At 43.7% G+C, this 114,378-nt stretch overlaps 4 protein-coding genes across 10 annotated transcripts; 2 read left to right on the top strand and 2 right to left on the bottom strand.

The window, feature by feature from the left end:
* The first annotated feature begins 20,289 nt into the window (after positions 1 to 20,289).
* On the top strand, positions 20,290 to 85,119 carry PIAS1 (protein inhibitor of activated STAT 1). Of its 3 annotated transcripts, none has more exons than XM_074837899.1 (14): positions 20,290 to 20,415; positions 46,655 to 47,099; positions 62,046 to 62,130; positions 62,772 to 62,819; positions 64,318 to 64,408; positions 65,070 to 65,204; positions 68,315 to 68,420; positions 69,916 to 69,989; positions 75,297 to 75,457; positions 77,220 to 77,350; positions 77,661 to 77,838; positions 79,002 to 79,144; positions 79,462 to 79,499; positions 80,998 to 85,119. In XM_074837899.1, the coding sequence occupies exons 1-14, from the start codon at positions 20,290 to 20,292 to the stop codon at positions 81,292 to 81,294; spliced, it is 2,058 nt and encodes a 685-aa protein (XP_074694000.1). In that variant the 3' UTR covers positions 81,295 to 85,119. The 3 variants fall into 3 exon arrangements, with proteins under 3 accessions (XP_074694000.1, XP_074694002.1, XP_074694001.1); XM_074837901.1 differs by lacking the exon at positions 20,290 to 20,415 and adding an exon at positions 20,926 to 21,249 and having other exon boundaries at positions 81,198 to 85,119; XM_074837900.1 differs by lacking the exon at positions 20,290 to 20,415 and adding an exon at positions 20,926 to 21,249.
* CALML4 (calmodulin like 4) lies at positions 84,501 to 94,471 on the bottom strand. Of its 3 annotated transcripts, XM_074837904.1 has the most exons (6): positions 94,132 to 94,471; positions 93,995 to 94,025; positions 92,327 to 92,467; positions 91,478 to 91,666; positions 87,878 to 87,995; positions 84,501 to 84,631 (listed from the first exon to the last, which is right to left on the bottom strand). In XM_074837904.1, the coding sequence occupies exons 1-5, from the start codon at positions 94,132 to 94,134 to the stop codon at positions 87,898 to 87,900; spliced, it is 462 nt and encodes a 153-aa protein (XP_074694005.1). In that variant the 5' UTR covers positions 94,135 to 94,471; the 3' UTR covers positions 84,501 to 84,631; positions 87,878 to 87,897. The 3 variants fall into 3 exon arrangements, with proteins under 3 accessions (XP_074694005.1, XP_074694004.1, XP_074694006.1); XM_074837903.1 differs by lacking the exon at positions 84,501 to 84,631 and having other exon boundaries at positions 87,680 to 87,995; XM_074837905.1 differs by lacking the exons at positions 84,501 to 84,631; positions 93,995 to 94,025 and having other exon boundaries at positions 87,680 to 87,995.
* A 1,794-nt stretch (positions 94,472 to 96,265) lies between these two features.
* On the bottom strand, positions 96,266 to 104,351 carry CLN6 (CLN6 transmembrane ER protein). 2 transcript variants are annotated; one of them, XM_074837633.1, is made up of 7 exons: positions 104,202 to 104,351; positions 103,187 to 103,301; positions 102,338 to 102,436; positions 99,917 to 100,105; positions 99,749 to 99,804; positions 97,860 to 97,982; positions 96,266 to 96,651 (listed from the first exon to the last, which is right to left on the bottom strand). In XM_074837633.1, the coding sequence occupies exons 1-7, from the start codon at positions 104,282 to 104,284 to the stop codon at positions 96,363 to 96,365; spliced, it is 954 nt and encodes a 317-aa protein (XP_074693734.1). In that variant the 5' UTR covers positions 104,285 to 104,351; the 3' UTR covers positions 96,266 to 96,362. The 2 variants fall into 2 exon arrangements, with proteins under 2 accessions (XP_074693734.1, XP_074693735.1); XM_074837634.1 differs by lacking the exon at positions 99,917 to 100,105.
* Positions 104,352 to 107,176: 2,825 nt separating this feature from the next.
* On the top strand, positions 107,177 to 113,309 carry FEM1B (fem-1 homolog B). Of its 2 annotated transcripts, none has more exons than XM_074837291.1 (2): positions 107,177 to 107,543; positions 110,206 to 113,309. In XM_074837291.1, exons 1-2 carry the CDS (start codon positions 107,527 to 107,529, stop codon positions 111,839 to 111,841), a joined length of 1,653 nt encoding a protein of 550 aa, XP_074693392.1. In that variant the 5' UTR covers positions 107,177 to 107,526; the 3' UTR covers positions 111,842 to 113,309. The 2 variants fall into 2 exon arrangements, with proteins under 2 accessions (XP_074693392.1, XP_074693391.1); XM_074837290.1 differs by having other exon boundaries at positions 107,190 to 107,774.
* Positions 113,310 to 114,378: the final 1,069 nt, after the last annotated feature.

Raw genomic sequence — 114,378 nt, 5'->3', positions numbered from 1 at the left:
TCACCTGTGGGTGAGAAAGACCATCCGAGCCCCAGCTGGGGACACGGTGGGCTGGGCTGAAGGTTGCAGAACCCTCGGGGTGGAAGCACAGTTGATTTTCTCAGGTTTTCCTCGTTTCTCTGAGCACCAGGTAAAAAGCTCTCGGGGCTGGTTCGGGGCCAGATGTCCTCCTGTGCTGTGAGAGCGGCTGATGGTGTCCCTGATACGTGACCCGGAGCGGGAGCAGCGGGGCTGGGGGTGCTGGTGGCACCTCTCCTGCAGGTAAGTTGATGGGAAGGGGGGGGTCATCCTGCCCCAACGGGGAAGGGCTGCGTAGACCTGGGAGACGGTAGCAAGGAGGTGACTAACAAGGTAGAGTCCAGCTCTGCAAGGTGAGAGGTGGGTCAGTGAGGGGATGAAATAGTTGGGCCTTTTTGGAGCTGGTGGAGGGGCAGCTGAGCCTCTTCCCTCTGCGTCTCTCCGGCTGGGTCGTCGCTGGCACCTCGGGTGCTGGAAGTGGCACGGGGTGACCCTGTGGAGGAGCTTGGCCTGGGCACTGCTCTTGCTCCTGACCCCAGCCCCTCGCCAGGACCCGGCCTGCCCTACATCCCTCTTTCCTTGTGCTGGGGGGCCGGAGCCGTGCTCTCCCCAGCAGCTCACCAGCCCATGAGCTCGTCCGGCCTCGGCTGCACTCACCTGCCCGGGGAACACCAGGCACGGCGGCGGCGCTTGCCAGCGCGGGTGCAAAAATGAACTATTATGTTGTATTAGTATTTTCACACTACTTAGCTCTCATTAAAATGTACTTTGCTGAATTTAATATGCGACTTCAAATGACACAACGTATTAAGTGCTTAATATACTAGAAATTATGAAACTATTATAGTCTAAGTAATATGAAATAATTAGAGTGAATTAAACTTCACCGGCAGAATGAGGGAAAGGCTTCAAATTTTTTAATTTTTTTTCCCAGTCTTAAAATAGTTGAACGCAGTAATAGCCCCTGAAAATAAACAACCAGAGTTAGGATTTCTAAATAATTAAAGCAGGAAAAAGCCTGGAGTGTCTGATTTGAGCCTGTGATGAATTCTGAACTGAGAGAAGCAGAAGGTCTGTTTGCTGTAGCTGATGGAGTTGTTCTTTCAGGCCAGTGGCAGAGCAGCTCCAAGGAGCTGATCACCAGACCTCCAGCCCTGCCCAGGCTTTTCCCCATATGCTATTTTCCTCCAGTACACAAGGCTGTTTATTTGGCGGCAAGCAGACGTGATGGCTCCCAGTTCCGGAGCGGTGTCTGCTCTGGGTTTCGCTGTCACGCTGCCTCTGAGCTGAAAGTCCCCTTCGCAGAGCAACTCGCCTCTTAACGGGGGTGCAAACGCCAGAGACCCCCCGCGTTAAAATCACAGCGCCTGGATGGAGCGTGGCCTCTTGTTTTGAAACTCTTTGAGCCGTCACACTGAAGTTGGGGGTGAATTGTGGGTGCTTTCCTCGTGGGAAGGGGATCGTCCTGGAGCGTGGGTGGACTCGGGGTGGGTAGATGTTCTCTGGCGGGTCTGCAGCGGCAACACAAAGCGCCCGGCCCACCGTCTGCCAGGTTTAGGCACGGTATTTCGTGCTGTGGTGTGGACGTGGGGGACCTGCTCGATCGGTGTGTCACAGGCCCCAAACCTCCGCCGTTGACCCGTTGCAGAGCGGGGTCAGCTCGGATGCGGGTTGTCTGTGGCCAGATTCAGAGGACGCCAGGAGATGGCGTTCCCAGTGCCGTTCTGTGCAGTGCTCCTCACTGGAGTTTGTCTGGTTTTGAACAGAGGTTCTGTGCAACTTCCATGGAAACTACCAAAATTATCCCTTGTGAAAGCAAGTCTGAGCCTGGGAGGGGGGGACACGGGCAGAGCAGCCCAGCTGGGCAGAGGTGGGCCATCACCTCTGTGCAAGATGGATGTGCAGCGGTGAAGCTGTTGAGTCCCTCCCGAAGCAGCAGCTTTTGGGGGCAGGAGAAGAAAACAGGTTCTTACTATCCCCATGGGCTTTAGGGTGTCGCTGCTACGCTGCGGGATGGTGGCCTTCAACGAGTGAAAACGTGCTTGTACAATATTCTGCCTTGAGGGGAAGAAAATGAGCAACGGGTGGATGCCAGTCCCAGCAGTGCAGGACTGGGGTGCTCGGGTGGCATGGAGCCGTGGAGCGGGGGCCTTCCCGAGAGGCTTGTGTGTCCCTCACAGGTTTGCTGCCCCCCAGAACGCAGGGGAGAGGGGAAAAGCAGCTTTCCTGTGAAATCTTGGTGTCAGGAGAAACCTGGACTGAACCAGAGGTCACAGACCTGATTCTGGGGACTAGACCAGTGGTACTGTTACAGGTGGTCTAAGCTGCTCTGTCCTGAAGTAAGGACAGGCTCTTCTGTAAATGCGTAAGGCTCTCCCCAGATTTATGGAGCAGTATCAGAGAAATTGTGCTGCACTCAGGTGAACACTAGGAAAGCTAACGCTGAAGTTAAAAGTGAAGAAAATGGTCCTTAATTTGCCTCCTTGAGGATTATTTAGGTTCCACTGACTGTATCATCAAAAGACACATTTGCTTGGAAAGTCTAATCATTAAGTACAAAGAACTTGGCAGCAAGCATCTAAAAAAGTGTTAACTTTTTTTGTACGTCTCTTTGATTTCAAGGGACTCTTTGCTGTTGGTGACAGGGAGGAAAAATTATTGCCTGATCAATCTGTTTGAAAACAAGTGGTCTAGTTTTGGGCTAGCATGGCGTGCTTTGTGTGTTTTTAAGACTCCTCTGACTTTGAGCGTGTTCTTTTATTCCTGTTTTATTGCTATAGTAAGTATTATTTTGGACTGTGGGCTGGTGAGTGCTGTGCAGAGACACAGGGAAAACGTTCCCTTTTCCACCGACCGTCCAGGCCCAGGGTGGGCGTGGCAACCAGCAGGTCCCATCCAGGTTGGAAGGGACCTGTGGCTCTAGTCCAGCCCCTGCTGAAAGCAGGGCACCTCCATCAGGTTGCTTAGGGCTGTGTTCAGCTGAAGCTTGGATACCTAAACGAGCTCCACAACCTCTCTCCACTTCGAGTGCTTGACCTCCCTCATGATAAAAGAAAAAAAGATTTTCTCTGTCATGTACTCAGAATTTCTCATGTTTCCTGTTACCTCTCTGTGCTCCTCTGAGAAGAGCCTGGCTCCGCCTTCTCTGCACCCTCCCACTTGGGATTTGCAGGCAGCAGCCAGACCTCCCCTTTGCCTTCTCCTCTCCAGGCCGGATGAAGGCAGCTCCCTCTGCATCTCCCCGTACATCACGTCCTCCAGCCCCAAACATCTCGGCCCATCAGGACTCCCAGTCCCTTCCTGCGAGGCTGTTCTCCAGCTGCTCACCCCCTCCTTGTGCAGGGCAGGGTTAGACTGGCTCTTAGGAAGTATTTCTTTCCAGAAGGGGTTGTTGGGCATTGGAATGGGCTGCCCAGGGAGGTGGTGGAGTCCCCATCCCTGGAGGGGTTTAAGAGTTGGGTTGACCCAGTGCTGAGGGATCTGGTGGAGTTGCTAACGGTCAGTGTGAGGTTAATGGTTGGAGTGGATGATCTTCAAGGTCTTTTTCCAACCCAGATGATTCTGTGATTCTGTGGAATCACCCTCCTGTCTTCCCCAACATGGACATGGAATGGGCTGCCCAGGGAGGTGGTGGAGTCCCCATCCCTGGAGGTGTTTAAGAGTAGGGTCGACTTAGGGCAGAGGGATATGGTGTAGTTGGGAACCTAACTGAATGTTAGGTTAATGGTTGGACTGGATGATCTTCAAGGTCTTTTCCAACCTAGATGATTCTGTGACTGCCCCTCCCAGTCTGGTGTCATCTGCCAATGCTCCAGCCCATCATCCAGGTAGCTAATAAGGACAATATTGATCTCTAAGGACAGCACAGCTCGCTGGCTGCCAGTTGGACTTTGTACCCCCAAACCAGTGTTTGAGCCTGGCAGCCTGGCCAATTTTCCTACTAGTCCGCTTAGCCAGTTCGTATCTCACCAGTCTGGCTATGAGGATGCTCTGGGAAGTCATGCCAAAGGCCTTGCTAAAGCCAAGGTAAATAAACCCCCTTGCTTTCCCCTCATCCCCAGAGCCAGCCCTTTCATCACAGAGGGCATCCAGGAACAATTTGTACCTGGGGACCCTGCGCTGGCTGTTCCCAGTCGCCGTCGTCTAGCCTCTTGGCAATGCTTTACAGCAGGACTTGCTCCATCACCTTCCCGGGGTGATGCTGGTGAGGCCAACTGTTCTGCACCGCTCCAGACCCTCCTCCTCGCCCAGACCAAAGCTGGGTGTCGTATTTGCTTTTTCCCAACGATCAGCATTGCCGTGACCTTTCGGAGATGATCCAGAGTGGCCCCACAGTGACACTGGCCGATCCCTTGGGTGCTGCCCGTCTGGCACCACAGACATCTGTTTGTCCAGGTGGCTGAAGTGGACCTGAAATGTGCAGTTGTGACCAAAAATGTGCCGTTGGCTGCCTCGGCCTCATCTCAGCAAACTGAAAAAGCTCTTTCTTAGGGGAAAAATCCTGGCTATTTCAGAATCTGGCTGGCTGCAAGGGGCTGGGAACAAGGTGTGTGTCTAGTCCTTGCCTGGCTGGAGGTTCCTCCTGCCTTCATCTTAAGTGGTTTGTGTAAATCACTTTAATTTGTGCAATGAAGTGTATGGCTGGTGTCCTTTGGGTTTAATTTCAAGATGTAAGGGACAAGTGTGAACAGGACAGCAAGGAGCTGTATGTAAACAGGCTGGAGTGTCCACATGCAAGGAGGTGTGGGTTTAATTAAATTGATGGAGGTTTGGGTGCAAACAAGATTTTCTGCGCGGCGTGGATGAGAGAAGGGTGTACAGCAGGGTAGCTCTGCCTTGCTTACAAAATCACTGATTTATTTTCATGTAACAAAGTGAACTCTGTGGTTTTCTTGGAAACTTAAAACATATTTCCCCCCCCTTTTTTTTTTCTTTTTTAAAGCTGAAAATTCTTTCCTTTGATCTCCTTTCTGACTCTTAATGAAGCTGTGGGATCTGACTTCCCGCATCGCGCCTGTTGTTTTCGCTTCGCTTTGCTGCCTGACCGTGGCGGAGCCAGCAAGTGGGGCGAGCTCACCTCTCCCGAGTATTTCACACCTCCTAACACCAGCCCAGCTTCAAAGCTCGCTACAAACAGGAAAGGCCCATGTCTGCCTGCGTGAAGGCCACGCTTTCACTGAAGTCCGTAAGAGCTGAACATGCACATCCAAAGGTATAATTTGACACTAACAAATTAATTCTCACTCTTTTTTTTTTTTTTTTTTTTGTGGAGGAATTAAGCTGCTATTGGCACAGCCCAGACGGATGAATTGGGGAGGGGGCGGGCGGCGGGGACTGGTGCCTGTGCTGGAGAAGGGGCGTTTTCCAGTCCATGTGTTGGAGGCAGCGAGGGGATGATGGGTCTCCAAGAACCTTGTCCCAGCAGTCTGACTGCCCAGAGCCACTTCTCTGGTGTTGCAATTAAATAAATTGGTAGCCCAGGAAGGAGCAGTGGGCACGATGTGTTGCACAGCGCTTGCGTGCGGAGCTGCAGGAGTGTTGGTCCCACTCTGCTCCTTGCCAGTCAAGGTGCCTGATGGACAGTTGTGAGGTCACCGAGGCCTGCTTGCCCCCATCCACAGTGTGCCTGCATGGTGGGTTCCTCACCCCAAACCTGTCCCGGATTGCCACTGGTGAGCTCTGAACGGCTGTGCCAGCCAGGAGGACACAGGCGTGCAGCGCTGCAGAAGCTCTTGCACCCATGGCAAAGCCCTTTTGGGAGAGGACGGGAGCACCTTTTTGAGAAGCCTTTGCTGTTCCTGCTTGTGCTACCCCAGCTCTGGAAGAAAGAGCAGCCTTCAGCTGCTAGGGCCGTTAATGTCACCTTTCACAAGTACTACCCTTGCAAAAGGAACCTGCCAAGTATAGCACATTTTAATTTGCTCTTTTCCCATGCATTCCTGGATTTATGGCTTAGTTCAGTCTGGTTACTGCTTGCTGTAGAGATGTAAAGCTCCCTCCAGAGGGTCACTCCACGCCATAAGCTTTGTGGGTTCCCTGGAGGAAACTGATGTGCTATTCCCTGAAAAGCATGCACCTAAAGAGGGGGTTTTATGTTTGATTTTGCAGAAACTTGAGCTTCAAAAGCTGGCAAGGAGGTTTGTCTATCCAGTGATTGCATCTAACATGCTTCTGTCTGAACACAGATATATTGCACTTTATTCTCTGTGTGCCTTTAAAGGTGTATTTGTTTTTAGGTAGTGTGGATTTGGGAACATATTAATGGTTTAAAAATGAAGAAAAAAGAAAAAAAACAGAGAAAAGGAAAGAGCAACTTAGAGAAAATGCATTTTTAGTGATGCCCGCACCAGGTTGAGAAGTACATTTGCAGTTGCTTGCCATCTGTAACAACTTGTCCAAAGCAAACATTACCAGTCAGTCCAGGTTTGGCTGCATAATTGCCATAAACCATTGCAAGGGCATCCAGACTAGCACAGCCCTGGAACTACTTCTAGGATTAGGCCCTACTCCCTTGAAAAATAAACCTTGGCAAAAGCTCAGTTCTCCCTAATAAAAATTCCGTTTTCACAGCTCTAATCAAGTTTTCCAGAGCTGTGGTCCAAATTAGAAACTGCATGCAGAATATCTGACCCAGGAGAACAAGATGGAGCTTTTCATTTAAAGCAATGCCAGGCTGGAAATTTCCAAAGTTCTTGGTGGTTCACCTATGGCAAAATTGTGGAGTGTGTCCTAATAAAGCCGTTCCTTCCACAGCAAAGCTCTGTCAGACCCAAACTCCTGGTCCCTGCCCACAGGTGAAAGAGTCTCCTTTGGAGGATTCTTCCAGAAATGGCATCTCCCCTCACAGACTTGCAGATATTTCCAGATTGATCTCATGGCCAACCATTAATTTTTTTATTTTTTTTTTTTTAACTGGGAAAGGTGGTGTGGAAAAGGGGCAATGGAGCTGAAGCCACCTTGCTGAGCAGGCATCCGGTGTGGCAGCGGGCTCCGTGCTGAACCCTGCTTACCTGGATAGCACCCCGTGTCTGAAAACCTCTTTGAGATCCTCCAAAATTGTTCCATAAATGGTCTTTGTGGAAGATGCTGCGGTTCCCCTAGGATCCCTCCACATTTGATACTTACCTGCCCTTCTCACCAGCAGCGGGAGCCATGAGGGCGTCGTTGAAGTGTGATTGGGGGTGACTGCGCAGGCCTGGTCCCACTTTCCAACACCCCACTCCCCCCCCATTATACAGAGTATTTCTCCATTTATGGGAGGGAGACTTCAGAAATACGGGGCTGTCCCCAGGAGGGTTACGAGGACCGATGGCTGGGTTTGTGCAAGTCATCTGGAGTTCAGCACTAAGTGTTAGGAGAGAGCTGCTCATCAAGCGAGCAGCAAAAGCAGTTTTATATTTAATAATTTAAATTATTTTTGACCATTGTTTTTCCAGACTTAGATCCATCTGTCCATCGGTAGCTTTCAGTGCAAATGTATTTTTCTTTTCATATGATAAATGCTCATCTCGCAATATTTGGAAAACAATGAACCTATTAGTGTCTGGAAGAGAGATGATCCGGTTACATGTAACCATGGGATAAATCTCTGCGTGTTCAGTTACGCAGTGCACAGGATTCAAGCAATATATGTTTATTTTTTAAATGCAAATGCAGCAGTGATCCATGCAGCACAGATCATGGATGAACTTGGCCATCAGTAAATGACAGCGGAGTCTGTAGGAGAAAGGAGGAAACCACAGTCACAGTTCATCTTCGTATCTCAGGCTGGCTGGGCTAAAACATAAAAACCCCAGGCAAGATCGTTGCTTAAATGCTCACGTGGGCTTCTAATTGTGGAAACATGTTGAATTATGTGATACGATGCGGTTATATAACACCTTTTATGAAACTCTTGGCACGAAAACAATGCATAAAAATAACAGATGTGGCAAATCACAACCACGTTCTGAAATCTTTCTGTAGTTCAGTTGAGTGAAAACAATGGACTTGATTTAAATTGGGATTTTCCCCCCTGCCCTCGCCAGAAAATGTCCACAGGCAAAGAAATATTTGAAAGAACAGTAAAAAGGCTAAAAGTGCAAGCAGGGTTTCTCCTAAAGGAATGTGCAAGTGGCCATTAACTCCAGGGCAGTGCGGCAATGGGCGTGGGAGGGGACGGAGGGTCAAGTCCTGCTCGTGCGCCGCTTGCTACCTTCAGCAAGACTTTTCTTGTAAGCCAGGCAAGTAAGATGTGGTCCTGAGATGTGTCCCGAGGGAATGGTGGTAAACCAGCATCCTGATTTAACAACAGAGCAGGCCATTGTCTTTCTAGGACCATCGCTTCAGCAAAACCTAAAGGGATGCCTGAGATGAACTGGAAATGCACGAGGGCCTCTGCGAGGGAATACCCGGGCAGGTGCCTGGTTGTCCCCTCCAGCATTTCACCAGCCCCAGAATTTTCCAGGGTATCAGCACACGGGAGATGGGTTTGTAGTGCTCCACAGGAGAGGTCTTAGGTGTTGGAAACGTGGTTTTCCCATGTTTTTGTGAGGCTGCGTTGCTCATAACAGGCCTCGCCACTCACAGCCTGTAATCAGAGCAGAATCCATGCGCGAGCGAACGCTCTGTAACTCCGTTGGCTGATAAAGAGGAACAGGCTCCAATTAAACACAAACAATTACTCCTGTTTGTTGTGGTACATGGTGTCCTGAACACCGGCAGCCCACAGCTCAGAGCACATAAAAACAGACCCAGAGCTTTAAACCGTGAGGCAGTGCTGTGCTGCTGCTCTGTATGGAAGAAGAAGGTGGATATTGCTGGTGGTTTACTTTCTTTTTTTTTTTTTTTTTTAAATCCCCTTTCTCGCTATTAGCCTTTTATACAGTCGATTTTGACATCGGCTCAAGCCCTGGCCCTGGTTGGCATACGGGACCATCCCTGGTACAACAGCTCCATAATAACCGTGCTTCCCAGAACTGAATTTGGCCTCGAGTCTGCTCCATAATGTCTCATTAATTCATTATTCATTGTTCAAGAGAGCCCAGATGTGAGCCCAGGACTGACTGCTCAGTCGTTTCTGAGCGATTTGGCTAAGAGGTGCCAATTATTTCTTGGTGTCATTTTAAAGAGTTTTGGTTCCCAGATGGAGGAAAACTGCAGGACACCTTCTATGAAAATGGGAAAAATAGTATTAATGGCCTATTTTGATTAGTAGAGAAAAGAGAGACTATTCAATTAAAGGTTTCCAACTTTAAAAAAAAGGAAGTTTCAACTGAAAGAGAGAACTTACTGTTTTGAAAGAGTTTGCTGGGTGGAGATGTCAAACCAAAAGGATCTTGTGCAACTCTGCTTTTTAGGTCTAATACTAAATTCTCCCATTTATTCCTTTGCTTTACCACAGGAAAATCACTGAGGAATGCTAAGGAAAAGACTGATTTTTGGGCTAGCTGAAAGCATGTACCATCTTCCAGGATCAGACCTGGACATTTCTGTCTCTAATTTTTGTCCAGAGAGCTAATATTTCTGTAGCTCTTCCCTTCCTCCAAGTGCTAAGTATTTTTGCATCCAGCAAATGGAACAATAACGGAGGACTTAATTTCCCCATCTGTCAACTAGTCCTGAACAAATTGTACGTCTTCCTCTTTAAAGAGAAATCTTAGGTAAATTAAAAGCTTTAATGTTCATTTTCATGTAACAGAGGTTCTGAAAGAAATTCTGTCATCACATTTCTGTCTCAATTTTCATGGAAGACTTGTTCTTGAAACTCAGAGATGGTGGCTCTCTCTTAGCTAACCTTGGCTCATGCTGCCCCAAAGTAACACACATCACAACACCACAGCCCGATTTTTGGGGGAGCAGATGCTGTACGTTAAGGATGATTAGTGGTGTTGGTAAGGGAAAACTGCAACCAGGGGCTTCGCAGAGATTGCTCTGCTGGTGCAAAGCTTGAAGGCCGCGAGTGTGCGGAGATGCTGCGTGCTCCGTCCTGCCCTGCTCAGGACGGCTGAGCACAGGCAGGTCTTTGTTGTTCCCCAGCCTGCCAGACAGCGTATGGCATAATGCTGTTTGTCTTGGGCTTGACCCGCTGAGGCCATACTCCAGCAAAAAAACGCTGCTGGCTTCAGTTGGCCTGTGTGCACGTGTGGGTGCTGATATGTCATTCAAAAACATGTTGGTGGGCTTTTGCATTTGCAGGACTTGGTGGTGGTGACTCTGGGTAGGCGATGGTAGCTCTAGGCCAGTGCCGTTCTCTTCCCCTGCTTCAACCCTGGGTCTGGAGAGGTTTATAACATAAAGGTCCTTTTGGGTGCAGGTTCCCCCCTTCTCTTACGTGCACATAAGCTTTGTCCTTGCTTTCCCGTAGACATCCATCCTCCCCCTTGCCGCCACCGCAGCGTGACACAGCTGGCAGGCACAGATAAGGGCTGAATGGGGAGATAAGAAGCTCTTTTCCTTCTCCTCCCTCATCTGGAGCACCAGCAAATGGTGAGGCTCCGCTTTCAAAATCCCACAAGCTCTGTTAAATACATGGGAAAGTGGCTCCAAAATGAAATGTGTCACACCCTCCCCCCCCCCAAGTCTCTGGAAGACAGATTTGTCAAATACAAATCTTTGGTGAAAGAAGTGAAATGGAAAAAAAAAAACCAAATTAGAACCAGGTTCCCCTTCTCCTCAGCGTCCCACCACATCTCTTAAGAAGACACCCTTGAAGCTCTAGGATAGTTTTACTTTGAGCAAAACCGTATTATGTGATGTGGCAAAGACACACCCTGAAAGAGACAGGTAGGAATTTGGCTCTGGAGCTATTCTACTGGGAAACAAAAGGGTTTCTGTGATAGTCCAGAACAAGTGCCAGTTAAAGGGTATGAACTCTTTTCATTCTGTGTTAACTGCAGAATATTACTAGCAAGGTTCATACAAGCCATCGGTAGCTTTTTCCACCCTTCTTAATGAGGCAGGGTGAGGGCAATGTGGTGATGTAGTCCAGCAAATTGAGAAAACAGGGCAAAAAAATAACTTGTTGTCTGTTGGCTTCTCCCTCAGCAGTGCATTTTTAGAGCGATATCCATGGATGCAGCAATACAACCATAACAGGACTTTAAATAACAGAGCACAAGGAAACTGTGATAGGGGTCTGGCAGGAATCCTCTGGGCTTTACGGCTAGTGTGATTTCTGCTGCAACATGTGCTGCTTTACAAAGGAGGCATGATAGCTTCATCACACCAGTGATAATGAAGTAGAAGAGGACATAAAGAGGCAGCTATTGACTGGCTCGGGTCTTCCCTGCTCTCAGCCTCGGCGTCAGAAGCTGCCGCCGCTGTGATTCCAGCGTCGGTATCCATAGCACGAGCTTTAGAGCGGATCAGGTTCAAGTATTTTTGCTGGGTTGTGCTGTCTACTCGCTAGCTCGTGCTGCCAGTAGAGCTGCAGCGGGGATAAATTATGATGTCAAAACAGAGAGATGTTGTCACACAACCATCTCCCCTTCTGGGGTCAAGGTTTTGCTTTATAGCTTGGAAACCCATTAGTCCATTTGAAAGCATATGGCCAAGAACGGACAAAAAAAAGTCTTGTGTGTTTGGGTCAGAGCTACAGACAAAAGGCTCTTTGTGTTAAGAGCTGACAATGACAAATAAAGAGGAACCTGTTGATCTAGGAGAGAAATGGAGGATTATGAAAAGATCACATGGTGAGAAAAAGACCTTGGCTGTTTGTCTGGATGTCAGTCTCGCCTGTCATTAAAATGCTTTCTGCAGCTACGGCATATTTGTTAATAGAAATACTGTTTCCTGCTCACATGCTGGGTTTTTTTTTTCAAGCCTACAAAATGCTACCTGTGCCTAAATGTGCCACCCTCATGAGACCACATCAGAGAGGTGATATACTCTTAACTGGATCCTCGCCATGTGTTAGGCGTTACGCAGAGTAATTAATGTTTGCAAATCTCTCTGATAGCACTGGGAGCACTAGAAACAGTAAATGCTAAAAAATAGTGCTGTCCAGCCGTGATACATAAATACAGGACACAAAGAAAACCCAATAACAAAGCCCCTATAATTCAACAAAGTTATTGGAAGTAAACCAAAAGCCATGTCTAATGCTAATAATAAGCATATTTCCCAAAGGTAACGTTTGATTTCTATCCAAAACCAAAGATATTTGAAGCTCTGCCTGAACGTTGTCGTATAGCAGATTAACTGGGACAGTTTAATCTGTGAATAACTTTGTAAAGCCTTCAGCCAACTCTGAAGAAACAGCAACAGTCTTGACAAGACTGGGCTACAAAACACTTCACAGATAATGTGTTTTTTTCACAGTAAGTCTGGAGAAAATAGAGAATGGCTTTGGTTTTGTGGTATGCACATCTGGCGAGTACACATTTCTGATCGGTGTGCAGAGAACACGCTGAACAGAAATATTTATATTGAACATTGATGGGCTGCCTAAAATGACCTCCAGAGTCTATGAAGTGCACCATAGATTTTTAAAAAATCTATTATAGCCCATTATGTTCTGGAATGTATCCGAGTCCATCATCATAGAGAGTGCCAGCAACTCCTTGCATTTGCTGTAGTGAAGGAGACCTATGGAAACGTGTTTAATTCAAAATAAAGAGGGGGGGGGTGTGGTGGGGGAAATAACAACAGAGTGCCTTTTCTCTGGTTTTATTTATCTTTACAGCTGAAGAGACTGCGAGGCATAAGGTGACTGGAAAATGAAACACAAAGGGAAAGGTCTCTTGCTGTTCTTTAAGCACCGGTTTGAAATCAGTGCAGATAATGCACTTGGAAGGACCATCTCATTTACTGGTTTTCAGCAAATTGCTGGGCTGTGCTTTCCAATGATAATGGGATAGTCATGTCTGTGCCAGTAAGAATATACTATATTAAAAAAAAAAAAAAAAAAAGTCTGCAATTCCTTGCAAGCAGTGTTTGGATAGTTTAGTCTGGGATGCCCTGATTTCTATACGTTGACGGAGAAATAGCTAGGGCTGCTGCGTATCTCTCCTGGTGGTACAGTGTGTGCCTCCGCTCTCTGTAGCTTATTCCAAAGACACAACAAACCAGACTTAAACACAATATCCTCCTGCAGAGAGAAACGTTGCCTCCTGCTCAATACACCCTTGGCACAGCAGAGGTATTTTCTAACCACTGTTCTTCCTTCTTCCTTTGCCATCTTGATTTTTCATCCCTGGTAGTTGGTGATACGCTCCCAGTGACTTCAGTGCTGCTGGATTAGGCTTAGGGTCCAATTATCCTCATTAAAAGTATAAACTAATAATTCACAGTTCTAAGTAGGTTTGCTATGGACAGCACCACTAGGGATTTAGAGCGTGATATTGGAATTGGTGCTTAGGTTTTCTTTTAGTAATATTTTTTTAACTGGAGGCAGATCTATTTATATATGCTTTGGGAAAATAATTTTATGGGTAAATATGATCTTTATTAATATTTTCTTTGTTAATTAATTGATGTTAGTAAAGAGCTTTGAAGATGAAAGCACTGTATGCAATAAATATTAACATTATTCCAACTTATTTTAATGTTGCCAGCATTCCAGCTCCATCATCTTTCATCCAAGAATCTCAAAGTGCTTTCCAAATGTTAATTAATTTCCTCTCAACAGTCCAGAGAGATACCTATTATTATCACCCCCATTTCACAAAGGAGTCATTCTGAGTGCATTTCACCCCCTGGCTTGGTCAAAATCGGGTAATACGGCAGGAGTCTCTTTGGGATTGATCCAAAAATTCCTGACACCCATTCTCCCGTTCTTGCTGCTAGACAGCATTCCCTTCTTGGGAGTGGGGTGTGACACTCACCTGCATGGCGCTTGCTTGCCTTCCTCAGGTGCTTTTATTGGTTGCTCTTAAAACAAAAAAATAGATAACGATAACATGCCACACCCAAGACAGGTGAGGAAATAAAACTCTTCAAAATCACAATGACTGAGTGGGCTAGGCTGAATTTTCATTATCTTCTAATGTGCAAGAGTAAATCTTAATTGGGTGCTGTTTTAGAATCCTATTGTCGAGTCAAAAGTCTATTAAAATGGAAACAACCTCAAATGCAGGAGAGGTGAGGATATGTTGTGGTGGAGAGTGCAAGTGAGCACGGAAGATCTGAGCTAAATAGCAAATGCTGCAGCTGAAACTTCTTCAAAAACACTCTCCCCAAAACAGAGGCTAAGTTAATGATGAGACAAGAAGACCATTTAGAGACAGCATGACTCCAGCAATCCATGAGAACAATGCAAAGTTCAAAAATAGCAGTATTGACTGGCGGAAAAACAACATACATATAATTTTCAGGTAATTACTACAGTATAATTAGCTCTGTTGTTTTCATATGAGCCATCTGAAATGAATTCTGCTTGATACTGGAGCTCAGCTTTATTTACGGTGTTCTCATGACTAAAGTGGTTCTTTAGAAATAGAGAATAGGTAAAAAATAAAGATGTGAGGACTTCATACCAGATACTGTCTCCGTGCCAGCGGGCGTAGCCTAGCTGCCGGCATTTTATTCAGCGTTTTATCCACCTCTACTCTGAACCACTTTAGATGAGAACTAAAGAACCGGAGAAGACAAGCATAATCTACTCCTATATTGTCTACGTTACTGCCATGTGTGGTCCATAATGGAAACTGTAGGACAGGGAGGAGGAAAGAAACTCAAATTCTAACATGTCTCTGCCTCTTTCTAGATCGCTGTATGTGACTGATGCCCCATGCAAAATTGTTATAAATTAGGATTGTATGAAAATGTCAGTATTTTACATGTACTGTGTGAGCAGAGGAAGAGGGGGAGAAACATGTAACACCATAACAAGGACTTACTCTCAAAGTTCTGAAACATTTAGCACCTTGGTAGTTTGTTTTTTTTTTCCGCAGAATTCTGCTTATTTGGAATTATTTAGTATCTGTAGAAAGCAACTTCTTAAGCACTGGGACCTTGCTGTCTTACATAAAATCACTTTTAATTGGAATGAAAGAGTTTGTCACAGTTAAAACCTGGTTTTGTTGATGCTGTAAGTCTGCACAGCTTAATTAAAAGTCTGCCTCATCTCTCTGAAGATATTTTGGAAATAGATGTAGCTTTCTGCAGTTTTTTGTCCTCATGTTTGAATAGTTCTTGGCCAATTTCAAGCTTCTGAAGCATCTGACACTAGGTATTACTTGGCTTTGATACGGCACTGCGCACTTATAGCTCACGATGGATCGGTGATGGCCTGTTGCTGTTGCTTTTTGCTCTTCTTGTACTGCACCCACACATTATGAAAATGGGTGCTAATGACAAAAAATCCCAACTGTGATTCAGTGAAGTGGAATTTTGTTGACAAAAAAATCTGGATTCAACTCAGCCAAAGGAAATGCTTTTACAAGTGTAGATAAGTATCTCAGGAATGACCATTTCTTCTCAGAGAAAAAAACTGTTCTAGCCTTAATTTTTTTTAAAAAAGATAACAATTCAAATAAAGCCAAGAGAAAAGTGAACGAAGGTAGGTCCATTCAAAAGCGGCATTTTCCCTGGGGTAAAAGTTATAGAAGTTAATCTGTAGGTAAGTTAAACTAAATGCTGCAAGGCCAGCAGGATGCTGTTACGTCCTTAGGTCGGACTGCCTGTACCACGTCAGCCTCATTTCAATACAGAAAGCAGTCCCCTGTGACATAAAACTCCTCTAGTGTAAATGAGTTTTGCTGTTGAGACTACTGTCGTTACGTATAAAATTAAACAAGGCATTTTGCATGATACCCCTGTGGCTGCTTTGGAGGTAATCCAGGCGCTTTTCTTTTCCTGCACCTGTGCTCTATAAAGGTGCAAAACCTGAAAGGCACCGGGCAGAAAGCAGCCGGTCGCTGTGATCCGTGGGCTGTGTGCGGTGTGGTTGGGCAGCTGGGGCAGGCTGATCCCCAGGGGAGACAAGCGGGAAGACCTCGGTCTGTTCGCCCTCACCTTAAAACGTAGTTTCCCTTTGACACGACTGATAACTTCATTTCACTCACTCCACATATAGAATAGCTTAATTATGAAGGACAGGCCTTAGGAACATTAGCGGAGTGCTATGAGCAAGCACATATCATCCATTGATATTGGAGCGGAAAAGGCTAAGCAAATAGTTTTAAAGAATGAGCTAATTGTTGCGCCTATTACTATTGTCTTGCAGCTGCAACGCTTTGTATAGCAGTAAAGTACACAGGGAGCCGAGCTTGACTTGGAATGCATAATTCCAGGCAGGGAATACAATATACAGGGCATTCAGATATCAAGGAGTGCAAGTAAAATTTTTAAAGATTTGCAAAAATCACAATGAAGAAAGAGTTTGTACCATGGCCACAGAAGGCTTTGAGTACTTGGTGGTGTAAAGTGCACTCATATACATACAGCAATAAGGCAAGTCGATATTTAAGAACTGAAAAAACAGGAAATACGCAGATGATGCTGGGATGTGTCACTCTGTAACGCTGCATGTGTAATTAAAGATTATAGTAACTCATTTACATATGCTTTCCATATTGCAATGCCATTGTTATAGCAGGAGATCTAAGGATATAAAAGAGGTGACATTAACAAAATGGCCCAGTATCTTTCCCTAACTTAGGATTTTAGGTGATTAACTCCCCCTCTGTACATTTTAATAACACAGGCTGCAAAGACGTAATGAGTCTTCCCTTTCTAAGCAAGTAGCAGCCCTTGCTTTGGGCCAAATTTGAGAGATGATGGTAACATAATATGATATAATTTAATATAATATTGCAGTTGGATGTGAATTTATGGGGAGATGTGTGTACCAGCCAAGTCCCAGTCACTCAACATTGCTGAACTTACTGTACAGCATATTGAGCAATGCCACATATATTGCTTGTAAATATTGAAATGGACTTATTTTATCTGATATACCGGCTACTCCATTTTCTTCACATACAGCCAAGTAATTTTCACTAAAATGTGCCTCTATTACTTTTTTTTTTTTTTTTTTTCCCCCCCAGAAAAGGCTATTTCAGTGGCACACCTCAATGTTTTTTAAGCCTCCAACAGTTTCAGGAAATAAAGATGGTTTTAATGACTTGGACATGTTTCTCTATCAAGAAATAGAGTCGTTGAGAATCTATCATTAAATAAGTTATATTCAGGATCAACAATGTCCCCCCAATATTTTTGAGCAGAGAGTAAGTTTGGACTATTAGACAAAGAGGGAAAAGTCTTGGAGACTTGGACTAATGAAAACAACATGTTAGAAAAAAATGCGTATCTGTTTTAAAAATGTTATTGTGTCTGAACGTGGTTTTAAGCAATGAGTTATGTGACATGATACAATTTTGGGAAGGTTACAGAATAGGAAAATAGAAGAAATGGGGGTGGAAGGTAGATTCTGGAAGTCATTTATTTTACTGCAATAAGGCAAAAAAGGGAAAATGAACTTTTGAAAATTGGGAGTTGAAAATATCAAAACTTTGAGTGATTGAGGAAAACCCTGCTCTGTATTTTTCTCTCTCCTCCCCCCGCCAAAGGTTAAAAGAAAAAATACTGCAGTTTTAGCCCAAAAACAGAGGCGACTGACAATTGGAGGACTATTTTGGAGGTGTTCTTACTTGCTCCAGTTGCACTCCAGTTGCACTACTTGATGGGCACGTCCTTTTGAAATGAAGGCAGAATTGTGACAGGTCTGAGTGTTGCCACCACTGACAGAGCTGCAGCAGAGCTAGAGCAACTGAGAATACCTTTGAAAATTACTGTGTGTTGACAAAGTCTTTTCTTGGCAAAGAAACCATCAACTAAGTCTCAGGAGTAGAGAGGAACAAAATATCATGACATGTAAATAATTGTCTAAAAATAGAAGCACAGATTGCTTTTCACATTAAGTTCCTTCTTCATACTAAAGTATACACCGCATTAAAAAAGTGACTCCCAGAAGTCCAAACTGAAAAATAAAGGGCCTGTATTAGCTTTGTTTGTAAAAACACAGTATTTAGAGTGAACCATTTTGAATTGAATATTCTGCATCCTCTCTTTTAGTTTGCTTCCTTATTTTAATGTATCTGAAGACATTCTCAGCCTGTTTTATTTAAAGCAAGTTTTGAAAGCGGACACTGTGGTTTATGGCCATGTGTCAGGTTTGATAGTGTTATGCCATGATTTAGCAAAGCACTTAAGCACATGTCCACATCCCACTGAATTTGGTAGGAAGTGCAGAAGCAGAGGAAGAACTGTTTGCTGTGCAGCAAGCCTCTTTCAGGGGGAAAAAAAAAGCAATTAGGAAAAAAAGGATTTGTCTTTATACGATTGTAGATCTTTTTGCCAAATCTCTGAACCAGACATGAACTCATAGATCATATTAGATCATGATTATTAAACATATTCAATCATTCAAAATGAAGTATTCTAAACTGGGCTGGTTCAGACCACTGAAATAGATCAGCTAATTATGGTACATGTGGGTGTACTGGGTAGTCATCTGACTTTTATTTTTTTAGATATCTTGCCTAGCACCCTGCCCCCTCCCCAAACCAGCATTTTAGACACTATGATAAGTCTTCATTACATGCAGTATTAAGCCCGAGTATCGGAGTATTACTTATCAGCCTTTTCTAATTGCTCCTCATTTTCTGAATGCTTCATTTGATATGCTGATGCTGAGTGCCGAGAACTGTAAAAGAAATCAATGAGAACAGTGGATACTTGGCATATCTGCAATAGAAATCGGATGTACGCATGACCAGGAGAAGAAAGAGGGGTACCAGCGAGGAGTCAAAAGATGCACCTGCGTTTCCTGTCAATCTGGTCTTGAGACCAAGCTGGGGAACGTTTCTGGGTGAAATGCTTTGAAATGAAATGTTTGGAAAGAGATGTGGGTTGTTTTCCTTTGCTCAGAGAACCAGGACTTCATATATATTCTTCCCAATAAACAGGATGGTATCAAAGAGCTACCTACTAGAAAGATACTTGGTACCACCATCACATTCTTCCCTCAGTGGAAGCTACCTAATTTTAAATTGTGGCTAACTATTCAGGTCATATGGGAGACATAAATTATAATTCAGTAATAATCATGAGTGGTAATCTTTTTACTGCTGATTCCCTGTGTGGCCTCAAGCATGCTTTCTTTAATCTGTAGAGTGGAGCCATTAATGCTTTTTTTGTCTTGCAATGCAGATAATATAAGTGCTTTCTGATTGTATGATGATGAATTTTATAGCAGCTATGGAAAAATAGCAAATTTTGTATCTCTCTCTCTCTCTTAAAAGGATGTAGAATATGGGCCATGTTCAACAAATTTTTTCCGTCTTATGCACTAAGGTAAAGGCCAAGGGGAGAAAGTGTCACGTCAATCTGTAATTATAGAGTTACACGCAGGTAAAAGGAAGTTGAATCAAGCTAAGGTGTGCGATTTACACGCTAGTATTTAAGCTAATCAACTTCACAACTGATGCAGTCATCTTGCCGGGTAGCATTTTTGGTATATATTTTTCCCCTCTGCATTATCTGGTCTGCTGTTGCAAGAACCTGCATTTCACTCAAAAATTATATGCCACAGGCAAATTTGGATCTACAAGCTCTGCTCTGATTCTGTAGGCCTTCCTAAAAACATTTGTATTGCTTTTTCCTAAGTAAGAGGAAAACCCGGGCAAGCTCACGTTGATTCCCTGAACTTCCTCTGCAGTAGCTCAGGGAAACAAAACTTTATCAATTTTCTGCTTTGTACATATCAGGAGCCGGGGGACGGCTGAGGGCAGGACGCTCGCCCAGCCGCCGCGGCCCAGCAGAGCGGCTCGGCCGGAGCCGGGCACCCACCCTCGGCCTCGGCGGAGCCCGGCCAGCCCGCCGGCAGAGCGCAGCAGCCCGGCGCCCGCGGAGGGTCCCCAGCCGCGCTGCTTCACTCCTAAGGCGCTTAAAGCTGCGGATTAAGTAGCGGGAAGTCGCAAATTCCAATTTTAATCAACTTATTACTACAGGAATGCGCCTCCACCTCTTGCCTCTGGTGATGTTATCCGAGAGGGCCCCTGGCACGGCCGAGAGCCGGGGTGCGGGCACTCTCCGCACCCGGCCGCGAGAGCGCTGCCCGCTCTCCCCTCAGCGCCCCGTTCCCCTCGCGGAGCGACCAGCGGGCAAGGCGGCACCGAGGGGGCCGCGCTGTTAAGAGGAGGGGGGGAAAGAAACTTTCCAAGCAGGGCGGCGGCGACACGCTGCCCCCCACCCCAGGGCAGCCCGGAGAACCCCCGCTGAAAGCCCGGCGCTGCCTGGAACCCTGCGGGCCGCCCCCCGCCCGGCGGAGCGCAGAGGAGGGACAAAATGGCGCCGCGATTCAAACGCTGCGCGCTGCGTGCCGGCGGGGGGGCGGCGGGGGGGCGGTGTCCCGGCGGGGTTCACTGCGCCTGCGCCCGGAGTTGCAAGATGGCGGACAGTGCGGAACTAAAGGTAAAGCGCAGCTTCAATTCCCTTCGCGATGCCCCTCGCTGCCGCGCTCGGGGCCGCCGGGGTTGTGCTTCCCCCCCGCGCCGGGGGCGAACCGAGCCGCTGCCGGCGCCTCGCCGCGCCCCGCCCGCGCTGTGCCTCGCCGGGGTGGCTGCGGCGGCGCCCCGCCGGCAGCGGGGGCTGAGGGACGGAGCGGGGCGGGGAGCGGAGCTGTCCTCTCCTCGCCTCCCGCCCGCCCGCTCTCCGCCGGGCAGCCACGCCGGGCGGCAGCGGGGACGGGCGGGGAGGGGGCTCCCCTCAGCGCCGGCGGAGGGGGCGGTTCGGCTCGGGCCGGGCCGGCGCAGGGGGGGAGGGCGGCGGCGACGGCCGGGGGGAGCCCCCCGGGGAGTTACCGGCGCTGGGCAGCGCGGCTCGGCCGCCCCCGAGGCGGGGGATGGTTCCCCGGGCTACCCGCAAAGTTTCCAGGGGACTCCGTCAGCGGCGCCGGGCGGGGAGGGAGCCCTGAGGAACGGCTCTGCCCGCCGTTGACAGGCGGCCGGTTCCTAACGACCGGGGTGGGGGGACACATACACACACCGCCGGGGGAGCCCCGGTTGCCTCGCCCCGCTCCCACCCCGGTAAATAAAGGACGTCACAAGCAGATGTTGAGGAGTTCAGAGACGCGGAGCTTGCGGCTGTCCCTGTCATCCTGCGAAACGCATCGAAACCTGGTGCTCTGGAGCACCCTCGAGCGAAGTTACAGCTCCCTGAATGGGTGAAGCTGGGCGGGGAGGGGGTCGGTGGGACTCTGCCCGGCATGGAGGAGAGGGAGCAGCTCCGCGTAGCGAGTCCCTTCAGGTATTTTAAGGAATAGTAGTGGTGGAATAGTGGGTGGTGGGGTATCCACACCGTGCACCAAAAAAAAAAAAAAAAATCCAACAAAAAAGACCCCCCTCAAACTTTCCAGTCGCTTTGGCAAGGTGTGTGGGGGTGCAGGCTCTGCCTTGCACACCTGACAGTGTATTTAGAAGTTTGAGAATTTCATTGCGGTTGTCATAGGGTTGTTATTCATCAGGATGGCTTCTGTCTCCTACTTTAAAGTTAAAGACACAAATCAGAAGTATATTAAATGTGTAACATAAACTACAGAATATGTAAAATATGTCTAGGGAATTATTTTGTCTTTCCCTAGAGTTTCGGTATGTTTCATTTTTCTGTGTATCAAAGATTTCATGTGATTTATTTTTAGATGCTTAAAGAGCTGTCAGGATATAAAGAAGTGTAAAATCTTTTGCATGTTCCAACTTTTGGGGGTCTCTGCCAAGTCAGGACAAATAGATCCTCCTTTAAATCCCTTTGTTTTTTTGGGTATCTTGCAGAGCATATTGGTCGAGCTATGTTGTCCCCAAGCCTTTTTTTTTTTTTTTCCCCAAATAGTGCTTCTCACATAATTAGATAAAGGGTTGAGATGTGATTCCAGTGTTAAACTTCTGTTAATCTTAGCGTGGCAAATAGTGCGTTTTGGTAACTGACTCGAAGGATTTTTGGTGTGCAGTAGCCGGCTTGGGTTTCTGTGGTGCCTTTATAAGCAAGACTGACTCAAATGAAGTTAAAAGAAATGAGAGCTAGGGAATAAAGTTGGGGGCTTTTTTGATGTGTGTTAAGATGGCAGGATGGTGGTCAAGGGACAGTGCTTCTGAAAGGCGTGATTTTACTATGAAAATTGACAATTTATTGATCTTAGGAGCTTTGAAACCTGAACCTCCTCCTCTTGTCCATGGCAGAGCCCCCGGGCTCTGGGTACGTATCCACATGTTGGAGTGCCGTTGGTCTGTGAGAGAGTAGCGTAGAGGCCTCTCCTTTTCTCTGCAGCTTTACAAGGTGGAGCTTTCATCAAGTGTATTTGTGTCTGCTTGTCATCCTGGACTTCTTTATTGATCCCTTTCTGAAACCTGCTTCTTGAGAACCAGTAGAGAGAAATTATGATTTACTTTTTTTTTTTTTTCTAAAGTACTGTTGCTACCTTAGGGATCAGAAGGGTAAATGCCAAACTGACTAGTTTATTTTCAATTTCACTTTGCTGCTCAGGATGTGTAGTGGTACTTGCAAGCTGGGACTGTAGGATGGTAGCACTGCATTCTGTAAAAAGTTGTTGGATCTTTTTTTTGGTAGCTATGGGGGCTTGGCAGTTTACATAAGAAGAAAATAGTTACTTCATAAATTCATACTTTGAAGACTTTGGTACATTTATTTTTTTTTTTCCTAGACTGTACAAGAGAAAAGAGGTGTGTGGGTGTGTCCTTTTCTGTCAGGAAGGAGAGGAGAAGACAAGGGGGCATGAAATTTCTGCTTAGAGTTGTAGCTGTCACATACCAGTTTTGCAGAAGTAGTACAGCTCGGTTATTAGGTACTGGATGAGGTGAGTGCTCCTTGGAAAAATGTGGCTAATGGAAAGCTGCTGCTATATCGTAGTTGGATGCAGTGGGTACTTTTAAGTAGCAGTACCTCCCTAGAAAATGTGCTTTTAAATTTTTTTTTTTTTAAAGTTGAAAGGTAACCAAGGGAGGGTTTGTGATTAAGACTCTGCTATTTGAAGAATGAACAGTGAATTCCTTTCATTATTTTAATTTTCTTAGGTAAAATCTTTTCATGTTTCTCCTCTGATTAATTAGCAAATGGCATTGATTTCAGTTAGTGACCTTTAAAAACTAAAATCAAATGTAATAGTTGCACAGTAACTCACTTGCCTTGACAGATAAAGTTTGTCAGAAAAACTCAGTCAAGTTTCTAAAACTTTCTGGCCTTCCCATGTAAAGAACCATGGGGTTACATATGGGTAATGCACACACATGTAAATTGGGGTATGTGATATGGCGGGTGGTATTGCCAAGTGCACAAAGTAAAATTAAAGTTTTTGCTTCCTCCAGAAGAACAGTGGTCATTCTTATTCGCCCTAATTTTGCACAGAGCTCTAAATCATGAAGTAGCGTTTCCTGTAATGTATTTTCTTACCACGATTAAGAGTATTTCAGTCTCTTGGCCCATTTGAGAATGTTTGTCCTACTGGAAAAAAAAAAAAATCAGATAAGAGCAAACATCCTTTGCGGATCCCAGACTTGTAAGGTTACTGAATTCTCTGTTACTCTCGAAGGTTTGGATAAATTGAACCAGTATGTTTTCACTTCTGTTGATGAAACAAGGTAACTGAAAAATCTGTTCTTCTGTGGATTACCTCCCTAACTCTATAGGCTGAGGCATTTGTGAATTTTCCTGATCTTAATTACTATTCCTGTATAATTGCATACAGACTCTAATTTATCTCAAGGTAAGCTATTTAAAGCTCTTTCTAATTGGAAGGAGTATACTTGAGTGATTAAATCTTTCCTTCAATATTTCTTACATCTCTTTAAATTGGTTATTAGATTGTTGTGATCTTTGCCTTCTACTCAGGTCTTTTGGAAATCATTACACAGTTTGCAATAATCAATTCAATTATACATGGATCAAAGAATGAAAAAGAAAAGCTTATGTTCTAGTATTGTCATTCTTGATACTGTCCTAAGAAGCTGGTTTCGAAAGCACACGCTGGGAGGTTTTCTCCTTTGTTCTCTCTCCTTTTAAGAAAGTGCCTTTGGGGATTGAAGAGATCCCTGGTGTGTTTCTTGTTAGACACAATTTATACTTTAAAAAAAAAAAAGTGAGCCAAGAGTTTGCATGAAAATTCATAATAGCATTTCCACACAATGGTGATGAAAATAAACCATTTAAAAATATTCAGTTGGGAAATACCCCTCCCCTAAATACAGCGAAGCAGTTTTTTGAGGGGGAGAGGCTAGTAGCACGGCTTCCAGGTGGTGGTGGTAATAGTGACAAATGGATCTCTGGTATGGAAACGTGGTTGTGTTAAATTGCACCGTCAGTGCTAATAAGTGTAAGCTACCTATTTCAGTGTTCAATTAGAATTTTACTCCTCTGTATTATGAGCTATTTTTGCTTAATCCTTTTATAAGTTGCTGGGGTTGTGTGTTTCTGTGATTAAAGTCAATATAATCCACTTTTCATTGTTATCTGAGTCCACGGATTACGTTATTTTCATGCCTGTAATTTGGTGTATGTCAGTATAATTGCATTTTTAACTGTATTTTGGTCTAGGTATCTTTTTTGAGCTTTTGGTCTTCCACACTGGAATTACAGATATCAGATGAATAAAATTGACAGCTGTGCATCACTGCTTAACTGTCAAAGCCCCAATCCATAACACTTCTTTATTGCCAATAAAAAGCAGATTGCATATTGTGTACATGTAAATATAGTGTCAGCACACCTCTAGTATAAATCTCTCTTGAATGTTAGGGGCCATCCTGGAAGTATTTGTAGGCCTACGCAAGTGAAATTCTTATTCCTTGCCACTTGTGAGAAGGAAGGAAGGTATAAGAACAAGTAGTTCATAGTAGTTATTTTTAATGGATTTACAGTTCATTTCTCTTTTGGTTATAAAGGTATTTAGAAATTACGGTTAAAAGGCTTAGAAGCTAAGAAGCGGGTAGAAGATGCATCTTATTTAGCTTTATTCTGTGAGGTAAGAGAAAAATGTTACCCTAGGGAGGGGAAGGGCTCAGGACTGCTTGACCATTGATAAGACTGTTTATGGATCAGGCACACAAGACAAATATTTAAAAGCATCCCATGAAGCAGGGTGTAGACAGTTAAGATATCTTCAGATACTGAAGTTATTTATAGGGATGTAGATGACGGGTATGGTTTATACTCCGACCTGCATTCATACAGAGCACAAAGATAAGTGCAGACCTGTCACTAATGTGTTTGGCACGGTGGATTTTAGTTCCTGTAATCCGTCCTCGTAGAAGTCAACATCTGATCATTTTTCTCTTTAGTGCCATTATAGTGAAAAACAAAGCAGAACTTGCAAACACTCAAGACTCGAGTGCTCCCCGTAATTGTTCTGAGATACCCCCAGCCCTCCGAGCCTCTGAGTGCCTAGCTGCTGCATTTCTCTGAAGCATCTCTCGTAATCCTTGTTGATTGTAGTAATGCTTATGAGTGAGTTCAGAGCTGAACCCCAGGGTTAGTCAGCTGGTGGACTCCATCAATGTGGCGTTCATTGGTCTCTGCTGAAACTATTGAATTTGAAGTAATAGTACTTTTCTTGCTATGAATCAGTGTTTCGAAAGGATTACTTTGTGGGGCCTTGCCATCACTCAGTGTCCTGGAGGGTGTGTGGCTGGGAGATGGATTGGATCTCTTGCAGCTTTTCTCTTACATGGTGATACTGGTGTTTGGCCCTTTGCCTCCACAAGGAAAAAATTCTACCTACAAACCTTAAGTTGTCTCAGAATCGTCTGTTTTTGCTGCTGTGCTTCCAACTGTAGAAACTTTTGCTTTGATGAAAGATGTTACAGGTACCCTTCTAATGGAAGACTCTGCTTTATCACCCTCCATAAAAAGTAGTAAAAGCCCTCTGAAAGCCATGATTTCAGTGAAGAGTGCAAACATGTTTTTTTACATTAAAAACTTGTTGGTATATACCTGTGTGTCTATTGCAGTCCAGCTGCCTCAGCTTGTGCCCTCCCCTGTAAGTAGGAACTTCAGGTCTGGTTAACACACAAATGTGCTTGCAAGAATCACAGAGAAATGTTTGTCCTGTTCTTAAAGGGGGAGAAAAGGGGAAATGTATTGTTTGGGTAGCTGCTGTGACACATGCTTGGGCAGCTCAATTTTGGAATCCTCTTGATCAAGCTCGAGTATTGATTGTTTCATGGCTCTGTCACTATTCCAGCTCTCTGTAGCCCAATAAATGCTAGGAGTGTTGGTTTGGGCTTTTAAAAATGAACACGATTGGATTTTATGATGCAAAAATTGCATGCAGTACCTTCATTGGTAGTCTGTTCATGAAAATAAATGCCTTTCTTAAAAGTAGATTGTTGTGCTAGTTGAAGGGGGGGGGGCATGAGGAGAACAGCTCCAGTAGCTTACAAAAGAGTGCTTATTTCTGTAATTTTACTCAATGCTATCAAAGCGATTTTGAACAGCTAGTCACTGCTGTAAAATGTGGCTGTTTCAAAGTAAATTAGAAGCTCTGGGGCTACAACAAAAAGTAGAAGATGTTAAACCTTTGAAAATGAGAATATATGGAGTTGAGGATGGGAGATATTAGATTATCTAGCCTTGTTCTGATCTTCCAAATTTTCAATAGCAGCCGGAACCAAATTAAACCAGGTAACATTATATTATTGTTTTCTGTGTCCTGTGGTACAGACCTTCTATTGTCATTTCTTTTCTTATTGTTTTGCTGAGACTCCTATGTCTGTTGCAGCTGTATTGATCCAGGAGTTTGTCAGCAATTTGCTTAATCTTATTCTCCCGTTGGGATTAAGGATGGCTGTAGATGTACTGCTATGCCTCCGCTGGTATATTCTGTCCCTGAGCATATACTGGAGGCATACCAGAGCACTCTGTAAACAAGCATGTTCCAAGACTAGGGGAGAGTAGGGATTAGCAGAAGGTCGGTATTAGGGGGCTTGTCTAGAATATGTGAAACAAAAATGAAAAGCTAGTATACAGTTAGACCAAAGGTCAACCTAAGATTGACCTTTATGTCTATAGGTGATGATATACAAGAGATTTATATAGGAAGTGGCATGATATTTAACAGAGAAGGAGCTTTTTAAAGCCATTGCTTGGTAATGCAACAAGGCTCTGCAGCAAAGCAAAGACTCTGTGAGTATGCTAAAGTTTATTTAGCATGGAGGACAGAAAGATAAGTGTTATTCACTCTGTGCATCACTGAAGATTGCTCTGTAGTGAACTTCCCTTGTTGTGTTTAGGAAATGGTAATGAGCTTTCTGGATACATGCTAATAAACATGTATGAGTTCTGCCTCCTCTCTGCTTCTGCCAGGACTGTATGGGCTGTAGGTAATGCTTCAGTTGCCAGTTTCCATCCTGTTTTCCATGTCTTAACAGCAGGAGACAGTAAGAAAGGGAGAGTTTCAATCTCTACCCTGCTTTGGGGCTGATACACAGCCAACAGCTTCTCCAGAATAGTAAGCTGTGAAGCATCACTTTATCACTGTAGATACTTTCTTCTCTATTCATTGCATGTTTATAGTTTATACTGAGTGCTTTTTCCCCAGTTTTCAGCCCAGATACAATTTGTCATGCTAAATTCTTCAAACAGAGAGTTCAGTAGGACTCTCCTGTTAGCTTTTCTTGGTGTTATTTTCAGTTTGACACCTAGTTGCTCCCTTCATCCTGACCACAGATCGTTTGGTAATTTTAGTTGGAAGGGACCTAGGGGAATCTCCAGTCCAACCTTCTGCTCAAAGCAGGATCAGCTATGAGGTCAGAACAGGTTATTCAGGACTTTATCCAGTCTGGTCTTTAAAACCTCCAAGGATGAAGACTGCACAACCTTTGTGGGTGTCGTGGTTTGAACTTGGCCAGCAGCCAGACACCACGCAGCCGCTCGCTCACCCTCCCCCTGCCTGGGGGATGGGGAAGAGAATTGGAGGGGTAAAGGGAGACTTGTGGGTTGAGTTAGAAACAGTTTAATGTTTGTAATAAAAAAATAACAGAAAGTACAAATGGGTAATGCACGATGCGGCTGCTCATCACCCGCCAACTGATACCCAGCCCGTTCCTGACTAGTGATCCAGAAATACCAAGATCCTGCAGTCTCAATCCTGGAAGCAAGAGAGAACCCCCCTCCTTCCCGGCCACCCCTCCTTTATATACTGAGCATGATGTTACATGATCTGGAATATTCTATTGGCCAATTTGGGTCTGGTGCTCTGGCCATACTCCCTCCCAGCTTCTTGTACACCTGCACACAGGCAGGACATGGGGAGTTGGAGAGTCCTTGATCTCGTAGCAACAACTGAAAACATCAGTGTATTATCAGCATTCTTCTCATACCAAATCCCATACTGAATCCAAAACACAGCACTATTCTAGCTACTAAGAAGAAGAATTAACTCTATCCCAGACGAAACCAGGACAGTGGGTAATCTCTTCCACTGCTTAAGTATTCTCATGGTGAAAACAGTTTTGTTTTGGTTTGGTTTTTTTTATATCCAGCCTGAACCTCTTATTTCAGCTTGTGCCTATTGTCTCACATCCTTCTGCTGTGTACTTCTGTGATGATCATGGCTGTGTTTTCTTGATGACCTCCTTTACGTGTTGGAAGGTTGCCGTTTGGGTCCTCTAAAGCCGCCTCTTCACCAGGCTGAATAATACTTGTTCCCTCAGCCTCTTGCCAGATCATCTTGCGGTACCTCGCGTCTTTGACAATAACACACCAGCACCTTGTTTGGGGATGGGATTTGTGCAGATGATTCCATGCCACAAATGTAGTTCTTGAGGATTATTTACTCCTGTGGATTTCTGTTAGTGGAGATGTATTACGAAATCCATACCATCCTCAGAAATGTGCAAAAGTAGTTCCTGATACCAGGTATCCTGATACCGATATCACTGGAAAAGGTGGAGGTTAGATTAGATTTCAAAAGCAGTGAATGTTCTGAGGGGAGGTGATGAGAGATGACAGGCAGTAGGTAGCATCCCTTCACCAGGAGGCTTCACAGGACTCTTGTCTGTTTTGAAAGTTGGTATACCAAGCTCTCCCACTCTTTCCTCCCCTCCCATTAAATACACGGTTATAAAGCAGATGGGAAACTGAGATCAGTCTCCTTACTGCTCGGTTGCAGCATTGCCTTCACTTCCTGAAGATGTGTCCTTTGTGGCCACAGCCATTCGAGTGTGCAAACATATGTGATAAATGTTCTCAGAAATTTGTGTTGGGCCAGAGTTAAGTCATAATCTTGAGGCAGAACTGAGTTTAGAGACCTGTTTTTTTTAAGATAGGTTTATACTAGGAAAAAAACTCTTCCAAAGAGATGACAAAGTATAAAACTACAGAGCACTTGAGGAACACCAGAATTTTATGTTGAAGCTGTAGTGGTTTGTATTCGTGGTGGTTCTTCCAGTGCGCACGTACTCAAGCTGCCAGCTGGAATTGTGGCTTTACCTTTGCGTACTGTACAACTCGCTGCTGAGCAGCTGTAGGATCTGTCATCTGCAACATTTTCAGGGGGTGTGGTTTGCAGTAGGGTGCCTTAAGTCCATCAGATTTCAGCCTTGACCCTCTTGACCATGTATTTGCTTGGTGCTACTCCTCTGTTCTTGAGGCTCACAAAGGGGAGCAGATTCGCAGCTGAGCCAAAAGGCAGAGTTTAGCAAAATAATTTATCCCTAGTTGTTTCTGGGATTAAAATTGGCTCTACGTATCTCCGCAGAACAACTGGTAGTTCTGAGAGTCACTTTGTTGGCCTAGTCTAATCTTGGTTGTTATGCATATCTGTGGTCTGATTGGTTTAGCAGTCTATGTGAGGATCTTCCAGCTTTGTTTGGCGTGTGGCAGTGCCAGGGTCCTCCTGAGAAAGTGGATCTTCCTTCTTAAGAGCATCTTGGCTTTTTTGCTGTCAGCTTGCTTTTGCTGTCCAGCCACACGAAGACATTTACTGTCCCTTAAAGTGGGACAATCTGTTGAGAATCGATCAGAGCTGAAACTTCTCACTTACCTTCATTTACAGTCTTCTGCAAGATGTTCCTCCTGCCCTCTTTGAGCAGGGTCTGAACTCAGTAAGGCTGCTCTGTTCAGCTTTTCAAATGAAAACATGATTAGTTCACATTCAAAATAGAATATAGGATGGAAATAGTGGTGAACATAGTTTTGCTTGGCAATTTAACATAGGTGCAGCTCACTGTTATTTATTTCTTTAAAAAGCAGATATAAGCAGAGGCCAAATACAATAGGGACAGTGTGCTTGATTCAGGTAAAATCTGTAATCTGAGCCGCAGGAGTGTGTTGTAAAAAGTTGTGTGGATCAGAATGTTTTCTGATACGTTCATTCCTCATATTGTTTCTTGAGACTCCCTTGACAAAATGATCTCACTTTTGTGCAGATGTTGTATCTTGTTTCCCTGGTGCAAAATAAGAGTCTTTGAAACAGTCCAAGTATTTGTGTAGATTTTCATCTTATTGAAAAATCTGTTAGAGACAGCTCTGCTCAGGCTATATATGGAGTTGTTAGTGCACCTATAAATATATTGCACCAAAATGAAAAATGTGGAAGCTTCAGCAGCGGTACAGAAACAAAGCTGTTCTTTTTTGTAGTTCCGTGTTGATTTAGCAGTATCTTGTCAGTGAATCTGCTGAGGCCACTTGATGGCAGGGCTTCAAATTTTTTTAATCAAGTATCAGAACTGTTGTCGGTTTGAATTACAAGTATTTTAGATAATATTTTTCTAAAGGGTGTACACCCAGGTTTTCATTCAGTTAATTTCCACTTTTACCTCTTTGGTGTTAAAATTTGACTCAGTTGAGAAGTAATATTTTTATTAGAGGCTTTTGACAATGGTGCTTGGGTGTCTGGCTAAAAATAAACGTGTTATAAACTGAATATTAAGAATGTTAAAGTAGCTGTACTGGTTCAGACCAAGGGTCTGTCTGGCCCGGTATTGTCTCTTACAGCTTCTGAAAGTAAGCGTGAAGGGAAAAGAAACGAGGACAAAGTATGAGAAGTAACTGTCACCTCCCTGCAATATTCTCCTGGTCTCCAGCTATTTTCAACTCAGTCCTCTGAACCCGATGGGGGCTACTGGCTGGACAAGCTATAATAAATCTATTTTCCAAGTGCCTGTCTGGGTTCCTCGTGAACCTATATAAACTTCTTTCATTCACAGTCTTTTGGTAGGGATTTTTGTTGTTCTGCTTGCTGCGTGAGGACCCTTCTCATTTTGTTTTGAGCCAGGTTCCAACCAGCTTGGTCCCCATGTCACTATATTGTGTCATGAAAGAGAGTGGGCAGTGGATCCCTGTCCACTCTCCTTGTGCTGTTCAAGGCTTTCTAGATTGCTATCGTATCTGTTCCCATGTTCTCTATTTTTTTAGGTTGAAAAGTCTTAGCTTTTGCTATTTCTTAATTAGGGAAGTCATGCTGGACTTCTGTCACCCTTCTGTGAACATTTCCACTTATAATGTATTTTTTTATTTAGGGTGAGACTACGAAAACCACCTGCACTTAGAGATCTGGGTGAACCAGAGATTTATGTAGTATATAATGATTTCTCATCTGCTCTCTGTTCCCTTTCTAATGATTTCTGACAATGATTTGTGTGTTTGACTGCTACTGAGCTGATGTTTTCGTATGTCTGTTTATCTTGGGCCCAGGAGCTTGCTCTAGTGTGGTAAAGGTCAGCCCAGAGCCCATCACTTTACATGTAAAGCTAGGTCTGTCTGGTCTGCTTTTCCCCATAGGGCATCACTTTACATTTATGTACATTGAATTGCTCTGTCACTGAGGTCTTTCAGTGATTCTTCAGTTTGCCTTCATACTTACAACCACATCGTATCGTCAGCAACTCTGTCACCCCACTGATCACTTAATTTTCTAGGTTGTTAACGAATACGTTAAGCTACATGTGCCAGCGTAGGCCCTTGTAGAACTCCACGCATGACCTTCCTCTATTGTTTGGTCTTGGAACAGCTTGGACACTTTGGTAATGGAAGAACTTTGAATAGCAAGCTAAGGATCTATGGCCAGTTTTTTTAAAAATGATTAATACTGTAAGAATACCCAGCTTGTGTGTGCAGACTGGATTTTCATAGTTTCCTTTGACCTGTACTATTCTGTTGTTTTTAAACATATGTAGAACTCTGAGGTCGTGCCAAGCTGTTTTAAGGGGAAGCAGAGATGTGTTGAAACTTGTTTCCTATGTTCAGTTAACTAGAAAAGTTTTTTAAAAATGTGCCTTTGTTTTTCAGAGTACATTCACATAGCTTAGTAAAGGGCTTGAACTAAATATTAGTTGATTAACTGCATTGACTCCTTCGTTCTTTGGGCCTGTGCGCGACTAATGTCTTGATGCCTCTATTTTTATTTTTTCCCCAAAACTAGACTGTCCTTTGCTTTTGACATAGAGACTGAGCAACGTTGTGAAGTAATACGATGCTTGCAGCATCCTTACCTGGAAGTAGAAGCTCTGTGTTATCTAGTGAGTGTATTGGGAGGCAAAAGGGTGAAGACAGTGCTAAAATGCTAGGCTGAAACCCGAAAAATGCTTAGTTTTGTCATGAGATCCAAAATAATCTCCCCCCCCCCCGTGCCTTTGGCCCCTATATGTAAAAAGGGACAGGCAGAGTATAAATTCATGAACATGTGAGAGTCATTCAAATGACATTAATGAGCTGCAAAAGGCTTGTATATATGCAAATTCCTGTTCAGAGTGGGATTTGGATGAGTGCGGTGAATGAGGTGGGGCAACAGTTTGGTCAGTAAAGATGAAAAGGAGCAGTGACTGGAGCAGCATCCTCCCTCTGCCCTGCAAGTGGGGTGGGAGTTTGGGGGCAGGCAGCTCACCACAGGGTGGGAAAAGTAAGGGAGTGTTTGTATCTGCAGTCAGTACTGCAGAAACACTGCACATTTTCTATTTTCACTTGGTCAGGATTTCCATGGAAGTTTTAGCTTTGCTATCAAAGTTTTCTTAGGCAGCAATTCCAATTCTGGTTGTTCTTGTGGCTGAAGCCAAGTTAAATGCAGTATCGGTTTTGGAGTTTACTTGCAATAGTTTTCATGTATTTTAAATCATAGGTGTGGCTGAAACTTGGCTTATAAAAACCTTCATTCCATCAAGCAGTTTGTTTCCATGCAGGGCAGGGGTTATTGTGTGAATAGATTAATTGAATTCAATCTTACTTTGATTGTAAGAAAAATACAGTGCTTGAAGGATGAGGTGGCGGGGAGGGGGACAGTGTGTCAGATTGATGGCATGGGGAAATGAAATATCCATCTTCCCGCTGAGCAAGTGGCCTTATATCTCTCCTTAACGTGCACTAGTGTGACTGTGAAAGAATGTTTCTATAGGCCTCATCTGTGCTATACGTGGGCCAGGAAAATATTGCACAGAGAATGCATTCTCAGTTTTCTAACGCAGCGTTGAATGTTTTGTCCTGGGATTAATCATTGCGAGCTAATGGGTTCTTAAGCACTGCATGCTTGTCTCTGAGCCTACAGGTAACACAATGCAGCTAATACATGTGAAAAAACAACTTTCTGGTGTGGACAGCACTGGAAAGTGGAAGGACAGAGTAGCCCAAATTCTGAGTGAGGGGTGAAGTAGGACTGTGGGCTGAGGATCAGCTTTGTCAGGAGTCTAGGCCTTGCCTAAGATGCATCTTCTCTGTCTCTGGCTGCATGTTGTCATTTGAAACTGTTTTCTTTATCCTCTTTTGAATGCTGAAGAAAAGCAGGAAGGTCTGCTTCCTCTCCTATTATTCCATCATCTTTTTGCATTTTTACATAGTGGGAAGAAACCAGTCGTTGTGGGTGATATGAAAAACTGAGCTTCCTGCTTTCCTTTTCTTTGTCCCCATGCCTCTTTTAGATGTCTTCCCCAGGATACGCATTCAGTGTTTGGCACCGCTGCTGCCCCATTGCTCTCTTTCCAAGCTGTGCTGGTACTTGGAATGAAATCAGTGTGATTCTTGACAGTCTTACTGATGCTTTAGTGTCGTGAGCAGCAGCCAAAGAAGTCATCCATGTCGCATTAACTTGACTGACCTAGGATCCTGAATCCGCCTCAGTGGGAACTAGGTTGAGTACAGACACAGTAAGATTTTTGAAATGGGAGATGAACTTCTCTGCCAGTATTTTCACCTGGGTTTGGACAAGTGACATAAGAGAAGTTTTTTTTCATCCAGCTACTGATTTCTTTTCTATAATAATAAATGTATTTTGGCACTTTAAAATTGATCTGTCTCAATATGTGATGTAAATACTAATTCTGTGTCATATGGTTGCATGCAATAAATAATTCAATTTTTAATGCATCTGTACAGTTAGGAATAAATTAGACTTTAGCGTACATTTAACTGCTCTATAAATAGTCAGACCTATAATTTGTGTTCCCTATTGTGGCATGACAGACAATAGCTCTTCAGAGTTTGAAAAACTGACTTTTCTTGAATTACTGGGTGGCCACATATGGTTCACACATAGTTTTCTTGCTAGCAGTTTGCTGTTACGTGGCTACTCTCTATTCTAGATACCTTGTTGAGAGAGAAAATGAGCTAGGATAAGACGAGAGTGATTTTACTAGGCAGTGGTCTGATCTGGTTGCATAGCCCTCTGTGTTCCTAGGACAGCCATGGGCAGTCGTATTCCCACACTGATGCCCTCTTCTCCTGTCCACCTCTGCCCATATTTCGGAGGTTTACAGTATGTATTTTGAAATTCTTTGCCTTTTTGGAATGACTGTAGGACCGGATATGTCATACATCTCATTTGTAGTTCTTGATTCTCTTCTTTGACTTCTCCTTCAGTTCTGAAAAATACTCTACAGAATCTGAGGTTAGAAGGGACCTTCCAAGGTTGTCTTGCCTACTAGTTCCCTGCAAATCTGCTTATTTGGCTGTAGCTGCATGAAGAGCTGTCTGTAGTGATGCCCAAGTTCCTCTCCTGAACCATCAGCTGCATAATGAGAAAAACACATGAGAAATCTAGGTTTTCCTCCAGTTTTGACTACTTAGTGCTTAGTGACTTTGAATTGCATATGCAGTTATCTCTTAACTTGTTGAAAGTGGTCATGGACTGGAAGGGTCATGTAAATATGTGAATGCTACTTCCTGGACTTGATTTTAGGTGCCTAAAAACCTGAACTTGTTGGTTCACAGGTAGATGGTTCTATAAAATATAAAGGAGTGGTAATTCTCCTTAGACCAACTGATATGGTTGAAAAACATTTCAGATGTGCAAATTCTTTCTCTAAATATAATAAAAAGTTACTACTTTCCATCGAGCCTTGCCTCTCTTGCATCCTTTTGTTTATGGCCACTGCAATATTATTAGATAAAATATGGGAAGCAGGGAAGTGGCTCCTAGATAAACAGTGATGCTTAAACAAGAAAATATTTAATAGCTGAGGAACAGAGGAAGGACTATTAGTCCTGTTTCGGTCTCCAGCAAACATCTAGGACAAGTTTTTTTCTAGGAAGGACTAGGGCTAAGCAGAGTGAAAAGAACTTCGTTCATCATCCCTGTTTTGTAATGACGGCGTTGTTTCGGAAATAAGTAGAGGAAGGACAAGAGAATGGGTGTCTCCTTGTGAAAGAGGATGACTTAAGCAGAGAAAATGCTTCTCTTGCCTGCGCTGTATGAGGACTTAGAAAACTGCAGTAAAGGAATGATTTTTAAGAGCTTTGCTAGAACCTGCTTGAAATCAGTACTTCATCACAGTTGAGGCCAATTTATGATGATCTGTGCTGTGAGAACTTTGATGTATGGAACTTGGGGCTTCCCTGGCTTTCATGCTGTGTTAGGCAGTCTCCGCAGAACTAGTGAGAAGATTGATACTTCATTTGTGTGGCGCCTCTTAGCTGATACTCTGAGGAACAGTAACGTAAAAGGAAAATTTCTTAGTATTGTTCAAGCTTTTAATTCATCTTGATGACTTAATGCTGTATGGCTACTTAAAAAGAAGTATCTAGTTTGGTTTCCATAGGTAATTTCTATATAGGAATTTGAAGACCTTATGAAATTTTGTGCAGAATGACTAGCGCTTTTTTTAAAAAGAAGACTAGATGGATGCCAGTATGATTGCTTGATGGAATATTTGTTTCCAGCTTATTGACACAGTGGGAACTTTTGGCTCCATTGCTTATTTCTGTGATAGCAATTAAGACTAATTGTTAGTAATAATAAATTACTATTCTCAATGGACCATTATTAGAAGGGAATAGGGTATTTGGCCAGGGTATTTCATAGGTATTTGTTGTCAGCAGATTTATTTCATTTGTGTTTTGTTTCTTCCTTTGAAAATGGAAATTTTAAATGATAAATTATTGAGTATTTCTCATACCTGATGTTTTATCTGATCTCTTACTTTTCCTGTTCTTCTCTCTTCCTTCCACCTTTCCTTACCTCCCCAGTTCTTGTTCTAGATGTTATTAACTATTGTTGCAGTCTTTTGTGTATTCCCGTGGTTACAGATAAAAGCACTACCAGGCATTCTCATGCATCTTGTGAAATGGTGTATGAACAAGGTGCTCCTGGTACGTGGTACCACTGCCAAGGCCGATGGCAGCTGTGGCCCCGGCTCAGTTACGGCTGTTGCTGTCCTTAGCCCTGTGGACGGATCCTGCTCATGTGATGGAGCTCAGCGTCTCCGAATTGCTCTTTTTAGATGTAATTCATAAGGCCTGGGAATACATTTCTCAGGACAGAACTTTGTGAGAACGGTTGCTTCAAAGTCTAAAAGAAAACACTAATTTTATCACATGCCATTTTGGCTTTAATTTTTTTTTTTTTTAAAGGGTGACTTGTGAACAGATAGCTTCAGTTTTCTAGCTTTCCTTCTCTTGGGGCATTAACATAGCAATTGGCTACTTTTAAGAGAAATGAGATTCAGTTATGTACTGGCTTCAGCCTGCTCTTCAGTACTTTGCAAGTCAGTATTCAAATTTAATGTGATTGTTAATTGAAACTTTTTGAAATACCAGAATAGTAGTCAGTGATGACGTAGTCATCACACCCTAGAAAATGGGACAAATGAGGGGGAAAAAAGTCAGTAGTTTATCTAGAAGTGTTTTGGCTATATTTGACTGTATAATGTCATATCCTGAAGTGTTACCTTATTTGAAGCTCATTAAATAGCAAAAGTTTGTTTATAGTGGACAATTAACTCTTCAGCACTGGATGACAACTTATGGCATGTGGTGAATAGATCACTTTGCGGTTCTGTAAGGTACAGAAATAAAAAGATTTTTTTACCAAAAAAATCATGGAGGAAAATATGTGTCTGTTAGGGCAAGAATTTGTTATAATCAAGTGATGCTTAAGTTGGCTAACACATACAAAGAAATAATGTCTGTTGATGCAGTAGAGATTTAAATAACTGTTGCAAGCAAACATCAAACACTGAATATAAGAATGTAGGTCTTGAAATCGTGGTATGTCTTGCTGTTGAGGGGTTCTGTAAGCTGCTCGTGGAAGCTGCCTCTTTATCCATGTTGCAATGTGAGTACATTCATTGAATTCCAGGTACATTCTTCTCCAGCTTTCCTTCAGAATTGACTTGCAAAAGCTACATGTGCTTCATGCAGGTATTTTAGATATTTAGAAAGTAACTAGAGCTTCATTCTCTACTATTGTGCTGGAAATGAACGGCTAAAAGGATACTCGTTTAGTACCTCCCTATCTGTAAATCTGAAATCAGTCAAATTGTTTATGTAACCATTGCTTTTGTTTTAATTGCATATTTTAAAATGTGTGTTTTCTCTTCTAAAATCACTGAGGGAAGGGAGATAAATGTATGTTTGTGACCTCCTGTATGACTTCCAGAAGCTGAGACTTCTTGGTCCTAACTTTTTTTCTTTTTTATACAAAGAGACAATCTTTCAGACTATTATTGAATGCTCTATAAGTTGTCATATTTTGATTATACTGATGGAGACCTTTTGACTTATTTGTTAGAGAGATTATAATAGGACATACTGTGTTTAGCAAGCTCTTTGGACAGCTGTGTCTGTGGCTGGCTTGGGCTCCGTTGAAGCTTATTGCATAGAAATTAGCTCTTCTGTCAGCCAGTTGAAAGGCTTAGTTAAGGATAAGAACGTTCTTAATAAAAAGTAAATTTGTCTGGCAATGACCCTCTCCCAAATAGCTGAAAATAATTGTCTTCATTATTAGCCTTAGGTGTAAGCTGTTTGTCTTTAGAGAGGCACATTGTTATATATCCAGAGATTGTCTAAACTAGTATTTCTGCAATTACTTGTCATGAAAATCATGCTAGCGCGTAGCTCTGTAAAAAGAATTCCCATCTGCAAAGATAAATACACTAGGGACAATTAAGTTTGAGTGTGGCTGAAAAAATCTTGAGTCTCCAAGAACTGAAATGAGGATTACTACTGTGTCAGGAACCTTATTTAATATCAAAAGTAATAATATAGTTCACCTAGTGAATAAAATCTCTTGAGAATGGTAAAACTTTTGTTACGGATTAAGATAAAATGTGACTTACTTTAAATCAAATACAACTTAGACATGACTAAAGTCTTGGCAGACTTTTTTCAACAAATCTGGCTTTTGCAGTGTGAGCAAGTTACTGCCCCAGCTGCCCACCCCACTTCTCTGCCACGGCAGCGTTAATGTGCAGCCAGGGAGGCAGGGCAAGACACAATGTGGTTTGCAAGCCGTCATATTAAAAAAAAAAAAAAAATATATATCCCACAGATCTAAGCGTTCAAGCACTGAAGTGACATTTTGGGTATGTGGGCACACAGTCTGTTTTACTGAATCTCTCATCCAGAGGAAATAACCTCTAGGGAGAGGGGTGGAGTGGAGGTCTAGGAGGGCAATTGCTTACACAAATTTGCCAGGTTATATGTATTAAGGCTTTTAGAAGATATTTCACATGTATGGTAGCACAGCAAAATACCACAGGCATCTGCAAAAAACATAAGACAACTTTTAACACATGGGGATTATATTAAAAATTCCAAACTCTGCTTGCCTGTTGTTACTAGCAGCCAGTTCAGTGGGGCTAGAGCTGTCTTACTGTTTTCTTTTGCAGTATCCTTTCACTCTTCAGTGAATTTTTGACTTTTATGACTGTGGGTTCTCTTGTCTCCAGTAAGCGACAGACACCTCTAAGAACTTGGTAGCGTCACTGGTGCAGGATTAGACGGAGACCTCTGAACTGTGGGCTGGAAGGAGAACTTAGATTTATTAGTGTTCATGTGTGAAGCAGCATTGCTCTGACCTTACTAAAACTTACTAAATTTGAGGGTAGTCAAGTTTACCAGCATGACAGATAAAAGCAAGCAATGTTTGCCAAGAGCAGATAAGAAAAGTGTTCCTTGTTCTAGTTGATCTGTGGAATTAAGAGTTTAGTGGTACGGTATACTTGGTGAGTTGTTACATGAACTGAATACAGAAGGATGGCAGTAGGGAATTGCAGGACCTCCTGTCCAGAAGCCCTTCAGACTGAACTGCTACAGTTTTCAGATGATCTCTTTGCTGCCAGAGATTCCTAGTGTTAGCAGGAGCTTGAATGTGAGCTTCATCATTTGGGTAGGTTGGTTCAAGGGTTATAATGTTTATATTAGCAGATATGCAAACATATCATTCACAAGGAAATATATTGTTTGCGAGCATGCTAAAGTAAATAACACCTGATGACATAAGCTTTATAGTGTACTTTCTCAGCTAGTGTGGGAAGAAATATTACCTGGTGAAAATTGTGAGCACAGTGTTTGACCTTAAGGAAGCCTGCATCTATGGAGATACCAACAGTAGGTCAGTCCAGGCTATTTTTGGCATTTACAATATATGGACATCATTTTGTTGACACATTTTTAGTGGATTAAAATCTATTTTTATTACCAGCTAGATGAATGCATAGATTTGTTCATACAATTGCGACATGTTCTTTATGAGTGCTGATATACTGTGTAAATACAGGGTTTCTTTGATTAAGAAATATTCTGTCTCCTTCTGTGTGTAACAAAAGGCAAAAAATATTTGTACCTGCCATTGGTTTGTACCTATTCTTTTAGTGCTGCCCTGCTTGCCAAAACATTGTACGTACGGCTCTAGGATGAGTTTTTCATTGTGAAAACCAATAGCACCCTTAAAGGTTGTAGTATGTTGCATATTTATGACTCTTCTTCTGTGCTTTTGCCTCCCCTCCATTTTGAATTACGGTGACTTCAACCTTTGAGTGTTTTGGTTGCATTAGACAAACGCAGGAAGTTACAGCCTGTCATCGAGGCACTTGAGCTTCCATGAATTCGTCGTTTCACTCCCTCTCGCAGATTTTCGGTAGACTGATTTCAATTTTTATAGTTTAGCCTTGATAGCTTCCTTGTGTGAGTCTTGCAAATAGAATTTAGGACTAGGGAATGTGCCTTCATAAAAGATGGGAATATTTTTGCCTTCATGATTTCCCATTTTCACAAATCTTAAATGTCTAAGAATCCAAGAGTTTAGTCTGTGTAACTGTAGAGAGCTCATGTAGCACAGGTATAACTTTCTTCTCCAGAAGATTTATATCGGGTTAAAGAGGCTGTTCATAGCATGCGAGAACTCTCCTGTATTTTTACAGCTGGATGTTGGAGGCATACTGAGATTAATTTGAAACCATTTCCATACTAATCTAATGCTTCCTAGTTGCTTTTATTAGAAAAAAGAACAACTTTGATTTGATTTTTTTTTTTTTAAAAAAACCCCTGTCTTTTGGAAGTGCATTGTGGAATTCCTTGAATAGTAGTTTCCTTGTTTCATAAGGGGGAAATTTCCATTTGTGTTGGCCTTGAAAACAGTGTTAGAGCTTTGCCAGTGTGAATGTGTCCACGCTGGGAATGCAAACTGCAGCCGGGGCCGATCCCTCTGGACGCTGGGGCTGAAGGTGCTGTGCAGGGTGTCAGTGTGGAGGTGCCCTTGGTGCAGCGTTCAAAAGAGTACAGGGGTGCAGTCAGAAGGTTTTTCTGTCTTACACTTTGCCTTTGAAGTGACCTGTTGCAGTGCTTGCCCTCTTCATTAACAATGATTCTTAATTTCAGAGACTGTTAGTAAATTGTTGCTAAACTCTGTGTTTATAATGACAGAAGAAATTTACTGTCACTGTCTTAAATGGCTGATTATAAATAGGTGACCTCCCACTTGGTATCTGTTTTTTCACGTCTTTCTCCTTTTCCTTACTCTCTTCCATCTTTTGACTAGTGTTTGAGGTACTTTTTTTCTTTTTTTCCCCTTTAACTTTCATGTTAATGGTTAGAGAATTGTGGAGGACCTGTTGTATAGCTTTAGGCACAAAATGTGGTGTGGTACCTAGCCAAATGCTTCTTATTGTGCTGGCAAATCTTTTGAATGTGTTTTGGAGCTTATTCACAGCTTCTAGTTATCATAAACATCCGGAAATAACTTGTTAAATTCTCCAGATAGATCCTGGGGCTGATTACTAGAGATGCAGAAATACCCTTTCTAGAAAATATTCATCAAATTGTTGGGACTGTTAACACTGCTGCTGATGGATGAATATGCTGCTTTGAAGACAGTATCTTGTGGTGCAGGTATTTGTGATAAATTTTCAGTATGGTCCATCATGCTTTTCTATGGACACTGTTCAATTTATTTAAGAAAAAAATTACTGACTGCTGCTTGGTTTTTACCTCGGGCAAGTCCCTCCCTTCAAAAAAATGGGGAAAAAAAGGTGAAGGCTCACTGTCTGTGGTGTTGGATCTCAGCAGATATCCTATATCTGATCTGATCTTGAGTGGTGGGACTTATAGCTCGTCTTCCTGCATTTCAAACCAGGGTTTTAGCCCCCGTGTATTTACCAGTGTAGAAATTATGTTCTCTGCCTGAATCCGCTTGTCTTTTCAGTTGCCCTTCTCTGAATCACGTGCCAGTGAGACCAGCCACACAGGGTTATCAAAGGAATTTCTTATCCAGAGGCGCTAACACTTAGATTTTATTTATTTTTAAACTTAATTCCCAACCTTCATAGATCAGTGACACAAGGTCCAGTTCTTGAAAGGAATTTTCTTAGGTCTGACCTGTTAACCTGTGCTAATGATTGGACTTCTCTAGCCACGAAGCTATGCAGCCTGGGCATCTTTCCGTGATGGGTGGAATGACCGGGTTTGTGTGGAAAACCATTTTTTAAAAACAAAGATTTATCTCTGCTATTTTCTTTGCAGAGAGAAATCAAAGTGACTCTTAATGTTGGCTGCTCCATTAGAAGTTGAGGTTCCTGGCAAAGTATTTGCTCTGAATGCCTAAACAGCATTCACAAAGCAGAATGGTCCTGTTGTGTGGCATAGACACATTTCTCCAACCAGACGTGCTTGTTTATTGAGAGAAAATGTTCGTTGATGTTGTAGACTGATGCTTTTTATTTAATAGTCCTTCTGTGGATGTCTTGGCGAAAACCCTTGTTCCTTCTTACCTCATAAGTGTCTACGTGCAAGTTTTGGTTTGGGGGACTTCAACAATTTTTGTATCTGTTAGCTTTTAAAAAAGCATACCAACTTTTTTGAAAGAGCTGTTGGTAGAACATCCTTTCCTATTGATAGTCACAGGAGAGAAGTAGGCGGATGATGTAGGATGCCGCCCATGGATTGCTTTTGCATCCTTAAGCTATTTTCTTCCAAACCTTATTGGTTATCTGAAGTAGGCGTGGAGCAGGAAATAGTCCTTGTTTCCAGATGAGTTGCTTGAGAATGTTTCCTCAACACACAGAAATAGGGAGATGCACCTGCTCAGGCGGCTGCAGCACGAACTGCATCAAATGGTTGTGTTAACACAATCTGGTGGGGAAAAGTGGCACAGATTTGGAAACAGGCAACTGGGAGGTGGGAAAATCAACTGGCCTCTTTGCTTCCGTGGACCTCCTGCCTGACATATACAACTAGGTGACTTGTTTTAAGACATGGAAATGCCCTGATGGCCTTGTGAAGGATGGACTGTGGCCACAAGCCTTGAGTGAGGGTACATGGGCCGAAGGGGGAGTGTATCTAACGAGCCAGGCAATCCCCATGACTAATGCAGCTTTTGTGGAGGAACACGTGTTTGTGTTGTGTTGTCGAGCAGGAAATGTCAGATGTATGTTTATAGATTAGTTACCTTCTCAACTCCGTGAAGGTCTTTACAGTGAGTCAAAATAGAAATACTCTGCTAAACTGAGATAAGTCGCATTTCCGTAAAGCTTGTTCATACTCTTTTACACGTTGAACAATTTTTCTACAGTCCTCGCCCTCTCTCTGAATTTTAGATAGTGCCTAGGTAAGACAACGTACCAAAATGCACAGCATCATCAGAACACCCAGTGTGCTTCATACTGGGATTTGTTGTACCTGAAACTGGCTTGCAGTCAGCTTGCTGTGTTTCTCACACCGAAGTTAGGTAAGTGGCAAGTAGCTCAACCTTTTTGTAGCTAAATAGCATCAATTTCTTGCGCACTAGTGTGCTTTGTAGGAACATGTAATTTACCTGTACGTGAAAACATAACTAAACACCTAGTTATCTGTAATTGCAGTTTGCAAGCTATCCTGCCATCTGTCCTTGGTAGCTGTGTATATCCTTTTATTTTTGTTTGGTTGGGGTAGGTTTTGTTATTGTTTTTTTTGGTTTTTTTGTATTAGGAAAGAAAAAACCAAGCATTTTGCTAATTCTGATAAAACAGCCAGAGGTAGGGGCAGTTATTTGCATTGTGGATGTTTGCGGTTGTTGGGAGACGGACGCTTTGTGGTGGGTTCTGTAGCTTGCTGCAGGTGTACTGCTGTGAGTGATCTTTTTATTACTCTACTTCAGGCAACAGGAAAAAAAAGCAAGATTTCCTGAAGCAAAACGCGTTGTGTCTTTGCCCTTCAGCTTTGCTGGTATAACTAAACCAGCAAGGGGTTTGAATTGTGATGAGGTGAGATGTGACAGGGAAAAAAAAAAAATTAGAAATTGCAGCTTTTTCCTGTATTTACTTTGTGCATTTGACAGCACTTGGTTTGTTTCCCTGCTATAATTATCGTGCCTGTTCTAAGATTAGGGTGCCAGTGTGACATGGGCCAAGGGCTTGTAGCTGGGGTAGTGCTTGTACAGGCAGTGGCACTTCTGCTGGTAGAGCTGGGTTGTGTCCTCAAATAAAACACAACTGTGTTGGAGGAGGGGAGAGGAATTTTCACGTTCAGATTGCAGCGATGTGAGAGACTTTTGCCAGCACGGCTATCTGTTGGGCTTTGCTTCCCCGTGCCACTGATTGACACGATCCACTGGCAAAACCCTATAGAGGTGTGTGTGGGGGGGTTGTTTTAAGACACTGTCTCTTTTTATTTGTGCAAGAAAGGTTTATCGATGAAGTAATAAAACCACAAGCCTTTATTGCTGGTTTTTCCATAACTGCATTTTTAATCAATGTATCTTGTTAGTTGCAAATAAAAACGTTCTCGTTGTCCTCTGTAAGGAATGCACCAGGGTGGGGAAGATCTGGGGAATTTTATTTGTTTTGGTTTATGAGTCTGGCTACACCATAGACCCTGCTGTCCCTATACTTACTTCTAACTTGCCTATACCTTAAAAAAATGGAAAACATCCAACATGTAGCAGGAGCTTCTCTGTTAGCTCAATTATTTTTTAATCTTGTGTTTTTTGCAATTTAGGCCTGTGAGTTTATTACAAAACAAAAACAGAGTGAAGCTCTGAGAGGTTCTGGCTGTTCAGGAAGTGACTTTTAATGGTGATGGGAGCAGGCATTAAACCCTTCATCTGTAACTACTTATTCTATTGAAGAAATGTTTGTAAAGTATTATAAATAGTGTTTTTCCGTGTTTCAGATCTATTTGTTTCACTTTCCTTTCAGCTGTCAACACTTCAGATTGTAACTGAAATGCCTTATTCTTTTAAGACATCTCTGTTTCTTACAAAGTACCTCGTGTCTGTTCTCATTTGTAGCTCCATGACAGTCCCATAGTTGAAAAGTGGGAAGTAAGTTCTCATGGTTATTCAGAGAAAAAAATGCCAGCAGACTCCTGTTATATCCGAAGTGTTTGTGGTAGTCTGCAGCAAGGTTTATCTTAATATTTGCAGCAAGGTTATTCAGTTCTGTTGGTGTGGTTCTGCAGAGCAGAAATTGTGTGGCAGATTTAGTTAAATCTATCTGGGTGCATACCTCATTAAGTACATGAATCATCTAATTTAGGGCTTTTAAATAACATGACCTATTTTAGTACAGGGAAATACCCCTCGCGGACACCTGCGCATCGAAGATCTCTTGCAGGTGCTGGAGGTTTGAGGAATTGATAGGAGCTAAAGCTAGGGACAGCGTACTTTCTAATATTAGCACTTTAAGAATTAATGTGAAAATAACTTGAGTAATGTATGTGTCTGAATACTTTGCACAGTCTGAAGAACTAGAACGGTTGGGAGCATTTGTACCCTTATTTCAAAGACTGTTTGCAAATGCATGTGCTAGTTTGTTTATTCAGCCTTCAGTGGCTGGGAAATTGTAGAACCCTGGTATGTTGAATTAGCTGGTTTAGTCCCAAATAGATACTTCAAGTATTATTTTGAATTTGATTGTTTGGGATTGACTGGAAAATATTCAGGGTATTTCATGGTTTCGTACAGAAGATCCAGATAGCCAGTTGTGGTGATGGGCTCGAGGCATTTCACTTTCTTGTGATTTTTTGGGAATCCAGAATTCCGCAGGAATATCATTTCAGCCAGTGTCACAGACCTTGTGCTGGTGAGCAAACCACTGTCAAGCACTGAAAGAAGTTTTTAAATAGAAACTAAGATCGTAAGTTGGCTTTCTGGGTCCTGCTTGACCAGCAGGGAAGTACTTAGCACGCACAGGGGATTGCTGGTTTCACTACTTTACGTAGTGTTTTTCTCGGTTCCTGAAGAAGTGAAACAGTTCACAAGGCTTACCAGTTTGATTCATTAGACCATACTGAGAGACAGTAAAAGACTGTAAATGAAGATGCTAATTAATAGAAGGCACAGCCCAACTCCCCCATCTAAAACAGAACATGCAGCTCTGATGTGAGAAGTAAGGAAATGGAATTGGAAAATGTTTCCTTTAACTCAGTGATGATTGTATGGAGTTGCACACCAATTGCATTATAATTTATCTCTCTCTCTTTCTAACATCAGTCATTTCTCTCCTTTCCTTTGAACCTGTGTGGATTAGTTACGCTGCATGGCAAAAAGCGAGGGAGGGACTTGAAAGTGAAGTGGGGTGTCAGAGTTAAGGACTGGCACAGCTTTTAAGTGCAAGTAGTGGAGGCTTGATATTGTCAATGTGTGACTTTTTTTGACTTCCAGCTAGATGAATAAAACTTGTTAACATTAGAGATGCTAGCAGACCAGTGATTAGAAAATAGTTACATTTACAAGCTTTATTTTGTACTGGCAACTTGTCCTGGTCAGTTTTTTCCCCCCAGTATTGCTGTCCTGAATTGTGTATGGCAAATGGAAATCCCTTTAAAAATTGCTCGTTACAGACTTTCGAAGTAGATTTATCTGTCTGTGAACAAGTACTGTTTTACATTATATTTCAGATAATCAGTGGGGGAAGAGCAGTGGTGGTGTCCCTTTAAAAACTGTATGCTTAATGGGATTAAGCCACATTCTAATGTTAGTGTTTAAGATGATGTAACTTGAATACTAATTTTTTGTTTTGTTTCTTTTAAGCAAATGGTTATGAGCCTTAGAGTTTCTGAACTGCAAGTACTTCTGGGTTACGCAGGGAGGAACAAGCACGGACGAAAACACGAACTTCTCACAAAAGCACTGCATTTGTTAAAGGCTGGCTGCAGTCCTGCTGTACAAATGAAAATCAAAGAACTCTATAGGCGAAGGTTCCCTCAGAAAATCATGACACCTGCAGACTTATCTATCCCCAGCGTACACTCGAGCTCCATGCCAGCAACTTTGTCTCCGTCTACCATTCCACAGCTCAGTTACGATGGCCACCCTGCCACGTCACCATTGCTTCCCGTTTCGCTTCTGGGACCTAAACATGAACTGGAACTCCCCCATCTCACATCTGCGCTCCACCCTGTCCATCCCGACATAAAACTTCAGAAATTACCTTTTTATGACTTGTTGGATGAGCTGATAAAACCTACCAGCCTAGGTAAGGTTGCCAATGTTGTAATAATATTTGAAGTTTTGGGTTTTGTTTTGTTTTTTAAATAGTAATGGATGAATTCAGCAGCTAATGCAGTAACTGGTTAAATATTGCATCACACCAGTGTTTAGAGAATTGCTATTTTTGGTAACTTTTGGAACAGATTGTTCTACATGGAGAGACATCTTACGTAACACTCATTAGTTGCTTTAGCTGAGCCACTAAATACGGTTCAAAGATCCGTTATATTTAAGGGGTGAGTTTGACAAGAAACAAACTATACCTTAGAAAAAGGAAAAAACCTGTCTGCTTTCAGTAGTTCTTATAAACCATAGAGCTTAATTATTTAAAACAAAACAAACCAAAAATACCCCCGAATCCATCAAGCCCACGAAATCTCATCTGTGCTGGGAAAGAATGCTAGGCTAGATATTTGCTGTGATCCATTACAGCCTGAACATTTGAGTTTAGGAAGACTTGTGGTTCTTTTGCAGTTGTGGCTACTTTTCTTTAAACTGTCTTTTGTATTAAGGTATAAATCACTGGTGTAGCTGCTGAAAATAATCTGATGCTTACAGAGCATTATATAACAATGTGTGATTTTTCTGGCTCTGACTCCACGTAGCACTTAACAGTGTGGTTAACTTTTAATACTCTTAAATACCGCTTAAATACAGTAGTCCTGTTGATTTCTGGAGGGGCTGTTTGCATGTTGGAACCTTCTGTTGTCTTGAAACCCTGGAAAAGATTCACTGTGAGAATAGCTGGTAGGGGGAGGAGGAGATTTGTGAGAGTAGATACGGGGAGATGGTGGGTGAGTGGAAAAAAATGTCCTTTGCGAAAGAGATCCCTTGTAAACAAAAATGAGCAGGTACTTTACATGAACAGTCTGAACAGCTACAGATGTAGGAGGCCTGATGTGTGAGTGGTGATGGTGGTCTGCAGATTTCTGCAGTGTGTTGCACAGTTGTTTGCCTGTTTGTTTTGCTGTAACTGTTATAACAGACATTGAGGGAAAAGCAGATAGCTTTTGATAATCTCATCTTCTGGTTCAGGTATTCTTTTAAGAGGTATGCTGTATCTATTTAGCTTTAATCTAAATCCTAATTGATTAATAAGCATTCCAGGCAGTGCTGGTGGTACAGGATAATTAGGTACTCAGTATGTGCCTCCATCACTTCTACATTATAAATACTTAGAAATAATGCTGTAATTTCAATAAGACATTCCAATGCAGGAATTATGGTATGCATTTATTCCTACATGTGGTAAGAACACTTTGCTGTCAGCTCCATGTCTGACAAACCAGCCCCAAATGAAGAGATCATAATTCATGCTCTGTCATGTTTTACTGCTTGAGGATTGTATACAATATATACAATAGGATATTTTTTCCCCCCTTTGTGGTTTTTGAGTGTCAGGGTAAGAAAATGGAAGTGGGTGAAATTCCAACCAGATGCCTTTTTAAGCAATCTCTGTCCTTTCAGTTAACTTAAGGGTATGTTTGAGGTTTTGTTTTGGATGTGCATCCTGTGATGTCTTTCTGTTTGTCTGAAGCAATAATATTTAAAAGCTTTTTTTCTTGTGCTTTTGGGGGAAGAGAGAGCTTCAGTGTCTATGCATATGAGAAATGGTCGGTTGTTTCCTTTTGTAGTGGAAAGTAACACTGTTACAGATTGTAAAATTGCTGACTATAAATGTCATGAAGATATTTTAGAGTAATAAATATATATATATATGTTAATGAAAAAACCTCTTGGATTAATAACCAGTGATATGCAGCTTTATACACTTCCAAAACAACTTGGAGCAATTGTGCATACAGCTTAGCAGTTTTAAATGCAAGTGTGGAGCCGACTTGTATTAATTTTCTCCATTTATGCAGTTACTGATACTCTAATTAAAAGCAGTCCTAAATGATTTGTTGAATATTTGCCCCAAAAGGTTTGGGTATCTTCATCACTGCTGCAAACAATAGGGGTTTCCTCAAATGTCAAATTTTTAGGTTCCCTGGCTTTGTTTTCAAATGGCAGATGCATACTGCAAACACTCAGAACTTTCTCCATGGCATTTGGCCAGTGTTTCAGCATCTCCTGCTTGCTTTTTCCCATCAGATTCCTCATGGAGTAGGGATAAGAAACTTTTGAATTTACTTTGTTTCTCTCCACTGCAAGAATGGATGACTTGATGTGGGGTTTTGAATAATTATCTCCCTGCTTAAAATGGAACCTATTGGAATGGAAAAAAGTGTGTGTGAGAGCATGAGCGTGATCTCCGCTGGTTTGAGGATCTTCAGATTCTTCTGAAATGACAGTCATTACATAGAAGTTGGGCAAAGCACATCTTTGGATGTGATTCTTCCCTGTCTTTCCCAAGTCAAGGTGGAATTGCTTGGAAGGTTTGCTGTAGTAGTCTTCTGTCCCATCAAGATGTGATTATTAATTTGAAAAACAGTAATTTGACAAAGCCTTGGGGTAGGGAGTTGCACTGCAGGGCACTTGAACATGCATTCTGTACCCAAATATTTTACGTAGGTGGGTAGTACATAAGCTAATGTGAATAACAGATAAGGAAATTAAATTTGCTAACTATTACTTTTAATGCCAAGAACAAGGAAGAAGTGGATGTTACCTTCACACACTTACTTCCTCAAAATGTAGCTCTGAACTGTGATTAAAATCCACATGCTGACTGCTTGCTGGGCAGGATTCATGGCAAGGGGGAAATGCAGTGCTTTAGCCATCCGTACCCTTCTCACCAACAGCTACTGAGGATCTGGAGCATGGCTGGCTGAAGCGTGTGTGACAAGCTAAGGTTAGAAGGCTGTTGGATAGCTTCTTTTTTTTAAAAAAAAAACTTTCTCTGGCTTACAGCAGCCCATACAACTTGTAGCAGTGAGTAGGATGCTTGCAGAAGAGCAGACTTGCCTAGCTAGTTGAACTTGTAAACGCAGCCTATGCTACCTCAACCTGCTCTTGTTTGAAGAACTGAAAATAGCAGCTAGGCCCTGCTGACGGTGGGACTCTTCTCCTGCTGTTACTCTGCTCAGATTGCAGAGTCTCTCGCTTCCTTCCGAGTGTTTCAAGTACATGACTCCTGCGTAGCGCTCTCAGAGCTGTGTGGCTAATACTGACAATTACGGTTCTGCTGGCTGTGCTGTCGGGGGATGACGGCATTTTCTTTACTCCGAAGAAGACTGTCAGTGGGCTTGTTTATCTGAGACGAAGAGATATCTGTCCATGTTCAGTGGAGCTGTCGAATTTGATCCATATTTTATTAGTCATCCTCATTGCAAAATTGAGAAAGCATCTGTATTGGATGTTTTTATGTACAAGCCAACTAGGAATGCTCTACATTCTGAAAATGTATGTTGGTGGATGAATCTGTACACTGAGCTCTTGCAGCGCTGGTGAGAAGTCTGAGCACTCTGCCCCATGGTTAACCACGATTTCATGTGATTATATGACTGGGGTTTTTTTGAGTAAAAGCTATCCAGTTTGTCCTTGATGGTATGTATGGAAGTTGCCTTATTATTGTGACTTCTCTGTTGTTTTCGAATAGAAACTCCTTTAGGAGAATTTTGGTTGTTATTTCTGAAGTGAAGCTGCAGCTTTCACATCTTTTTTCCCTACTTTCAGCCCTCAGTGCACAGAGACTGCTAATTGGTTGTTTTTTAAGCATAGGGCAAATTTTCTAAAAGTAACTTCTAACACACAGATAAGATCTCTTTTGTGTGGTGAAATGTGTTTACTGAGAGATGAGTAACGAGTAACAAAATTTTGCCAGATTATTATGGAAGGGACATTAGTTAAACAACATCTTAAAAATACTTCTTGTTACAGCATATGTCATTCCTAATTGCTTTAGCTGTGTAGTTGTTCCAAGAAACATTTTAACTAGGTTATGGGCCTTTACTTATCTGTAAGGGGAAATTAACCTTTTCTTTTCGATTTAAAAGATTAAAGAGGCTGTGGGCTCTGCTACTCCTTTAAAAGCTGTCCGAATAGCATACGGGTGATCATCCTACAATTTATTTGCTGTGCTTTAGGTTTAAGTGATATGGAACACAACACTGAAACTCAGATCTGAGCTGTGGAAATTGGTATTTTTGCCTACAGGTCCCAACCTTCTGGAAAGAGGAGACAAACATCAGGCTTTCTGGGGAGTCAGAGTATTGCTTATAGAAAACATACTGCCAGACTCCAGATACTGGCTCCAGCGGGTGAAAGGAGCTTCCAGTGGCTCTGCTGAGACTTGTCTTGATTTGGTTAGGTCTCAGCTTAATTTCTTAATCTGTGGACTCTAATATTAAACAGGATTTCTCCAATAAACAGAATTTCACCCCTGGTGCCTGCCCTCAAGAATTATGTGCTTACTAACCAGTGTTCATGCTTCTGACTTGCATTTACCTTGAAATTTTCTTTTTGACTGTGATTGATCATGGTTACTTGGACATGCTGCGTTCTTGAAGACAGGTCTTGCAACTGATCTGACTAAAATCTTTAGGGTGACTAGTTCAAGGTACAGCTATTAAACAATTAAACAGTACAGTGCACTTGGAAATCTAGGTTAGAAACTGTAGAAGTTTTGTTTGGCAAGTATTTTTCTCTTTCATATATCAGCAAGCTGATCTGTTGCTCTGTGCAGTCAGTATCATGGTTTATATGAAAGTTATGCTTTTACTGTCTTCTGTGTTTGTTATTTTTTTAGACGTACTTTGTGGGAGGAAGTTCAAAAAAACACTGTATTCTCAACTTGGGCTTGAGCTTTCTGACTTCCGGCTCTACAGCCTTTAATTGTGCAAGAATAAGCTGAAATATTAGCTCTGTTTTGTTCATGTGCTGTAGCTGAACGAGAATTACAGTGCGCCTAAGTTTCTTTTTTTTGCTTCAACTTGTATTTGCATGTGGTATGCCTCAAGTTCACATATAGAGAATCTTTCCATAGTCTAGAGTCTGTTTCTTTTTAAGTATGAGAGAGCATTAACCAACTGGGTAGCTCTCGTGCTACAAGAAATGGAGTATAATTTTTTTACTGCTCACTTTAGCTGATTGCTCAATCTCCTCATGCGTAGAACTGAGGTCACCCAAATTCCAGGACCTTACAGGATGTGGATGTTTTCAGGCACTGCTGCTCTGATGTGAGTGGATCTGGGAAGCCACTTTGAGTTCCAAGATCAAATTAGGATACCTTTTTGATAATTGATAATTTGATAAGGAGTTGGCCTCGATGATCCTCGTGGGTCCCTTCCAACTCAGATTATTCTATGATCCTAATTAAAGCTTTAGTAGAAGGAATGACAGCAAACCACGTGGTTGACTCAAAGCATGTGAGTAATCCGTTAATAATCAGTGAACCAATCTGAGCTTGGGGTGGTATCCCTTTTAAGTGTTCAGAGAGCTAGAGGCCTAGCAGTGGTGCTCACACAGCATGAGAGAGGAAGCTGTGCTATTGCAATATGTATTTTTTAAGATTTCCTCTTGCAGCTGAGATGTTGAGATCACTTAGTTGTGGGAAGTAACTGCTGGGACTTGGAAGTCTTCAGTAACTTGGAGTCTTTTAGAGATACTTTTATCTCCCTGTATTGGGTTTGCGTGGCAAGGTTGTGGTAGCAGGATGGCTACTGGGGTGGCTTCTCTGAGAAGCTGCTAGAAGCTTCCCCCGTGTCCCCGAGACGGACCCGCTGCTGGCCAAGGCCAAGCCTATCAGCTATGGTGGGAGCGCCTCTAGGGTAATGTATTTAAGAAGGGGGGGAAAAAACCTTGAGCAGCATCTGCCAGAGAGAGGAGTGAGAGTATGTGAGAGAAACAACCCTGCAGACACCAAGGTCAGTGGAGAAGGAGGGGAGGAGGAGTTACTCCAGGTGCTGGAGCAGATTCCCCGGCAGCCCGTGGTGCAGCCCATGGTGAGGCAGCTGTGCCCTGCACTGATGGAGGTCCATGGGGGAGCAGATACCCACCTGCAGCCTGTGGGGGACCCCACACCAGAGCAGGTGGGTGCCTGAAGGAGGCTGTGACCCTGTGGGAAGCCTGTGCTGGAGCAGGCTTCTGGCAACACCTGTGGCCTCGTGGAGAGAGAAGCCCACGCTGGAGCAGGTTTGGTGGCAGAAGTTGTGACCCTGCGGGGGACCCACGCTGGAGCAGCCTGTTCCTGAGGGGCTGCACCCCATGGGAGGAACCCACACTGGAGCAGTTTCTGAAGAGCTTCAGCCTGTGGGAAGGACTCATGTTTGAGATGTTCATGGAGCACTGTCTCCTGTGGGAGGGACCCATGCTGGAGCAGGGGAAGAGTGTGAGGAGTCCTCCCCCTGAGGAGGAAGGAGAGGCAGAGACAACGGGTGATGAACTGAACACAATCCCCATCTCCTGTCCCCCTGTGCTGGTGGGGGAGAGGACATAGAGAAAATTGGGAGCAAAGCTCATCCTGGGAAGAAGGGAGGGCTGGGGGGAAGGTGTTTTTAAGAACTGATTTTATTTCTCATTATCCTACTCTGATTTGATTGGTAATAAATTAAACTAATTTCCCCAAGTTGAGTCTGTTTTGCCTTTAACGGTAATTGGTGAGTGACCCCCCTGTCCTTATCTCAACTCACGGCTGCGGAGGGGAGTGATAGAGGCTTTGGGGGCACCTGGTGTCCAGCCTGGCTCAACCCACCAAGTCACTTTATGATGGCTTTTAGAAAAAGGTGATATGGGTTGTGCTAATCCTGGTAGGGAGCTTACTAGGGACTCTTAGCTAATCACGAACTTTAAACTTAGTTTTTTGCCTTTCCTGTTAGCCTTACAAAACTTGCTACTTTCTTGTTGAGAGTAAAAATATGCTAGAAACAGGGTACCCCGTGTAGGGATATTGCAGGGCCAGCTTTTTAGTACTGCTCATTTGAAGTGTTTAACTGCAGTCAGTGCTCTTAGGAATAGAAGCTAAAATTTTCAAGCCTGAATGGCAGCAGTTGAGTTCTGGGACATACATTGAGGTGTCTAAAGGAATCAAGTGACTTAATTTGAGTATAGAGGACCCAGTGATGTTCCTTCCCTCTGGCAACATGATGGAACAGATGTGCCATGGAGATCTGTGGGCCCAGGAGGGGCAGCAGTGAGAGGAGAACTGGGGTAGGTGGGTATTAACTCCAGAGTTCTGGTACTGAAGGTCGGTGTGAAATTGCCCCTTAATACTTCCTGTAGGTCTTCAGGAATCCTCATTGCTCAGAAATGCTCTAATACATGACTGATGAAAAAAAATAATCAAACATAATTATCTGTCCAATTGCACAGAGTTTCCAGCTGATCTGTTCTGTTTATACACCATATCGTAGAGAGTTATAAAATACGTAATATTTATGAATTAATTGTAGCCCTTGGAGCATTTCCAGGCTATTTTCATACATATATTTAGGCACTATTTCAAATAAGCTCCTTCGCATCTCTTTACTCCCTGCCTTTCCCACCCCCGGTGCAGCTCTGCCTATTCCTTCTGAGTATTAACTGTTAAAAGCTTAAGTTGAACAGAATCTAAAAATGATTGTAAGTGATAAATGCAGCAGACTGACCAGAACCTGAGTCCAGTTTTTCATCTGTTTTAACCTGAGGAACATGGCATTGTCACTTCACAGTAATGCAGTGTACTTGTGAGCACAGTGCAGTTGTAACCTGTGGAAGTGGGTTAAGAGCTAGTCACTGCTATCAAGGAAAGAATGATTTGTTTACTAAAATGCTTCCCTTCAAGTAGTTATGAAGTGCTTTGAAATGTTAAGGTTGCATAACATCCATTGTGATAAGTGATTGAAATGATGTGAAATGGCCACGATGTCACAGCGAGCAAGTGACAAAACAGAAACAGGAATCTGGGACTTGTCTCGGTGCTGGCCGTGAGCTCGGTGTGGCCACACTCCTGAAGCCCAGGGCTTGCGTAGGCCACGCCGTGCTGCTGCACAGCCCTCTGCCCTGCTCTTAGGTGTCTGCCATGCGACAGCCGGTCAGGGCGGAGGGTCCCGCTTTGGCCTGGTCTGATGTGGCTCGAGTGATTCGCAAGAGGCTTTTCCTGCCTTCCAGGGGAGAGGGTGGCTCTCTGAGGAGGGGTCTAGCAGGGACCGACCTGATATTGCACACTAGGAATGCGTTTCATGGGTAGCAGGAAATTAAGGGTATGGTGGTAGTCATTTAAAAGGTACTGCTGCTCGATTCCAGAAGCCGGCAGGAGCTTGGTGCTAAGAGGCTGTGGTTAATAGAGAGGAAGCGTTTATGTACTTGCACTTGTGTTACCCAGGAACTTCATCAATTGTGGTGGTTTTAAAAGGGCTAGTGATGTGTCCGAGATGTCGTAGATCCCCCATTAAGGTGTATCCTTTCATCGTTTCTCCCCCCTGTAGCTGCTTGGTTTCTCTTACATACAGATACTGCAATGTACTGTACACAGGCGTTTGATCTCGCCTCCAAAAGCAGTTGTATAAACGAACCCCGTTCAGAATTGATACAAGTGGTTTTGGACAAACTACATTGTGAGGAGCTGTGTGTATGTAGTATTGAGTAATGGATTTCCTGGCTTCTGCTGCTGTTGAGCATAATTCAAAGCCTGACTGAATTTTACCTTTTTTAAAAGGTAAACGTTTTCTGTGCCTTAATCTAAATGCAGTAATTTTGGTCTAGCTTGGAGGCAGTGTATTAAATTTTCAGCGGTGATATTTGAAAGAGAAGTGAACACAAATTGATACAATGCCTTCTGTTGTTTAAAAGAAAAAGCAAGATGCCGGTGCTGCAACAAAATGAGGTATCTTACCTATCTGGGGAAGATAAGCACGAATTATTTATGTGTTGGGTTGACAATTCCTACAATGTTTAGGTTTTTCTGGCTGATATTTCCACAAATGTAACTGATCAAAATTATGTATTGTATTAGGTTAGTGAATAACCAGTTAGATAGCTCTTGTTTATCTTACAGCATGTAGCAAAAATTTGCTATAGTCCTGATACTCTTACTTAACATAACTATTTTTGCCTTCGGAAATAAACATGCTATTATTGGAAATCGTTGGTAATAGGCCAACTGAATGATAGCTTTTCTCATGGCCTGAACTTAGGTAATTACTGCAGTGTAAAGTGCAAGTTTAATTTTAGTCCAAGTATCTTTCTGTATTAGAAGGTATTATATTCCCTTCATTTATTAAATAATCTGCACTTGGTGATGATAGATGGAAAAGATTAACCGTAGTATATTGTCAGTACAATGGTCAGCTGCAGTTGCATCAGGAAGCATCACCCCCTCAGCGATGTGATAACATACGATTCATTAAAGATTTTAAGGTATCTGTTCTTGAATGGAAATTTAGAGACTGGCTTTTTCTCAAGACAGCAAGAGGTATTTTACTGCAGAAAGATTGTGTGGCTATTTTTAGCCATGGGTACTGGTGAGGTGGAACAGAATATTTTTAGAGCTGTAGAAAATGCAGCCACTCAAGCTGGGTTCTTTTTTTCACTCTAGCGCTTTAGGGTTTTTCCAAAATAAAGAACAAAATTGGTAGGAAATGGTTTTTATGTATCATTATTATTACTTATATAAGTAATATATTCATTGCCTATATATACACACATATGTGTATATATATATTCATGTAGAATTTTAAGTGTTTTGGTCCTGTGAATGATACTGTCATGTATTAAAACATTTTTTGCTCAAATTTTGAAAACTCATTACCATGCAAAATGTTTAACAAAATATACAACTAGCAAGGCGTAACTGGGTCACTCTCACTTAATGTATACCAATCCCATATGCTGTTTGGATCATTACTTGAATGAGGTAAGCATGAAATAATTGAGGAAACTGTGGTGATAATGAATTGGTAAAAAGAATAGCTTTGGAGAAGAAACTCTGCCCTGTAATGTTTTTGCAATGTTTTAGGCATTTTAGAGTGTTTTGTACTAATGCTGGGGACCTGCAGAGGCAACAAACCTGAGCTGGTGCTGGTTCTTAATAAGTGTATGTACATGTTTACAAAAACCCGTGGATTCTGTTCATTGCCTTTCCTGGAATTAAGCTGGATGAATGAAGAAGTAGTAAATATTCCCCTTGGCCCACCCCCCTTCCACACCCCCTCAGAAATGGTGAGATTCCGGTAAGATGAGAAGTGAATTTTATATGGCTTGTCTGAAACGGTTCTTGTTGACACCCATTTAATTACATAAGTCTTCATGAAACGCTTTTTATTATACTTTCAAAACCTGCCCTTTCAGATTTATGAATTATTTGGGAAATTTTTTAGCAGCAAGGTAAAGTGATGCTTGTGATTCGTGGTGGTTTTTTTAAATTACTGTGTCTTTTTTCTTTATATGCAAATTAAAAAAAAAAAAGTCCGTTAGACATTGTGCATTGTACCTCCTTTCTGAGATTGCAAAGGAGATGTCGCCTATAAACAACTCTTGACTAATCCTCCAAGCTCTGTACCATTCAGAGGGTGCTAAAGGAAGGGTTATAAAATTTAATAACTCGTAGTTATGGGAAAAAACCCACCATGCAAGCCCCAAAAAACAGTTTCTGGCAACTTTCTTAAGAATGTTCATATTAACTCTGTTGTCCTGGCTAGATTCCAGCTTTATTAGATTATAAATTCTATTTTAATCCACTCAGTTTTCAGTTGGAGATCTATTTTTGCCTTTCTTTTGTTAAATAATAATAGTTGTTTGCAGGGCATGGTTGAATGTTTCTAGCCATCAAAATTATTTTCTTGTATAAAACTATATATTTGCATATTTCTGGTTTTAATCATACTGCAGAACTTTAAAAGTAAATGATGTGCTTGATTTGCCAGGATCTGTTTGGTGTTCTTAAACACAGCAGATACACCAGATGAATTAATAGAAATCTGTTAGCTTTTCTACACTCTTAAGTTCCCAGATTTCGAGTGTTTCTTCCTTGAAAAAGCTGAACTGCTTAGAAATAGAGGAGTTCACATAGTCATAGATAAGCTTGGAAGCTTCGTATTTAATTGTATAAAGCTGCTAAATTAGCTCTGTTTAATGTGTTTTGTTGAAATTTTCATGCATCATTTGTAGGGTAAGTAGATCTAGAAAGAATACATACGAGTATAAAAAGATTGTGTGAAAACATATGGGAGAAGATTAGAGAAAACCACAAAGAAAAAAACACTCCTCGTCTCCCTTCCAAGGGATGCTTTGGGTTTGTTTGCTGCATTTCCCCTTGCTCCAAGGCGAGTCCCAGATGTGCAAAGTCCTCCTCCCTAACCTGCCCCTTCTGTGTACCCCGCCCCCCCCAGACAAACCCCCTCATACCCCTGGTTTGCGATAGCACGGGGGGCAGCAGAATAAACAGGCAGTTGGTTTTCACATGTGGTAAGCAGAGTCCTTGTGAAGCTGTTGACTTTTCCTTGCCATATTTAACTGACCTCTGCTTGAATTAACTTGCTGTGATTTTGCAGCTGGGGGGTATGTTTTACCCTCCGTTCCTTTCCGCAGCCTGGCTGCCAACGCCGATCTGGTGCGGGGAGCCGGGTTCCCGGCAGCGCTGGCGGGTGGGAGGCTGTCCTGCTGTGTTGGTGTTGGAGTGGCAACTGCAGGATCTTAACTGAATGCTAGAAAATGGCAGTAATGCTTTTCACCACCACAGCCCTTGTAAAACTTAACTGCGCTTTCAAATGCGATAGCTTAGGATTTTCACTGTTGTTCCAGGCCTCTTTTACAAGTTTTTTTGTGTCTGCATTCAACTGATTCTGTTTGTTCTTTGCATAGTTTGTTCTTGCCATTTCTTAATATTGTGCTGAATGTAAAGAATAAAATTATGTCTTTATAATTGGCTGCAGTGTGCCTGTTTCTAAAGGTTAGACTTACATATGGTAGCACACACTGAATTAGGCAATTGGTGATTAAATTTGCGCTTTTTCCTGTTGGTAGTTACACGTCCAAGGGGCAGAGCTGTATCCTAATACTAGTTGAAGAGCCTGACTGTAACTCTTTTAGTTTAGAGTAATGTAGCTTCTTGTCTGTCTTCCTCTGTCTGTACTGCTCAATCTGTCAAGAGTTTTGAAATCTTTTGATTGGCTTTTGGATCATCTTTGCCTAATTAACAAGTTGTTCCATCCTTCTTTGCGATTTGGCCATGCTCCCGTGGTAATCACAATGATTGCTTGTACACAAAAGCCATGTATTGAAAACACGGCATGTGGATATTAATGCTGTTTTACAGCTAAGAAAACATCAAGCAGCCTGTGACAAGGTACATCTCCGATCACTGTGGATCATTGATCTATCAGCTCGCAGACTTTTGCTTACAGTGATTAAGATGAGTTAATATAAAGTTAATAGCCAACAGAAGAAGAAATGTTGGAGGCCTTTTGTTCTTTATCTAAACTGACAGTGTTAAAATCAACCAACCACCCAGCCTCCCCCAACCCCAGAGCCTTCCTCCTTGCCTTTTTCATTTTAGGTGGCTTCTAGTTAAGAATAAATTCATTAACTGCAATGTGCACAATGCAGTTATTGGTAATACTTTCGTGGTGTTTTAATGGTTATGAGCTTGAAGTGGCTATTTCGGTTGCAAAAATTTGTGATTCAAGCAGAGGTTATTTACTGTCTTATAAATGTGCTAGAACTAGCTGATGAAGAAAACTGGAATTATGAAAGCTCCCATATCAGCACTGAAGAATGTCCTTTTTAATTTTTTGCCATTTTAATGTATAATGCTTTAATTTGGCCAATGCAAGAGAACGATGAAACTGAATATAGAAGTTAGAAACCCACTTTTCAAGGTCACATATCACTGTTGAGTAAAAGTAAGTCTTGTGTTAAGACCAGCCAGTAACGAACAGAGGAAAAGGGTTGAATTTTGGAAGCTTTGCTGTTTTGCTAACAGTTATTTTGCACCTCCCTTATTTCTAACGCTTGCAAAAATCCGTATTACCTGCTTGATTCTTTAAATTGGAGATGCTGCAACACCAAAACAAGCAAAAAGATGAGCCGTTGAAAGGGAAAAAGATTGTTTGGGAAATTTGGGTTTAGGCTTTTGGTAACTGCTATTTAACTTCTTTGGATAATTTAAGTTTTAAATGAAGGCAGCATTAGTTAGATGTTCAACAGTCTTGTCCTTTAATTAAAGGTGTTGGAGTTCACAACAAAAGTTCGCAAAGAGCTTCCAGAACTTTTCTAATAAAGCCAAAGCTGGCAATTTTTAGGGTAAAGCAAATTATACATGGGAGGAAAACAAACCCAGCAGATTAAGGCCACATTTAACCATGTAAAAATATGAAGTAATAACTTGAATTCATTCAGTTCTCTGGTCTGCAGTGCATTAACTTTGCTAATTCATCTTTTCTTGATTACAGTATGTAATTCTGATCTTTCCATTTGTATTTCTACACCTATTTTTAGTTATATTGAAGACCAAATATTGTAACAGATTTTCATTGTTAATTGTATACATTGTGTTTATATTTCCTGCAAATTCTTACATTGTGATACCATGAATGGCTGTCATCTGAAGCCCTGCATGTTTCTCATTTGAGGAAATGTAATTGAAAATGTATTAAAATAGATGCTGGATACTGTAGGCATGAGCATCTAACTAAAGATTAACTTGAGGCTGCATGCTGCACCCTAGCCCAGATGGTGCTTTTGGACATTACAGTAGAACTTATTATTGAAAGAAAGGGAAATATATGCATATAAAAATATAAAAAGTTATAATGCTTTCATAAAGATTTACTACTGCTGGTATTTTCACAAAAGTTGCTGTTTGGTATATATTACCTATTCTTACCCATCTAGCTGTAGAGCAACTGATAATCAACTGCATGTGGTTTTTGCATATAATGTGATAAAATGTACAGATCTTGTAGCATTGTCATGCAAGAAAGATATAAATGTAGTTTTGTGGGATTGCTGCTGTTAATATTTATACTAAGTCAATGTCTATTCTATTGTTGGTTCCAACCTACCACATGCTGTTTTTAACAAAATATCTGAAGTATCACCCTGAAGTATTCACTCATCTGTCACTCAAGGATGAGTCAGGAAGTGTATTATAGTAAAACAAAAAATGATAAATTTATGGAGTGTTTAATACACAATACAGTTATTCATAATCTTATAAAATTATTAAGAATAATGAAATTGAATGGCAAGCTTCTTTCAACTTTCACTTCAGTGCATGTGTTGATGAGCATGTTGAGTTCTCTGGGGAGATGCTTCTTTTTTTTTTAATTTCTCTTTTTAAAAAGCCATTTTTGTTGCCATCGTGTATGGTTCTGTACTGCAATGGTGCTTGTAGCTCTGGTGAAGGGATGTGTTTTAGATATAATAAGCACTATTTTGGAGACATTTAACATTACTTTGATTTTCAGCAGGTGCATTAATTCTGTAGTGTTTGTTTTGTTATGGAGCACTATGGCACAGAGTTGAAGCACTTCAAAACCAGATTTCATACTTGCATATCTCATGAGTTGTTTGCATATTATATATTTGGTGCATTTAACTCCATAAAATATCTTACTGAAACATGAGAAGTTGCATGTGTTGTACTTCTCTGTCACTCTGTATACTTCTGTAGGTTAATCCATGATCTTATGCATTAAAGGAAATAAAAAAGTGATTGATGAGAATTCCTAAGAATTTTTTTTACTTGGTATCAAAGAACATTTAGCATTAAATTACCATGACTAACATAAAGTCTTAAGCTGATTTGTCTCCGCTTTGCTGTTAACCTGTATCACTAATGTATACTTCATATGCATATAAGGTTTGTTTATTATATTTTTATTTACAGGAGGGTTTAAATGACAGCTTTCTTGCTGGCTCTAAAATTGTTTACAGAAACAGATGTGTGTTGTACTATGGGGATCGCTATAAAAATGTGTGCGTATATATATGTAGACACTTTAATGAAAGGAGATCATTCTGTTAATTATTCTCTTTGCTGTTTTTAAAGTGATGATCTCTTGTTTTCTTCTAGCATCAGATAATAGTCAGCGATTTCGAGAAACCTGCTTTGCATTTGCACTGACGCCACAACAAGTGCAGCAAATCAGCAGTTCAATGTGAGTGCATTTGATCCATAATACAGTATTTAAGTAAAAATAAATAAAAGAAGGGAACTAGCTTACCATCTCTTTCATTTTGAAATGTGATCTTAAAGAGCACAGGGGTGTATGTAGTGCCTCAGAGAATACTCTTCTGGGGGATCCTTTTCTCCTTTGTAAGCTGATGGAGAAGAAAAAGGTGAGGAAGAGAGAATTAAATACCACCAGTGTCCAGTGAGTATTTGGCAGGTTTCTCTTCTACTAAGCGCTGTACAAATACATAACTCTCCTCCTTGCAGCCCTTCCTTGCCACCAGATCCTTTGTCAAGTTCTGTGTTTATTCACTATAAAGATGGTATTTCATAGTAACCCATCAGAATTTTCTTTAAGTATAGCAGAAAAAGGAAATGGTAGAGGTCAGATGAGAATGTAATTGATTTATTTACCTTTAAAAATAAAAAGTCTACCTTTTAGTGTGTCTTAAGAGTAGTGGTTTGACTGACCAGAAGGAGAAAAGTATGGTATACACTATATATACTGGAAAGAGTGGTTTACATATATTGAACTTACTCTGAACTTACTCAGAGCAAACTCTGAGAAAATACTGATGAACCTGTTGTATAAACAACATGTTTTAACCTGTGTTCTGTTGTTTCTAGGGATATTTCTGGGACCAAATGTGACTTCACAGTACAGGTCCAGCTAAGGTATGTATTTGTATCACCTGTTCTTGATGCTGTTGTTTTAAAAATATATCAGATATACACTACCCAGATGGAGTCTCCTTTATGGAGAAGATTCTCATCCAGTTGTTTTCTTGAGAAAAGCTTGCTGTTGGCTGATTTGAAAAGCGCAGGCTTAACTACTTGTCCGTGTTACATGCAGCTTCCCTGAAGTTGCTGGTGGCCTGATCTCTGGTGTGTTGGAATACTGCATGTACTTAGCTGCTATAGCTGACTTTCTTCAGTTAGTTATTTTAGATTGTTTGTCTGCTCCTTTCTTTAACTCCACATCTGTCAGATTCCAGGTGCCTGGACCTTCAAAATCTACGTGCAGGGAGGGTTGTTTTTTCTAGCAGAGATGTCAAACACAGTATTTCCTGGGCATGGCAACCCAAGGTCAACTTTTCTTTAGACAATGGGAGGCAAGACTTTGAGAGTCACCAGCTTGGGTCTTAACATGATGTGGTTTTTTTAGAGGTTTTGACAAATGTATTGTAAGTTGATTAAATCCTATGTATGCTTGTAATTCTGCGGAGGGCTGTGAGCAGAGCTGACTTCAGAGCTTGCTCCTGTCAGAAATGGCTGTCTTGCCTTTCACCCCCCTGGTCATGTCTGCGTGGTGAGCTGTTCACTCGCCAGACAGAAAGCGACTGCTTTTGGGTCTTGCTTGTTAGGATACCTTCTGCTGACCAGCAAGTCAGGTTGGCTTGGTGGGAGCTCAGTCGGACTAAGGGACGAGGAGGGCACGAGGGAAAATGGGGACAGAAGGTAGCTCCCACTTTTTGAAAGCAGCAGCCTGTTAGACTCAGCTGTGTTGAATAGCTACACCCTGATGTGATGGTACACTTGTGTGGATGGGGCAAGTCCCCTGGAAGAAATCCCCTGGAGTTGGGAGGCTCTTTTTGGTCCTTTGCCTATTGTCTGTGATCTTGGCCTACACACATTTTGTAGGACAAGGAAGGGTGTGTCTTATTTTAGTTCCAGCAGCAAATAAGCCTGTCTGAACTTAAGTAAATAAACAAAACTGTCTGGACTTAAGTAAGAGGCTTGACAGAGGCATGAGGGATAGTGTTTGATGCTGTGGCTAAACAGCTGTCTGGTTTACTGAAGTTAGAGGATGGACAGTTGAAGAATATTTTGTTCTTTGTGAAACCCTGGTCTTGTATCAGGAGGTCAGGCTGGAGAAATGGTAGGAAAGAAATCTGGATGATCTGTCTTTTGTAACAGGAACCTGCATATCTGAATGAGTCAGAGTCAGTCTGAGGAATTCAAGAAATCTGAGGACGAACGTACAGCCATCTTGATCCAAACCTGTGATTTTTGGGGGGTTTTCCTTCTTAATGATCTGTACAGCTAATTTGAGGAATGAGTTTAGCAGATTTGTCATGCTTTTATAACTCGGTAGAAGAAAAATTCCTTCTAGGAGGAGATGATCTTTCACTTCTAAAGTGATTTAAAGATGATGGAAGCTCTTTGCTTTTAGGTTTTGTTTATCAGAAACTAGTTGTCCACAAGAAGATCACTTCCCGCCCAATCTGTGTGTGAAAGTAAATGGGAAACCATGCAGCCTTCCAGTAAGTAAAATGTTATTTTGATATACCTATTTGGACAGCACTGTTAGGAACTGTCTGTCAGAAATTAGCCTGAGAATTTATACCAACCTTTGTTTTCACATTTTGGACCATTTGAATGAAGATGGGTAGATGAATGGAAAAGATAGTTAAGTAAATTGTTTCTCAGGAGACCAACCAGTAGATCCGGAAGATTAATTTTCAAAAAATATGGTAGTAAATTTTAATGTTTGACAAACTGTCTGAAATTGGACTCTGCTTTGGAGATCATCTGTGCAGGGAATAAACCATCACTGACCAACAGGACTAAGGAGAAAAACACCAATTTACAGTCCAGGGGCAGCGCACGGGGTTAGACTGGGCACTGTTAGCCAGGCACGCTGAACAGCAGTACTGAGAAAGCAGGGGTGGCAAAGGTGCCTGTTAATATTCCATGGGAAGGGTTAGGATTTGGGAAGTGTGAGGATCTGCGTAAGGAGAAAGGGCTTGTAAAACACCTGATACTTCATTGTCTGATACATATATCTCTCTCTTTAAATTGAAGAGGGACCCTGGTTCAGGTGAGAGACAGCTTCTATTGGGGCAGTGTTGTGGAAAGAGGAGAAGAAGGCAAAAGCAGTATTTACTTTTTTTTTGCTGAGGGGAAAAATACTTTGATTTCTAGGGCTATCTTCCACCAACCAAAAATGGTGTTGAACCAAAGCGACCTAGCCGACCAATCAACATTACCTCACTCGTCAGATTATCTACGACGGTACCAAACACAATCGTTGTTTCATGGACTGCAGAAATTGGAAGAGTAAGTAACTTTGGTACATAACGCTGTTTAAAGCTTACTAGTTTCTGCTTTGGCATCTGTTTGAAAGATTTGAAAGACAAGGAAGTTTAATTGTGCAGAAAATACTTCATGGTGTAGCAGTAGACTGTTCCTTCTTTTGATTGTATTACTTTATGCTAGGCAGATACGACATGCTCCCTTAGATCAGTAGCCCTCAAATTTTTTTGTGTGATCTCTCCCTCTTAACCTTCCCCCACCTATCTTTGTGACTCATTGAGGTCCCAGATACTAAGATCAAGACATCCTATAAAACTTCTGTTTGTTTAACTTCAGACTTCAAGATCGTCCTGATTTTAGGGACAAACCTTATCTTGGCTTCAACTTGTAACTGGCATGTGATATTCAGTACAGAGTGGTCTTTTATAACTGTGTAAATGTGGACACAAAGGATAGCAACTCAGCAGGGCCTGGGAGATTTAATTTGCCCTTTTTACATTTCTGTTCTCACAGCTGCTGTCCTTATACTTAATATTTTAAAAGTCAGATTATTATAACTTTTTTGTGTCTGTGGGAAGAATGTTACAGTTGGTATTATAAAATTGCTGATGTTCCATTGGACTAATTAAATCTGGAAAACGCTGCACAAAGTTACTTCAATAAATTAGTCTGTGAATTAGTCCGCTGCTTTCACTGATGGCGAAAAACCTGCTAGATACGCATTACAGAGACAACATGGACTTGAAAAACGGTGGCTTTGCCATTGCAACTATCCTGTTTTTAGAAGTCCCGAGAACTGTCCTGAGATGAAACCTTGTCCAAGAATTTGTCAGTTCGCAAAGCCCAGGATTCCTGAACCAGCGTGGAAAAATGCTTACAGCCCAATCATGCACAATAGCCAGTTATAAAACATCATGATGCTATTTCATGATGGATTTCTTGTGGAGCGTAAAACAGTCTCCATTCAGATTATAGAATAAACGATGGTTGAATGATTTTTTTTTTTTTTTAAACCATCATTTATCTGATGAGAACTGCAGGTATCAGAAATAAGCATTTAAAAATGAACCTATTTTGGTTTACATTGCCTGCATGAGAGTTGATGAATCCTGGTTATTACTCTGAATACAGTGCTGCACTTTTGCTTAAGAATACCAGTGAGGATTTAGGGAAAAGAAATGTCACAAGTCTGCATGGACTCTAAGCTAGTCTCTTGTGAACTAGCTAGTTTCTCGGGCTTCATGGATACTTCAGTTATAAAAAACATATTGGCTAACTTCTAGCTTACAATACAAAACTGAAGAGAGTGGCAAATCTTAGTGTATTTCATGAGAACTAGATACCAGTCAGAACTTCCCCACTCATGAGGTGCAGTGCTTCCTAAAGTGATTGTTTAAGACCTTGTCCATTAAATGTGAGGAATTATTTTATATTTGGATGTGTCTGTATAGTACAAAATTTGAATTCCCTCCTCCCCTTCCCTTAAGAGTCAGTTGCATGTCTCAACTGGTGTACTCTACCTTTCCCGAAGTCATAATTGTGATTTTTACACAATCTGTTTCAAGAGCCTTCTGTACAAGATGCCTTGGGCAAGTTCCTAGCTTTGTAGATTCAAGCTGTCGGTAAATAATTTCACAATGTTAATTAGCATTTTTCTAACTTCTATACTAATTGAGGCATTAAACAAACAAGTTAAAGCAGTAGTGGTTTTTAACGATGTGAGAAGCATTTATTGTAAGAATAAAATATTTCAAATGTGGTGTTTCTGATGCTATTTCAGTTTGTGTAATTTTATGGTAAGATATATTACTGAAATCCCATCTTCAAATTCTGGCGGCATCCTAAATAAAGGATTGTGGATGTCACAATTGTATGGATTTTTTTGTTAGTGGAAACGTACATGGCAGTTGCTGGGAGAAGCCTTTCATTTTCAATTTAAAGTATATGAGTGCAGCTACAGGTTTAGCGAATGGTGTTTATATAAAAAAATAATTGATGAACACTAATGCAAGAACACGGATTTTGCCCTTTCCATTTTGGGGATGGGGAGGAGAGAGGAGTGTTGCTGATGAATGCATAGTACAGTATCACATTTTTAGAAAGACAGTTATTGCCTGCTGTTGTTAGTAGCTCTACAAGAAGAATGAGAGCTTCAGAAATCTCAGACTGCGGTTTGAAATCAGTTAGTGATGCCAGGAAGAGCACTTTGCCACTCTTGCTCATCCCTGAGGGAAGGCTTACCCTGCTTACGGGGCAGCTGGCAGAGTTGATGTTCGGTCCACATCTGACCTGCTTGTATGCCAGATTATTTTCTGTAGTGGCAGAAGTGAGCATCCATGGCTTATTGCTGACACTGATAAGGAACATTTGCATGGTCTGTTCTGTTGGGGCTGATGGGGGGATGTGACCTAACCTCTTCCAGAGTGGAAGGGCAGACAGTTAGCAGTGGTGACTTCTTGCCTGCTCCGGCTAGATTCACTAGAGTACATCTTGGCCCCACTGAACTCTTAAACTCTTTAACTGCCTTGCTTCTGGTAAGCTTTGGCAGTGAAGTTAGCATTTCGTAGATGGTAAGTGCAAGAAGGTCAGAAAAAGGAAGTTGAACAGTGCTTCCAGACTGAATAGGGAATACTGCAGATGGTGCATCTTTTTATGTATTGCCTTTGAAGAGGCATCACTGTTGATTTTCCTATTTTGAAAATGAAATAAGCATGTATTTTTAAAAAAAAAGTTTTGATCATATTTGACCTGACAACTTCCTTTAAATGTATTGACACAACTGCAGAACCTAACATTATTGATGTAAATGGGCTGTAGATTCCATGTCCCGAGTTAGATGAAAAACTTCCAGAAGTGTCCGAAATGCTGGTTTTATAGCTTGGTTTGCAGCTAAATCTAATCTCAGTGAAGCGTAAAGTCACTTTTGTTGTATCTCTAAAACTCCAGCCCTGTGAACTTTCTGAAGCACGATGGGTTTTCTCTAGTCTGAAAACTTTGCCATCTAAAGTCTTATTAACTGCTTCAGCAAGACAGTGCCCTCTAATCACATAACAAATTGCATAAGCATTGTATAAAATACAAGCTGTCTTTTGATTAAAACAGTTTTTACTTTGATCTTTTGTTCTGTTTTCTAGAACTATTCCATGGCAGTCTATCTTGTAAAGCAGCTGTCCTCTACGGTGTTACTGCAGAGGTTGCGAGCAAAAGGAATACGGAACCCTGATCATTCTAGAGCACTAAGTATGTCTGATATACTACTTGTTTAAAAAGGAAAAATAGCTTTTGTAAAAGGAGATTTGAAATAGGACTGTGCTAACTGAGGTTTGGACTTCCTACAATTCTCTGGGTTTTGAGAATCTGATAGTGGTGTTCTTTGTATTCAGCTCCAATTCAAAGACTCAGAGGCCTTTGTTTGTACTAGGAGCCAGTCCAGGAACCCTGTTGACACTGTGAAGGGAAAAATGCAAGAGAATCTCTTTCAGTTCAGCCATACTGGCTTTGTTTCTTCAGAACAGAACAACTGTATTTATATAGTTAACTGGTAATTCAGTACCTCAAGCAAGCTGAACTAACTGCCTGATACTGAACCTTGATGCTGACATGCTGGAGGAAAGTCTCCATCAACGCAGTTTTTGTTCCTTTGACACAGTATCGTGGAGTGAGCTCCTGGAGAGAGAGTGTCTAGCACAGTACTCCTCCCATCCCCCTTCCAAATGTAGTGTGAGGTTTGCCGCTTTATTGTTTTCTCTGACAAGTACATGTTGGTATAAGTTTGTACAATAAAAATTTGTACAAGCAAAAACTGCTGCATGTTTCCTTTTCAGGGAGAGGGCGAAAATACCAACACCCGACAGCTGTTGGTCATGCTCTTTAATGCTCAGATAATATGTGTTGTACATAGCACAGGACCTTCTCCAGAAGGGACGAAATTAGTCCACCAGTAAATGCTACAAAGCCAGTGGCATATAGTGCTGGGCATTCGCTTGTGCTAACGCTGTGTGATGATTTAAATGCACAAAAATCTAGAGAGTTTCCAGGTGGCTACTGCTCTGTGTACACAAGGTGAGAATGAGGGTGTGGGTCAGGTTCATGGAGCAGGAAGAACGTGGAACTGACTTGTTCACTTAACCAATGGCTGTTTATAAAACAGTCCTTAAAAAGTAGAGGATGGGTAGAGATGAAAGACTTCTGCAGTGCTCATACCGCAGTTATTTAAAACTCAGATTTTGTCAGGGTACTTCTGATTCCGTATTTCTCAATTTGCTATTCAATTTTAAATCACAGGATTGCTTGATAAGTATTTCAGAGGTTTACAGTGGTGCTTGTCCATGTGAGAGTTACTAACACTTTTTTTTAAATGGGCTTGGAGTTAACAGTCAAGTCAATGTGGCTCATCTTGTTGGTACATTTTAAATAACTGTCAAGTACAAAGTTGCATGTATATGAAAAGAGACACCTCTGTATAAATGCATTTTCTAGAGATCTTGGTTTAAGATGAGCTTTTCCTGCTTTTGGCTTTCTTAAATCTCGTTGTTTATGATCTTTCTAGAGAGTAAAGACTGCTTATGTTACATTTACTGTGTGAGTCTGAAACAGTAGTCACTGCTGCTTGCTTCCAGTAGATATGGCAAACTGAAAGTTTAGCACACAGTTTCAGACTTGTTTTATTTCTCTGTCCTGCAATTTATGTTTTAAACCAACTGTAAATGAAACCTTTTCTTCTTTCAAATAACAGTTAAAGAGAAACTGACTGCTGATCCAGACAGTGAAATAGCAACGACAAGCTTAAGAGTTTCTCTTCTTTGTCCAGTAAGTTGGGTTTTTTTATTCCCTCAAAACTGATTCTGATCAAAATGTGGCTTTTCTGGGACATGCATTTGGTAGAGGTTAGCTTGTGTTTACCTGTGTGTTAACTCTGTGGGGGCAGGATCCAGTGCTGAAGTTATCTGTCACTGTGCTTAAGCATGTCATACACCCCTGAGAAAATGGGTATTCTGTTAACTTGAAAATGCTATTCAAAATTAAATGTAAGCATACATTTAACTCTGTCACTAGATCATCTGAGTGTGCAGTTTGGGTCCTTGGTTGTGATAAAACCACTCTCAGTGGTAAGGTAGGTGAATCTGACTATTAAAAGTAGCTCTTCAGCCAGTGTCTGCAGTCAAAGAATTGAGCGTCTTTTAATTGAAGTCGATTATATGCATGTGTACACTTTGAGTATTTAATAATCTTAGATTAAAAACAAAGCAGCGCCCTAGAGGTGGTTCAAACAAAATTTGTTCCAAATGTGAAGTGGGAGAATACAGTTCCAAAGAACGTGGAAGAGGCAGAGATGTACTGTATCTTGACCTAATTGTTTTTTAAACAAGTAGATGCAGAGATAAGCAGTAGTTTATACCTCGCTTTATGTTGTCATTGGTAAACTGCACAACATTAATATTATGTGCACTTTTTTTAATCTTTGGGACTTAGTGCTCTTGTTTCAAGTACCATGCACCTTCAGAATAGCTGCTCTCTGTATTAATTGACACAGTATCTTTACTGCAGTATAGCATTTTAACCTCTTCTCAAGATTAAGGATACATCTGTTTCCTGGTTTGGCTCAATCTGTTCAAGCTTGACACAAAATTTTCAGTTTTGATATCTGAAGGAGAAAACTGACTTTATTCTTGCAAAATTGAAACTTATTTCTCAAGTTATTAAGTACATTCTTAAACTCTACCATTGTAAAGATAAACTTTCAGATATATAAGCTTTGCTTCGTAAAAAGCACAGTTGACATTGTGGTTACTTTTACAATAGCCTAATACATATATAAAATCTTTAAACGTGGTATTTTCATGGTCTTCAATCTTAAGACTTTCTCCATATCAACATTGATGCTAATTAAACAATAACACATTTATAAGGAAGATAAAACTCAGCTGTAAGAAAGATACAGGGATTGTATTTACAAAATAAAATCCCGATCTGTAAACTTACAACCTCATATCCTGTAATTTTACAGACCTATGAATTTGTGTCACATGGAAACTGCTGCAGATTTGGAACACTGAAGTATTTTGGGTCCACACCTGGCAGCTTATTTTGCTGAGTTGTTACAGTTGAATTTTTGTTGTGCTGTTAGTACTTTGTTGTTCTAGAAAGCACAACAATAGTCCTGTTGGGTTTTTTGTCATTCTTTAGGCACAGTATTCTTACCACTTAAAATTAGTTTCCAATACAGACAAAAATAGTAATCAGTTAGTAGGAACTAAATGGCTGTAAGAGTTTAGAAGTGCCTATGTATTAATTCACTAAATTAATCTTCATGCATCTTCTGGAATTACAGATCTTTACTTCAGTTATACTTGATTTGTCAAAACTGCCACTTCAGGGAGTTATGTTGCTCTTCTGTTTATCCTGATTGCTTCCATTGCTGATGAAAGTTCTTCTGCAGTGCTTTTAGATGTATTTTTTGATCACTGTGATTCAGACGAGTTGGTATTAGAGCAGGAATATCCTCTACAATAATTCTTTTAGGATGGCAAGTTTGCTAAAGATGTCAAATTCTGTTTTACTTTCTCAGAGTTCTGCCAGGGGTAAAAACAAAACAGCAGTCGGACATTAGGATGTAGCTCTTCAGAAGTCCTACCTTTGTCAGTATTTCCTCTTTAAAATTTACTGCTTTCTGATAGACATACAAAACAAAATCTATAGCAGATTAATTTGAGCATATTTGTCTCTGTGTCATTTTAATAATGTCTACAAAACGTGCACACTTGACTTTTTTTCCAGTATGTTCCTCATTCAGTGCTGTCTGATTTCACTGTAGCTCTTGGAATAATCCATCATTGCAAAGCTTGTTGGGACAGAGACTGCACCTTTCAACCTGTCCTATGAATAGAAAGGGTATTAGCACGATTCAGCCTGTGCAATTTTATTATAGCCTCCATATTTTTACTTGCTAATTGGTAAGCATTTGGCTCAGGGAGAATTTTTTCGTAAATATTTTGTGCTTACTTTCTAATGCTTGAATGGACAGTGTATGCTTTGAAAGTACACACTGAAAATGCTGTTTTGGTCTCCAACAGCAGAACCAAAAATTAAAGAATGGTGCATTTTCAGCTCTGTTAATGTGAGGATGCTGTTCTCCCATCTCATTTGCTATGGGTGTAATTAATTCTCATGTGTGTATACTTCAATAAAATAAATGGTATTGCATCTCTGGATGGGGATGACAGGTTAGACTTTATAACCTTTATTTTGCCCTCAAAAAAGTGCAGAGTGAGGCAGCTTCCTCTGAATTTGTTTTGGATTGCTGCTGAGCTTTTTTTAGCACAGAGGCCTGCTCTCCCTCTGAGACCGTGGAGTACGGAGAAAAAGCTGTCCTTAACTATTGGCTGAATCTATCCAAGATACAGCAGGCAAATGGGCTGGACTGAGTCTGTATTTCAAGAAGACACTTGAATTCATGTTCTTTTTTTCCCTTGAAATAAAAACAAATAAATCCACAGGCTTTGCAGCCGGACCAAATACTTAACTGAACAAAAATTCCAGATCTAGCATTTTACTGTAGGTTGTGCAGCTTTGTTTACAAATCCTTAACTCCTGTTTTGGGTGCTTTTTTTTTTTTAGCATGAAAAGATAGCAGTGTTTTGTATGGTTATAAAAGAAATTAATGCAGTGTTTCTTTGGCTGCGTACAGGCAGGAATCAAAACAGTACCAGTGTTGGGAAACGCAGTTTTTCAAAAGTTGGGATGCCTCCTTTCTTTTATCACCTTTTCTTTTGTTGGTTCTGACACAGCTTGGCCAGTATGGCAGAGCTGATCCAGAAGGTTCAATGCCAAAAACGGGAAAGGAGACATCAACTTGTTAATGCTGAGTACGCTGATTCTAGCTGCACGTGTGTGGCTTTGATTAGATCTGACCGCTGCTTAGAAATTAGAGCCACAGTTTTTATACCAAAAGCCTGTGAAAATGTTTCTGGTTTGAATCTACTTTTTTAGTCAGGAGACAGGTATTTATGTTCTTCGTGCAGCATGTATCGTCAACCTTCCTTATTTTTATTTTGCATGACATAGAAGCATCCAGGTTTTATCTCTGGTAGCCTTACTCTTGATCCTTGCTGAGCTAGGAGACTTACTGTGCCCAAAAGACAAATGAGCCATTGACCTACCATCTGGGAGATAAGAATTCATAACAGACATGGATCAGGGGGCCTTGCTTTGTTGGGGGTTGATTATGTGATAAAAATAATGTGCTTGGTCATGGATTTTGGGGGAGGGGATGCCAAACACATGGCACATACAGCACCTCCTGCTGTCTGAGCTCTCCAGCACCATCACTGCAGGCTCCCAGGGGAGTTCGCTGCTCCCCTCCCATCTGCTGGTGAGGTTTGTGACAGTGACTGAGAGCCAGAGGGAAGAAAAATAAGCAAAATCCTGCAGTCTCGCTGAATTTACTGGGAATGGGGTGGAGGGATTTCTGCTTACGGGGGACGCAAAAAAAAAAAAAAAAAAAGCATCATGGAGGAAGTAGTGGACTGTGAGTAGAGCCTTTGTTCTTGATATTGTTTTTAGTTTTCTGATATTCTGAGATTGAGTGCCATCCTGTGGCACCCATCTTGTATTGCTCAGAATCAGTATGCATGACCATGGTGCTTGCTTAAGCCATTCTAAAAACAGTTCCTCCTACTAGCCACTGCTAGAGTTGGCTGAAGGTTTTCAAATGAAGTCATTGTGCATATTTTAGTCAAATATGTATCACTTCAAAATACTCATTATAAATAGTTCTTAATAAATAATTGTTTTGTTGCTTTTTAATGTGGGAAAAGTCTTGTTTAGACATTCCTACTTTTTACCTTTAGTGTGGTCAGTTAATGCCTTTCCTAAACTGCAGCATAAGCCCTTTGCCAGAACACAACTGCTTGGTGTTTTTTGAGGAGCAGAAACTTTTTTATTTCAGATTAGTATGGAACACCTTTCACTGTCTAATCAATTTAGCATTCAAGGTAATCATATGTTAATGTTTTATGGTCTTGGTTAACATTGATTTATCCAATCCAAACTAAGATATTCCTGTTGCACAGTTCAGCCTAAACGCTCACTGTGTTCAGCGCTCCTATGTTATCTGCTCAGTTTAAGCACCCAACTGTGCTTTTTGTATTAAACTTGTGGAAGCTTTGTGCTGGCCTGTAAAACCTCACTCTCCTGGCTTTTCTACAGACTTGAAGGAAAGGACAGTCCCCATCTGAAAGTGTACTTTAGAACTCATTTTCTCCTGTCTCATCTTCTGTTAACATCTGCAGGCCCTTTGTAGTGTTGCAAAGGTATGGTGGTATTATAGGGGATAGTCAGCTATTTGTATTTTACACAAGAAAAAGGGAGTGAAATTTCAGGTTAGCTCACAACTGTATACATAGCAGGGGTGTTAATCGCAGCAGGAGGAGTATAAAATAGTTTCTTAATACTTAACAGGTGTGACTTACTTTGTCAGTAGTCACTTTCTGACAGTTCTTTGGAGAAAGTGGTGAAAATGATGGAGTTAGAGAAACACATCAGGAAATGATCCATAATCCTGGAAATGCATTTTGTATATGCTTGCTTCTTGTGAAGTTAAACTAGTGCCCTGATGACTGAGAGGTGGGCAGCAGCTGGAATGCACACTTTAACTGGGAGTGCATAGGAGAGGACTGACCCATGTTATAGAATCACAGAATCATCATCTAGGTTGGAAAAGACGTTGAAGATCATCTAGTCCAACCATGTTCATCAGCTTTTAAAATCCTGATGAAGAACAATTCTTTTTTGCGGTTCGTCCAGGACATTGGTATGTTACAGGTGCTCAGTGGACTCTGTGTTTTGATACAGGAATATGGAAGGATGTAGTCTTCAGTTTCCGTGATCAAATGTAGTTCAAAATGTGATTTTTAGTAACTTTTATGTGATAATCAAACCTACAAGAAGGAGGGAACAGTGTATGTGGCATGTATTTTCATCAAAACTTGGACTTGTGAGAGTTCCTTCTGGAGTAAAACTCAACCTGTCTCTGTCTCTTTTCAGACGGAAAAGCTCTGTTTGTTGATTTAATACTAAGATGATGTAATCTTGGTTTTTTTTTTTTTCCTCCTAAAGCTTGGTAAAATGCGGCTAACTATACCATGCAGGGCCTTGACCTGTTCACACCTGCAGTGTTTTGACGCCACTTTGTATATTCAAATGAATGAAAAGAAACCAACCTGGGTTTGTCCTGTCTGTGACAAGAAGGCTCCCTATGAACATCTCATTATTGATGGGTAAGTAAAACTGGAATCAAAACGAAGGATGTACCTTACGCTCTCTGCTTATTGTTCTTGTGCTGCACAGCATGCAGTGCTCTGAAATCTTGGTGATCTGGCCGTGACCTGGTTTACGTTACCACATCCTTTCATTTCCCTGCTGTTGGTCAAGAATTGCTAACCAGGTACCTCTTCGTTCAGTATTCTGGAAGAACTGTGGTCATCAAACTGTTAAAGTTAATAATAATGAAAGGTATTCCTTCCAATCCTAGGTCAATTTTTGAGCTATCCTTCCTAAAACAGTTGCAGTTTTGTTTGGTGGGGGTTTTTTTTCCAGTATTCCAGAGTGCTGGATCCTTAGGTGAAAACAGCGCATGTTGTCTTTTCTTTCAACTGCGCAAATCTGGCATCATTGATAGCAGACATTCATGTTTGATCAAATAAATACTGCCACTCCCCACATGCATGTACAGTTCCATGTACAATTGCCCACTTGGGGAGTTGCTATATATAGAGATTGATTCCCTGGTACTGCCTACCTACAAAACATTAAATAAATAAATCAATCTGTTGTTGTCTCCATGAAGAAATGCCAAGTATGTATTTCTGGGTTTGCATTTTAATTCCTTAGGAATCTTTTTTCCAAAGTGTGATGAAAGAAGAGAACAAGTAAAGTCTTCTGAGAATACTCTTAGAATGTTTTACTCAAACCCACAAAAAACCCCAACAACCTACCAACCAACCAAGTCAAACAAAACCCCAAAAAGAAAAACTAAAAACCTTGAAATGAACAGAACCCCAGAAAACCACCTCACAAATGATTGAGTCTTTTTTTAGTGAGTATGTGCTTCATTTTGGTGGCCTGCCAGGGAAGCATAAAGTTCCTTGGGATCCTCTTGAAGGCCTTGCAAAAAAGCTCTGGAAGAGACACTTGGGCCTCACACAGGCTGCTTTGGATTCATGGACCCCATGATTTACAGGTCCCCTGCTTTGGATCAAAGAACTGTGGGGTTCCTTGTTCTAGGTTTCAGCCTAAAATAGTGAGGACTAAGTGTAGTATTAATTAAAACAATGCATTTTCCTTATTTCTTCTGTGTTGCCAGGTGCAAATTTTAAAGATTAGGTGATGTAATTACAGCATCCCAAAGAGAAGGTTATTTCTAGAAAATGTTTCAATCTGGGAAAGAGTGAACTTTCTTGCTAATTAAAGCAAAGCTCTTTCCTACGCAGAACCACATGAATAGTTTTGGTCAAAAGCTGGAATTCCCATTGGGAGTGATGTGGTGCCAGGATCCCAAAAGTTTTAGGAGACACAGGGAGAAGAGGCTGCAAGTTTAGATTCCCATGCTCAGCTTTTGTTAGGAAGTTTTTGCTTGTGAAGAGGTTTCAGAAAATATTAGTCCTTATACTCAGCTATATGGACTGCTTTAAGATACAGGCTTCCTCAGTTACCCATATTTATCTTTGACAATATTTAAGAAGGAGATTATTTTTTTAAATGCTAGTTCACATTCTTCTTTATTTTGGGAAATGGAGAGTTCTGTGTCATGAGCTTTGCAGGATTCCACCTTTGTTGGTTTTTTAAGTGAGTGTGCAGATTTTTAAATTTTTCAGTGACTCCTTTTTATGAAGGAAGCAAATGAGAGAAGGGTAGAACAATGAAAGCTTTCGACTCTTTTTAAACACTAATTCAAACTTGCACAGACTACTAAAGATATGGGAGGAAAAAAAGGAGTTAAGCTCTTTTTGAGAACTGTTATGAAATGTTTTGGATTGACAGGTTGTTCATGGAAATCCTAAAGTATTGTACAGATTGTGATGAAATTCAGTTTAAGGAGGATGGATCATGGGCCCCTATGAGATCGAAGAAGGAAGTGCAGGAAGTAACTGCATCTTACAATGGAGTTGATGGTAAGTCATAGTTTGGGGTGTATGGACTGAACATTATACTGTTGAACTGTTAAGTATTGATGTTCCTTTAACTTTTCAAAAGGCTCATTTTTGCCTGTATGTTTGTCACTTTTAATGATCATTTGTGTGAAATATTGAATAATACCTGTTTGGGGCTGATGGTACTTTTTTAAGTTATCAGTGTTATGTGATTTTGCTGTCTTTTATTCGAAGTGGTAGCTTTATTTATGAAGGCATATAATAAGCTGTGATGTTATGATGTTTGTAGTGTTGTAAGCTACAGCTTATAATGTTGACTTACTTTGTATAGGATGCATAAGCTCTTCCTTGGAACATCAGGTGTCTTCTCACCAACAGTCAAATAAAAATAAGAAAGTAGAAGTGATTGATTTAACCATTGACAGCTCATCAGATGAAGAGGAGGAAGAACCATCTGCAAAGAGAAGCTGTCCTTCCATATCTCCAGCATCACCGTTAAATAATAAGGGGTGAGAATAAAATATACAGGCCAATGCAGAGAGAATATACTCACAATGGGGAGTAGTAACAACTTTCAAAAGAAATTGTGTCTAGAAAGTTCTGTATTTATATTATATGCTGATTTAGTAGCTTATTGCAAATGGATTTGATCTCAGGTCACAAGGCCCGAGAAGACTGGGACAACAACTCTAAGTTAAGTGTGTAACATGATACAGTTCTTCAGTTATATTTGTGAAAATTAGTATAAAATGATGCAAAAGGTTGTGGCTTAGAAGTATGTTTTTTGCAAATCTGGAAATGTTTTTCTTCCATAGAGAAATATAAAAGCAGCACATACGGAGAGAGAGCGCAACGAGAAACATGGGTGTGGTATGGGAGTGTGTGGGTTTTGCCAGTGATTATTGCCAGTAGCATAGTAATAAAGAATGCCAGAATAACCTGATTACTCCTAAGTAGCCAAGCACCCTGTTTACATAAACATGTAGGAATGAAAACTGAGTCTAAACCGAAGGGATCCCATTGTTGAAGTGATTGCTACTCCAGTAGTGTAAATGATTCAGTGATCACTTAAAACTTGTCAGGACCTTTTTGGCTGTCTTCCATTGCTAATTACCTTGTAGAGTATAAATGTTGTGGCATAACACAGATTTATATTTTTTGGGGGGGTTCAGTATACCTTTAGGATCGTCTTGTCCTGGCTTAGGAGTATTTGTAACCTATTTATAGCAGAGATCCCAATAGCATTTATAGTGAGTCATCAGTTTCTGCTGCTTGAGACTGATCTTTCTTTTGCTTTTCATTTTGCTAAACTTCAACTGTCTTGGATGGAATTAACTTTTCTGATAAAACGTCATTGTGAGAAGAAAGCTTGGGGAATGTGCGATGCTCATGGCTCTTACTCCCACCTTCCCCCTGCCCCCTTCCAGTCCCTACCAGACTCTTCGGGGTGCTGTAGCACTGTGATGTTTTCTAGCAAAGCTCTGAAATTTAGTAGGGGAGTTGTTGCGCACCTGCCACAAAGTTCATAATGCTTATTGGCAGGTTGACTTTGTGTTGTTTGAAAATAGGCATAGCCTGCATGGGACAGCAATAGAAATCTTCAAACGCTGTTCTCTTAGCATTAAAGCCAAGATGATATTTTACACTTGTAACAAGCCTTTGTTTCTTCCAGCATTTTAAATTTACCCCATCAAGCATCTCCTGTGTCAAGAACACCAAGCCTTCCTGCTGTTGACACCAGCTACATCAATACATCACTTATCCAAGACTACAGGCATCCATTCCATATGACCCCTATGCCTTATGACTTGCAAGGTGAGCTTCTGACTGTTTGTAGCTGTAAGTACAGCTCTCCACGCAATATTAACTTGTAAAAGGATCTAAACATGCAGTCATTTGACAGTTCAGTACTGCAAAATATTATTTTGCATCCACAGAGGGTGAGATGGTATTAAAAAAAACCCCAGACCCTAAAACATTTAGGTTAATATCTTAAGGATTTAAAAGGTTGGTGTTTTGCAGTTCCGGTAGTGAAGAGAATCTGAAGTGTCCTCAGTATTATGCTGGTTTTATTTCAAAATAGGTGCTTTTATGTTTTGAGAAGCTTAATTTTTTTCTTTGGCTCTTTACAGGTTTAGATTTCTTCCCTTTCCTGTCAGGAGACAATCAGGTAAGTCGAGGAAAATCAAGTCATATGGCAGATACTGTTTTCTGAGAAGGACTTGCTGGCATGGATGTATAGGCAGGGAGGGAGCAGATGTATGATGTAGGTGTGAATGCAGGCAGGCTGCAGCTTTATTTTATACACATAGAAACTGTGACCAAACATAAGCATTTTCTAAATACAGGTGTAGGATAAGGCATAACAGAAGATAAACATTTCAGTTCCCAAGGGTTAAGCTCAGTCAGCCACTGGGGGTGTGGAATGACCCTTGGCTGTGGCTGAAGGTCCACCAGCCACCTCCTTAGTTTTTCAGACCTGATGTCTGACTTTGGCCGTCTGTCGGTGCTGGGCCCCACCGCTGGGACACTTGACAGTCCTTTAGGCAATTCGGGGAGTCAGGGGCAGCTCTCTGGTTTTTCTGAGGCTGTGTGCCTGTTCACATCATGTTTGTCACCTTTCTGTCAATACTGAAACGGACTAGATTGGTGCTGGCTTCTCCAGTTTTGGGAACTAAGCGGGTCATTCTCAAAAGGAGTCTGGGGTGGCAAGTCTTCCCACTTGATCACTTTTCCTCCTGTGCCTCGGAGAAAAGAAGGGGACTGGGGTGACTCACCTGCCCTTTGTCCCTTCATGTCTGTTCTGCAGTCTCAAGCAGGAGAATTGCACTAAATGCAGAGGGAAACTTTCATATCATAATTAAGACCAGAGTCTGCCCTGTAGAATTTGGATTCAGAAAAGCTATCTTGATATTCAGTAAAACATAGATATGAGAATTATTCTGAAACAAGTAATGCAGAAGTCTAATGCTGCACTGATACGGCATAATGATACCAGTGCATAAATGTTGGGGAACAAGGCTGAATAGCCTGCATGTATGTTCTGCCATAGTGGAAAGAAACATAAAGAGCAAAATTACCCTACAGAGAGATTGTATTTAAATTCTGATTCTTGATAGCTGAAGTTCTTGCCTTTTGGGGCTGCCCAGCAGCCTGTAACCTGGGACAGCCCTTGCTGCGATCTCATGGACTAAGTGTGCTCTTTCTAAATGCGTTTTTCGCAGAAGTATGCCTTCCTCCACCAACAGTGATTAGCACATAGTTTCACCAGCTCTGGTTGGTCTGTGACTTTTGAGCGGAGGAGAGGGATGGCAAAATGTTTCTTTGAATTTGGGGGAATTTTGCCACCAAGGGATTTTTTGAAGAGGTAAAATAGTGCTGCTTCTTGCTCTTACTGTTTTGGGTGTCTTGCGATACTGTTGCCTTTCTAGTGTTTGCTCTTACTAATACTAGTATTTCCAATTTCTTTTGGCTTCGGAAATCAGGGGCTGCAGAGATAAAAGTTCACAGCATCGGTCCACTTACCTTACAGAAAGGTTGAGTAGACTAGCTGGTGTGAAATCCAGAAGCTGTCAGAGCTTTAGCTTACAAATACCTTCTTTTGTGCTGGTCTGAATCAAAACTATGGTGTCTGAAATGTAACTTGAAAATGTTGTTTTTCCCCCCAGCATTACAACACATCCCTTCTTGCCGCTGCAGCTGCGGCAGTTTCCGCATCAGATGATCAAGAACTCTTACACTCTCGTTTTTTCCCATACACTTCATCTCAGATGTTTCTCGATCAGCTAAATGCAGGAGGAAGCAGTTCTCTGCCAGCCACAAATGGTAGCAATAGTGGCAGTAACAGCAGTCTTGTTTCCTCCAACAGCCTGCGAGAGAATCATGGTCATCCAGTTGCAAGTAGGAGCAGCACGGACACGGCGTCTATCTTTGGTATCATACCAGACATTATTTCGTTGGACTGATTTTTGGAGTAAATGAACTCGTCAGAGGAAATCTTTGTGCTTGGTTTTACTTTATGTTAGAAACATAGACAAGTTTTTTTCCTTTTTTAGGGAAAAAAATTTATGTGTACAGAGAACAAAAGTATATTTTCAGTTTTACTTTTGTATATAAACCTAAGATGGCCTCACTGGTAAAAATAAGAAAAAAAAAAAAACACAAAACAAAAAAAAATAACAAAAACAAGGAGCTTCAGTTCATTTTTATGGATGCTGAAGATTTTACACCTGTGCATTTGTCATGTGAGTTACTTTTTTTTTCCCCCATAGTTTGGACACAAATGGCATTATTTTCTTCACAGTAACATAAACAGGAAAGGAGCTGAACTTCTAAAGTTCAAACTTGAGAGAGGGTTTTTTTTCCTCTTCTTGGAGACATTTACCTTTGGTGGTGGAATCTAATTCCCCATCCCATATTTAGTGCAGATTTTACTATGCTTAAAGCGGAATAAACCCTACCCAAACTGTTCCACAGCATCCCCTCTGTTTGCAGGACAGAGCCTTTCAGGAGTGGGTTTGGTTTTTTAGGATTTTTTTTGGTCATTTCTGGTTGTGACCCTCTATTCAGATGATTATAGTTTTGTTTTTAATTCCATGCTTTAGTCAAGCATGTCGCAAGCTCATTAGTGCACCAATTATTCTTGAGGGCCAGACTCAATAAAATCTCAGGCTGAGGAATTACTTGGCTGTGCTTATGTGGGACAAGACAGAGAATTTTTATAGAATCTAGCCCCAAATAAAAGCATTGACACACTGGACTGTAGGGTTTTGTTTCTAAGAACTTACTATGAAATCCTTTTAAAATAACTTAAGATCTTAATCAGCAAAATATTAAGCATGTATCAATTTTAAATTTGTGGAACTGCTTGTGCTTTGAAGTTAGCCATGCGTGTATAAATGGCCTATTGAATTGAGGCCTATCTTGTTCTGTCTGGAGAAACCTACTTTTAGCTGCAGTAGATCAAATTTCTGCTTAAAAGTGAACTTGTCAACAAAAGGAAGAAAATACAAATACCAACACACTATTGCATGGTTGTGCAGCTGATAATGGTCTTGGTACACTGTCTTCTGAGTTCACATTCATCAAAATTAGTATTAAATGTTCAATGTGAGTCTCTTAAACCAAAAACCAACCCAATAAAAAAGCCCCACCCTGTAGCCCATGTACTCAAACATATTGCTACCTATTGAAGTCTCTTAGGGTAGTGGGTTTCAAAATTCAGTTTTCTCTTTTTGGCCTTGTGATTTTTTTTTGATTTCCCTGATTTTTCAGTACGCATATGTTGAACTTTGAGCCATACTTACTTCCTGTTTTCTCTCTTTTTTTTTTTTTTTTTTTTTTTTTAAAGTTGTGCATGATATAGGAAAATCTTTTTTTAGAACTGATGGGTCATTTGGGCTGATCCGTTCTTATTAAGAGTGAAATGTGTAAATAGCTGGAATGCAGTTTTTCAGGAGATTCTTTAAAGTAAGAGAAGGGGGAGGGAAGGAAGTGATTCTCTTGTGTCCCAAAGTCCATGTCAGAGAGAGTAAATATTTCCTCTGGTGTGAAAAATATTTTTATAACTCGTTGAAAGTGCAGGTAACAAGTTTATCAGGAAAGAGAGTTAAGGAATACTAAAATTAGCAGATTCTTGTCTGAATTTTTAATGTCCAAAACTGTTGATTGCAGTTAGTTGCTTTGAGCATTGACAAGGGCCACCTTTTGCCTATGAAGTTGTCTCAAAATCTTGCATTGATTAAAAAAGAAAAAAAAAAGGAAAAAAAAAAAGGAAAAAAAGAAAAAAAAAATCTTTAATCCAAGTAGCATTAGGTATTGCTGTATGATCAGTCGTATGGTTATTTGAAAGGTTCACATTATGTGGCATCAAAATCGTTTTTAGTGTTTTTACAGCATCCCTCTGCCACTAAATAGTTGACTTGAATTTTGAAAACAAATGTTTGTGTTTATATGTATATGTGTGTGTATATATGTATTTATAGATCTGTGTGTGTGAGTTAAAAGTGAGTTAAATAGTTTTTCCCATGCATGTGTATTTCATACATATCTGGCTGATATATATATTTCACCATACACCAATTTTATAATTTATTAAATGTCAGTTAAAAAATAAATAAAAGGATAGAAAATGGGAAATACTTATTTTTTAAACTCAGTCTGATTTTGAAGTGATTAAACCTACACTAGGAATATATCTCATACATTTTAGTCATGAATACTAACCTGGTAACTTCAGAGCATATGCTTTGCTATAATACCGTTTGTAAATCTGGAGTACGACTGCCATCAGTGTAACTGGGAGCGTGCGTGTCCCCAGCTTCTGAAACACCTATGAGAAATTCGGGAGAGCTTGTGGCTGTTTTACCGACGATCGTGGCAACATTTCCATTGACTGTATTGTTAAAGATGACCTGAAGAGAGTTTATGTCACTTTTGACAATGGTATTAAAATCTTGTTAATTCACATATAAAATTAAATGTGGCGACTGTCTGGTAACACAGAATCTGGCATCTTTATGCCTGTCTTAGCTTTTGGAAAGTGAGGTCAGCTGATGACGTCTTCCATTTCCTCACGAGTTACCCTGAAGGGAAGGAAGGCTGTTCAGTTCGCCGTTGTCATTTTTTAACCTCATTGCTCTACAAAGAAGGGACAGAAATGTTCTGAAATCCTCCTTTGTGGTATTAATCCCATATGCTTTGTGAGTATTCCTGTTTCATGCTAGGGTGTTCTCTATAGCTGATAATTCTCTGTGCCTCTGACCACAGTTAACATTGCTTGGTAGAAGTCTCAGTCTGAGTTCTCGACAAGTTCCCTGCAAACATCACTCCAGAATTCAATCTCCGTTAGTTCGCGTTTTGTCAAAGCGGCAGTAAAGCAACCCAGGGTGGCCTGGCTTGCCGTGCTGCTCCGTTCGCTGCAGACTGCAGAGTTCCGGTGATCCTTAGGCCAGTGGTCTCTTGTCCTCAAATTCTTCCACTGGAGGAGTGGGGTGTGGGCACGTGTTTGTGTGTACAGGAGGGTGAGTACATAGCTGTTGGAAGAGCAGGGTGGAAGTGGCTGTGAATCGCTCTTGAGGGCGTCACTGATGCATCCTTTAGAAGATGAAAAAGCACACTGAACTATAACTGATGCCATGCGTTAAAAACTTTGTAGCACTTCTGTAATGATCGATGTGACAGCAATTCCAGGCTTGCCCTTTCCTCTCCATGGCCAGGATTCAATAAGCCTTTCAAGGACGGGATGACTGATAGATTTTCATTGGACTCTCTTGGACCTGCCTCCCAACGCAGAGCTAAGGACTGTGAGGAGAACGTTTTGAAAATTAATTCTTCGTTGCAGATTAACATTTCAGGGTTTTAAGCACATTTTAAATAGAAAAGATTTTGTTTTGTCAGTGTAACTGTTTTTCTTTCTTTTTTTTTTTTTTTTTTTTTAAACAGAGCTTAGATTTCTAACAAGGGAAAATTGCTGGTGGTCCCCAAAAGTGCTGCTGTTAATTGTTTTAATTAACAAAGGGAAAAATGTATATAAGCAGAATATTAAAATTACCATTAATTCCATGAATTTAAATCTGTCATTCATTGCCTTAAAAACTTTCTCTTAGTTTCCATACGGCATGCCAAACCAGTAAATGACTTTTAAAAATGTATAGTAGACCAATGTCAGTTTGTATAAAAGTACCAAGTGAAAATATTTATTATATGCATTGGAAAAAAAAAATGGTTTACCTATTGAATGTTACCTGTTTATGTAGAAATCTTTAGATGTAATAAAAAGCATTCAGTTATGTTGTGTTTCCTGGGGGGAAAAAAAAAAGGGGAGGGAGGAGGGTGTTTTCTGTGAACTCAGAGTTGCAGAGGTCCCTTTTGAACAGGAATGCTTTGCTTCTGAATGTTTTGTGGCACCGAGTGTCTCACACTTGTCTGCCCAAGCTCTAACAATGCTGCTTTGTTTTGTGAGTGTGTGTGAAGTGCGGTTCCTTTCTGCTGGCTTTTATTTGGGTAATGTTTACCCACCCAGAGAGGGTAGTAACCGCCTGTTATGATACAGATGCATTCTGGAGTAATCCAAAGTGATTTTGAGCTGATCAATCCCCATGACATACAAGCTTTTATATTGTCTGCAGCTGAAAGGATTTGTTAATCAACTGTTCTGGTCAATAGGGAAGAATTAAGCTGTGTATTGGATCATTTGTAATTTGGCTATTGATGCATATTGGAAACAAATGCTTCTAAATGAACTCCTTGTTTCATAAGCTAATTATGCTCATGCTCAAAGCAGCCGAGGTTTTTGCTCGCCTTCATTGCTGGTACTTCTGTAGCAAAGGTCTGGAAGAGCTCTGGGGGTCAGAAACTGAACTCCACGCTGTGGGCAGACCTCCAAAAGGAAAGGCATGAGTGCAGAAAGGCTCGGCGTCAAGGTAGGTGGGTTTTTTGTCCAAACATTGAGGTTAACTCTGAACACTCGCAAGAGAGTTACAAGAGAAATCCTATCTTCTGCTGTTAGTTGGAACCTGTTCTTGTTTTTTCTAGTGGATCCTATCACTATTTCACTGTATAATGTTTTTCTGGAGTGTTATCTGAGTGTTGAGCTGCTTTTAACTCTTAATTTTCAGAGAACAAGGGGCTTTTTGTTTTGTTTTCTGTCTGTAGAGTAGGAAGAGCTCATAGAAGAATTGAGGGATGTGGCTGGCAGGCACGAGGTGTGGCAGTTACACATCGAGCAGAGTTCATTTCCCCATGAAGCACGATCCTTCACTGTTCAGAGGGCCTTTGGTTAGTATCTTGGTGGGTCAGGATCCAAGTCTGAGTTTACTGGGTTAGTCTGGGACTGCTGCCGTGTGAGAACTGCAGACTCTGCAGCTTGGCTCTGAATCGGGAGGTTGGGCACAAAACTGCCATTTGTCTTAAATAAGATACGTCCTGGATCCGCTTCCATTTCTTGTATAGCATTCAGCATGTCATTTCATCTGTGCTTTTTTTACCCCCATGTAATAATATTCCATGAGAATAATCCCAGCCTTACCCTTCTAGAGACACTGTTACTGATCTGGAAGGGTTAAGGTTGGCTCATGCTTTGTTTTTTTCGGTTTATAACCAAGTTTGTGCTGGCTGTAGTTCTGGTTGATTCCAAGTGTTGCAGCGATGTGTGATGGTTTTGGTGGTGCCCTTAGTCCGCGGTGTTCAGGCTGTGCTGGGCGTCTCAGTAGGGGATGAATGCATTGTATCCCCCGTGGCTGTAATGATTTAATTGCTGGTCATTTCACAAATTGAGCAAAGAGTTGTTTCAGCGATAAAGATTCAGAATTAAGAAAAGAAAGGAGAGGCAGGGATGGAAGGAGGGGATGGGGGGTCCCGTGGGTAGAAGCCCCAGCAGAGGTGGCAGGAGTGCGTGCTCTTCCAGCGTACTTCACAGGTTGCTGCAAATTTCCAGTTGACTCCAGAGAATCTGCTGTACGTTGTCCTAAATGTCATGTCAGTCTGAGGACCTCAGCTGGGGCTGCCAAGAGGTAGATGGAATAAGATCAGTAATGACTGCCACGGGTCACGTTGGTTTTCATCGGTCTAAAGTCAAGAGAGATGAGGTGGGTTTTTTCCTGTTGTAGAGAAGCTGCATTTTCATGGCCTCTGTTTTTTTCCTTGCCAGGCTGTCTCTAGGAGTATGTTCTGGGCAGCTAGCCCAGAACTTGGTAACAGATACATTTACCAAGCACAGCATTTTCAGTGTGTTGCCTCAAAATGCAGGGGCACTTTAACTGCACAGAAACTTGACGTTGCAAGATACCACACCTCAATAAATAATGCGAGAAGCACAACGCCACAGAGATCTTGTCTGTTGGAGGTGCGAAAGATGAGGAGGAATGAGACAGCGATCCTAGGCCGTTCCTGTGCTTGGAGACCAGGAGTTGTCCTCTGCAGCCGGTGAGCATTGCTGACGGGGAGCTGGGGAGTTGCTGGCTGCTCGTCTCCTGTCGCTCTGGGAGTCAGCAGGGATGCGGCCACCCCGCATACGGGACCGTTAACTTGACAGCTTCGTGACAGGGGAACATCTGGTTGAGATAGTACCACGGATCTGAGGAATACTGGGGAGCTGTGCATAGTTATGCTAAATTTACCACCGTCGTGACATAATCGAGCTTCCTGGGGAATCTGTTTCTGCACAAAGAACTGTGTCTGGGTTTGGGTGTGTGGAAGCAGCAAATGGTTCTGGGTGATGCTGGTTTCTTGGAACACAGTCACTGTGAGACCCTAACTACAAGTTATCATTTGTGCCGCAACCTGTAGACTCAAATGCATTTTTAAAATAAGAGTTGGGGTTTTTTTAAGCATGACACACATTACACAAGGGAATGTCACATTCAATTTATTTAAGTAACAGCTCACATTTTGTGACAACATTTCTCCAGAAATAGGGTGGGAACCTGTGTAAGTGTAAGCACTATCATGAAGGCAAAATAAGGATTTTAAAGGCAAATGATAACTCCTGAGTCCAAACAGTAACTAGGAGAAACTGAAATCAAAATAAGTTTCAGGTTTTGCTCTTACCAAATCTCTTGCTTTGAATTTTAGTAGTCAACTGTAGGAAGACAAATGGTGTGGACAAATTCTTCATATTTTATCGTTCCATTCGGTCCAACTTTGGCTCCTTTTAGCAGGTCATCAACTGAAAGAGTAAAAGAAAAATAGGAGTTTGAGTGGCACGTATTAGGGATGTTGTGATCCTCAAAAGAAGAGTAATGCAGGATTTGGGTTTTCAAATCATTTTTGTTAGAAGTAATAACTTCTGGGATCAGTTGGAGGTGCCATCCAGATTATAGTTTTAAGTGACCCTTAGCACTTCGATTTTGATTTCCATGTCTGACTTTCTGGAGCAGAGATGTTCATCTCTTTGAGTTCCACATGGAAAAGATTCACAAATTTAGACCAAATCGGCTTTTAATTGCTCTTGGTATGAGTGGCTTATTTGGCTTGAATAGCAAACCTGTCCCTGTTTAATTCACACAAAACTAAGTGCTCGTGCAGATTTTGTGCCCAACTTTAAGTAGATTTGTGTGGCGCTTGTTAATATCAACGGGCCTTTAGCGTTTGAAAGGGAAGAATACCTTCTCAGCTGGGGCTCTAAGGCTCTTGCTGAAAATACTCCTAGAAGCCGTGCGGTTGGCACCTGGCAGTAGTGATGCTTTTTCATTCCAGCTTTGGGAGTGCCTTGGCAGCAACAGCAGTTATCTAACTTAAAATGCTCTCTTCTGTACAGGCTAAACCGTTAAAAAGTATGTTTCCTGTCAAATAACGTCAATAAAATAGAAGTATGTAAGAAATGACACAGAAAAGTAACATTAGATGTTGCTGAATGAAGCTGCTACTGGGAATTAGGTGCCTTCTTCCTTCGGATGACAGGAGGGGAGGTGAATTCCTTGGCTTGTTTTTTACTCATAACCTATAGCAGATAGGCACTAAAACATCAGAGAATCCCAGCAGCTTTTATTTGATAACATTTTGGGCAGCAGTTTCCTTAGGTAAGGCATCTAATACAGACCAGGAGAGAGGTTTTTGCTTGCGTACGTGCTGATGTTGAGGGGCGTGTGTCTGGTTTCACCAGCCTGTTGGTGTTTTCTTTTGGGCCCGTGGCTGGGTGCTGTGCAGAGGGACAGGACAGGTGGTCTGTTGGAGGGGAAGCTGTTGGGTTGTGGACCTGCATTTATCGTTTGATATTTCATTAGTGGGACACCTTCTAGGTGTTCAGAGCCCGTTTAGGGACCTGGGGTTGTTTAGTCTGGAGAAGAGGAGGCTGAGGGGAGACCTCATCGCCCTCTACAACTCCCTGAAAGGAGGGTGCAGAGAGGGGGGGATGAGTCTCTTGAACCAAGGAACAAGCAACAGGACGAGGGAATGGCCTCAAGCTGCGCCAGGGCAGGGTTAGACTGGCTCTTAGGAAGTATTTCTTTCCAGAAGGGGTTGTTGGGCGTTGGAATGGGCTGCCCAGGGCAGGGGTGGAGTCCCCATCCCTGGAGGGGTTTAAGAGTTGGGTTGACCCAGCGCTGAGGGATCTGGTGGAGTTGAGAACGGTCAGTGTGAGATTAATGGTTGGACTGGATGATCTTCAAGGGCTTTTCAAACTGAGGTGATTCTGTGATAGACCATGGAAACAGAGGGATCGTACATGGTGATGCGCTAATTCTGAGTCCACCATAATTCCTGCCGGTGAGGGCTGGAGTCACCTCACCAGAGCAGTGCTGCAGTGCTCCAGTGCTCACCTGTTCTGAAATGGGTGCGGGAGCTTGGAGAAGGCTGGTTTTTACCTGACAGCTACTTGGCTGCGCTTACCAGAACGGCTGTTCAGGCTGAGCAAGCTGTGGTGGTTTAAATAAGACTCTGAGTACTCATACTGGAGCACGGAATAATGGCTTTGCAGTTGCCAGTTGTGAAATCCAGGAGGAAGGTCATGGGGGGAGGGAGCAGGGAGGTTTGGGGGGGAAAAAAGCTGTTTTACTGCGCATAGTTGTGGAAGGTCTCTGTGAGCAGCATTACCTGTTTCCTCTCTCTGCTGTTCGTGGGGATACTGGATGAGACACTTTCCCCCTTGGTTTGCAGGCAGTGTGTGCAGGGGATAAGTGCAGCCCTGGTGGAAGCTGCTGCCAGGAGGATTTGGGTGCAGTGTGGGGTAAATGAGGGGTAAATTGTACGAACTGCTGTTACTGTAAGGTAACAGTTCTTTCTTTCCAGGAGATCTAATCCTCCTTTCAAAAAGAATACCTTGATGGTAATCAAGTGCTTCTAGGGACATAAATTCAAAAAATAATTAATGCTCCCCAGAACATCTAAAAATAACATAGAAGAGGAATGTGTTCGTTCTTATTTGGTAAAAGTACGTTAAATTAAAATGAAGTGAAGGCTATTCTGGAGCCTCTGTAAATGAAGGTACGTGCCAGTAGTTACTGGACAATTGCAGATGCTAATGAAATTGAGTCTGTTCCGGTATCAAATATTTATAGCAGCTTAGCAAGCTGGAGTTCAGTGTGTCAAGCCAAAAGGGGAGTTTCTTGTTGAGAAGAAGCATCCCTTCCAACAGTAGGACCTATAGTGCCTTGGTACAGGCTGAGAGTAGATGCGCAACCTGTACGTCAAAAGTAATGGGAAATCCCCCCACACCTCCCAAATCTTTATATAACGGCGGTTCTTGCTAGGATGCCTTTAATTAGGGGTAATGTCTCCATGTTTTCACTGTTTGTTCAGCTCTCATAATAGCTCTGAAAGTGTTTTCAAATGCCAATAGCTCCATGAACTATTATTCCAGTTAAACAATTGAAGAAAACACTAGGAAGAAATGCCTTGTTGGTGTATCACTTGTGAAGCTGGTGACTGATTGGGCTGACCAGCCTTGCTCTGATTAAATCAAAATTCTCCTTTAACATTAGACAGGACAGTTCTTACACCCTCAAGGAGCCAAGTGGGGTCCATACAAACCCCATAACCCTGGTAAAACTCATTCCTTGCCTGTATCAAACTGATGATGGGTTTTTCTAACGTGATCTTAGGCAGAGAGTGAGCAGTTTGAAAGCTCCAGAGCCTGCTCCCTGCAGCGGGGTCGGAGGGGCAAGAGCTCTGCGAGAGCTGGAGAACCCAAAGGTGATGTGGTTTGGAGCAGGGAGGGGACAGGACACCGTGTCCCAAGGGCAGAGGGTGTGTGGGGCACTGCCCTGCTTTCCTGCAGGCTGGGCCCCGCTCCTGCAGCCTGGGGAAGCTGAAAGAATGGGGAATGCATTTAAAAAATTCATATGTGTACTAAAATGCCTAGCACAAAATCTGCTGTCTAAAAGGTCTTGATCATTTGAAGCTTCCTGGAAATTCCCTTCTACTGTGTCCCTTGGAAACAAATTTCTGACAAACAAGACCTTTCCCCCCCCTCCCCCTTTTTTTTTTTTTAAGAATCTTAATTAAAATATCCCCCTCTTTCTTCCAAATTGTGCTCTTGGGAAGCTGCCAGCAGCCTGTGTGCTCCTTACAGCATCCCTGCAGCTGGGGGCACGGATGCTCTCCCAGGGCTCTTCATGGGACAGATGCTCGCTTATGAATACTACAGAGGAAAATCAGGAAGGAAATAAGAAGATGGGGGAGCATTTGATACATCTTTGAATTGCAAAATACCTTCTTCCTCGGAAAGCTTTTCTCCTAGTCTTGTAAGTTTGGCTCTCAGCTCCGAAACGGTGATAACGCCTATCTTCTGCCTGTCTATCATGGACAAGGCGGTGAGGATTTCCCTCTCGGGTTCCTCTTGCTTCATTTGCCTGTACATTATATTCAGGAAAGTGGAGAAATCCAGCTCTGCGTTTCTGTCTGGAAAAATAAGAGCAGACTCTTTAGGAGTGGCTCAGTTTTGTAGTCTGGATCCAGACCTAAGCGTCCCCCCTCCTCTCCCTGCCAGTTCCCCTTCCTGTGGCACCTTTTGCCTGACTCTGGTCTGGACCAGGCTGGGCCACTGCTGGGGCCTTTCTCCTGACCCAAAACCCCATTTATAGCATTGCTAGGCTTGAGCTCTGAAACCTCACAGCCAGAACTTTTAATCCAGCCTGTTTTATCTCATGATTCTTCTTTGGTCTTTGTGCTGTGCTTTGGATTTATTTATATATATCTGCAGAAGAGTATCTTTCTGTGCTCTTCTACCTCTGCTGGTTGGACTGGACAGTTTCCCAGCCTCCACAATCAATAGGTATGCCTCCTCCTGCTCTTGAAGCTTTTCTGTTTTAATGGCACTGGTTTAATCCATGTGCTGGATTGACTGTGTTCACCGTCCAGCACATCAGACTAGGTTTTGGTGACTGCTCTGGGTTATAGCTGCATTGCCTGGGCTGTTTCACCTAAGAGTAAATATTATCTCCTGGGCTCCAGGCAGCTTCCTTGTCTTTGCATATAGCCTCCTGACCACAGAAAAGTTGAATTTCTCCAGCCATGATCCAGTGTGGTTTTATTCATGTGCTACTGCTGCGCTTTGCTTACCGATCTTGTGCAAGTGCAGGTGCCTCTGCACCTCTCCCGGCGTTGGGCTGGCTCCCAGGCACCGCATCACTGCCATCAGGTCGGAGGCTTTTATCTTGCCTTTTTGTTTCTTGTCGTACAGGGAAAAACATTCCTTGAACTCTAATTAAAAACCAAAACTCTGTTATGCCATGTAAGATTACATTGATCTACCAGTGATGTTTCTTCTCCCGTTGCCTGGTCAGGCGGCGTTGGTTGGGTTCCAGCGAGGATATTGTGTCTGGCTCGGGGTGTCTCGTTTCAAGGAAGATGATGGACAGTGCGGGAGGACCCTGGGGTAAAGTGCCAAGGGCAATTAAAATCCAGGATTGTCAATAGCTGAGCTAATTGGGGTCCTTCAGCCTAATGAAGCAAGTCTGAAAGTGGAGTCAGGCTTCCAAATATGTGGAATACTGTTAAAAAGTACCTTTCTCTGCCTTCACGGGGGGTAGGAGAGGATGCTGGAGGAATGAGCCTAAGGAGTGGTGGAGGATGCTGGGTTGATCCCTGCTGTGGTCTGTGCAGGGTCTGGTGATTGCCCCTCCTTGGCCTGCCACTGGCTGGCTTTTAATAAAAGAACTGATAATGTGACATTTGACAGCCGGAGTGCCAGCCGCTGCGTGATCCAGGCAGAGCAGAGCCTCTGCCTGCCCTGCGGCCCTCCCTCGCCTCTCCCCGCCGGCCCCGCCTGCCCGCCCGCCCTCTCCCCTTCCCCCTCCAACACCGGCTTCGCAGTTTTCAAATAAATAAATAAGGCTGGCAGCTGACCTAGATAAGGCTGCCATCTCTCATCCTGCCTCCCCGCTCTGCTCCTAGCACAGTGGCTCCTCCACACACTCAATGCTGTCGGGCAAGTTGTGCTGCACAGGGACAGTCCTGTCTGCAGAGCAGCCCTGGGAATAAAAACCAGCCTGTTTCGGTGCAACCACCCTCATCTTCTCTGTCCCTAGACCTTACTGCAGGCATGGGTGCTGGGTGCCCCATGGGAGCTGTGGCCTCCCCCTGCCCCAGCTGCCTCCTCCCCTGCAGCAATCCTGCAGAGCTGCTGAGCCCGCAGGGGCTGCAGATTAACAGATTTGCAATAATACTGTTCTTTCAGCTTTTTTCTGCCATTCTTGTAGCAAACCCTTCCTTGTTCCAGGTCCCCTTTCCCAGGGAAAGCCCCGGTGCCCCATGATGAGAATTTGTACTTCCTGCACCCTCTCCTTCCTCCTCTTCCTCCTTCATCTTCTCTTCCATCTTACGTGAAGCCTCCAGTACTGCAAATGGTCACCTGAAATTTCTCCAGGTCCCTGCTAGCTTGGCCAGGGCGGATGTTTATGGGTTTGGGAGGGTGCTGGTTAACCTCTGTGGGTCTTGGTGCAATCCAGTGTGTGGGTCTGCGGCGGGTTTTCAGCTCCATGCCTGTGCCCAGCACTGTCTTAACAAAACTGGGGAGATTTCTGTGATTTCAGAGCAAGCAGATCCCCTTGAGAGCAAGGAGGAGGGCAAGTGGGGGAGCACAAACCCAGACTGAGACCCTTTTGGGGAAATGCCAGTTTTTATATATATATATATAAATATATATATATGTATAAATATATAAAAATTTGTTAAGCTGATCTTGTTAATAAAAAAAAAAAAAACAAACCAGAACAAAGCTCTACGTACCATTAATTTGATCCTGGGACAGAAATTTTGCCTGTAGCATGGAGGGAAGGAGAGGGGGGAAAAAAAAAAAAAGCTTTAAAATCTGGGTAGGGGGAGCGGGGGGCAGCAGTTTGTATCAGCCGAAACGCTTCACTCACCATTATTTTGGGGGCCCTCCTTGTGTTTGATGCTGCCCCTCGGGATCAGAGGCGTCTGCTGCTACTTTTCTACTCGATGAAGGGCTAAAGTCCGCCAGCCCGGGGTGGAGTGTGGCTGGGCTGTAATAAATACCCCGCTGCTATGGCTACGAGACCTGATCCCTGCCAGGGCTGGATCCCGCTGCCAGCACGGCTCCTGCTCACCCACAGTGGGGAGATGGGCTCTCCCCACGCTGCCCAGAGCTCTGGACCCCCTGAGCAGCTATGTCTGGAAGAAGCAGGGCCAGAGCTTCCCTTGGTCGAAGTTGAAGGGTGTTTGGGGTGGAGCTGGCTGGAGATGAGCTGGTTGAGCACAGAAGGTTTGATCATCTCAAATAGCTGCACACCTTGCGCTAAGCTTTGCTGCTGGGAGACAAATCCAGCCTTGTTGTTATCTGCTGAGGAAGGGTGTGGGGGGATTTACGGCTTTGCAGTTGGCTGCTGGAGGGGTTTTGCTGGTGGGCAGGAGGAGTTGTTAATTCCGGCTTTGCAGGGCCTGGCTGAGCTCAGTACAGGGCGTTGGGCATCGCTAGCACTGTTGCTGTGCCCAGCCCCACGGGTTTGCAGGGGAAGGGGGGGTTTAGACTGCAAACATTGAGGAGTTGGGGCATTGCAGGCAGGCTGAGAAGACAAGGGATTTCTGAGATGGTTTAAAAAGCTCCTTGTTGTCTGAGTATTTATTAGCATTTATTTAACTAATCTGCCTGGGAACCAACGGCCTCCAGGACAGCCAAGTCTTGTTGCAGCCCTCGGCGGGGAGTCGGAAGGAGGACACCGAGGAAATGATGCTGAGGGAGAGGGAGGGCTGCGGGGGTTTAAACCCGGATGCATGGGGGAGGCAGAGCCTCCTGCTGTTGCGGACTAGCCCAGACAAACAGTCCTGTTTGCTTACGTCTTCTGTTCCCTCCCAGCCCTCTGCTTCTGCCACTCAGTTGACATTCAAGCCATTGAAAAGCAAGTGTCACATGTGAATCTACAGTTTTGTCTCATCCTGTCCCCTATAAAAAGAGCTTGGTTGGGTGTTCCTGGGTGCGGAACGAGAGCGATGCTCTGCCTCTCCGGATCTGCCAGTGCTGGAAGTATCCTGAAAAGAATACTACAGGGCCAGCACGTGTGGGGGGATGAAGTACCTGATGCCAGACTGGGGTGGAGATGCAGACCCAAGAACAAAATATTTAGTGGCTGTAGTGACCACTGTAGCATGGACTGGACCCTCCCAGGGCAGACCCTGCTCTGTTACACGTCAGGGTCCCTAAATCTTGTGGGATAAAGATGCTCCCTTCAAAGAACAGAGCTACTTCAGGCACCCACCAGAGTCACTCCGCTTTTACCAAATGTTTTTGTTCAGTATGTTTCACTAACAGCTTTTTTCTTCTACCACTTGGATTCCGTCACACCGGGCTCTAATACAGATTTTAGACATAAACCATTGCAGGGATGCAGCTGGAGTGGCAGGAGCTCAGCTCCGTCACCCGAGGATGGGGAAGTAGTGACTGGGAGCAGAAGCCGGCGCAGGCCCTGCATGAGTGGGGCTGGTGCTCACCCCCCCACCTGATGCTCTTTTTGGGCTGCATTTGTGGGGAATTGGCCCTTCTGCCTCTGCCACCAGCCAGACCCTTCCTGCCCCGCACCTGCACCCAGCAGTGGGGGCTTAACCCCAGCGCAATGGCCGGGACCCTGGGAGGGCTCCCCGGGGCGGGGGGCACAGGGGATGACTTAACCCCCTTCCCAGCGTGTTTTCTCGGATGGGAGAAGTGGATCCATCTCTCTGTGCCAAGACACTGACTTCCCAGCAAAACTGCTCCTGTTAAAGGCTGGGACGCTCTCCGGGGTGGTGGTGGTGGGATGGGGCTTCGGCAGTGGCCTGGGGCTGGGCTGCTGTGCCCCTGCTCTGAGGCAGGAGGGGTTTGGTGCTGCCCCATAAGCACCTAAAATAGTCAAGCACAGAATTATGTTGTGCATGTGTGAGGGCTGGCGGGTGCAAAGCCAGTGGGGATGCCCCAGCCCTGGCTTTAAGGCAAAGTCTATTTTCCCCTTTTGTTCAAACACCCCCTCCCTAGCCTAGGTCTAGTGAACATACAATACTTCTTGCAGCTAATGTTGGTCAGGAATTTATTTTAAATACATCTACATTAGAAAAACTAGATTTATTTTTTTGTTTGTTTCTTCAAATCACTTTAAAATATCAAAACTTATAAACTTTCCTTTGCTGCGTGGAGGTTGTTCATGTGCAGGGTGTAAAAGGCCCATGGCTCAGGGATATAGATCACGCCAGGGTACTTCTTCCTGAGAATTTTGTCATTCCACAACCAAACCACCCAAACAGCAATGAGGACCAGCGTTATGATGAAGGAGTAGAAGAGAAAAAGCCCATTGCTGTCCAGGACGAGTCCTTTGCGTTTCTGGTGCATCACTAAAGCCATCATGGCAAAGAAAGTGAAAATGTAGAGGATGAAAATCTGACCCTCCGTCACAAGATACCTACAAAGCAAAAACACCTGTTAGTGCCCCCCAGGAGAAAGCACCGAGAGCCAGCAGCACTTCCAGCTTCACCTGGGGTGAACGTCTCCCCCTTCTTCCTGCTCTGTATCCAAACAAAGCTGTGCTGCTTTCTACTGCCAGATTTTAAGCTGTGATTTGTTTTCACATTTCTTATCAGTAATTTAACAACTGAGCTATGGGCTTCATTAAGAGAAGGGGTAAAGAAACACGTGCCCATTATGGGATTTGAAAGGTGCTGGGCTCCATTTGTGAATGGGATGATTAAAGGCAGAACCAAAGCCAGACTCTGGCTCTGACCCATGGATGTTGTGCTCCTTTAGTCCAAAAATCCACTGCCTGCCCAGCGGCCAGCCTGGAACGGGTGTTAGCAGGGACAAGGAGGAATTACACTCCCTGGTTCTGAAATCGCTAGCACACAAGCTGCAGAGATTCACACTGATGTATTTAAAGGAAGTGCAACGGGCTAACTGGGAACTGACCAAATCATCTTGATGATTTTGACTATCAAAAATTAATTTACTATATAAAAACAATCTCAGCAGGGGGTAAAGCCACGGGCAAGGGAGAACATAATCTCTGAAGATGAATGAAAAGTTGTTTGGCTGCCATCAGGGAAACTGTTTGGGAAGATGAGGCTAATGAAAATGGGAAATAAATAAGACCTCTCTCAAAAGGCCATTTGGATGCGCAGGGTGAGCCGAGGAGGCAGCATCTGAGCGTCATGCAGGCGGCTGGGGCTCTGTGTTAACGTGCCTGGACAACTGGCGAGAGCCTCCCCATTGCCCCCGACGAGCGGAGAGCAGGTGGGCATGCTGCAGGCGCTGCGTGACCACCCCAAAATCGTCCAGAACTGTCTTAACGGCGCCATGAACAGCAGCTTTGAGGGGGGACAGGTGGTGAGTACCAGGGAGGCTGGAAGCTGGAGCTCCAGCAGTAACAACACGCCTGACTGTGGTTGAAGAAACACCCCGAGCAGGGACAGGAGTGGTGATGGGTGACCCTGAAGTTGTCCCAACCTGCAAAGGCTAAAGCAGCTGCAAATTTCAACCAGATTTCATTTGATTTTCCAGATCTGCATAGCAGAAGCTGCCCTGTGGAATGGAGAACCCCTGCCTGCAGGCTGCGGGGCTGCCTGTGGTGCTCCCTCTGCATCCCTCACCCATCCAGGGCAGTCAGAAGCCACTTACCAGTAATAAAGGCTGCTGGGCCCCATCAGAAGTAAGGCAGCCACTGGCATCCTGCTCTCCTCTTCAACAGGGGTGAAACAGCCGGTGAAATATATGAACAGTATCAGGAAAAAAGGAATATACCTGCAAACATAAACAACTCCAGTCAGTGATGTGACCCTGGAACGCGTTTAAGCCCCCCCCAAATCCAAACCATGCACATAGGTAATTACAGAATCCTCTAGGTTGGTAAAGACCTTGAAGATCATCCAGTCCAAGCATTAACCTCCACCAGATCCCTCAGCACTGGGTCAACCCGACTCTTAAACCTCTCCAGGGATGGGGACTCCACCACTGCCCTGGGCAGCCCATTCCAACGCCCAACAACCCCTTCTGGAAAGAAATACTTCCTAAGAGCCAGTCTAACCCTGCCCTGGCGCAGCTTGAGGCCATTCCCTCTTGTCCTGTTGCTTGTTCCTTGGTTCAAGAGACTCATCCCCCCTCTCTGCACCCTCCTTTCAGGGAGTTGTAGAGGGCGATGAGGTCTCCCCTCAGCCTCCTCTTCTCCAGACTAAACCCCCCCAGTTCCCTCAGCCGCTCTTCATAAGACCTGTGCTGAGCCCGTGAATTAATTTGGTGAGGCCACCCAGGCTGCTCCAGCCCCACGTGCTGAGGCGGGTGAAGCAGCAGGTAACTCGGGTGCAGGGTCCTGCTCCATGGGGTCCTGCGGTGCCAGTTGGGGCATCGTTTCTCTGCCAGTGTCACAGCTCTTGCTACAAGATGACAGCCACGTCCACAGGACAGGTGAAGGGCTGGCAGAGCCTGGTGCAGGGCTATTGTGTGTCCTGGCTGCACCGAGGGCTCCTGCAGATAATGAGACTTCGGGGGCTCTCGCAGGAAAAGCCCAAGTTTACTGATTAGGTCAGCCGCTGGGCTCAAGTGCTCTGCTGAACAATTGCATTTGTTACACTCCCAGGCTCTGAGAGGCTGTGTAAGAGCGTTGTGTTGTGTTAAAAGCTGAACCACAGGAAAGCAGGACGTGGAGCAGGATTTCAACAACCTAACAGAGCCCTTTTTTATTTAAAAGAACAGGATTTGCTTGCTTCACAGCGCTCAAGAAATGGCAAATAAACTGGAAAAGCCTGATGGGGGAGAAATTTCCCTCCGCTCTGAGCAATTTCAGGATTACCTGGCAGTGGATAAAGGACCAGCCTGTCCTTTCTGGGGTCTTTGGTGCAGACAGAGCAGCAGGACAGGGGCCATGGGTGCTGCTGGGACCTGCCGCTGCCTGGGGGCACCAGCAAGGGCAGCCAGGCCGGATGAAACCCACTGTCCAGCTGCAACAAGCATTTCCAGGCTTGGCTTGGGGTGACAGCGCGGAAATCGGACCCTAACTGAGCTCCCTGGATCACCATGGCCAAATGGCCCCTGCTCCGGGGCAGCACCGGTCTGGCTACGCGAACAAACCCTCCCTCAGTGACAGAGAAGAGCGAGCAAAGGGCTGGAGAGACTGGGCAGTGTCGGGTGGTTTTGGGGTCAACCTGCAAAGGAGCAAAAATGTGAGTGGTGGTGACAGCCAAGGGGCCGGTGCTGTCACCTGCCTCTTCACCTGGGTGTCCCATGGAAGGGGGGCGAGGGGCGAGAACAGAGGAGCCGTTCCTCAGGCCCCTACAGCTGTCAAACAGCTGCTACATCCCAGAAATATCCCTGAGACAGAGACAAAACTAGGGGGAACAGGTGATTTTCCAGGGGAGAGATCCACTGTAATCACGCTGGCTCCGAGAACGTTATTCCCAGCCGGCTCTCATCAGCCGCGTTTCATTTTTTTACATACTAAGCTATAATCAGATGAGATCTGCCCGCCCTTGTACCACGTTCTGAGGCCACTAGATAGACTGCAAATCGCTTACCACATCGAATGACCTAAATATTCATCGTAGTAGTAGAGCAGCTCAAAGGAATCAATCTGCAATGCAATGAAAAGAGATTTAAAAGGGCAGAGGGAACAGGGTGCTATTAAATGTGAACAAGCAATTAACATTTTTTTTAAGTGCTTGTATAAAACACAGCCTCTTTACCAGCGTCTCTGGTTTCAGGTTCTTGATGATGGGGTTCTCTCGTACAGACAGATGGTGCTGGTAGCCACTGAAAATCAGGCGGTGGTTTACGGAGTCTCCGACCAGGTGGATGCTGGCTCCCATGACAAACATGATGATGCTGACATAGACCATTGATCTTGGCAAGGTCTTGGGGGATCTCTCGATGAGCTAAAACCGCGGAGACGTGTTGAACAGGTACCCACAGAGACGCGCGACAAGTTCTGCCCTCGCCGGCTGTATGGTGCTGTGCAAAAAATCATCCAAAAAACCCAAGCACGAGGCCTGCAGAAAGCTGCAGGTTGTGCTGCCATGGCAGGCGTGAGCTGCTGCCCGCAGTGGCTGGCACCCTGCCGGGGAAACAGAGTCACCCCCCTGGGGAAAGCGGTGTGACCACACCAGAACGAGCTTCCCTGATTCCTGCTGCCTTCCCTAAATGCACCTCAGGAGCGTTTCCACCAGCCTACGCAGCTTTCAGGTTTGAGTACGCACTTTATGTTTGCAACAATAAAACCACATTTTTTGCCCTTGTTAAACCCTTCTGCAAAGCAACACCCCTTAACCTGAGTCAACGCTTAGACCGAATCAGTGATGGGGTGCTTCCAACAGAGTACTCAAAGCAGTTTCTTCACCAGATGCGATCAAAAACGATGAATGAGAAACAAAAAGGCAGCTGCTTTCTGTAGCTGCTGTGCTGAGCGGATCTGCAAGGCTGGCTGTGCCCTCCAGTGGCAGGGAGAGCCTCCAGCAGCACTCCAGCTGAGCACCCGCACTTCACTCCCCTGGTAAGAAACACTTGCTCCTTTGTAATTCTCTGCTGGATGATTTTCAAAGGACTCTTGTTGAACTGTTTGTTGTTGTTTTTTTTTTTTTTTCTTTCTGTCTTCCTAACGGAATCAGACTCACCTCTCTGTGTATTTGCTTCTAAAGAGGAAGCTGCATTTAAACCTGTATCTAGAAATACCTAATTGCCAGTAAAACCGGTTGAGGCAACCTTTTGAACACCAGCTTTAGTGATGAGCTCTCCCTGTACCATCTCAGGGTCTGCTTAGGTCTGGGTAGAGGCACGTGAGGCTGGCGGGGAATCCAGGGTTTCTCAAAACCTGGGGCGAGCCCCTGCAAGCCCAGCTGTGGCCGAGGAGCAGGAGCTTCTCTTTGGAAAGAAGCTCCCCACTCCGCTTGCAAAGCAGGAAAGACCTCGAAAGACGTAAATCCCAGCTCAAGCGGTTCAGGCGTTGGAGGGGACGCCAAGCTGGGCTCAGGAACGGTGGGTCAGGGGGGACGTGTCAGCCCAGCCCGAGGATCAGCTGGGGCCACCTTTGCTTCCCATCTCCCTGCTGCCAAATCAGCTTTGCAGCCCTTCATAAACAGTGAAAAGCTCCTTATTTGTATTTAATTTTGAGGCTTAACTTTCCCTTTCTCTGTAACTGCTGTATGAACGTCAGAGGAGTCTGAAGGGGGAGGAGAGCAAAAGGTCCAGGAAAGCTCTTGTCTGATGGAAAAGGACGGTGGGACACATCCTTCAAGGGCACACTGGGCACAAGGAACGCACCCTGAATAGCAAGTGGATTTTTTCTGTGGACCAACCCTTCATGCTGTGCAGCCAGAGACGTCCAAGACAGCAAACTTTAACCCAACAGCAGGAATCGGCTGTGTCAGACTGAGCTCCAGAGCTTTCACATCCCCAAAAGGACTGGATCCTGAATATTCCTTTTTGGCCACACTGGTATTTAAAATCTCCCAGACAGACTCAGGAAAGAGAGAGTCATTTACTCCTTAGGACATAATTCAATTTCTAGCTAATGAAGGTTAAAATATATTTATAATTGCTTTCTCCTGTCTTCTGGCTGCTAAGTATTTAATATAAGAAGATTTCTAATGATACGACAGTCTTTAACCTCATAAATGGTTTACACAATCCAGTAGCTGGCAGCTCAAGCAAGATAAATTCAAGCTAAAGATACAATTCTAATGTCAAAGAGCAAGTGTATTTAAGCTCTGAACAATTTAGAAAGTCTATTATAGTTCCAGCTGTCTCGTAAGGTCTTTTAAGTCACGGATGGATGTTGTCTGAAAAATATGCTTTGGTTCAGCCAGGGAGAAGGGCTCTGACTCCTCCTGAATCTGGAGTTCCTGGGGGAAGCGATTTGCTCTGGATATGCAGGAAATTGAGTTGTATTCAGACGGTCACTGCTTTGCTCTTTAGAAGGTGGCCTCACAAATTCCTTCTAGAGAGGCAAACCTCTAACACAGAGTAGGGCTGCCTCACTCGCAGGAGTTTGTGAATAACCAATGTTCGTTCAACCAATTCCTACCAAGCCTTTACAAAACTGTATTGTTTACCCTGTTTTTACAACCGGTACTATTAAAACAAAAATAGAACACCTGCACCTTGAGGTTTACCTTTAGCAGAAGAAATGGCGTGATAACATTGTAAGCCATGTGGAAATAATCTCCAGCGCTCGGTTTGTTTAGAGGAAACCACTCCAAAGGTAGAATTATCTGAGGAAGTGGGGGAGAAAAGCACATCAGTCTCTGCTCACCACCCAGCTCGCGATTACGGCCCTGTCACTGGCTGAAAGACGGGGAGAGAGAAAATCCTTGCTTTGGAGCGCTGCTGCTTGCTAATTGTCAGCTTGCCTTCACGTAGCTGTTAGTAACGACGTCGGGCAGCTCTCCCTGCAGTAAGCACCCCTAAGAGCGCAATCTGGAGGCGGGTGCTAAATGCAGGGTGTAGTTACACCTCAGCCGCTCGCTCCTGCAGTGCTGCCCAAAGCTGAGGCCGTCAAGTTGTGTGGCCAAGCGAGCGAGCAAGAGCCCTGCAGCAGCGGATCTCCGTTAACCCTCTGCCACGTGCAGAAGCCAGCGATAAAAAAATATATTTGAGGGTAACGGCCGCTTCTGCCCCGCGCTATGTGTAGAGCAGGAGTCCCGAGCTCTGGAGATATAGGCAAGGTACCGGGAGGAGAAGTAGGAACATCTCCAGGGAACTTTTGTTATGAAAACATAAAGTTGTGGGACAGATACATGGAACGAGCTTCTCAGATACCTTCCCCGTGCCTGGAGCAACACGCTCGGTACCAGTTACTCCAGTACATTGCAGCGGTCATCATCTCAAGGGCGGCTCCTCAAGGGCGTCCCTTTGGTGTAGAAAACAGCCCATGGGTCTACAGGGGACCACCACAGCTCTACCCCCCACCCTAAAGAAGTTGATTGCAAGCAAAGCGGTGGGCCTGCCTCTGCCACACTCACCATCGCAATGGGACGCCCGAAGTCCAGCACCCAGTTCTGCAGAGTGAAGTAGAACCACAGGTCAAAATGAAACGGGGAGGTCTTGAAGGTGTCCTCGTTCTTGACGGTTCCATGCCTAGAGGTGACAGAAGTGACAGCGTCAGCCTTAGGTCATGTAACAGGTTTTCGAGGAGGCAGGGAGCAGACTCTGGGTCTGCATTCCCACCCAAAACCTCTGCTTCCCTGGCTGCTGGCGTGGCTCCGGGCTTTGGGATCTGTGGAATAACAACAATGTTGAGAGACCGAAGAGAGGAGGAGGCAGTACAGAAAGGCAAAATGTTATTAACAAAAAACACCATGTCCCCGTAAGAAGGTTCCTCCTGGCTGAGAAGTGAGCATAAAAGCAGGATGAAAAGCTTAAGTGCTGAATTAAGTGCACCTATTTTTAACTTTTGCATGACAAAGCAAAATTCAACTCCCATGGCACTTCTGCCGAACGCTAAAAACGCCTGGATGCCTGGTGGTACTCGAGCACGGGGATGCTCTGGACGCACGAACACCTTCATCTCCCACTCTGGAGATCCTCCTCCTCGGCAGAGCAAGGCCTGATCCAACCCCGCCGAAGTCTTTCCATCAAACAACCCTCTGGCACCACCGGACCTTCACCTGCCTACGGGAGCAGTGGCCGGATCGCTCTCCTGTGGTGCCAGGACCAGAACAGCCTCAGCTGGATCAGCCACGACTTGCGCTCCCTGAGCCCACGGTCCAAACCCGGTGGATGGAGGATGAGGATGGTGCTACCCTGGACAAGCCGGGGTGCTCTGGGTGAGCCGGGACCAGATGGGGTGACCCAGGTAAGCCGGGCCCTGGCCGAGCGGGGGGACCCTCCGGGATACCCCGGCCAACCGCAGCATCCTGGACGGGGTGGTGGGGCTGGGGGATCCCGGGGGAGCTGGATGAGCCGGGTTGGGGACCCCCGGGGAAGGGGAGGGGGGGTGTCCCGTTCCCATGCCCGCCCCCCGGTCCCACCGCTCACCTGCCCGCGTAGAGCGGCCCGGAGGGCTGCGGGGAGCCCGGAGCCGCCGCCGGGAACGGCCGCTTCCGCGCCGCGCCCTGCATGTGCCCGGCTGGGCCCGGCCCGGCTGGTCCCGGCCCCGCTCAGCCCGGCCCGGCGCGGCTCCGCCCAGGCCCCGCCTCGGCGCCGGGGGACGAGCCGCGGCTGCGCGGCCGGTGGCCCCGAGACCGCCCCGACCTGGGCGGGTGAGGGGGAACGGCGGGGCGGGGGTGGCACAGCATGGACCGGCACGGCTCGGCATGGCACGGCTCGGTAGGCTCGGCTCACAGCCCGGCCCAGCGCAGCCCAGCCTTCCCCTCCCCATACAAAGTCCAGGCAGCGGATTTCATTTCCCTTCCCTCTCCAAAGCACCTTTGCTGTTTTTAAAACTAGACGAAAAGGAGCAGGACGACATTTAACGCCTGAATTGCTCTTCCCCTGAAAAGTTCTGGGCCCTCATGTCCTGCCACGTGTCCCGGCATGAGCCCTCACCGGGCCGAGACCACACGACTGGGCGGTGGGCAGAGGCCGGCAGAGAACCAGACGGAAATCACTGCGTCGTTTTAAGCGCGAGGTTTAATGGAAACCAGGTGCTGGTGCACAGCCGGGCTCTGCCAACCATCTGGCTTCTCGCCACAAGAATCGGTGCTTGTGGCCAGGCTCGTCTCTTGTCACCATGGAGCGAAATCCCTCGTGTTCCGCACCCAAACGGATGCTGGTGCTCCGAGGGGTCGGGAGACTTGGGGGCCGTGCCCTGTTCCCTCTCCCCCGTTTTGCCATTGGGCTGGGACAACTCCGGGGCGGTAAAAGTGTGAGGCAGGGAAGGATCCACACCCCCTGCGACTTAATTTGCACCTCCTGGGGTCTAAATCGGGAGATGCACCTGCACTGGGAACAAGCCGAGCTCCTCAAGTGGAGACACAGCTTTGCTGGTCAGGGGAAATGGGAATTTAAGGTGGTTTGAGGCACCAAAACCTTTTGGCTTCTGCTCCTGGGTAGCTCCAGGACCCCGACGCTGAGCTCAGGATCGGCCTCGAGCCGGGAGCTCTGCAGTAACTACGCTGCCATGTTGGTCTCTCCGTGTCCAACCGCCCAGGTGGTAATTGGGGAGAATAACGAAGGTGAGTCAAAGCTTTCTGCTGAGGAATCGTGGTTCAGGCCGCAGCGAACTGGACCCCGCAAAGCTGAGGAGGCTCCGAAAAAAAGAAAAACCCTTGCAAAGTGGAGGAGATTGTTGAGGTAATGGAGACAGGTTCCACTTAAACTTACCATGAACCCAGCTTGTCACGCTGTACCTTACACGCCTAGGTGGCTGTTAAAAGCTGATCCTCCTTGACTGAACACGGCGGAGCTGACCGCGGCCTGACTCGCTTCCCTCTCGCCTCCCCGGGGCTCCTCTCGGTGACGGCGGCCGCGCTGCCAGGCCGCTGCTCCCATCCATAATGCACATGCCGGCCCGCGCGAAACTTTCCACAAAGAGCCGCGGCTCCGGTTGCACGATTTTAAATTAACTATTAATAGGGCCGATACCGTATCCCCTTCAGAACAATGGCGCACAGCAGACAGCGGCGCAGGGCGCGTATCGCGTTACTTAGCGCAGCATTTATCAGAACGCGTGTAAGCGGTCGCAGCGTGGGGCAACTCCTGGAGGTCGCTGGGAGATGATCTGTGCGGAGGAAAGCAGAGGCAGCCAGGCCGGGGGGGAAATTTAGCTCTCGGTTAAGGTGATACGTGTGCAGCGAGGCTGGTAATGGCGTCCCTGAGTTAAGATGAAGTGCCTGCATGTGCTGGGATTGGGCACGACAAGATTGTTGGGGTGGAGGCATGGTCGAGGTGATGGAAGCTGCTGGTGCCTTCTTTAAAAAAAAAAACAACAAACTGAACCAAAGAAAACCAAACCCAGCTCAGCTGAACCCAACCAACCCAATCCAGCTGAATCAGACCCAACCCAACCCAACCCAATGAACCTAGCCCAACTGAACCCAACCCAACCCAGCCCAACTGAATCCAACCAACCCAATCCAGCTGAACTAGACTCAAGCCAACCCAGTCCAACTGAACCCAACCCAGCTCAACCTAACCAACCAACCCAATCCAACTGAACCAGACCCAACCCAACCTAACCCAACCAACCCAATCCAGCTGAACCAGACCTGATCCAACCCGGCCCAGCTGAACCCAACCCAACCTAACCCAACCAACTCAGCCCAGCCGAACCCAATCCAATCCAACTGAACCAGACCCAATCCAACCCAATGAACCCAGCCCAACTGAACCCAACTCAATCCAACCTAACCCAACCAACCCAATCCAGCTGAACGAGACACAACCCAACTCAGCTCAGCTGAACCCAACCCAGCCCAACTGAACCCAACCAACCCAATCTAGCTGAACCAGACCCAACCGAACCCAACCCAGCCCAATTTAACCCAACCAACCCAATCCAGCTGAACGAGACCTTACCCAACCCGGCCCAACTGAACCCAACCCAAGCCAACTTCACTGGACCCAGCCCAGCTGAACCCAACCCAACCAACACAGCCCAACTGAACCCAACCCAGCCCAACCCAACCCAACCGAAGCAGAGCCGGGTGGGCCTGGCCCGGTGCCAGGCCACTGGAGCAGGGAAGGCCAGGGGAGGCCGTGCAGCCTCCGGCCGGCCAGCGGGCCCTGCGGCCCCGGGGGGCGGGCGGACAGCACCAGGAAAGCGGCGGCGACCTCGCACCCTGCCGGGCTCGTGTGCCGGCCGCGGCCCGGAACGTTCGTGCGCTGCCGCCGGTTTCCGGGGGGGATACGGGACAGAGGGGGCGGAGCTTCCCGTTGCGCTTCCGGAGTCGGCGGCGGGGGGCGGAGCCGCGGCCCAGGCCCTTGCCCGCCGCGCGCCCGGCAGGGCCCTTCCGGCGACCCGTAGCGGTGCCCCGCGCGCGCGGCGCCGGGCCCGCTCCCTGCGCTGCCGTTCTCCGCACCCCCCCCCTGCACCCCCGTAGGGCGGGACCGGCGGGTCGGGCCGCGGGTTCGCGTCCGCCGCGGCGGCGCCGGGGATGGGCCGCGGCCCCGGGGGCTCGTGGGGCGGGTGAGGCGGCCGTGGGCGCTGGGGCTGCCCCGTCTCGCCGCCGGCCCGCAGGGGCTGGCCGGGCCCGGGGGGCAGCTGGCCCCGAGGGGGCCGCATGTGCCCCCCGCCGGGCACCGAGGCAGGACGGAGGAGGAGGCGGAGGGAGAGGCCGCCCCGGCGGCGGGGCAGGCCGGTAGGCCCGAGCGGGGCTGTCCCGGTCGTCGAGGCCGAAGTCGTGAGGAGGAGGAGGCGGCGATGGAGGGCCTGGCCGGGTACGTGTACAAGGCGGCGAGCGAGGGGCGAGTGCTGACCTTGGCCGCGCTGCTCCTCAACCGCTCCGAGAGTGACATCAAGTACCTGCTGGGCTACGTCAGCCAGCACGGCGGGCAGCGCTCCACCCCGCTCATCATCGCCGCCCGCAACGGCCACACCAAGGTGGTCCGCCTGCTCCTCGAGCACTACCGCGTGCAGACCCAGCAGACCGGCACGGTCCGCTTTGACGGGTACGTACACCAGGCCCGGCCAGAAACTGGTGTCGGCACAGCGTTACGGGGCTCGGGGCGCCCCGCTGCTCACCCGGCTGGCGTTGGGAAAGTTGCTTTGGTAGCCGCAAAAATGCCTTTGCCGTGTGAGATCCCCCCCACCTGATGCTTTATGAGCCATAAAGGCTTTTGCCCTTCTGACATCCCCCACCTGGAATAATATTCGCTGTGCCAGAACGGCCTTTTCTGTGATGTTGCTGCTGTAGGTAATGGCAGGGAACGGGTCAGGGTAGGGTGGTACCTCCACACCGGGAGCCAGGCCGTTATTTACTCAAATTGAGGGTTTTTCAGTGTCCGTCCAGCCCAGACGTCCTGAGGAACATCCCCCATCATATGGGATGGCCAGGAGTGAAAAGTGACATTTTAGGATGGGAAGGGAAGAAAGGGAGGGAAGGGAGTACCAGGCTGGGGCAGCAGTTTGGGGAGAAGCCTGGCTGGGATGTCCAGGTCCCCGGGCAGTGTGCTGCCATGGCAGAAGGAAGGAGAAACGTTGTTTTTAAAATCTCCCACAGTGCTCATCAAGTTCTTGCCCGTATGTCAGTCTTAAACATAAAGCTGACTAATCGTGAAGGTAGATTGGTCTTTTGAACAGCTTCAGGTTTTGCAGGTGGCTAGCACAGAGAGGAGAGCTCACATCAGATACTGAGCGAGAGGGATCATAATGAGTCCCTGCTGATATCTTTCATCTGGCTCCTACTTGATGAGCTGGAGTTATGCCTGTGCAGCTCCACCTGGCTCAGGGAAAGGCTGGCTTGGTTCTTACATGCTGAATGAAGGGGGAGGAACTGGCTTCCCTGTGTGGTTTGTTTTTTTTTTTTCTTTCGTCCAACCCTTTTTTTCAGAAGCAAAAACTGGTTCAGAATACTTTGGGTGAGGTCTGCCCCAAATTCAGTGAAAGGAAGGGCCTCTGTTGACAGAAAGTGATAGGAAGGGCTGTCAGCCTCCCTCTGCTGCTGAATTTTCTCGTTTCTTGTGCTGTGCTGTGATGGGATGGTGATCTGCTTGCCAGAGCCTCTGCCTGCTACAGATTAAAGGAGGTGTTGTCTGAGGCACAATGGGCACAGTGGCAGCATGGTGAGGAGAGGAGGCATGCGATCCTGGCGTTATTGTCGTTCTTCTTGAGATAAGGTGGCACAGCAGCTGTAAATACATACCTGTAGTGTACCAAAAAATCACCTCGTGTTCATTAACAAATCCTAGGCCCTGACTTTCCACCTGTTTTAATGTAGAAGTGTTTTAATGTGATTATTTACAGTATAGGGAACTTCTTAATGTGAATGAAAGGTGTAGACATTTCTGCGTGCCAGAGCTCTTAAAGTGTTGTCTGGAGGTGTTGAATTTACAAACAGCCACACAACTATTCCTGTTGAGCTACATGAGAGCTTCATAAAATGATAAAAATCACTGTTAAAGTTAAGTCAGTGTCTTATGATATTTTAACTTTGGGAAACGTGACTGGACGCATGGAAATATATGTCCCTCCTTTGTGATTTGGGATGTGCCTTGAGTGTGCATTAACTGCGGTGTGAACGCCACCTGTTTCTACATTTAAGTGCTACTTCAAAAATCAGGGGAATGGAAAAGACATCAGGCTTTGTCTTTGTAGTTACACACCGTGCTGGATTTGGGAATGAAAACAGCTTAAGAAACTGTGATGCTTTGCTAAAGTTAACTGTCCCCTCATTTATGAGTGCCAGCAAGCTGTGATGTAAAACAGATGTCTGAAACAGTACAGCTCAGAAGAACTTCTGCTTTTTTAAATTTTATTTTGTTCCTGGAGTTCCATTTGTTGTAACCAGACTGCTGGTCTGGTTTACGGCGCGGGCTCTCGAACAAGAGGTATCGGCACAGCAGAAGCGGTGGCAGTTTTGCAGCTCAGGGAGGGAGAACAAGTGAAGTGGTACGAAATTCTTAAGCTGCCAGGGCCGGTGTGAACTGCAATTCATGTCTGAGTTTGTTTTTTTGTGTCAATATGTCAATTTTAAGTTTTCTCTCTTTCTTTAATGTGTCAGTTGCTGGCACAAGGCATCAAAGGTGCGGTAAATCTTGCAACTCTTCTTCCCGAGACCTCTGTAGGCTGAGGGCTGGAGCTTGCAGGTAGGATCTTCAAAGCAGCCTGGGGAGTCCTAGTGCAAAATGTGGCTAAATCCCCTGGCTGCTTTGAAGTTTCAGCTTCCAACGCTTCTTCCTTCGGGAGGTCTGTGTGCTTGATAAGTCTCTTATTCTTTTTTACCCTGGCTATCCCGGTGAGTCCCTTCAAGTACAAAAATAGCTATAAAATGTCTGTTAATGGCTGGGTATGTACGTGCCTGTTGCGTACTGCTCGGCTGTCTGTAAAATGTTTTTGAAGGAGCGTCGGTTTAACTGCTTGTCCGTGTCGTTGCGTTTGCAGCTTTGTCATCGATGGAGCCACGGCTCTGTGGTGTGCGGCGGGAGCCGGCCACTTTGAAGTAGTCAAATTGCTGGTGAGTCACGGCGCCAACGTGAATCACACGACGGTGACCAATTCGACTCCCCTGAGGGCTGCGTGTTTCGATGGCAGGCTGGACATTGTGAAATACCTGGTAGAAAACAACGCCAACATCAGCATCGCCAACAAGTACGACAACACTTGCCTTATGATCGCGGCTTACAAAGGGCACACGGACGTGGTGAGGTACCTCCTGGAGCAGCATGCCGATCCCAACGCCAAAGCCCACTGCGGTGCCACGGCGCTGCACTTCGCGGCCGAAGCCGGCCACTTGGAAATTGTGAGGGAGCTGGTCAAGTGGAAGGCGGCGATGATGGTCAACGGCCACGGGATGACTCCACTGAAGGTTGCGGCTGAGAGCTGCAAAGCCGACGTGGTGGAGCTGCTGCTCGCTCATGCCGACTGTGACAGGAGGAGCCGGATTGAAGCGCTGGAACTTCTGGGTGCCTCGTTTGCAAATGACAGAGAAAACTATGATATAATGAAGACTTACCACTATTTATATTTAGCGATGCTGGAGAGGTACCGAGACAGCGAGAATATAATTGAAAAAGAAGTTCTTCCACAAATAGAAGCTTATGGGAACCGGACTGAATGCAGGACTCCTCAGGAATTAGAGTCTATTAGGCAGGACAGAGATGCCCTTCACATGGAAGGCCTCATTGTGCGGGAAAGAATTCTGGGCTCGGACAACATCGATGTTTCTCACCCCATTATTTACCGTGGGGCTGTTTATGCAGATAACATGGAGTTTGAACAGTGTATCAAGCTATGGCTCCATGCGTTGCACCTCCGGCAGAAAGGCAACAGGAACACTCATAAGGACCTCCTGAGGTTTGCCCAAGTCTTTTCTCAGATGATACACTTAAACGAGCCTGTTAAAGCCAAGGACATCGAGAGCGTTCTGAGGTGCAGCGTCTTGGAAATCGAACAAGGCATGTCTCGGATCAAAACCACCCAGGACTCTGACATCCACACAGCCATGGACAACTACGAATGCAACATTTTCACCTTTCTCTACTTAGTCTGCATCTCTACCAAGACCCAGTGCAGTGAAGAGGATCAGTCGCGAATCAACAAGCAGATTTATAACCTGATTCACCTCGATCCCAGAACTCGGGATGGCTCTAGTTTGCTGCACCACGCTGTCAACTCCAGCACACCGGTGGACGACTTCCACACCAATGACGTCTGCAGCTTTCCTAACGCGCTGGTCACAAAACTCTTGCTAGATTGTGGTGCTGACGTGAACGCCGTGGACAACGAAGGGAATAGTCCGCTCCACATCATTGTCCAGTACCACAGGCCCATCAGTGACTTCTTGACGTTGCATTCCATCATCATTAGCCTGGTGGAGGCTGGTGCTCATACAGACATGACGAATAAGCAGAAGAAAACCCCTCTTGACAAAAGTACAACAGGGGTGTCTGAAATACTCCTTAAAACTCAAATGAAGCTGAGTCTCAAGTGCCTGGCTGCCCGAGCAGTACGGATCTATAACATCAGCTACCAAAACCAGATCCCCAGAACTCTGGAAGAATTTGTGAAGTTTCACTAGGCTACGTAAAATCTTTTCATGGTGGTGCTATCCCGGGATGACATCAATTGCAGACAGCAGAATGCATAATGTATACATGGATTTGTTTTTCTCTGTTCTTTTGGGTTTGGGTTCCTCTCGATTCAGTCTGCAGCCTCAGTTCTTGTGCAGATCTTGGGGCGGGGGAGGGGGTTTAAAAAAAAAAAAAAGCCACATCGTTTTCCTGTAGTCAGATCTGATGTTTGAGATTTTGGTCATTTCTTTTGATTAAAAGAATTGCTTCGTTATCTCTTGCTTTTGTAAACGAAGTGGAAAGAATCCCAACGTAACCTGTGCAGAATGTTTTCTTGCCAATGCACATCTCCACTTATGATTTGCAGCCGAATGCTTTAGGTAGTTATTTACAAAGGTGCCTCTGAACGCCGGTGTCGCCGTGCTACTGAGGCAGTAGCTTTGCAAATTTTAAAAACTTTTTGGAGTGAGGTGAGAAAGAAAAATTGGAAATTATGTGGTAGTTGGTTCAAGGTGAAATCTCAACATACAGAGCAGTCCATTGCTCTCATACCTCACCATCTTTTTATGCCTTTTAGTTAATGCTGAAGATGTTGGTAACATTTTAAATTTTAATTTTTTTTAATTAAATTTTGAACAGCAGTTATCAACAGCTACAGACGTATGGAATGCTCTGTTAGGAAATACAGGTTTAAATTCAGCTATGATATGTTCATCTGGTAAGAGTTGAAGTATCAAGCTCTTCATTTACACTACTACAGTAAGTATTGAATAACTTTTGAAAAAGGAACTTGCACATTGACCGAAATGAACCGGAGTCATGGTTTCTTTTTACGTAGCTAAGTTGCTCATATATAAAGATCATGCATGGATACCTAGAAAATTTATAGGGTATTTGTGTTTGTGTGTGTCCCAACATTTCAGAATGCTTTTAACTTGTTTTTTGTTGTTTCAATGATCAACGTGCACCTTTTTGACTCAAAGTATGTAAAACTGCACTCTTGGATTCAAAATGCTGTATCTTCCTAACGGAGTAGTCTGTTGCCAAAGAGAGTCTTCCTTGAAACTGCTAGAAACTGGCTTTTCCAATAAGCATGGAGTCTGTGCCTCCCTGAATTGGACTTGAGGATTTTTCATGATTTTTACTCCTTTCATTATGAAAATCTCTATGAAACCTGATTTTTAAAAAATTGTCCTATCATAAGATCTTTTATGATAAGCAACTGATTGTATAATACCGCTGTTGCTTGAGAAAGTACTTCTCCTTGGTAGAAGTTGCAGATACTCCGACAGTAAAATGTCACTTGTTTTGACAGGCTACTGAAAACTCTGTTTATTTTAAATGCAGCTTTTTAACTGTCAGATGATGAAAGAATGTTCTGTAGGTTTTTTTTAAACAATCTGGGTAGAACTTTAAGGCGAGATTTGGGCACACGTTTCTATTTGTATTACAAATAAATAAACATTGAATGTGGAATTAGCTTGTAACTCTTAATTTGTGTCTAGTGCCAAGCAGAATAGTGCTGCTTAGACTCTATGGTGCCGTCAACGCTGGCTGTTGTGTCTCCTTCAAGGGAAAAGCTTTAGAAATACTGTGTCTTCTAAGCTGCAAACTTTACCCTGCTAGAAACTAGCGCCTGAAGTGAAAAAATGTGTCTGTCACTTGTATCTCAGGTAGGTTGGACTACTGCACTTAAAAACCATGACTCTTGCAACCAAACTTCAGGCAAAATGGCAAAGCCAAATTCAGCCTTAATGCAGCAAGTGGATGTTATCAAACGGTTGGGGGGGTAGCAGTGTTTCTGTAAATTGTTACCCTAAATGTCTTCCTCCTGTGTGCTGAGGTGTATTCACCTGAGGTCCTCAGGAAAGCTGCAGTTCTGTATTTTGCTGAGAATTTGCAGTGGTGATTTTTAGCCTGGCTGTTGGAAATGCAAAAAAAACCCCCAACCTGTTGAAGTCGCTGTTGCTAATTGCGAGAGCTGGGGAATGCTTTTAGTCTCCCATTTTGGGATTGTGTCCGTTACTGCTAAAGCTTTGAACCTGAAATTCCAACAACTTGAGGCCACATACCAGATGATTATTATTTAGCTGGTAAAGTTGCTGTAGCCGACTCAGTTAAAATTAACCAGTTTATGAATTGATGTGTACGTGTTACAGAAAAAAAGTCTTCTGTGACACTGTGCAGCATGCTTCAAACAGAGCTCTGAGGCCTTGCTGTCCCTTTTTACGCTTCCACACTTATAATTTGTGATGTGCCTATAGTTAAAAATGAGTCAGTGGTCCTTGACTTGACTTGACTCCCTGACTTGGGAGAGTGTGGGGAAAGGGGAGAGGGCTGAACATCTGCAGCGACTCGGGCTGCTTGCTGTGTTCTGGATTGGACATCATTTTGAGTTGCTGTATCATCGATTAAGACAGTATTTCCTTGCACTGTATTTTTATTTCTCAGGACCTGTTTCTGCTGTGGAATAATCTAAGTGTTGTGTTCTTGTGCAATACCTGTATAAAACCGTTCCTGGAACAAACGTGCATGCTTGAAATAT

The sequence above is a fragment of the Strix aluco genome, chromosome 12 (genome assembly GCF_031877795.1).
Source record: "Strix aluco isolate bStrAlu1 chromosome 12, bStrAlu1.hap1, whole genome shotgun sequence".
NCBI classification, from domain to species: Eukaryota; Metazoa; Chordata; class Aves; order Strigiformes; family Strigidae; genus Strix; species Strix aluco.
The sequence above is the reverse complement of the archived record's forward strand: the minus strand, read 5'-3'. Positions and strand labels throughout refer to the sequence as shown.

Excerpts from the sequence above, each read along its gene's own strand:
- CLN6 (XM_074837633.1), bottom strand. The coding sequence starts at position 104,284 with ATGCAGGGCGCGGCGCGGAAGCGGCCGTTCCCGGCGGCGGCTCCGGGC. Across the intron at positions 103,302-104,201 it reads GGGCCGCTCTACGCGGGCAG|GCATGGAACCGTCAAGAACG; the intron begins GTGAGCGGTGGG and ends TGTCACCTCTAG. Across the intron at positions 102,437-103,186 it reads TCGGGCGTCCCATTGCGATG|ATAATTCTACCTTTGGAGTG; the intron begins GTGAGTGTGGCA and ends CCACTTCCTCAG.
- FEM1B (XM_074837290.1), top strand. The coding sequence starts at position 107,527 with ATGGAGGGCCTGGCCGGGTACGTGTACAAGGCGGCGAGCGAGGGGCGA. Across the intron at positions 107,775-110,205 it reads GGCACGGTCCGCTTTGACGG|CTTTGTCATCGATGGAGCCA; the intron begins GTACGTACACCA and ends TTGCGTTTGCAG.
- CALML4 (XM_074837904.1), bottom strand. Across the intron at positions 91,667-92,326 it reads CCTGCACTTGCACAAGATCG|ACAGAAACGCAGAGCTGGAT; the intron begins GTAAGCAAAGCG and ends TTATTTTTCCAG. Across the intron at positions 87,996-91,477 it reads AAAGCTTTCCGAGGAAGAAG|TTGATGACCTGCTAAAAGGA; the intron begins GTATTTTGCAAT and ends TTACTCTTTCAG.
- PIAS1 (XM_074837899.1), top strand. The coding sequence starts at position 20,290 with ATGGCGCCGCGATTCAAACGCTGCGCGCTGCGTGCCGGCGGGGGGGCG. Across the intron at positions 47,100-62,045 it reads GATAAAACCTACCAGCCTAG|CATCAGATAATAGTCAGCGA; the intron begins GTAAGGTTGCCA and ends GTTTTCTTCTAG. Across the intron at positions 62,820-64,317 it reads ACAGTACAGGTCCAGCTAAG|GTTTTGTTTATCAGAAACTA; the intron begins GTATGTATTTGT and ends CTTTGCTTTTAG.